The sequence below is a fragment of the Coffea arabica genome, chromosome 4c (genome assembly GCF_036785885.1).
Source record: "Coffea arabica cultivar ET-39 chromosome 4c, Coffea Arabica ET-39 HiFi, whole genome shotgun sequence".
Lineage (NCBI taxonomy): Eukaryota > Viridiplantae > Streptophyta > Magnoliopsida > Gentianales > Rubiaceae > Coffea > Coffea arabica.
Window position 1 is genome coordinate 2387643 of NC_092316.1, and position 118383 is coordinate 2506025.

At 38.0% G+C, this 118383-nt stretch overlaps 21 protein-coding genes across 31 annotated transcripts; 10 read left to right on the forward strand and 11 right to left on the reverse strand.

The window, feature by feature from the left end:
* Nucleotides 1–7390: 7390 nt before the first annotated feature.
* Nucleotides 7391–12567, forward strand: LOC113742215 (homeobox-leucine zipper protein GLABRA 2). Its single transcript, XM_072045398.1, has 11 exons — nt 7391–7762; nt 7914–8209; nt 8936–9053; nt 9249–9443; nt 9580–9960; nt 10092–10193; nt 10904–11113; nt 11231–11405; nt 11499–11770; nt 11868–11954; nt 12100–12567. Exons 1-11 carry the CDS (start codon nt 7679–7681, stop codon nt 12475–12477), a joined length of 2298 nt encoding a protein of 765 aa, XP_071901499.1. The 5' UTR covers nt 7391–7678; the 3' UTR covers nt 12478–12567.
* Nucleotides 12568–13746: 1179 nt separating this feature from the next.
* On the reverse strand, nt 13747–14515 carry LOC140005114 (small ribosomal subunit protein uS17c-like). Its single transcript, XM_072045399.1, has one exon. It carries the CDS (start codon nt 14397–14399, stop codon nt 13902–13904), a length of 498 nt encoding a protein of 165 aa, XP_071901500.1. The 5' UTR covers nt 14400–14515; the 3' UTR covers nt 13747–13901.
* Nucleotides 14516–14865: 350 nt separating this feature from the next.
* LOC113705281 (uncharacterized) lies at nt 14866–16015 on the reverse strand. The gene is made up of 2 exons (XM_027227081.2): nt 15781–16015; nt 14866–15699 (listed from the first exon to the last, which is right to left on the reverse strand). Exon 2 carries the CDS (start codon nt 15684–15686, stop codon nt 15063–15065), a length of 624 nt encoding a protein of 207 aa, XP_027082882.2. The 5' UTR covers nt 15687–15699; nt 15781–16015; the 3' UTR covers nt 14866–15062.
* Nucleotides 16016–18812: 2797 nt separating this feature from the next.
* On the forward strand, nt 18813–20478 carry LOC140005118 (photosystem I reaction center subunit VI, chloroplastic-like). Its single transcript, XM_072045404.1, has 3 exons — nt 18813–19045; nt 19231–19357; nt 20179–20478. Exons 1-3 carry the CDS (start codon nt 18918–18920, stop codon nt 20356–20358), a joined length of 435 nt encoding a protein of 144 aa, XP_071901505.1. The 5' UTR covers nt 18813–18917; the 3' UTR covers nt 20359–20478.
* Nucleotides 20479–21069: 591 nt separating this feature from the next.
* LOC140005025 (rop guanine nucleotide exchange factor 12-like) lies at nt 21070–23829 on the reverse strand. Its single transcript, XM_072045094.1, has 7 exons — nt 23628–23829; nt 22977–23093; nt 22659–22813; nt 22471–22545; nt 22090–22365; nt 21670–21990; nt 21070–21518 (listed from the first exon to the last, which is right to left on the reverse strand). The coding sequence occupies exons 1-7, from the start codon at nt 23827–23829 to the stop codon at nt 21093–21095; spliced, it is 1572 nt and encodes a 523-aa protein (XP_071901195.1). The 3' UTR covers nt 21070–21092.
* Nucleotides 23830–26785: 2956 nt separating this feature from the next.
* LOC140005116 (glyoxylate/hydroxypyruvate/pyruvate reductase 2KGR-like) lies at nt 26786–32110 on the forward strand. Of its 2 annotated transcripts, none has more exons than XM_072045401.1 (2): nt 26786–27331; nt 31337–32110. In XM_072045401.1, the coding sequence occupies exons 1-2, from the start codon at nt 26801–26803 to the stop codon at nt 31853–31855; spliced, it is 1050 nt and encodes a 349-aa protein (XP_071901502.1). In that variant the 5' UTR covers nt 26786–26800; the 3' UTR covers nt 31856–32110. The 2 variants fall into 2 exon arrangements, with proteins under 2 accessions (XP_071901502.1, XP_071901503.1); XM_072045402.1 differs by lacking the exon at nt 26786–27331 and adding an exon at nt 28583–29388.
* Nucleotides 32111–33518: 1408 nt separating this feature from the next.
* On the forward strand, nt 33519–36226 carry LOC140005115 (glyoxylate/hydroxypyruvate/pyruvate reductase 2KGR-like). Its single transcript, XM_072045400.1, has 2 exons — nt 33519–34210; nt 35138–36226. Exons 1-2 carry the CDS (start codon nt 33674–33676, stop codon nt 35654–35656), a joined length of 1056 nt encoding a protein of 351 aa, XP_071901501.1. The 5' UTR covers nt 33519–33673; the 3' UTR covers nt 35657–36226.
* A 269-nt stretch (nt 36227–36495) lies between these two features.
* Nucleotides 36496–37438, reverse strand: LOC140005119 (dynein light chain 1, cytoplasmic-like). The gene is made up of 2 exons (XM_072045405.1): nt 36946–37438; nt 36496–36841 (listed from the first exon to the last, which is right to left on the reverse strand). Exons 1-2 carry the CDS (start codon nt 37081–37083, stop codon nt 36683–36685), a joined length of 297 nt encoding a protein of 98 aa, XP_071901506.1. The 5' UTR covers nt 37084–37438; the 3' UTR covers nt 36496–36682.
* Nucleotides 37439–42321: 4883 nt separating this feature from the next.
* On the forward strand, nt 42322–45245 carry LOC140005117 (uncharacterized). The gene is made up of 3 exons (XM_072045403.1): nt 42322–43402; nt 44037–44222; nt 44663–45245. The coding sequence occupies exons 1-3, from the start codon at nt 42938–42940 to the stop codon at nt 44942–44944; spliced, it is 933 nt and encodes a 310-aa protein (XP_071901504.1). The 5' UTR covers nt 42322–42937; the 3' UTR covers nt 44945–45245.
* A 654-nt stretch (nt 45246–45899) lies between these two features.
* On the forward strand, nt 45900–51029 carry LOC140005120 (protein disulfide isomerase-like 1-6). The gene is made up of 12 exons (XM_072045406.1): nt 45900–46771; nt 46918–47047; nt 47831–47996; nt 48350–48468; nt 48725–48805; nt 48888–48977; nt 49082–49153; nt 49236–49304; nt 49688–49768; nt 49956–50090; nt 50478–50531; nt 50622–51029. Exons 1-12 carry the CDS (start codon nt 46233–46235, stop codon nt 50715–50717), a joined length of 1632 nt encoding a protein of 543 aa, XP_071901507.1. The 5' UTR covers nt 45900–46232; the 3' UTR covers nt 50718–51029.
* Nucleotides 50997–54716, reverse strand: LOC113742991 (sulfite exporter TauE/SafE family protein 3-like). Of its 5 annotated transcripts, none has more exons than XM_072045409.1 (15): nt 54505–54716; nt 54228–54380; nt 54059–54140; nt 53721–53948; nt 53376–53535; nt 52976–53176; nt 52833–52897; nt 52722–52749; nt 52539–52630; nt 52370–52459; nt 52217–52267; nt 52069–52107; nt 51642–51957; nt 51401–51541; nt 50997–51300 (listed from the first exon to the last, which is right to left on the reverse strand). In XM_072045409.1, the coding sequence occupies exons 4-15, from the start codon at nt 53919–53921 to the stop codon at nt 51215–51217; spliced, it is 1470 nt and encodes a 489-aa protein (XP_071901510.1). In that variant the 5' UTR covers nt 53922–53948; nt 54059–54140; nt 54228–54380; nt 54505–54716; the 3' UTR covers nt 50997–51214. The 5 variants fall into 5 exon arrangements, with proteins under 5 accessions (XP_071901510.1, XP_071901508.1, XP_071901509.1 ...); XM_072045407.1 differs by having other exon boundaries at nt 54478–54716; XM_072045408.1 differs by having other exon boundaries at nt 54466–54716.
* Nucleotides 54717–56065: 1349 nt separating this feature from the next.
* LOC113741667 (uncharacterized) lies at nt 56066–57119 on the reverse strand. The gene has a single exon (XM_027269253.2). The coding sequence runs from the start codon at nt 56786–56788 to the stop codon at nt 56252–56254; it is 537 nt and encodes a 178-aa protein (XP_027125054.2). The 5' UTR covers nt 56789–57119; the 3' UTR covers nt 56066–56251.
* Nucleotides 57120–58478: 1359 nt separating this feature from the next.
* Nucleotides 58479–62356, reverse strand: LOC140005122 (ras-related protein Rab7). 2 transcript variants are annotated; one of them, XM_072045413.1, is made up of 7 exons: nt 61890–62356; nt 61440–61466; nt 61242–61341; nt 59788–59934; nt 59624–59704; nt 59362–59507; nt 58479–58781 (listed from the first exon to the last, which is right to left on the reverse strand). In XM_072045413.1, exons 1-7 carry the CDS (start codon nt 61940–61942, stop codon nt 58715–58717), a joined length of 621 nt encoding a protein of 206 aa, XP_071901514.1. In that variant the 5' UTR covers nt 61943–62356; the 3' UTR covers nt 58479–58714. The 2 variants fall into 2 exon arrangements, with proteins under 2 accessions (XP_071901514.1, XP_071901515.1); XM_072045414.1 differs by lacking the exon at nt 61440–61466 and having other exon boundaries at nt 61890–62118.
* Nucleotides 61994–69259, reverse strand: LOC140005121 (proline-rich receptor-like protein kinase PERK15). The gene is made up of 8 exons (XM_072045412.1): nt 68616–69259; nt 66801–67325; nt 66164–66250; nt 66001–66071; nt 65178–65254; nt 64840–64987; nt 63768–63929; nt 61994–63246 (listed from the first exon to the last, which is right to left on the reverse strand). Exons 1-8 carry the CDS (start codon nt 68935–68937, stop codon nt 62974–62976), a joined length of 1665 nt encoding a protein of 554 aa, XP_071901513.1. The 5' UTR covers nt 68938–69259; the 3' UTR covers nt 61994–62973.
* A 2382-nt stretch (nt 69260–71641) lies between these two features.
* On the forward strand, nt 71642–81821 carry LOC113742434 (uncharacterized). Of its 2 annotated transcripts, XM_072045415.1 has the most exons (15): nt 71642–72122; nt 75684–76080; nt 76173–76350; nt 76482–76621; nt 76698–77874; nt 77952–78052; nt 78180–78324; nt 78759–78827; nt 78905–78950; nt 79027–79403; nt 79560–79639; nt 79771–79906; nt 80305–80509; nt 80618–80700; nt 81451–81821. In XM_072045415.1, exons 1-15 carry the CDS (start codon nt 71993–71995, stop codon nt 81583–81585), a joined length of 3399 nt encoding a protein of 1132 aa, XP_071901516.1. In that variant the 5' UTR covers nt 71642–71992; the 3' UTR covers nt 81586–81821. The 2 variants fall into 2 exon arrangements, with proteins under 2 accessions (XP_071901516.1, XP_071901517.1); XM_072045416.1 differs by lacking the exon at nt 71642–72122 and having other exon boundaries at nt 75888–76080; nt 76225–76350.
* A 1156-nt stretch (nt 81822–82977) lies between these two features.
* LOC113742435 (large ribosomal subunit protein eL37x) lies at nt 82978–83990 on the reverse strand. Its single transcript, XM_072045417.1, has 4 exons — nt 83850–83990; nt 83547–83682; nt 83345–83446; nt 82978–83236 (listed from the first exon to the last, which is right to left on the reverse strand). Exons 1-4 carry the CDS (start codon nt 83850–83852, stop codon nt 83190–83192), a joined length of 288 nt encoding a protein of 95 aa, XP_071901518.1. The 5' UTR covers nt 83853–83990; the 3' UTR covers nt 82978–83189.
* A 184-nt stretch (nt 83991–84174) lies between these two features.
* Nucleotides 84175–89071, forward strand: LOC113741539 (uncharacterized). Of its 4 annotated transcripts, none has more exons than XM_027269074.2 (9): nt 84175–84663; nt 84845–85495; nt 85615–85703; nt 86015–86368; nt 86607–86900; nt 86999–87235; nt 87324–87545; nt 87828–88359; nt 88682–89071. In XM_027269074.2, the coding sequence occupies exons 1-9, from the start codon at nt 84534–84536 to the stop codon at nt 88897–88899; spliced, it is 2727 nt and encodes a 908-aa protein (XP_027124875.2). In that variant the 5' UTR covers nt 84175–84533; the 3' UTR covers nt 88900–89071. The 4 variants fall into 4 exon arrangements, with proteins under 4 accessions (XP_027124875.2, XP_071901519.1, XP_027124876.2 ...); XM_072045418.1 differs by having other exon boundaries at nt 84541–84675; XM_072045419.1 differs by lacking the exon at nt 84175–84663 and having other exon boundaries at nt 85383–85495; nt 85617–85703.
* A 1140-nt stretch (nt 89072–90211) lies between these two features.
* Nucleotides 90212–91120, forward strand: LOC113741540 (uncharacterized). The gene has a single exon (XM_027269076.2). It carries the CDS (start codon nt 90346–90348, stop codon nt 90967–90969), a length of 624 nt encoding a protein of 207 aa, XP_027124877.2. The 5' UTR covers nt 90212–90345; the 3' UTR covers nt 90970–91120.
* Nucleotides 91121–91153: 33 nt separating this feature from the next.
* Nucleotides 91154–93960, reverse strand: LOC113741194 (putative Peroxidase 48). Its single transcript, XM_027268679.2, has 4 exons — nt 93516–93960; nt 93041–93229; nt 92732–92897; nt 91154–92160 (listed from the first exon to the last, which is right to left on the reverse strand). Exons 1-4 carry the CDS (start codon nt 93861–93863, stop codon nt 91673–91675), a joined length of 1191 nt encoding a protein of 396 aa, XP_027124480.2. The 5' UTR covers nt 93864–93960; the 3' UTR covers nt 91154–91672.
* Nucleotides 93961–96414: 2454 nt separating this feature from the next.
* Nucleotides 96415–98647, forward strand: LOC140005124 (pentatricopeptide repeat-containing protein At3g62470, mitochondrial-like). The gene has a single exon (XM_072045421.1). It carries the CDS (start codon nt 96560–96562, stop codon nt 98513–98515), a length of 1956 nt encoding a protein of 651 aa, XP_071901522.1. The 5' UTR covers nt 96415–96559; the 3' UTR covers nt 98516–98647.
* A 218-nt stretch (nt 98648–98865) lies between these two features.
* Nucleotides 98866–105153, reverse strand: LOC140005123 (kinesin-like protein KIN-13B). The gene is made up of 12 exons (XM_072045420.1): nt 104792–105153; nt 104491–104703; nt 103469–103663; nt 103088–103189; nt 102403–102480; nt 102217–102298; nt 101397–101556; nt 101007–101309; nt 100481–100699; nt 100029–100380; nt 99873–99938; nt 98866–99481 (listed from the first exon to the last, which is right to left on the reverse strand). Exons 1-12 carry the CDS (start codon nt 104948–104950, stop codon nt 99305–99307), a joined length of 2106 nt encoding a protein of 701 aa, XP_071901521.1. The 5' UTR covers nt 104951–105153; the 3' UTR covers nt 98866–99304.
* Between the last annotated feature and the right edge of the window lie 13230 nt (nt 105154–118383).

A 118383-nucleotide genomic window follows, 5' to 3' on the forward strand; every position in this document is an offset into this window, starting at 1 on the left:
TGCAGCACACACAGACCAAAATACATAGAGGGACAAAGACGTTTTACCGTATTCATGTACTGTGATGAAGAAGATGGCATTTAGATAGATATTCATGCCCTTAAGGGGTTCTTCATGTTTCCTTGATGGAATCCTTTGTATTTATGGTTAAGGTTAGAATTTTCTGCTGACAAGTGTGGAGGGGGGATGGAGATGGGTGGCTAGGGGGAAAAGAGTAAAACCCATTAAAATCGTTTCAATTACTTAGAAGAGACAAATGGATGAGATGAAATATATTCCATCTTTGATCTCTGTTGAATGACCTCATTTTAAAGCAACTGCATTCATGAATGAGGGATACCCTTATACTATATAAGAATGAGTTTAGGGCGCAAAAATGGGGCTATTTTGGGAATATGAGAGTATTTGAAGTGTAATTGGAGTATTGAATATGAATCATTACAGTTGATTTATTTTTTTTATAATTACTTAAATGTCCTCTCAGACATTTAAAGTTATGGGTAAGCTTAACATGTGAAAGTATTCGATATCCAATTAAATATTCGGTACAATTGAATTCAGCTTGTGTTTTAGTGGAATTACATAAAAATCCTTTTAATCATTTAATTATATTAATATCTAAGTCTCTTAATTTCTTAAAGCCATTCTCAACAGTTATTTGCAAACTTATGATATATAGATGTTAAGACACAATTAATGCTGATTAGTAGATAAGTTTGGTTTTTTGGCCGTTACCATAGTAACCCCCATCTATTCAAATTCATTTCATTTACCTATAACTTTGTTCCACTACAATCATGTAGTCTATTGAATTCAAATGTTGCTATATTAGCTACTACTCTTTCTCATTTTGCAACATCTTTCTCAATAGGTTTGTTTTCTTTAGCTAATCTACTTTTTTGGTTGTAAGAAATTTGTAATCTTGCAAGTTGTATGTGCAATACTTTTTTTAGTGTTTTAATTCAATTGCCCATGTTAGATAGGTTTGATAGGGAGGAGATCACATTTGTTAATTGTTATTTGTGGTTTAGAATAAGTTTGTCATCATAAATTTTTTTCATTAATAGATTGCATCTACTTCTTTTTTTGTTTTAACTATTAGTTACGGTAATTTTCAAATCATTTGCTATTTTTTTGATGATTTTATTTATGCAATTTTTCACTTCATTTGATTTGCCAATATGTTTAACTATCTACTTAAAATTATTTGGCTGCAAATCTAAAGTATGTACTTCATTACTTTTAATTGTTTTCTTGAATTGAGTGGATTAAGATGTTTTAGTACTTTTTTTGAGGTAATTATTCATCTAGATTAGTGTCTTAGCTATTGTATATCTTTGCAACAAGGTCAAAAACTGATGTTTTGTGATTGTAACCCTTATCGAGAAGGAGATGCTTTGCTATATGTTCTAAATCATACAATAAATCATAATTGATTGATTTGTCAATGTGGAGCTTTCATGATGATATGTCATTGGAATCAATATAAATCCAAAAAATTGGCTTGCAAGAACCGAAATTCCACTAGCAATGATTTATTCAAAGTATGCTAATTTTTCAAATATCACTTATATGACAAAATAATGAGGTAGATTGCCCTCATATCAAGATCAAATTCAAACTAAACGACAAAATTTAACATCCCTAAAATGTATGAGCAGATATAAGTAGATCTTTTATTCTATTAGATTAGACGCAAAGTGATTAATCGTATTTTATAATTATATTTTATTGCATATCAAATTTTTTGACTCAATATGTAATTTATGATTTTTCTGTTTAATATCACATAATAAAATTGTCATACTTCAATTCTTATACTACAAAATACTAAATAATAATTATTAACTATCTTTACTTATAGGTATTAAACTCTCGCGCGTGGCGCGGGCTTTTTCCCCTAGTATAAAAAAGGAAAAGGTGTCCAGACACTCATCAACAACATCCACCAGCCTTTGGACCGACGGGGCACCACTGAGCCATTTAAGGCTTGGTAATCTTATTTCTCATCAATTGTTATATTAAGTCAAAAATTCAAACACTCATCCGTCTGATTTGATAGTGATTCAATTCCTACCGGTGCCCCTAGATTCAGTTGTGTCTCTCCCTTAGATTAGAGTAGCGTAAAATATCATAGATAAAGTAACGATTAACCCAAACAAAAAAAAAAAGAAAAAGAAGTCACTCATCAACAAAGTCTCTTTTAACCAACCAACCGAGTGACCGACCAATTGCCTCCAATCCATTTAATCTACTACTACTAATATTATTATTATTATCATTAACACCTTTCAATATTCCATTTCTTCATTACCATCATCTTCTGGTACTTACTTAATAGTGCACCTCTGATGAGCACAAACGTAACGCATTCTTGCTTTGGCAGCAACCTTTTACCTGCTGACTTCCAGGTTCCCAAACTACCACTTCACCTGCTTGTCAACAGCTAATGGTCCGCACAAACAACCTACTAATATTTCAATATATTCTTTTTTTGGGCCACAATTCAAGAATTCATTCCTTGTACGTAGTTTCAAATTCTTGCAATTGTTACGGGTAAAATGGCGTCCTCCATTCATTATTGCCCCGTGTGTTTTGCATGGCGACAAGTGACAACCACAGCAACTCATGACGGAGAACAAAACGTTTTTTTTGGGACATCAGGCAGTGAAATTTCCAAAAAAAAAACGTCAACTATCAACTGTAATTAATGCTCGCTGCAGGTCTCTAAAAACAACTGATAAAAAAAAAAGAATTTTTTTTTTTGTCATTTGCGTCCTGCCATTTTAAACCCTACCCCTCATTAATTTCTTCTCTTGCATTATAGCATGATGCGCATGTCATTGCATCCAACATCAGTGGCGAGGCCAAAAATATAGTAAATATTGAATATAAATATTTTATAGCATAAGTTTTAAAAACGATTCAAGATTTTAGGGAAGACAAGAGAAGGGCTTCGTATCAAGAAAGAAAGAAAGAACAAAAAAAGGGGGGGGGGTCTGAGATTTCATATATAGGGCTTTTAAGTTTTAACATCAACAATTTTTGGTTGAAAACTTGGGGACGAAGTCTGGACCTTCGTTTCTTTTCCTCTTTCCTTGGTCAATCAATAGGAAAACTTTTTCTTTTCTTTTCTTTTTTTTCTTGCTAAAGCAACTCACCATTTGCCACTCAACTTTAGCTCATTATCACTACAAAAGACCTTAATTTCATGCGGACACTGTCCAGGTACAGAGCACCACTAATTTTATAGTAGTGTTTGAACCTTTTCCTAAACAGTAGATCGATCTCCTTAATTTCCACTTTTGAAGTACTCTTTCTGGTTCGTTCTTTCTTTCTTTTTAGCCTCTCTGGTCTTTTCCATTCTAATGTTGTCGGTATAAATCACCCCCCTATCCTTAAATCATTCCGACATTTTCATGCTTTTCTTTCCGACTCCGCAATGCATATTTTCAATGTTTTTAGCATTTACTATTTGCTTTCGGAGGAGCTTTTGTTGATGGGACCTCCAAAACTGTATATATGACTATATAATTCATTTTTGGTGACGTGATCGAACAGTGTGTGGTCTTCAATAATGTTTAGTGTTTCCAGAATGTTTAATGATCAAGCTTTGTCAACGTATAAATTAATTCTTGGAGTATATTGATTTCAAGCCTGCAACAGACCTTGACTTCTTCTTCTTCTTCTTCTTTTTCTGGGGGTCAAATTTGGTATGAAGATGGATATGAATAGGAACCAAGAAAAGTGACAAAACATCTGCAGCGCCATGTCACGTTTGGTTCGAGTAATTATATAGATGGCCATTGCAGCAATTAAAGAAATGCAAAACGAACAACCTATTCTGTATTATTAGATGGATTGTTCACCAAGTCAAGTCTGTCACACATTCCTAACTACCACCAATCCATGCAGGTGCCCAAACTTAATTAAGTGTATATATATATATATATATATATATGTATATATTTTGGTGAAAAAAGTTTAGACATATTTGGCTCTGATCACAATCACTAGTTAGAGCATGTTTTCGAAACCATAAATCGCTTATAGAAGTTCTCGTAGATCGCCCATTAACATAACCCCGCATCTTGCACCATGTCTATATGTCCCCTGTATGTCTTATAGATGAATTTACGTGCTTCTGTTTGCCAGACTTTAATTATCATTATGTGCCAACAAAAGAGCATTCAATACCTAATTTTTCCAAGAAGAAAAAAGTACTAATATCTCTTGTTCGTTGGGCTGTTCTTGTATATATGAATTCGTCACCTTCCAACAGTACATGTTTCACCCTCGAGTTCAACGAGCGCAGTTCTGAGTCTGAGATGGCTTAAAGGGGCTCTATTCTTGGCATATGGCCTGCGGTCTCTAGCTGCTAGTTTAAGATTCTACTGACAGATTCTGTTAGATTTAATGACATTTTTATTTGTCTTTACCTTTCTTAAAAATAACACATTCATTAACAAATGCCCTTAGAACACCCATAAACAAGCTCATACCTTAAAAGGAAAGAAGAAAAACCCATTGTTTTAATTTTGCCTCACGTTGCATGAACATTTGTTCAATAATGAGTCAAAAATAAAAACCATTTTCTTTCATCAATCCCAGCTGGCGAACTTCGTATTAAGCATTCAACCGAATGAGACTTAATTACATCTTGCATCTTTAACTATATCTGAATTTCTATTTTGGTTCCTAAACTTTAATATGAGACACACTAATGATTAAAGTATATCATGCGTCACGCTTTAGTTGCGCTAAAGTTTAAAATCTATCTTATTTTAGTTCCTAAACTATAAAATCTTTTCCACTGATCAATCTCTAAATTATAAAATTTATTCCACTTAATTATAAAATCTATCCCACTTCCTTAACGATTTTATTTACGTGTGATAAATTTTATATTTTGGGAATTAAAGTGTCCTATTTTAAAGTATAGGAACAAAAGTAAAAATTGGTGTGTAGTTGAAGGTTGCAAAGTGGAATTTATCCACTAGAGAATGAGTCCGACACTTTATATAGGACATGGCACTCTGCTTCAAGAAAAAGATAATTATTAATGGATTAATCTTTCCTACACTGACAGTGTATACACTATCAGCGTTGGATAATTGACAACTATGCAAAATTCGAATTTGAAATTCAACTTTTGCACACATGTCATGAATCCAACGATGGTAGTGTATGCACTGTCAGTGTAGGAAATATTTGCTCATTATTAATACGGTAAATATTTTGTTTAAAAATGAGACATCAAGAGTTTAGCCCAAACGAGTCCTTAAATGAATGAGATAGAGGCGATTGCAGATCCCAAACTCTCTGTTTAAGGAAGCGTGAGTTTTAAGTTTTAACCAGCGGAACCAATTTTTGATAATATACAAAACTTTTTATATTTTCTATGCCAGAATGATATTCTAATCATGGTTCTTATTCATTAGCATAATTCGCTGAAGACATAGAAATGGCAATCATTAGTGCGAAGGACAGTGTTCTCTCTAACCATTATTTGGTGTCCTCCCCAAAGTCTGTGATTTACTTGATTAAGAAATGACTTTAGCAACATCCACAAATATATACTTATCAATGTGGAGTTTGGGGGCAAATCCATAATGGCTTTGATTACTTAAAAGTCTTTAAATGATATAAAAGATACCACTAAGTTCACACGGTCACAACACTTGAAGTGTTCCTTTTTTTTTTTGGTTATAATAATTTGGTAGGAAACAGAAAGGGTACATAAATTAAATAACTAGCTTGGTTCTGATACAATAATCTCAGAAATTTGAACCCTTCTAACACTACTAACATCATCTACCCAAATTTCCCATCAGCACCACAGCAGCAGGAGGATCAGTAAACTGAAAAGAACTCTTCATCTTGAGAAGCTCCTAATTTGCTCATGAAATCTGCACAATAGTTTGCTCCCCTAATTCCGTCAGTTATCATTTATCACCTCCCACTTTGACTAGATTATCTACCCATGATTACCTTTCCAGTAATGTAAGAAATAATACAAGGCAAGGTGTAGTTTTAGATGAATTCATTAGATATGGTCAAGTAGTAAAGTGGATTCGCACATTATCAAAGATCGAGCAAATAAAATGCCAAAAAAGAGGTCCTACGCCCCAGCTGAGCTGAGTCGGTCGGTCCCTATTTTCCTAACCGAGAAGGAAAGCCCCAACATGTATATATATATATATAATGAAATGACTACATCAAGAATGTACAAACCCAAAATTTCTGTACCTGCCCTTAAGTGAGATGCTATCCTATGAATAAATATACGTTTGAGTACTCATGGACTAACTATCTACACAGATCGACATCTATCTTTAATTTTTTTTTTTTTTTAAATTGGGATTTACGGGTTGATATGAGAGGTTTTTCTTTATCAAAATTCATGTGCATGAGAGATTTTTCTGAGTTTTATTTACTCAAAAAGATGCTACTAACTAATGTTTCAAAATAGAAATTCAATATTTCAATTCACACTAGCTACTGGCATCTTGAACCAATAGTAACATGCCGCATCATATTTACAGTAATTATCTTAAGTTCATGCATGAAGCTCATTCTCATTTTGTGTGGAAACTTATTATTGATCCGGATTTGGCCTTTGCTCAATCTGCCAAAGCGGATAGTCTTCTTCAGGCCTGATAATGTTGAAAATTTCGTCCCAACGATAAATCAACAAATTTTCTTTGGCAAACTATAACTAACAAGCAAAAGCACTGCGTACATGCTATAATAATATCCGTGTGGTTTCGTTTGTCCATCAAACGGGAGGATGATTGAAGGCCAAACAAACATCAAGATCTTGAAATTCATTCATTTGCATGCAGAATATATCCAAGTTACAGTAGTGTGTAATGGCAAAAGCCTATCAATATGTGGCCCGATTTCTTTGTAATTAATTATTCTAGTCTCCGTCCATTGTCTAACCTTCTTGTCTTGGACGCCATTCCAAGAAATAGTAGACCCGGACAGTGAGTTGAATTGAATTACTCCTACGTACGTTGGATTAGACCTCCATGGAACATCTCACAAATTCAACAGGTAGACAAATGTCATCCACCAAAAAGCTACAACACTTGGCTATTCAACCATTCAAGTGGACAAGAACGGTTAAGAGGTTTTCGATCTACATTTGCCAGTGAAAAATTTTACTATGGGAGTAAAAGTTGGGTAGTTAACTAGGGAAAAGAAAAAGTTAGTTGAGTATGGAAAGCATTCTGGCTACCATATCTAACGGTCAACCTCTGCCAGCCCCACCGCCTGTCTCAACGATCTTTATTGTTTTCCCTCCCTCTCACAAATTAACTCTGTCTTTATAGTCTCGTTTGTTTTATATCCTTAAATCAAGCAGACCCCACCCCCCCCCCCCCTTCCCAGCCCTCTTTTCTTCCCATGTCCGGGTGTCACACACAGATAACACACACTAGCCCAGAAAACAAAATCTCACTGTGAATATTTGAAAGCTTCCACCATAGAGAAGCCCCTTCAATCAACCCCAGAAGAAGCCCGCGAGTGACATGGGCGTTTTGGACATGTCGAATCCTCCTCCAACTTCTCAAACCAAAGATTGCCCAGAAAACAAAATCTCACTGTGAATATTTGAAAGCTTCCACCATAGAGAAGCCCCTTCAATCAACCCCAGAAGAAGCCCGCGAGTGACATGGGCGTTTTGGACATGTCGAATCCTCCTCCAACTTCTCAAACCAAAGATTTTTTCCCGTCTCCTGCTCTCTCCCTTAGCCTTGTACTAATTTTCTCTACCATTTCTTTAATAATTAATTGTTATCCTTTGCACTTACTTTAAGCCTTTAAGGACAGCGGAAAGACAAACTTTTCTAACCAAGCTTTTATGGTTTTTGCTTTCCCCCCCCCCCTTTTTTTTGCGGTTCTTCTAGGCTGGGATTTTTCGTCGTGGTGCGGCGGCCGCCAACTTGGAAGTGGAGGAGGGAGATGAAGGAAGTGGCGGCGGCGGAGCAGCAGCAGCATCAGCAGGAGGAGGAGGCAGGAGAGAAGAGACAGTGGAAATCAGTAGTGAAAATTCTGGACCCTTAAGGTCGAGGTCGGATGATATGGATGATTATGAAGGCGAAGGAGAGCAAGATGACGGTGGTGAGGATGACCAAAACAACAAGAAAAAGAAGAGAAAGAAATATCACAGACACACTGCTGAACAAATCAGAGAAATGGAGGCGTATGTTCCTTCTTTCTTCTTTCTAGACTGTTTCTACTAGTGTACAATACACACAATAACACATTCTTATTATGATTACTATTATTATTATTATTCCACTACGTCAACTAAAACCTTAATATTTCTAATTAAGTAAGAAATTTGTAGACTACCTTTTAACTTAATTTGATGCAGCATATATTTATCTCGGTTAATTACTAGGATTCGGTGATCAGAAACTTTACAAAATTGATGCTTGTTGAAAATTTGGTTCACTTCTTGGGCTAATTAATAAATACGCATGTAAGGTAAGCTTCTTCTAAGACGTGAATAGCTGTCAAAAAAAACAAGAAGATTACTAGTGTAAAGATGAAAAGTCGGGGTCGGATGTCAGAATAAATTTTGTCCATCTTAGCATGCTGTTATTTATAAGCGGCTTAAGGTCTCCTTTCCAATCGCATACTATTTGTTAATTCAGTAGTAAAAGAATAAATTATAAAATGTGCATTTCTCATGCACGTAAAAATCCCTTTTTTATTTTATTGGCGTCCGCAACGTACGTGTGTCTCTGTGTATTCTGCTTCTCTGTCGCGTATCAGTACTATACATACATTTTTCCGCCATTAATGTTGAGCTTGCATGTCCCCATATGATATTGGACGTTTTCTAGCAGTCATTATTATTTTTATTGTCCATGAACAATTAATGCTGTAGCCCTTTACACGTATGCTTCAATTCAATGGGCAGCTTGTTCAAGGAGTCGCCCCACCCAGATGAGAAGCAAAGGCAACAGCTTAGCAAGCAATTAGGCCTTCATCCTAGGCAAGTCAAATTTTGGTTTCAAAATCGTCGAACCCAAATCAAGGTATGCACTTTTATAGTACGTTATAAATATTTGTTTCCTATAAAGGAACGAGAAAACTGATTATGATGTGTTCGTTCCTACTAGTTGGATGGTTTAGTTCTTGATCTTGAACGGGATTATTGATTTTAACTGTTGTGTTCTTATCTGAGGGATGGTCCTATATATAACAGATGTGGCAATGGATGGCTAATGCAGGCTATTCAGGAACGTCATGAAAATGGCTTGTTGAAAACGGAACTGGAAAAGCTTCGCGACGAGAATAAAGCATTAAGGGAGACCATTCAAAAAGCTTCTTGTCCTAGCTGCGGTTTTGCTACATCCGCCAAGGGTCCTTCTACAGCCTCCGACGAACAACAGCTACGAATTGAAAATGCTAGACTTAAAGCCGAGGTCCCCAGAAATCTTTAACGTATTTATTTTTCCTTAGTCACTAATAAATAAAGAATTACACAAGATGCAAAATTTCCTAATTATCCTTTTTTTTTTTTTTTAAAAAAAAAAAATTTTAACGGAAGACTTGCTGCAGGTGGAAAAACTTAGAGCAGCTCTTGGGAGATACACCCCTGGAACATCACCGAGCGATTCATCTTGCTCAGCAGGAAATGAATTTGAGAACAGGAGTTGTTTAGAGTTTTACAGCGGCATATTCGGGCTGGAGAAGTCGCGAATAATGGAAATTGTCAATCAAGCATTGGAAGAGCTTAAACAAATGGCTACTTTAGGACAACCTCTATGGATCCGAAGTTTAGAAAGTGGAAGGGAGATTCTTAACTATGACGAATACATGAAAAAATTTCCCTTTGAGAATGCAAAAAACGCGGGGCCTAAGAGACCTATTGAGGCCTCGAGGGAGACTGGAATTGTGTTTGTTGAGCTCCCTCCGCTTGTTCAATGCTTCATGGATGTGGTAAACTCTGAGGATGTTTTTGCCCCTCTCCAAATTCCAAATTGCATGATTGATCCCCATTTGCACTCGCAATTATGGCTGTCAAGACATGGTTTCTTACTAGCGGTAGTTTGTGTATTTTTGTCTTGCAGAATCAGTGGAAAGAAATGTTCCCCGGCCGGGTTTCAAAGGCAGCTACGGTTGATGTTGTATGCACGGGTGAAGGGGCTAACAGAGACGGACTAGTTCAGCTGGTAAGTACCTTTTTCATCTGTATTTTCCACGTAAATTTTGGTTGATAATAATAACAAGAAGGATGGATCTAGTTGAGGAGTTTCCTCTGATCAAATTGATTTACGTCGTATTTTCTTGTCATAAAAGAAGAACGAGCCTGTCTGGTCACGTCACGTCATGATATTTCACGAATCAATTGATGACTGGACGTAAATCATTCCCATTACCAATAATTTCATTCGATTTCTTGTTATTCTCATCAACTAGATAGTCACGCTCTAGAGAAATTACGTGCTCCCAAAATTTCATTACCCTTCGTCCACTGCTGAAGAAAAGGAAAACTGATAGCATAACTGAACCAGGAGCAATGTCAAATCCATATCTTTTGATAAGAAGTGCAGATCCCAAATTCTAAATCGTAATCAAAGAGTTGAAACAGTTGACCGTCGATGTCATCTTTAAAATCGTTGAACAGTTCACTTTGCTGCCGCATGGTTTGTGCATGGTCAATTGGTCATTCCTAAACTTTGCACCTCGACGGTGAACTTACTCTGAAACATGAATGGTATCAACTTAACTGAGAATAGGACCGAAGTAGTGGGATCGTGTGTCTGACTTGCATCCATCCATGTGAACATGGACGTAAGTTCCAAAATTTTGCATAAGAAAGCTCCCTTATTGAGCCCAAGAAAGATCCTTAACAGTACTTTTACCCTACTGGCCACTGCAGATGTTTGCAGAGCTGCAAATGCTCACTCCAATGGTGCCCACAAGAGAAGTCTATTTTGTCCGATATTCCAAACAAATAAGTGCAGATCAATGGGCAATTGTTGATGTCTCGATTGACAAAGTGGAAGACAGCGTTGATGCATCCCTAACAAAATGCAGAAAACGTCCATCTGGCTGCATCATTGAGGATAAATCAAATGGCCACTGCAAGGTAATCTTCCTTAATCAAGTTTCTGAATCTGATACTGGACTCATTTTGCTCAATCATCCAAAAATTAATTAGACTTCAATTATAGTTCCGGTGGATCTGTTTTACATGGTTTCTCAGGTGACTTGGGTAGAGCATCTGGAATGTCAGAAAAGTACAGTTCACTCCTTGTACCGCGCAGTAGTAAATAGTGGTCTAGCTTTTGGTGCAAGGCATTGGATGACAACATTGCAGCTACAATGTGAAAGGCTTGCGTTCTTTATGGCAACAAATGTTCCTACCAAAGATTCCAGTGGTACTTCAGAATCGCTAATGCCTCTATTCGAGTTCTTTACATGATTTAGGGCTATATGAATGTTAACCTGATATTTCTGAATTACTAAACTAGGAGTTGCCACACTCGCTGGGAGGAAAAGCATACTGAAATTGGCGCACAGAATGACAGTAAGCTTTTGTCGTGCACTAGGTGCATCAAGCTATAATACATGGAGCAAAATCACTAGCAAAAGTGGAGATGACATTAGGGTGGCTTCAAGGAAAAACTTGAACGACCCTGGAGAACCTCTTGGGGTAATTCTATGTGCAGTTTCCTCCGTGTGGCTACCAGTATCTCACCATGACTTATTTGACTTCCTAAGAGATGAATCCCGTCGCAATGAGGTTTGGCACTCCTTGTTCAAGACATCAAAATAAACTTCTATGGTTCTAAACTAAATCAAGTCAAGATGGTTGACTCATTTCGCTGCATATGTTGCAGTGGGACATGATGTTAAATGGAGCTCCAGCACAATCCATTGCAAACCTGGCCAAAGGGCAGGATCGAGGGAATGCCGTCACCATCCAAGTGAGTCATCTGTCCCAAGATGAGGAGATTTTGATTCACCACATCTTTCCTCCTCGCATCCCCAACCCCTCTACTTTCCTAATGTCCTTTTAAGAACAAGGGCACTAAAAACATCAAACTATGTTGTGTTTCAACCCTGTTTCAGACAATAAAAACCAAAGACAACAGCATGTGGGTGCTCCAAGATAGCTGCACAAATGCCTACGAGTCGATGGTTGTCTATGCCCCAGTGGATATTAGTAGCATGCAATCAGTTATGACGGGCTGTGACTCCAGCAATATTGCTGTACTACCTTCAGGTTTCTCAATTCTTTTGGATGGAGTGGAATCAAGGCCTCTGGTTATCACATCTAGGCTGGAAGAGAAGAGTTCGGAAGGAGGATCCCTACTTACTATTGCTTTTCAAATCCTAACTAGTAACTCTCCAACAGCAAAACCTTCGGTAGAATCTCTAGAATCAGTTAACACCTTAATATCATGTACATTACAGAAGATCAAGGCAAGCTTGAACTGTGAAGATTGATGATTATCCTGGTTAAATGAATAGGTTTTACTTAACTGTAAAACATATTACTCCCTTTGGTTATAGAAACTGTGGAAAGCATTTTGTTCATTTTAGTTGCTCAATTTTCTCTTTTCTATTTGGATGTGCTGACCTGTATGTATGTGCTGTCCTATTATATTTTCTCCTTTGGGGGCACAGCTGTCTAGGCCAGGCGTGATATTTATGAATGCACTGATATTCCTATTTGCACATCTTTCAGAGTATATTCCTTCCCTACTATTAGTGAAATTGTCTGAAGTCTTAATTACAAGATGGCTAGAACGGACAAAGATATTTGATTTTGTCTCACCCAATGTGCATAATCACTGGAGAGAAAAGGGCTTAATAGTTGTCTCACGACCGAGCAAGGCATCCATGTAGCAATCTAGCATGTTGTAACTCAATAGTTTATATAAAGGCAACCACGAAAATAGCTTTAAGATGCATAACAACAAAAGAAATAGAAGGCATTGCAGCTCCTTACAAAAAATACTGGAGAGTGATTATCACATGAGTTTTATAACAAGGAATATGCCAGTTTAGCTGCCTTTCCTACATTTTCATTCTCCATGATTTCCAAAGTTCCTAATGAGAAGAATTGATTCCAACATACAAGTGTCTACACATCAACAAGTGTGGAGTCACGCCCTCCAGTGGCATACTTAGGATCCCTTGCTATAGTTAATTCATACCTACAATCGCAATAATCTTCCAAAACCTTGCCCTCTTTAAACTCTTCAACTCATCACAATACAAATTTTTTTAATACCAATGAAGAAGAAGACAAGCATAAATCTCTCAAATCTCAGCTGACTCACTTGAGGCTCAGATATAGCAGATGGCGGAAAGATACACCAATTCTCTCTATATATTTCTTATTCAGGTTTCGATGAATTTGGCAAAATTGGGAATTGCACGACTACTAGCTCCATCATAAAGTAGTATTATCACCTTATGGGAAAAAATGTCATCTACAAGGACAAAAAAGACAACGATAACAGAAATCCTTAAGGATTTAGCTGAACCTGAAAAGGATAATTTTTTTTTTTTCAGAAAAGCATCAGTTATTAACCAATTTAAAGGTTAGGAGTCATAAAGGACCAGCCTTGTTCTCTAAACCAGCATTCTGAGCCCCTCTGAAGCCGCAAGTAGTCGATAATGTTCCTTTTTACGTCTTCTATTCTCTAAGGATACCATATATGTTTCAGGTAAATCAACCTATGATCATGACTGTACGGCAAAAATCTCTGAACAACCAAAGTCCATAACCGGGCAAAATATATAAGTCCAAAACCAAAATCCATCACATTACATAAAACTGAAAAAAATCAACTATCAGACAGAAAAATCCATCTCAAGAGCTCGATGAGTAAAGAAAATGGCACAATCCAAGTTAAGATTTTTCAAGTACCAACAGAGCCCTCAATCTGATTTTGCTGGTCAGACTCAAGCTTCAGTCCAAGCTCCTGCGGCACCAACTCTTTCGCCTTGGGCACATTCCTTCCAACAACTGGGACAGCAAGAAAAGTTTTGGTCTTGCTAATGGGCCTGCCCTTTTCAAGCTGCACAAAGTCCCCAACTTTGAATTGGTTTAAAGGGTCATGAGCCTGATACTTCTTCTTCTTCCTGACCCTCCTCTTGTACTTGGGATGCGGCGCGAGGCGTGTAACTTCCACGGCCACGGTTTTGTCACTGGTGGCACAAACAACTCGGCCTTGCATTGATTTCATGGCTCGAATTGGGGGGAGAACCGTAAGGGGTGAAGTGCGGGCATTGGAGAGAGAAGAAGAGGGTTTAGATAGAAGGGAAATTGGGGTGGATCCGTGGAGAAATGGGGTGGAGAGGGTGAGGGATTTGAATTGGGATAAGGGAAGCTGGAGGATAGCAGAGGTTGCAGACATCTTGCGAGCGCTGGGGGGAGTTTGGATAAGGCAGAAGGTTCAAGTCTTTCTTACTCGGTCTCGGCGTGCAGAGCAATCGAGCAGCTCCACATCGATTGATCGGGCTTGAATCCAATTCGAATTATTCAAGTAAGGTTTATATTCAAGTGAACTTGAGGTCACAAGTTCGAGTTTCCGCTCTGCTGGATTCCTCCAGCGCACTTAATGTGTTTGGGTCGGGTTGGGGGGTCGGACCCGAACCGCAAGGGATTAGTCGGGCCCCGTAAGAATTGACCCGAACACCCCTGTGTCAATAAAAAAAAAAAATAAGGTTTATATTCAAAGTTCGACTATGTACATCGCAGGCTCGTGAGTAGGGATGGGTAAAATTATCCGCTAATTCGAAAACTCGTCATATCCGATTCGATCAAATTCGAAAATTAAAATATTCGATTTTTATTATTTGATCGGGTAAAAAAGGGTCGAGTGTCCGCTAAAATGTGGGGCGAATTAGGATCACATTAATGAGGCAAATTATCCAATTGACCCTTGAACTCTTTGTCCAGGTAAAAATAAACCCTTCATCTATTTTTTACTGACTTTAAACCCTCGAACTTGCAAAATTGGCAAAATTGGATACTCGTGACCCTTTTAGCCAGTTTCTCCGATTTTACAACTGGAAGGTCAATTCACGCGAATGTCAGTGTGCTTTTTTAAAGGGCATTTTTGTCTGCATTTTCTAAGCAAAAAAGGGATAGCTCCTCCTTCTTCCCTCCATTTCTGCAAAATCCCCCCAACTTCTTCAGTCTTCCTCAGAATGTCGTCCTTCAATTCACCCTCAGCACCAACTGAATAACTTTCATCACCACTACTATCACAGTCCCCAACTGAAACTGGTTCAAACATTTTTCTGTGAATCCTATACACCTTACCATTCTCCACAAAGCTCACGCTCTTCTTCACTTTAGCTCCTAATCCGTCACTTGGGTGGCCTGAACGGGCAGTTCTATTCAGTGAAATGCCAGGGATTTCAAGATCCTCCTTATCTTCTACATTATGACCAATAGGAACTTTAGTAAACAATGCATCAATCCCGTCAACTAAATCTTCCAATCTCTTATTCTTCGCCAAATTACGACAAGCAAAGGTGCCACTTTTATGCTCATTATACAAACCCCCACATTTCCTAGGGGCATTCTTTGCAACCAGTTTAGCTGATATCTCAAACTTTTTCACGATAGCCCCATCAATTAAATCCAAGAAGCCAGTTAATTCTTGGCTAATTGATTTTTTACCATCTTTAATCATTGGATCGCCACCCCTGCAAAATAAATCCCAATATAAGAAGCATGCTTTTTTATGAATGATTTGTTGGTATGTCCAATAAAAATAGAGTCTTTACCTGAATGGAATCGAGTTTGAACCGCAATCCTAAGGATTTGCGAAACAGAAGTTGAGGCTCTAAGTGAGGATTCTTTGAGACGGAAGATTTGAGAGTGTTGAAAGTTGACTTGATGGAAGCAAGGTCCTTAAGCTGCCAGAGGGTTCTCGATCTGCGAACCAGAAAGGCTCTGAAGTGGGTTTGTATGATACGGGCGGCAGTTGAGAAAGCGGCGGCGAGGGTTTTGTAAAAATGGAGGGAAAAATGAGGGGTTGTTGCCTCTTTGCTTAGAAGATACAGACAAAAATACTCTTTGAAAAAGCACACTACATTCGTATGAATTGCCTTCTAGTTGCAAAATCGGAGAAACTGGCTAAAAGAGTCACGGGTGTCCAATTTTACAAGTTCGAGGGCTTAAAGTCAGCAAAAAATAGATGAGTGGCTTATTTTTACCTAGACAAATAGTTTAAGGGTCAATTGGATAATTTGCCCTAATTAAAAACCCGCGGGTACCCGATCCGCCCCGCATATATATATTATTTTATTTTTATTTTTATTTTTATACACACACCATAAAATAATAAGAAATAAATAAGTAATTTTATCGAACGAATTGCATTACAAATATGAGAGACAATAATTTATTTACAAGATTCATTTATAGAGGCCATGATCTTATATTTTATAGAAAAAAAGTTTAATTAATGTGGAACGTATATATTAAAAATTGTGCTACTTATTTCAAACTTTTATTGATTTCAAATTCTTTTAATTTTTTTCTTTTATCTTATATTTTCTTCACATGCTTGTTTCTTGGTGGGAAACCTTTTTTTTAGAAAAAAATTTATTAAATTTTAGATAAATGTGTAAAATATAAAATTAAATTGGTATAAATTATTTTTTTTAAATTAAATGATAAATGGGGCGGGACGGGTACCCGCTGACCCGACCCTATCTCAGTGAATACTCGATTATAGGGTACCCACTGATATGCGGGGGCGGGTAAGGGTCAAAAAATGGCTGAACCGTAAGGTGCGGGTCGGGTCAGCCAAATGGTGAATGGAACGGGGTACCCGATCCACACCCACCCCTACTCGTGAGCTTCTTGAGCGTTATCAAGTATTCGGTGTAATATTTAATTAATATATTATAAATAATTAAAATATTTTTTAAATTGATCATTTACAATATTTATCTCAATAATTAAATATACAATATTTACTTCAATAATTAAATATTTGCTTCAATATTTACTCGAAAAGTATTGAGTGCTTCAATATATAATTGAAGTTTATATGAGGAGAATAACAAAGAGTACAATTTTGTAAGGGCATGCCAATGCCTATGTAACAAATAAAAATCAGAATTGGTTTTATATATTACTTTTTTATTGGAATTATTTTACATTTGTAATAAGTTCACATACCTTCCATGAGCTGTATCACAGATTCAGCTAGACCCTCTGGTTTGATTAACTATTTACCCCTCTTCTAATTACACCGTTTGGATAACAATAGAGAACCCAAAAAAGCTGACATCATCAAAAATAAAATCCTTTTGAATTCTCTGAAATATCCTTTGTTTATTTTCAAAACAATTTTTCCTACCTACTCACTCTTTCTCAGTCATAACAGTTTTTAACCCTTTTTTTGTTGATAGGCACATTTACCACAATAATTTTCCTTTAAACCAAAAAAAGGGGGGAAAAAAACAGTGCACTATCACCACTATTTTAAAAAAAATAATGAAATAAAATAAAAACAAACACAAAAACCCACCACACGAATTCACATTAATTTTGATCACCCCTAACCATTATGCCTCAATCTATTAACAATTGCAAAATCTCATTCAACCATAGAGAATTCAAAGTGAAAATTACTGAGAAGACCTTAGTTTAGTGGTTAGAGTTGAGGTATCATGAATTAGAAATTCTAGACTCAAGTTAGCTAATTCTAGAGTTGAGGTAATATAAAGACACTATTTTTTTTTCTTTGGATAAAAAGCAAATTTAATTAACGAATTGTTAAAAATCGTCCAACTCGATTTGATTTATATCATTGCCGTAATGGCAGATTAAACATACACTAGAAATAACAGATTAGATCTGCAATTTAATAAATATAATATATCTGAAAATTTTTGAATAGACCTGAAAAATATAAGAAATTTTCAAATTATCTTCTAACAAGATAAATCATTGTAGTTCTCTATGCATATTGCAATCGCTAGATTTGCTAATTATTGGATTTAAGTTTTAATAATGATGATGAGAACAATCGAGAGAGACCCATGACCTGGAAAAATTTTAGACCTAACAATTAGATTTGAAATAAATTTGGGTCTAATAACAAAAGAAGGAAAAAAAAACAGAAAAAAATTAATTGATAACCATTGTTTGATAACTCTACGTGATGTTAAAAATTAATTGATTAAAATATTTTTTGAATTCAACATGTTTGATAATAGAATTGTTTTATCATTTAATATATTAAGCACTGCTTAACTTGTGTATAAAATTTTAAGTAAATTTTTAAATGAATTTCCTAAATTAACCACACATACTATAGCTCTCACATATATAATACACATTCACACACGCGCGCACACTTAAACCCAACCTCTCAACTGTTTCGTTATTTTTCTCTCTCACACAAAACAATTTTTTCTTTTTGTCCAAATACACAAACAAAAAGAATTTTGTTTAAAGATAAAAATACAATATTTTGTGTGATATTTTAATTCAGTTCTATAATTAAATTAGTTGTCAAATGCATGTAATTTGATCAATTTAACAACTTAAAATACTTTCGGCACTTACAGATTTGAAATTTCGATTTTATTAAACGGAAATTTCGATTAAATCAATTGTGACTTACGCTACCAGTTTGTAAGGCATTTACCCTGTGATTTGTAGGATGAAGTCCTTACTGTAGTACAGTCGTAATCCTCCGTTGAACGACAATGGATAGGCTTATCCAGCTATCATCCACGTCTCACCACTCAAATGGGATCCCATATCTCTCCAAGGGAGCCCAGCTTGCCATTTGTCATCCTGAAATCCATTGCAAAAAATTCAAAAGCTCAAAGCATCCGCATCTAACCAATTGCCAGTTTTGGAATCAAAAAATTAGTTTTGTTCGTTAGACTGATAGGCCATGGCATCTCTAGCTACCTTTGCTGCCGTGCAGCCAACTGCTGTTAAGGGTCTCGCTGGAAGCTCCATTGCTGGAACTAAGCTTCATGTCAAGCCTTCTTCTCTTGGTTTGAAACCCTCCCGAACCAGGTAAAGAACATTCAAGAATCTAGTCTTGGTGTGATCCCGTCAGCCTGACTTTTGAGAACTAGTATTGGCTCACTCTGTTTTAGTAGTTGTTTGAGAATAAAGACGTTTAATTGGGCTAATTTTTCTGGTATTGCCCAAATTATGGGCTAAGCTTTTGTAGCTACTCTGCATTTGGTTTGTTGTAGGGCTGGTCCGGTGGTAGCAAAGTACGGTGAGAAGAGTGTCTACTTTGACTTGGAGGATTTGGGCAACACGACTGGCCAATGGGACTTGTATGGGTCAGATGCTCCTTCACCGTACAACTCCCTCCAGGTATATTTTCATGAATCAGAATCATCAATTCATTAGAGTTGTGTGCCCTTGATGAGTGGTGGAGCAACGCATTAATTAATATGCTGGAAATTCTGATATGGCGATAGAACAGTGTAGTAATTAGCTAGTTATTCACGCCTGCGTCACTCTGTACTCACGTGGCTCATTCTGTCATGCGCACTTGCAATTTCTAGCGTTAAGAGTCTTTCACTATTTGGGAAAATTGTGGAAATTGAAACCAAGCATGAATGTTTCTTTCACTTTTTGGTTGTTAATGGCCCACGTGCAGTTTTCATTTGGGGCTTCAGAAAAGTTGCATGCTTTGTGCTGCAGTTTGCTGGATTGTAGATAGAGATAGGCCAACTGCTTGTAGTGGGTTTTTCTAGATGAATTTCTGCAAGGGCATAGATTGAGGGTGAAGTTGAAAGACATAACATGAATTTTTCCTTTTTTTTTGTTTTTTTGGGGGGGGGGGGGGTTAGAGGATCATGAGGAGACAGAGTAAGGTTTATGCTTTCTAGTTTAAAAAAATTGGAAAAAAAAAAAAGAGAGAGAGAGAGAGTTTTCCATCCTGCTTTCAGATTAAATTCAGTAGAAAAAATATGTGCCTTCCAGTATCCATAAGAACCCTATATTCATGGCTGCCTCATAGCAAGAAAAGAGAACCTCTGCTTGATATTCTGAAGGCAGTGAGGGCAGCATTCCTCATGATCGTGGAGTAATTTACGACATCCTTGCATTTGCCTGAGTTTTGGTCATTTACAGCAGCAGCTGTTAGATTCCGTGAAGGTTTTCTCACATGAATCCATATGTGGTTGCAGAGCAAGTTCTTTGAGACATTTGCAGCTCCTTTCACCAAGAGAGGTTTACTGCTCAAATTCTTGATACTAGGAGGTGGCTCCTTGCTTGCTTATGTGAGTGCTACCGCATCACCAGATTATCTGCCCATCAAAAAGGGTCCTCAACTTCCCCCTAAACCCGGGCCCCGTGGCAAAATCTAATTATTTCTCAGTTAAAGCTTTAAAAGCATTTTTATTTTCTTCATGTGTACCTTCTAAAGCTTGTAAGTATCTCTGGAGCGTAATCGTGTGCCTGCTTATTATCACAATGATTGTTTACTACTTGGGGGCACCATTGCTTTGTTGCTCATCTTCAATCTCCTGGATGAGATTTTACTCGTCTGTCTTGCTTCAACTGGAAATTTTTATGAGACTCATTTGAATCTCAACTCTATAATGGCTTCTCATGCAGAAAAGTTCCAATCTCTTTAACCTGAAAGTACGCTGACTTCCTCTAAGATGGAAATTGATGCTTGCTTATTTCTCCTCAAATGTGCAGCCCAGTACAGCATTGTATTGTAGTATGATTTGTAGATTTAAACTGGCAGGGTGAGGGTTGTTCCTTGGAAAATGCAAATTGCAGATACTCATTGCAGTCCTGTTATTCTGGATTGGAGTCATGAAGCCGGAAAGTATGACTGAAATGTTAGAAATTACAAGACCAAAATATTTTAACAAACTGATCTCATCTACAGAGTGAGCATAGCCAATGTGTTTTGAAGCCAGTAGCTCTAGTGGCTTTTCCATATTTACAAAGGAAAAATGTATCAAATCCTATATGGCTTTAATTCATCTGAATATAAACGTCCAATGCTGTTCACATTCGAGAAGGGTTCTGCTGGTCAGTCCTTGCCTCTAATAATGTAAGTTAATTTGGTATCTGGGACAAAATTTGGTTAGTGACGCGCTGTTGGACTTCTAGAACCACCCAAGTGCTCTAGTCTCTCTATGTAAGAAATTTTCTTGTTGGTGGCAATATTTGGTGGTTTGCTCAAAAGCTTCAAATCGTTGTCTTTGGACACCTCTTCCTTCACGTCTTTCTTTACTTCGGTCTCTCCTTGATCCAGTGACCAACCCATGAAATCTAGAAGTGTCTTTGATGTTGGTGTCTCTGCTGAATTTAGTTTATCTGCTTCTTCTTTAGCACTGGGGATGCTCTCCAAAGTTATTGTTTCCTTTTTTAGGGTTTTTTTGGGTTCTCCAGCAGATGGATTTTTTGCAAGAGAATCAGCATGAAGAACATCTTCTATTCGTGACATGACAGTAAATGCCAGGCTCTCTATTATTCTTGAATAGCTTTCCAGAATGGCTTGCCCCACATCCTGAGAGATCAAACTTGGTCAAGACCACTGAAAAGTAGAATATGTTTGCTACTCATTGCATTCAGAATACCCTCTGCTTTTGGTCAGTTATAGAATTAAAGAATGGATGAAAATGAAAACAAGATCAGAATAAAGTTAGTAGCATTCTTACTCTGTTATATTGGATTTTGCTAATGTCAAGCGAAGACTGGGGAATTCCTGGGAACCGATGCTTAAGAATGAGTAAGATTGTCTCAGCTCTATCTTCGAAGAGTTCTCTCTTTTCCATACTTACACCTGAACTCCAGGATGACTTTCCATCTTTTGCAGTCATCTTCCTTCTCCAGATCACAACAGATGCCTCAATTCTGTTCTTGAGGTCAAGAATTTTGTGTTCTGATGATAAGTCCACCATGGAGAGAAAATAATCAGGATCAAAGTGCTCATCAGTTATACTCTTGTAGATTGAATCTCCAAGGCTCGCTCTCCCATTCTAAAACGAATTATACAAGTGATAAATATCAGTAAAGCTTGTAAACCAGTATCATCTAACAAGATGGTAATCAGAATCGTGGATATCTATCCCTTCTACCTTAGGGAGATTCTCTATGTAATTCTCAGGGATCTCCATCTCTAAAAGGACTTGGGCATTTATGGCCATGGCTGCTTTAAGGACTTGGTTGACTGACTCCTTCTGAAACTGCAACCATTTCTTTGCAACATCAGACAGGCCATTAGGCGGAACTTTAGGAGTAGGTATCCACCATTTGTCATCCTTCCTAGCATTACTTTTCCCCTTCTGTGATTCGTCAGAGTCTTTAGACACATAGTAGAATTCGTTTTGATCTTTAAAGTTGTCTAGGCAATCCTGTAAAATTGTTTCACACAACAACAAGAATTGAACAAAGTTGGTCACAATATTTAAGGTTATGATGATAGGCAACATAAGAAAATTTCACAGCTATGATCTTACAATAAGCATTGCGTCGAGCTTTCGCAAGGCAGGAATATTCATATGAAGGTCATTTCGCTGCCTTGTAACCATAACCTGATAAAATAAGAGAGTAAGTTGATGTATTATCCTTCCAGGATATGTAAGTGCTACATTTCTTTAATTGAGCATGACTGCATGCCCCACACACACACACACAGAAGGCATACCTCCATGTTAGTTCCATCTTTAGACACTTGTTTGGAAGGAACAAACTCAACAATGTGATCTGTGACAGACAAGAGCCAATCAATTTCCTTTCTCCACCTTGCTCTCATCTCTGGTGACATGGGCTCTAATCGCTTTTGCTCTCCGAAGACAGAAGCTACATGTGGTTTAAAAAGGATCAATTTTGTTGAGGATCTCATGAGATTCATAGAAATCTTGATTTGCAATTAACTATGGTCCAAAAAGAATTTCATACAGAAATAGTCACAGGTGCAGGGTAGAGCATTGTCAATGTATTAGAAAATGAGGATGTACTCTACCTGCTAGGTTTGTGATTGCATTTGACAATGCTAGAGCTGATGAAACTCCCTTTCCTCCACCCGACATATCCTCACCCAAGAGCAACTTCGCGAACTTCTCCTTCATCAGTTCCATATCTGGAAGCCAACAAGTAATATTTCATGAACATACAGGACTATGATATAAGGCTCGACAGCTTTTTAAATGAAGAACTGAACCAAACATTGACTTCTTCTTCAAAAGAATGAAAGTTTGCTATTCCAATTCTAATTAATTTCACATCCTTTCTTTCCTCCATGACATTCTAGATTTTGTTGGAGAGTTTATTGCATATGTCATGTGATGCAACATGTTTAAACCGCTTAATTACAGCAAAAACAAAACACGCACAAAAAGCAGGAATAAAAAAAAAAAAGGAAAGGAAAAAAAAATATCGTATCTGCCAGCGGAATTCAACAAAAAACCAGAATTTAAAGCTCCCTCAGGTTTAGAAAAACAAATCCTTCTCTGTATTTTTGGGAGCGTTTTATATAGAAACGTTAAGATACGTCCGATACAAAAATCCCTTAAATGTGACTCTTCTAGAACCTCCATGGACCACATGCAGAATAACGGGCTCAGGAAAAGGAAGCACTTGCCAGAGGGTTTCTTTGACTTGGGGCTTGAAGCACCTCCATCATTGCGGCCGAGGGAATTCCCAGTTCTTTGCTTTTCGCGATCGTTCGAGGAAGAGAATGAATCCTCATTATCTTTGATATTACAGCTCTCGCGGGTCAAACCGCGCGTTGGTCGTCCTGCATCCTCTTGCATTCCATTAAAATGACTGAGGCGAGACCTCAAGGTTTCTTGTTCTTCCTCTAGCGCTCGAACCATCCTTGCAACATTCAACGAGCACTGCTCTTCGTGCAATGGAATAAATTGAAGGAAGGGGGCCGGGGGAAGAACAGGAGAAAGAAGTTATCTGGGATCACGGATTCATCATGGGGGGGTGGAGAAAAATGGCTGTCTTAGCTCTTGTTGCTAAAGAAATAACGTGCGGAAGAACAAGAAGAGAACCGCAACTACTTGTTAATAATCATGAATGGAACGAACTCTTATTTTATGCAGCTGTTTGGCGAGGAGAAATAATAAAAATACAAATACTTTTTTAACTATTTCAAAGGTGATTAATTAATGGACTTCGTGCTAGTTTACTTTCTGTTTTGATGAATTGTTGAGGCAACGTGGGGTGCATGTTCAAGAATGAAGCAGCAAAACAGGTCAGAGCATTGAGCGATGGAAGAATTTTGTATTTCTTTCCTAATTTTAGCTTAATTCTCTCTTAATTAATACTACTAATCTTGTTTTGCATCGTATATGCAAGAGTTATACTCCGTCTTCATGGTTGGCTGGCTGGCTGATTTGGAGTCCTAAAGGTTAGACGAGTGAATGGTTGTATTTTAATCGGGTTTATCTAAAGTTGTGGATGTGAAGTTGCAATATTGGGTTTGGGTGACTGCATGCTCTAACTTTCTCCATTCTCGCATTGATCCGCAAGATTGCAAACACTTTAGTGAAAAATGGCTTCTTTTATAAAACCAGAAACTGCAAAGAAATAACACGTCAGTCCCGTATAATCTGAAAATAGTAAAGGCCAAATTTCATCAGGAGGATCCCATAATAATTTGACTTCCGATGGAATTCCCTTCTCTCCAAAAGTGATTTAATCTATTTCACTACGCAACTCATGAATACTCCAAATGAGATTACAGTGTGCCTGGTTCTTTCCTTCTCGTACCAACTGGGGTTTAGCTTTAGCATGGAGTCGAACTCCGCTTTATTCCCCGTCGAAAGATTGTGGGATTTTCATTCTGAATTTAAGATTCATGAGAGCATCCTCCTATTACCATTTGACTGGATGGATGTTTCTCGTGAGTTCCACCTTAGATTGCTCGTTTGGACCAGTGTATTCGATGCATTCCTCTGCGTGTGTTCATTGTGTGTGTGTGTGTGTGTGTGTTCCGTTTCGGAAAAAATGGAGTCGAACTCCACCTCCACCTGTCTAAATCTCAGCTCCTGAGTAACAATACACTTTGCTTAGATGTACACTAGCCAAAACACGGTTCACTTTTTAACAAAAGTCAACATGATGTAAGGGTTGTGCCGGCGGACTGTTTATAAGAAGTTAAGAACACTTGTAAAACGATCAACGGTTAGGTATGTCAATGACTAGAATTTGAATTGGATCTCTTTTATCCAAATTTAGATTTATTAAATTTAGTTGGATCCAAACCTAAACCCCCCTTATGAATCTGAAAAAAATAAGTCCAAATCCAAACCCTTCTGAATCTGGACACCCAATGAGTACCCGCTGTATTTTTCTAAATACACTAAAGTGAAAATATATTAAAAATATTTAGATTTCAAAAAATATAAACACACCATCCAATTTTTATTTTCAAATAATAAAATTAATATTCGAAAAGTTGAATGCAACATTATGAACTCAAAAAATACCTATTATTGACTGCTTTGATTTATTTTTAAAACTTCAACTATATCTAGGTCCAATCTTTCATTTATTTTTCTTTATTTTTTTCCTTTTTCTGAAAAAGTTTGTGCTAATTATAATTACAATGAGGATTAGATTGAAAAAAAAAATCTTGAAATCTCACTATATTTGATCCAACAACCATAAAATATTAGAATATTTTATAAATTTGCTAACATATATATATATATATATATATATATATATATAATTTAATTATATATACATGGATTTGGGTAGGGTTTGGTATGGATTTTGGATTTAAATATGGATCATGGAAAACCAAACCTATCCACATCCACAATTCTTTTATAAGGTTTGGGTTTGGGTAGGATATGGATTTGAAAAGTTAAATCCAAACTTTATTCAAGTACATTGAGTTAGGGATCTAGATAAAATCCGATCCATTGACATGTCTACTTATGGTCCTTAGAAGTATATCTGACCCCGTAATCACTAAAATTGAATCTATCCAAACCTTTTCTAGAAAGAAAAGGGGGCGACAAGTGACATAGGTTCATAATTATGATAGTATGTGTTTAGATTAAGCTTTTTGAAATACAGTTTAATTGATTTAGCATTTTGAAATTCAATATAATTGATTTATGATTCACTTGATAAAAATGAAGTTTGAAAACTGAAATCGAAAATCTGAAGTCCGAATCCATTAAATTGTTGAATTATTAAGTATTAAACTAATATATTTGAGGATATATCATATTCAATGATAAATGAATAACTTATTAATTAATTTTGAAAGCAAGTTTTGATTTAAAAATTCAGTGTCACTTAATAAATTCAGATGTTCAATTTTGGATTATCAAACGATTTGAATATGTTAAGATTTGAATCCATTAAATTTAAGTTTTGAATCGAATTATCAAACATGACCTTAGCTCTTGAAGAATGATAATACGTCAAATACTTTTGCTAGTTTTGCCCTCGGAATTTTTATCTTCCGTGAATTAAGCTCTCAAAATATTACTTTAGTTGGCTTTGCAAGTCGTGTTATCCATGTGCGTAACCGTCTGTCATAGTATCATTCGGGCATCTAAATTAGATTGGTTCTAAACCTTTGTCAAACTTATAATTTTTGTGCCTTTTGACGTCCAGTCCACTTTGTCTTCAAGTTTGATCATGCTGCATTAAGTACTCTTTTATCTTCAAGTTGAAGTCAGCTTTCGTAGAAGCAGAGTTTTAGTTTTTTTTTTTTTTTTGGTGAAAATAAAAAATTTTCTGACATCCTATGGGCTGCGCTGGGCCAACACGAATCCACACAAAACCCAGACAACAAGGGGAACTGAACCCATCTCAATGCCCACCAAACGAGAGGACGCATCCACCCACCCATTAGCCTCAACGATTAAGCTCGTGTTTCACTGTTTACCGCAGACAGCATCAAGCAAGAAGATGGATTCTAATTCTATAGGAGTTTTAATGACATGTCCGATGTCACCACCGTACTTAGAACAAGAACTCGACAGACGTTACCGTCTCCTAAGATTCTGGAAGTTCCCACAAAAAACAGAGCTGTTGAAACCGCATTCTCAGGAAATCCGAGCAGTTGTGGGGAATGCAACCATCGGAGCCAATGCTGAGCTGATCGATGCATTGCCCAAGTTGGAGATTGTGTCCTCTTACAGCGTGGGACTGGACAAGATTGACTTGGCCAAGTGCAAGGACAGAGGGATTAAGGTCACCTACACCCCGGATTTGATAACTGATGATGCTGCTGATTTAGGGATTGCTTTGATTTTGGCTGTGCTGAGGAAAATACGCGGGTGTGATCTGTTTGTGAGGCGTGGACCAGTCTGGAAGAATGGTGATTTCCAGCTCACCTCAAAGGTTTATTTTCTTCCCTCCCTTTATTTCCTCTTCGGCATCAAATGCAGTTGAACTTTCTAGTTACATTTTGTTTGCTTTTACTATAAGCCATAAGCCTATGACCTTTGTGTTGTTCAGGCCTTTTGTGTTTAGTGGCCGTCCAATTCGATTTATTCTTGACCACAAATCGGCTGATAGGAAAGTGAAACGGTACTGTTGCTACAGCGAAGTCACATATTACCAGTTATTTGAATTCTTGACATTTGTTAATCATTTAACAATTTCAACTATCATCTAGAACCTGAAAGAAGAAATGACCTTCAATCTTCAATAGGGGATGAAATTGTTGGCATGAGAGTATTTGTCCTAATAAAATTTTTAACTTGTTAGCACTGTTCTAATTACAACCTCTTGTGTTTTGAGGATAGGATGAAATTGTGTACTGCACTGCTAGGCACGCAGGTGGACCTCACTTGGTATATAAATTAATAAGTTGGGTGTTTGTATATTTACGTGAAACTTTTTCATTCGTCCTGCACTTACTAGTAGCATATGATATCTAATAAGGGCATAATCGAGTCGAGTCACTTGAGCTCTGCTTGAGTTAAAAAACTTGACCTCGAATTTGAGTTTAAATTTGTTGAACTCTTAAAAGTTAAGTTCGATTTTATTTTGCCTTATTCGAACTCGAGTTCAAACTTATACAAATCGAATCCAATTCGAGATTAATAGAGTATAAGAAATAAAATTTTATATTTTATATAATTTTAAGCTTGGAATAAAATAGATATTTTATGCTAATAAATAACAAAATTAAGAAATATATATATATGTGTGTGTGTGTGTGTGAAACTTGATTGATCTCGATTAAACTCATATATTAGACTCGAGTTCAAGCTTGTCAAGTAATTCAAAACTCGAATTTTGATCAAATAAACTCACAAGTTGCTCGATTGAATTCGACTCTTTTGCACGCCTAAAATTATCCAATAGTCAAATTTGGACAGATATAAAGCTTCTCAAAGGAAAATGTTAAACCGGGTGTTGGGGGAGGGGGGGGGGTTTGGATTGCTTGCGTGAAAAATAGGACAATAGAGTGATGAAAAAATTTTACGAATTAATATAATATGGATTGCCTGCGTGGAATTTCCCTCTTTTTTTTGTGAAAAAACTATTTTTTTATTTCTTCACACATTTTCTTATTTTGTTCCTGTCCTCGTCCTTTTGTCTTTCATCTCTTCTTCCAGAAATCCTCCACGGTGGTACCAAGACCTAACAACCAATCACAAGACACCAAACACATATTGGGAAAAAAGAATTCCTTCCCCAGCTCAAGCCACCCACGATAGAATTAACGATAAGGATAAAAATAAGAAAGCAAAGACTGACAGAAAATCCCGGCGGCATCCCATCTGTTTCTGTTGGTTCATAACGGGCGTCACCACCTCCCCAGCCTATGGTGGCCTCGCAAAAGCTGACCACAACTCAGTGTACTTACCCCCAACTCCCCAATCCTATTGGAATTTCGAGCAATTAAGCTCCCATATATATATAAAACAGATACTAGTACTGTAACAACCCCACACAATTGACTCTTTCCCTCCCGTTCCAAACAAAAAAAAAAAGAGAAAAAAAAAAAAACGAAGAGAGTAGCAATGGAGTCAATCGGAGTTCTGATGATGTGTCCAATGAATTCCTACCTAGAACAAGAATTAGACAAACGTTTCAAGCTCTTCCGCTACTGGAATATTCCACAGACGCAGCAATTCTTGAAAGAAAACTCAAACTCAATCCGGGCTGTTGTGGGTAACTCCATGGCCGGCGCTGATGCCCAGCTGATTGAATCGCTCCCGAAGCTCGAGATAGTTTCGAGTTTTAGTGTGGGCTTAGATAAGATTGATTTGAACAAGTGTAAGGAGAAGGGGATAAGGGTCACTAACACTCCTGATGTGCTGACTGAGGATGTTGCTGACCTGGCAATCGGGCTGATGTTGGCGGTTTTGAGGAGGCTTTGTGAATGTGATCGCTATGTCAGAAAAGGATTGTGGAAAACTGGTGATTTTAAGTTGACTACGAAGGTTTGATTCATAATTTTTTCTGACTCGGCTTTTTCGCTTTTCGGGTAATTGGTTTTGGGTTCTGTTGATAATAGTTTGTAAAAGCTAAAACCAAGAAAAGAAGCAATTTTTATGTATTATATTGACATTTCAGCTGACAACAAAGACGTGGGTTCTTGGTATTATATTTTATTAGTTTTAGGGACTTTTGGATAATTGGATTGCTCTGGTTACTGACATGTTACTCTTGTTGCCATGCTCGTCTCTTAACAATTGTTTGGCGAATTGATTCAACATGCTTAATGCTGCCGAATATTTGTATTACAGTATTAGTATGTTGGAGATTGGAGAACTAAATTAACTGCTAGGGATTTTACTTCCTTTTATCTGTTTTGTTCTATTTTTGTGTTCTACTACCATATTTCTTGTTCATGGGACTGATGAGCTTGTCATCATAAGTTACTAGTTTCTTCATAGTGTCTAATAACATGCTTAACACCAGAGTTTTCCTGACTTTGTTTGCCTTGCAGTTGTTTAGCAACCTCTTTACCTTCTTGAGTTCATAATATTTTGATGTTTGCCATCAAACTTGAATCTCTCTATAATGACTGACCAATCACAGAGAGTAAAGATTTATATGTTCTCTTATTGTCCCAAAAGGCATACAAGTAAGGTGCTCGTCCATGCACAGTGGAATTTACTTATAATCAGATCCTGTTTTAGATAGAAATCCTACTCAACGGGGACCATGGTCACATGGCATAGAAGCCGACTTACCCTTTTACATCTGAGTCTAGTTAAATTTGTCCTTTCCTTTCACAGTGTGGTTTAAAGGGCCAGTGGCATGTCTAAATATTAGTATTTCTGATCACAATATCTTCTTATGGTCCTAACAGAAGTGAACTGTGATGTTTCACATGTATTGCTGCTCTTGTTTGTGTAGAGTGTACTGTACTGTTCACTTGTTGTCTAGTATCTTCCTGACTTTCAGGGATTCGAAGGTTGATGTTATGATGTATAGCTTAGACAAAATCCTTGGTTTGCAATTTATGAAGCCAAAACTTCTGATGTTTGATTATGATGCATTCCAAGGTAGCAACTCAAAGAAAGTAGACTATTTGAGTTATGGGATCAAGTCTTACACTAGAGGTCAGAATTTTCTTGGAGCTGATTTCTGACAGGAGGAGTTTTATGCACAATCTGATAGCACTTGTCCTTTACATACCAATATGGAACTTATTGAACTTTCCTTCTTTTCTTATGAGGATAGATGCTGTTTGTGTCTTGAGTTGCTCTTTACTAACTTGATCCATAACAGTGAGGACAAAAACAGTCTATGCACGAATCCATCAATCACTATTGCAGCTTTTTGCTTGTAGGATAGAGCAGAACAATATTAGAAAGTCTTGTGGGCACCATAACTAAACTTCCCAAGTTTACCAAAGGCTAAAAGTTTCATGAATAGAATTTTTAAATTTGATATATCATATTTTTCTTTCCTATCATGTTCATCGAGGGGGATTTTTGAGGGAGGTAGTTGAGCTTAAACCTTCTCGATCCTTGCAATTTTCAGCTCACAAACCAACTCTGTCTGGCTTCATAGTTTTCAGGCTGTTGAGGCCGTTAGATATAATGACAAGTTTTATGAGTTGTGCTATTTTATTCCTCAGGAAGGTGGATTACTTTTCGGATTCTCAGTCTTACTTGTACACGTTGGTCCTTTCCAGGGACATGTTCCTTTATGAAGTTGGATTCTGTGATCTCATTGCCATATCGTTCTTTCTATGATATTTGAACACTGTGACAAAACATGTTTTATTTAATTTATAGTGAACTGACAAGCTCAAGTGTTTAGTGAACTGAAAACTCTTTGTTTGTATGCCGTTCGCAGAATATATTCAATTTGGGTATTATGCGCTTTCATGTTTCACTGTTCACTTCTTTTTCTCCATTGTTGCCATCTTTGCAGTTCACCGGAAAGTCAGTGGGCATTATAGGTTTAGGCAGAATTGGCACTGCAATTGCTAAGCGAGCCGAAGCATTTGACTGCCCAATCAGTTACTACTCAAGATCAGAGAAGGCGGATACAAATTATAAGTACTATCCATCTGTCATTGACTTGGCTTCCAACTGCCAAATTCTGGTTGTTACATGTTCGCTAACTCCTGAAACTCGTCACATAATCAACCGTGAGGTCATCGATGCATTGGGGCCAAAGGGAGTTCTCATTAACATTGGAAGAGGTCCTCATGTTGATGAAGCTGAGCTGGTATCAGCTCTTGTTGAAGGCCGTTTGGGAGGGGCTGGGCTTGACGTGTTTGAAAATGAACCTGAAGCGCCTGAGGAGCTCTTTGGTCTGGACAATGTAGTCCTATTGCCCCATGTAGGGAGTGGGACAATAGAAACGCGTACGGCAATGGCTGACCTTGTCCTTGGAAACCTGGAAGCTCACTTTCTGAACAAACCACTTTTGACTCCTGTAGTTTGATTAAATTATGAATGTAGTAAATTCATGATTGTGAGGGAGCTTCATTCTTGATGTCATCCATCTTCATCTATTTGATACTGGACACGATTGGCTCCGGAAATTTGGTGTACTATTGATGCATCTTACTTGTAAGTGTGTTTTTTTATGTATCCTTTGATCCTGTCCTGTTTGACTTCGCTTAGCATTCTCGGGAAACTTTGAGCTACAACAATTTGTTGTTTTCTACCTTTAAATTTGATAAAAAATCTTGTAGTAGCTGTTTGAAAGTTCCAACCTTTATTTGTAGAAATGTCCAAGTGAAACTGGGCATTAAACCACCACACACAACCCCCCCCCCCCTGCGGTGTATTTCCGTAATCGGTGAAGTCCAATTTGCTTGGGAATTGTCTATATATTCGCAGGCAGGATGAGGTGATAAGCTAAAACCCTAAACCTATAAGGTCAAACTTGAGTGCACAAGGTACCTTCCTGTGCATCGATGTCAGGATTAGAATTTAGAAGGTTAATTTCATGCACGTGGGCTATTGAGCAACTCAGATGGCTCGCTCTGATCAGTTTGTGAGAGAAATGTGACTTTCAGTTGACTAGAAGTGTCCTGTTCAATTTCCATACCCCGTTTCAACAATAGGAGAAGTTCTTAGTCTAAATCATATCAAGTCAACTTGTTCATTTGCGTTGCAGTTCAGTGGCAAATCAGTAGGAATTGTAGGTCTTGGCAGAATTGGATCGGCTATTGCTAAGAAAGCTGAGGCTTTTGGCTCTGCAATCAGTTATTATTCCCGTCCGAAGAAACTGGATTCTAAATACAAACACTATTGCTAAGTTCTTATTGTTGCATGTGCATGCGCATTAATACCTGAAGCTCATCACATAATCAATCAGGATTTGATCACTGCATTGGGTCCAACAGGAATTCTCATCGACATTGCAAGAGGGCCTCTCATTGATGAACCTAAGCTGGTATCTGCTCTTCTTAAAGACGGCCAGTTAGGTGGAGCTGGGCTTGATGTGCTTGAAAATGAACCTGAAGGTCCTGATCAATTCATTGGACTTGATAACATAGTCCTCTCACCTCATGTAGGAGCGTGCACGGTGGAACCTCGGAAGGCATTGGCTGATCTTAATGTCATCACAAACTTGGAGGCACAGTTTTGTCTACTACTAGGGCCGCAAACGCGGAGCTCGATGATCAAGTCGAATTCAAACTCAAAGATATATATTGGTACTAAAAACTACATTGGCGCACAAATTTTAGTGTCTTGTGAAGCCATTGGAGACTTGAGTGCTGTCTGGTTTCTTTATTTTACGCCATTTATGAACATAACTGGATTTGGGATCATGTTCGAATTCACAAAGCAAATGGATCATAATATAATATAATATGTGGATTAGAAAAAGCACGGGCGTTCTGCGTACGACGCTTTGTTGGAGCCTCTTTTTTTTTTCTTTTTTTTTTTTTCTCTCTTTTGCTTTTCTCTTTCTTATTTTGCAGAATACTAACTAAAATTTTATGATAGACCTGCATCAAGAAATTCAAGACAATAATGTAGAAAAGTGGCTGGGACCAAAAAAAAAAAAAAAGAAAAGAGCAAATTACTGGATGTAGAGATATTGCCGATGTTACGATCCTCAAAAGGTGTACGCCTTCGAGGTTTGAGCAGGAGATGGAAGGCTTGAACTTTGCCAGTATAGCCAAACAACAGCTTGATTTTGGAAAGTTTAATTCTCGTCACGTTTTCTTTTGCCTTACAGCAAAAGTCGTGGAAAGTAACTCACGCCTTACAAGTGACGTGAAAATCAAAAGCACTAGATATCCGAATGCGTTCGTCGTCGTTTTTCCACAGAAGAAGGAGGAAATTTTCTTCCCCACAAGGCCGCAACCAAAATCTGCATAGAGCCCTTCGAATCCTCAGCGTTGTTTCACCAAAACTTATGGAGAACAAGGGCGTGCTAATGACGTGTCCAATGTCATCCTACCTCGAAGAACAACTCCAGAAACGATTCCGACTCTTGAAGTTATGGGATTCCCAAATGAAAGCTGATTTCTTGAAACAAAATTCACAATTAATCAGTGCAGTTGTTGGAAACACAGTTTTGGGTGCTGACTCGGAGCTCATAGACTCTCTTCCTAACTTGGAAATCGTGTCCAGTTACAGTGTGGGTTTGGACAAAATCGATTTAGTGAAGTGCAAAGAAAGAGGGATTAGAGTCACAAACACCCCTGATGTGCTTACTGATGATGTTGCTGATTTAGCCATTGGGTTGGCTTTGGCTACTTTGAGGAAAATTTCGGTTGCTGATGGCTTTCTGAGAAATGGGTTGTGGAAAAATTCTGATTTTGGTTTGACTACAAAGGTAATATATGTGTAATTCTGTGACCTGTCTTCCCCTTCTCTGAATGGGGAAAAAAAAAATAAAATAAAAGAAACACGTATGAACACACACTTGTAGGTGTATGTCACTCATCTGTTCGGACTTCGGAGTATTTTGCATTTTGAGTTGTTGCGTGTTTCTTGAGCTCAATTTTGGCAGTGTCAGAATATGAACGTGTAAAAAAGTCTGAATTTTGTTTCAAATGGAAAAAGGAATAAAAGAAAATAGTTTGAGATTTCATGAAGGGATGGACACTTTTTGCATTTGCCAGCCTTCAGGTGATCGAATTTGATAAGTTCATTTGTCATTGACTTACGCCGTCATATTCAATGGGGGTATGAGATGGCAAACGTTGTGTTTTGGTGGGTGTAGGAGGCTGGTTACATGCATTCGTTGGTTCATCTAAGGGGCAATAAGATTTGGCAAACGAGACCTTGGGTTCCAACAGGAAAGTATGGGACTCCAAAAAGAGGCACAAAAATGAAATAAAAGCATCAATATGGAAAACGAGATCACCATGGTTCTTGAAAGGATCCTGGTAACTATAAACCTAGGACAGATTTGACCTGGATTTCTAAAAAGTTCAGATTGAGGGATTTGATTGTGGATCTTGGAGTCAAACTGTGCCTCAGGATTCGCTCAGGCTGAAATCCTTTACTTTGAGGTTGATTTCTTGTTGTATGTCAATTACGCAGGGCAGTTAAAAGATGCATTTGATGCAAAGAAACAGCATAAATGAAAACGTTAAAAATGGCATCTTTGACAAAGGAAAAGAGCATCATGATCAATGTATGGGATTTAAATTTTGGTTGCACTTTCTTTCTGTTTGCAAGGCTATTTTCTGCAGTAACTTTGCCTTTTACTTGGTCTCTCATATTTGTGTTCTGGTCTGCCATATGTTCTTTTCAGTTCAGTGGTAAATCTGTTGGCATAATTGGATTAGGGAGGATTGGTTCGGCGATAGCTAAGAGAGCTAAAGCATTTGGCTGTCCCATTGGTTATCACTCCAGATCCAGAAAACCAAATGCAAACTACAAATACTATTCTAGTGTCATTGATCTGGCTGCTAATTGCCAAATCCTGGTAGTTGCCTGTGCTTTGACAGATGAAACCCGGCACATTGTCAATCGGGAGGTAATTGATGCACTGGGGCCAAAAGGGATCCTCATAAACATTGGACGAGGTCCGCATGTTGATGAACCTGAACTCGTCTCTGCTTTGGTTGAAGGCCGGCTAGGTGGGGCTGGGCTTGATGTATATGAAAATGAGCCTGAGATACCTGAAAAGCTGTTTCAACTCCAAAATGTTGTTCTTCTCTCTCATGTCGGAAGTGATACTGTTGAAACATGCAAGGCCATGGCTGACCTTGTTCTTGCAAACTTGGAAGCACACTTTCTTGGCAAACCACTCTTGACTCCTGTAGTGTGAAAGCTTATGATGGTATAAGTTTTGTCCTGATCCTTCAATTTTTTTTATCATTGTTTCAGCACTCGGAATTCTCATAGATTCTGGAACTAATGATTGGCCTGCATGCTGAATCTAGACCAAGAACCTTATTGGTACTTTGAATAGCATATTTTTATCACTTCTTCTTAGATCTTGGCAAATAATCTACTTTTCCTTTAACTAGTGGTGTAAGGAGGTACTGCATTTCACTTTCTTACACTTTGTAGGTTCAGCAAAATGTGCCTCTATCCATTTTTAAGCCTTGTCATTGAACTTTCAAAAAGCATTTTGAGGAGACCTTTTAGAGTCATAAAATGATAATCCAATGAGACCTTGTAACGTGAATACTTTATTGCACAGCATGCCCCATGTGTCCCTACACATTGCGCTTAAACTTGAATGAGAGATCAGCAATTCAGCCATTGTAATTGTATTCCTGCAGTCAAGTGCACTCACAATGAGTTACAGGTTTTCAAGCATGATTTATCATACATGATGGATCATTGGCTTCATTTCAATTTGTGCATGAACAAAGTTGGTGATTATTATCAAGTTTTAAGCTTGGCTCGATGCATCCTACACAAGGGACAGATTAGCTGATTATCTAATGTTACTTGATATCCTCTATGTTTTGTATTTGACACATCATAATTCTTGACAATCTAAACCGGAGAATGATCCCCTGTTCTTATTGCAGCATTGGCAACTAACGGAGTTAAGGGGCGGGTTCTGAAACAATTCTGTAGTCATTTGTTTATTTATTTTGTATAAATTGTACGCAGATGAGATAGAAACACCAATCAAATGAAGAAACTCAAGTCTTCAAGAAAAAGAAAAGCACTAGTATACTTGTACATTATACATTAACGAGGAATTAAAAAATATTCTCCGCAGTATTATAGGGCTATTCTAACGTCTGAAACTAACAAGGAAACTAGAAAAAAGAAGGATGCTACTTGATATGGACATCCTAAGAAAGCAAGAAGATGAGGGGGAAAAAAAGGCATATCAAGGAGAAGATGAAGGAGAGTTAGCCCCTTTGAAGATGAGGAAGTTTAGTGTCTCCAATGTGAAGTAGATGAAAGTTCCTTTAGTATGGGTAAAGAAACAGCCGAAGTTTGAACCCACCACACACTGCCATCCACTCCCATATCTCCTATCAAAATCCTGCCAAAAAAAAAAGCACCCGCAGAGACACTTCAGATAAACAAATAAGCAGGGGATAAAAAAAAAAAGATGGATACTCGACCATCGGAAGGATTAAATCTGACCTTTTTTATGTGTGTAGCGATGGATTTGCAGTCAACAACATCAAAAAGATCTAAAGCTTGAGAAGCAGAAGCCATGGCTTGAATCTGCATCTTCACTGGCATATCTGTGTCCTGTATCAAAGCTTTCCCTTCCAACATATTTTTTCTCACACAAAAAAGGAGAAGATTTCAGTTGGGATTTGAGGTGATCTGGCCTCCAAGACTCCACCTTTATTGTTGTTTCACCGAGCGAGAGGCAAAATGTTACCAGTATACTGTAACTATAGACTACAATTTGTATGTGCTGAGGAGCAACAGATTTGATTGGAAAGTCCACCGGCCTTTCTCTCTCATGCAAAACCCTTTTGGAATGCATATCCGTTTTGGCATCCATCTCTTGGCTTTTGGACGTCTCTTCCAAATGTAAAGAAGCCATTTGATGAGCATTTTTGTGCTGGCACATAGGCCGAGTTTGCTTACTTCACTTTGTGTCGTTTCCTTCCTCACTTCAAGGACTACTGCTTTAGCCCTTTTTGCTGTTGTTCTGGATCATCCTCTCTCTTCGTCATGTTCATGAGGATAAACACGTTAGGATAAAGTTAGTGCGGTCTGAAATCATCCCAAGAGACTCTGCAGGATTTAGATATGTTTGCACGTAATTCCTAACCAGTTTTTGCTGGCCCTTCGACCATTTGCTTGCTTTCAAACTGTCACTCAACTTATTTTAGTGCCCTTGCAGTCAAATTTGGCAGGAATTTCTAGGTGTAAATTATGGGCACAAGTAACATCCACCGTGTACTAAATGATAAAATATTAGATTTTTTTTTGTGAATAATATTTTCTTGGCGGGAAACAAGAATTAATGCTGCAATACTAAAGTTATTGAGGGACGCTCATAACCACTAAAGTTCTCAAAGCTTTTATTATTATTAGTATTATTACTATTTATTTATTTTTTACCTTCCCTGCTAAAGTTCACAAAGCTATCTTTTTTTTTTTCTCCCTTCTCATCCATGACTACGAAATGCAAGATTCGAACCCTAAACCTAATTACGTGAATAACTCTAAGAGCTCTCCTCTGATCACTAGATCAACCTCAGTGATTTCACAAAACTATTATAATCCTATGTCCTCATCCCTATGTATTTTCATTCTTGAAATTTTAGATTTTTTCATGATTAGTTAACATTCCAAACGATGCATAGATCAATAAAGGAAGTTTTCTATATGTCTATAACTTTCAAAATTACAGCGTCTATTTGATAGTATAACCTTTTTTTTTTTTTTTTTTGAAATGTGTGTTGAAAATAAAGGTGTCATGGTATAAATCAATCCATCTAGTATTGTATTATGATGATGATTGGGCATGATTTGAAAATACTAATTTGAAAATTTTTCTTTGAGGCATTCAGATTTTATTATTATTTTTTGGCTAATTTCAACTGAAAGTCATTTTGTTTTCAATTAAGTGGAGGCCTAAAGTATAATTTTGAATTGGTATAGAAGAAAAAGCTTGACATTTAAGAAACCTCCCGGTCGTGAACCAACGAGGAGGCTGACAAAAATTGACGGAAGTAACGAGCGGAGATTTTTATTTTATGACCTGGAGCCAGAGGAGCGGGAACTTTTGGCCCGATGTTGAAGAATGGTTCGGCATTAGAGCGCGATGGTTGGGCCCATGAAGGGCCGCGGGTGCTGGCCCGCACCTTAGCTGGTAGGGACTGATCGATTCAAGGGAGAAATCCGCATCCAGCAAGCCCACCAATGGATTGATTTGGAGGTGACTCATGTATCAAACTAGCTAACAATATACAATTGATAGATTTAGATATGAAGCCCCAAAAGAAATTTGGTTTCTGAAGTTTAGATTTTATTTCTCATTCAATAATATATTTTTGTTCAAAAGTTTAGGTGAGTTATTTGGTAGAAGAAGAAGAAGAAGCTTACCACAAGGGCTTGCTGCATGAGACATCTGAAGGCTACGCACATAATTCTTCCAGTAGTTGGCACTAATTAAGGGGCGAAAAAAGGTTTGATTTTGTTAAGTGTTTCATTAAACGCTAATCACTCTATCTTTTATAAATAGATAAAGGTAAGTAAATCTACTAAATTGGGCAGACATGCCGGGTAGAGCGCTACATTACACGGGTGACTTATTTTTTTATATACATCAATTTGTTCCGTCATTCTTTTTATATAAGCAAAATTTATTAACAGATTGTTGAAAATCGCTCAGTACGATTTGATTTGATCTGATTAGGGAGGAGGGTTGGACGAGGAGGGTTCACTCGTCCAATGCGGCCTTCAATATTTTACAAGCAATATTGAATTTAATGATATATAAAGTGTGTTTTTTTTTTAATGAAAGAATTTATAATGTGTGTATTAATGGTACTAACTTTTTTAGCAGCTACTGCCCGGGCAGGTGCACGGTGCATATCAGGATTTTTCTCAAGAAACATCATCAAAAGCAATGAAGAAATGAAAAGTAGCATGGGTTGTTGGAGTGTTGTTAATGCGCCTTTTGGCTTTATGAGCAACCCTAGTGGCACTATTATTATTATTATCTTCTTTTAATTTTCTCAGCTATAAATCATAATCTTCTTCATTATTAGAATGGCGACCCCTCCCTATCTGCTACTGGACATGGTTTTTTTTTTTTTTTTCAACAAACATATACTGTAATGATTATGGAACCGGGGTTTTTTTCTCCCTATCTAGTGGGTTTTTGTTTTAGGGCAAATTATCCAATTGGCCCTTGAACTCTTTGTCTAAGTAAAAATAAGCCCCTCATCTATTTTTTGCTGACTTTAAGCCCTCGAACTTGTAAAATTGGACACTCGTGACCCTTTTAGCCAGTTTCTTCGGTTTTGCAACCGGAAAGTGAATTCACACGAATGCCAGTATGCTTTTAAAAAGGGCATTTTTGTCAAGCAAAAAAGGAACAACTCATCTTTCCTCTTTCCTCATTGACTTCTCCACCGATGCCGTCCCCTCTCATCTCCTCTCTCCCGCAACCTCTCCCTCTCCTTCCCATTCGTCTCCTCCCCCATGGACACCATCAATGCCGACGTTTCCCAGAAGCCCTCCAATCCTTCCAAAATACCTATTCGACCTCAAAAAATCCGAAAGCTGTCATCTAACCCTACTTCCACCATTGCCACCACCCCCGTTGTTCTCACCGCCGTTAACTCCTCCTCCATGCCCACCTTGCAGACTTCCGAGGCCAAAGCCCAACAAATTACTGATTCTTCCTCCTCCCCTTCTGCCATACCTATTCCGACCACTGCTTCCTCCTCCTCTACCACCACCACTACCATCACCTCCACCTCCGCGTCGACCAGCACTGCTGTTACTTCCACCACAGTTTCCACACCCACGGCATCTACGCCCAAGAATCGGAGGCGTAGTGCTGTCCAATCAGCTAGGGTTCTGCCCCAGATCATCAAACCCCTGTCGGCCGAGGGTGAAATCAACGCCGCTCTCCACCACCTCCGCGTTGTTGACCCTTTACTTGCTACCCTGATCGATACCCACCAGCCTCCGGCATTTGAGTCTCACCACTCCCCATTCCTTGCCCTCACCAAGAGCATTCTCTATCAGCAACTCGCCTACAAAGCAAGCACCTCAATCTACAATCGCTTTGTAGCATTCTGCGGTGGCGAGACTGCAGTTCTTCCCGACAATGTGCTGGGTCTATCTGCTCAGCAGCTCAAGCAAGTCGGTGTCTCTGGTAGAAAAGCCAGCTATTTATATGACCATGGCCTCCATTGGCGAAGTCACAGTGAAGCCCTCCATCTCTGAGATCAAAATCTCCTCGCTCAGCTTCCCCCTCAGCAGCCCGTACAACAGGCATGCGAAGTCACAGTGAAACCCGTCGTCCCGCGAGATCAGCTTGTTGGAGAAGGCCAAGCCCGGCATCAGCCCCCAATTCTTCACCCAGAATATTAGCTACCGTGTTCTACTGTGTGTGGAAGAGATCGCAAGAGGGGGTACTGAAACCCTAGCGTCGCGCGAGTTTTGAATCTTTTGACAAAAATGCCCTTCTTAAAAGCATACTGGCATTCGTGTGAATTCACTTTCCGGTTGCAAAACCGGAGAAACTGGCTAAAAGGGTCACGGGTGTCCAATTTTACAAGTTCAAGGGCTTAAAGTCAGCAAAAAATAGATGAGGGGCTTATTTTTACTTAGACAAAGAGTTCAAGGGCCAATTGGATAATTTGCCCTTTGTTTTATGTTCTGGTGAGATTATGGAATTGGGGTTAATTTAATTAATCGCTCAATTTGGCAAGTTTGTTATTCTCTTCACGAATTCATGACATTGTATAACAGAGTAAACTTGAACCTAAAATAGAAGTTTTAGCCATAATTATGGAACATAACTTTGCATCTAACAGCAACCATCTACAGCATGCAGGTCGCAAGAGAAACTGCAGCCATGATGATCGAGCGTGCTTAGCAACTGAGTTGCCCTCTCAGGCAAAGCACCACAATTAAGAGGATAAAACTGCAGCAGTTTCCAATTTCAACGAATAGAAGGCGTCTCATGTAGGGGTGTGCAAAATCGAAAAATTCCGATTTACCGACCGAATTCGAATTGAATTCGGAATTTTCGAAATCGGTAAATCGGAAATCGGAATCGAATTCGGATTTTCCGAATTCATATATTTCGAATTTGGTTCGAATTCGGTAATGGAGTTTTTCAAATCGGAATTTTCGATTTCGAATTCACAATTCGAAATCGGAATTCGAATTCCGATTTCGATTTCAAATTCGTTTTTAATATATAAATATATTTTTTATACATGTAATATAAAATTTATACTATATAATATTATATAAAATTTATAAAATTTATAAAATATAATATAAAATTTATAAAATTTATATAATATTATATATTATTATAAATTTTATATTATATAATAATATATAAATTTTTCCGAATTCGGTGAAATCGGTGAAATCGGAATTTACCGAATTCCGAATTGAATTCGGTACGAATTCGAATTCGGAATTGGTGAATTCGAAATCGAATTCGGTCGAATTACCAGGTACCAAAATTTCGAAAAATTCCGAATTCAAACTTTCGAATTACCGAATTCGAATTCGATGCACACCCCTAGTCTCATGTGTCGGTGAAGAGTCGATGGAATTTAACACATTTTCGTTTTGATTCCTGAATAATTGTTCTTTCTGTTACTCAGATAATTATTGAATAATTGAACTCAAGAATCTTTGGTTGGACCGGTTTCCGCCAATGGTCCCAAAACGAAAACAAAATGAAAAGAAATCCCACAAGAGTAGTTACGAATATGTATTCCGAGTTCGGCCCCTCCTCTGACAAAGACAATTGGCTGCCGACACTTATTTCCGAACCAACTCTCTTTGATTGGCCCTTTAGTACTTCCCTTCACTCCCAGCTCTGGTGCCAGCCTCGTTAGCTACTTGGCTTTTATTTTCTAGTTTGTCCTTGCGGTTGTGGCCGCTCTTTTTTTGTTTTAACTCCTCTAGGCTGGCGCTGGTTACGGCTGGTAGCATTCATCTTTCTTGGCAGTACATGGTATCAAAATCAATGCCGCCACTAAAAACTGCTCATGCACATAACTGAGTTGAACTCAACTCCACCGCTGAGGATGATGATGATGATGAATTCATGACTTGCAACACATAGTACACACACTGGAAGACAAGACAGTGAAAAGCTTTGCGGGTCTTGGTTTCAATTCATCAAGGCTTTCAAGCTAAGTTCTTTATCTTCCTCTTTGTAACATTTCTGAAAAAAGCAAACATTTTGCTCTTGTTTCAGCAATGCGTTTGAGCTTGTTTTTGGTGGTTTTTTTTTTGTTATGCCATTAGGTAGTATTTTCTTTCCCATCAACCAATTCAGCCTGAAGTTCAGAGAATTTGCTTTACTCTTTGATTTTTTTTTTTTTTTTTTTAAAAAAATCGTTTTTAACGAATTAAGGCAGCCCAATTTTTGAATTCTTGATTTATAGTCCTTGTGAAAAAGATGCTGCACGCAAAATCAGAATCTGATATAACAAGTTTAGCCCCGTCATCCCCTTCAAGATCTCCAAAAAGGCCTGTATATTTTGTACAGAGTCCTTCAAGAGACTCTAATGATGGAGACAAGTCTGCATCCATGCAGCCAACTCCCAGTTTTAATAGTCCAATGGAGTCCCCTTCACACCCTTCCTTTGGCCGCCACTCCAGAAACTCTTCTGCTAGTCGATTTTCTGGGATTTTTAGGTCCTCCTCAGGGAGGAAAGGAGGCAGAAAGAGAAATGACAAGGGGTGGCCTGAGTGTAATGTGATCGTAGAAGAAGGGAAGTATGATGAATTTGATGATGATAAGGGGTTTACCAGACGGTTTCAGGCTCTGATGGCTCTTTGCGGGTTTATTGTACTTTTTACCGTGTTTTGCCTCATCATATGGGGTGCTGGACGGAATTACAGAGCTGAGGTTAGTGTGAAGGTAAGCACGTGTTCGCTGATTTGTGTTGCTCCTAGCATTCAGGTCCTTGTTGAGTTGTTAAATGATGAGCAATAACAGAAAATCAGCTGAAAAAGCACATACGCTAATGACACACACACTCTGTCTCTCTGAGCTCCCAAATTCTGAATGTACATCTTTCTGAAAAAATATAGCACAAATGGCTACACTTTAGTCGGACAAACATATTTAAAGCTGTGTTTGAGTTGTTATCCTTCATTAACTGTTTAACGATTAATGTCAAGTCGGGATCTATATTGCCAATGCACAGTTCAGACGCTGAATCATCCAGATATTTGCAATGTAAGAAATTAGAGGAACATAGGCGTCTGTGGATTGTACTTTCATGCCCTGGGCGAGTAAAACGTGCTGTCCTGCAATCATATTAGAGTCCTGTAAAATTTCATGTTCCCAAATGCATTAGATGGCAAATTTTCAGTTCTCAGACAGAAAATTAAAAGTACCATAAGACCATTTCTGTCACCACCATTAGTACTTCCATATTTCATTTCCTGGTGGCCATCACATTCCAAAGAAGTTGAAATGCTGCATACAGCTAGACTTTCTAAAACTCTCTGGCTGAAGATCAATTTTGCATGTTTCATGTTCTTTGCAGAGCTTGGTAGTACATAACGTGTACATGGGATCGGGTTCAGATTTCACAGGAGTACCTACAAAAATGTTTACGGTCAATGGCACATTGAGGATGGCCATATACAATCCTGCTACATTCTATGGTATTCATGTCAGCTCGTCGCCTGTCAATCTTATCTATTCAGATATTGTTGTGGCAACTGCTGAGGTAATTATTCTTTCCTTCCTATTTCTCTTCTAATCTCTCCGAACTTTCCAAAACATTAGGTCATCAACTCTACCAAGATTTGACATATCATGTCGTGTCTGAGGAGACAAATTAAGTAATGATTGCAGAATTATTTCCCCAACCAGTTATTTGTCAATTCTTTACAATCTTCCATGCTCTGCATTGTGGATAGAGATGCTCATCTCAGTGCATATCAATCTGTCACTCAACTATGTATAAGAGCTTGAAAAGGCATATCTGAATTCAATACCTCTACCACTTTGAGTATATTAGAGTATGAGAAAAAACTTGTCATCTTTTCAAACGTTTGGCTTTCAGAAGAATTTGAGATGCCTATTGACTGCTCACGATGTAAAAATGGATTGGTTTGTTTCTCTTCGAATATAATGCATCAAATCGTTTGACCTCTTTGAATGCAGATGAAGAAATATTATCAGCCAAGAAAGAGCCATCGTACTGTGTTGGTCGATATTGAAGGGACTAAAGTTCCTCTATATGGGGCTGGATCAAATTTAGTAGAATCAGTTAATGGGGTGGTTCGGGTTCCATTGACATTAGATTTTTGGATTCGTTCACGAGGAGACGTTGTGGGGAAATTGGTGAGGACTAAGCATCGAAGGCACGTTTCTTGCTCCCTGGTCATTGACTCCACAATCTCCAAACCAATCAAGTTTCTCAAGGATTCATGTGTTTACCGCTGACCGGGAACTCCACTTCTCCTCCACTGCAATGGCTCTGCTGCTTCGGATTGTCCAGCTTCTGTCATCTCTGTCCCAAGAAAGTCGGGATTTCAGCCTTGAGATATAATAAAGAGAGAAGATACTAGTATAGTATATCTTTAGCTGTGTAACTGGTTAGTTTTGTAATGCTCCGGTGTTTTTGAGTATTGTGCGAGCTAAGAATAAGTAATGCATGTACATCTCTATCTTCAAATTGGACAAATATTACCCGAGACTGATTTGGATTTTTCAAGAGGAAGTTTGAAAGCTAGGCTTGCTCATAGTTCTTTCTTGTACATCTTGCAATTGTGACGAGTTTTGTTCAATGCAGCTGGATAATTAGTGGAATATTTTGGATATATCTTTATTTTCGTCAGAGTAGATAACTACATGCCTAGTAAATTAAGACTGTCAAAAGTTCCAGAATTGATAGCTTTCACTTGCCAATTTCTTTGGAGTTTCGAAAGTTTGAGGAAAATGAATATGAGACATAAGTTTGGACTCATAATCGAGCCATCCTCCTGAACAACTGGCTGTACTCAAGTGTAAAATCAAGGGGCTAAACGTGCGAATTTCCCTGCTCGCTTCAAGCCATCTTCTTCTCCGCTTCAAATGCATTTTGCTAAAGCTCAGCGCAGCAGTCACTAAATCACTGCACCAGTAAGAAAAATAATGAAATAAAAATGAAGACTTTTTAGGAGTGATTCTTCCATTTTCATACCTCGTGATAAAATAACTAGTCTAGTGAATTTTGGGTTTTATACCTCTTCAATTTGCTTTCAAATCACCGTGTAAGCTCTCGAACACATCAATTGGTTTGAAAACAATTTCGATTTCCACCCCTCTTCAACCAATAAGAAAATGAGAATAAAAAGTCATCACCAATTACATTGACTAATCCAAATATAGGGAAAATAACTCTAATTTAGAACTGCAAAAGAAGATCGAAAGAGTTAACAGCGGCGTGACTGACGTTCCATATAAAAGGCTTAAAAGCAATGGTATCGTATGTTCTGCAATCGGCCACTACCAATCAGCTATTTCAGCTCAGCCCCCATAACAGGACCCCTTTCCGAGTTCCCCCTTCCCTGGGTTTCCTTCCAGTAAGCTGTGCTAACACTGAATTACCAACCCATCTTTGCAGTATTTCACTAAACCAGAGTTGCCCCATCACCACAAACACAGATCTCACTCTCTAGTTACAAACTTTCTTGCTTTGAATCCGCAAAGCTACAATCTTTAGTGTATAAAAGATTGGGAGTATTTACCGATGCCTACACCAAAACACACTTCAAGATTCATCCTTTTCTCCCTTATTTTACTATTTTCACTGAGCTTTTTCTCCACCAGAGTAGTATTCTCCCAGTCCACCCCAGCTGATGAAGAAGATGGCGAAGACATGGAAACCCTTGAAGAACTGATTGCTTTGGATGAAGAAGCAGATGTAGAACAGAACCCAGATGGGGTTCATGGTGAAACTAAAGATAAACCATCCGGGGCTCAAGTTTTGAGCAAAGCTCAGAGAATTGTGCTTGAGCTGAATAGTGATTATGCCAAGAGGGTGGTAGATGAAAATGAGTATGTGCTGGTTCTTGGGTATGCTCCTTGGTGTATGAGGAGTGCGGAGCTAATGCCAAGGTTTGCTGAGGCTGCAACTGCTCTGAAGGAATTAGGGAGTTCCCTTTTAATGGCTAAGCTTGACGCTGAAAGGTATCCTAAAGCTGCTTCAACTCTTGGCATCAAAGGGTTCCCCACTCTCCTTTTGTTTGTAAATGGCACTTCTCAACCTTATTCTGGCGGATTCACCTCGTAAGCATTCTCTCACTGCCATTTGACTTTGCCAATTTGCGCGTGTTTTGCGTATGTTTGCTAGTTTAAATTTGGGAGAAATGTTTGCATACTTTACAATATTCACATGTGCATTTTGTTATCTGATCTTAATGATTTTCAATCAGGGAAGAAATTGTGATCTGGGCTAGAAAGAGGACTGGTTCACCTATTATTAGAATTAGCTCACTTACTGAGGCAAATGAGTTTCTGAAGAAGCATTCAACATTTGTAGTTGGGCTGTTTGAAAATTTTGAGGTATGTGAAATGCTTGCTATTACATTACTGTTGTTTTCGAAGGACATTATCCTACTTCCTGGTTATCTGTCAAATTTTGTACGCTGACATCATGGTAGAGAGAATACTTGGATAGCACATATAAGAGTCCAAGCAAGTTAACTTCCGGCGTATGTATGCATGCAGACTCTAATTTTAAAGTCTTAAAGGCTAGTTGTTTATGTCTACCTTGAATAAATGTGGAAATGCCAAATGATGGACCAAATTTTTTATTGTGAGTGAGTAATTTGTTAGGAATGTGATACTTGAAAGCTGGCTGCACAAAAGTAAACAAAGAATGGGTGTCCATGCTTAAATATAATCATCCAATGTGTTTCTAGATTCTCTTGGCCCTAATTTGGTGAAGCCACTGGTCCTTATTTGGAGATTGAGTGGACAAGTGATACTTCGTCAGCTAATGTCTTTTTGGCAGCATGGTACCTTCTCATATACGGAATTGCTTGAATTGTTTTTGCCATTTGACATGCAAGAGGTATATGTTGGTACATGTTACTGAATATAAAGACTTTTATTGTCCTCATTGGAGAAACAGAAGCACATTCCTCTATGCAATTTCTAATGTATTCATGTTAAAACTTTCCCATTTCTATGTCTTCTTTACATTTGTTTCTTGGTTTTTATTCTATTATTTGTATATGAAATATAGAAAAGACAAGATTTCAAAGTTGTTATCTAAAGTCCAATTACTTGGGTCAGATGCATATATCCTCTATCTTTGTGTAACTAACTACCCTTCATGATCAGGGGCCTGATTATGAAGAGTTCGTCAAGGCGGCAACATCTGACAATGAAATTCAGTTTATTGAAACAAGCAGCCCAGAAATTGCCAAAGTTCTGTTTCCTGATGCTAGGCATACTTATCCTTTCCTTGGCCTAACTAAAAATGAACCGGAGAGATACAGTGCATATGGTAAGCTCATGATTCAAATGCACTAAACCTTGTATTTGCATAAGGTTCTTATTAACTAGTACCTTTTTGTGTCACTAAACATTGTCTAGGCCTCCCATCCACCATTCTTGGTTTTTAGGGATAGATATCTCTTTTTTAAATTAAGGTTTGATTATGTATTTATTGCAGTTTGACTCTTTCTTTATAAGCTTAAAGCAATGTTAAGTGGCGTTAAGATGTTTCTATTTTTTTATTAGTCTACATTGACGTGCAGATGATGCTATGGTTCTCTTCTGTGGTTTAGGAATTTGTATACATTATGCCAGAATATCCTATCAGATTTATACTTGACAAGAATGTCTTGTTGCTTGCAGAGGACACCTTTAATGTAGATGGGATCTTGCAATTTTTGGACAATAACAAGTTCCCCCTAATTACTGTACTGACTGAATTTAATTCTGCCCAAGTATACTCCAGCACAAAGAAGCTCCAGGTTGCTGTTGCTTATAAATGATTCCCTTATTAGTTCTTTTATTTCCTTTCTCTTACACTCAGCATATTTGATCTTGTTTTAATTTCATCTTGGGCTCAAATTCTTGGTCTAAAAAAATAGGAAGATAAAGAAAGAAAAATAGATGTCTGCGTCTTTGTATGTTCATATTGTTCTCTTCTCTGCCTGAATTGCTTCTTTTGGATATTTTGATATTGCTGCCAATCACTATTTGTTAACCTGCCTCTATTTCTCCCAGGTGTATATTTTTGCTGAAGCTGATGATTTGAAGAAACTCACTGAACCTTTGCAAGAAGTTGCTAGGAAGTTCAAATTAAAGGTTGATAACTGATCAAAGGAACCACTGGGGATCCCTTTCCATTATTATCATCTAATCTACTTGAGCATCATGTCGTGTGCAGATAATGTTGATATTTGTAGATATCAAAGAAGACAACCTTGCAAAGCCCTTCCTCACTTTATTTGGTCTAGAGGATTCAGAAGATATAGTTGTTAGTTTCCTATTATCAGTCTTTTGGTGTTCACTCAAGTTGGCAATTCTGTACTCTCAGCTGCTTTTGTTGAGGCAAACATAATCTTTTGCTCAAATTTGCAGGTGACAGCTTTTGATTACAACAACAGCTTCAAGTATCTGTTGGAGTCAGATCCTACACCAACAAAAATAGAAGTAAAAGTTTTGCTCTATTTCATTGCCTTCTGAAATATATTAATTTCATGAGAGAAGTTATTCAAATCTATTGGCATTTTAGGAATTTTGCTTGGGGCTTTTTCATGGAACATTGTCACCATTCTTCAAGTCACAGCCAATCCCTGATAATGTGAGTTTCGTGGTAATATATCACATTGAATAGTTAGATTTTGCTTACTGCCTTGTTCTAAAATCCTAGAAGATTATGGTTTTGTAACTTTGATTTCTGTATTCTGCATTTACCCTGATTCAAATTATGCATCCTAACCAGCTCTGTGAATTTTCTAATGTCTGGTTAAGCGAATTGAGGAGCATGGCCTCAGTTTGAGGGCTGTAAGAATCAAGTTCATTGAGTTTCATCAATCTTGAATTCTTTTAAGTGTATGCTTTATGTTTATTGAGTCTCACAATTTTATTTTGTTTCTTTAACTGCTTCTCATGTTCATTTCCTCCATTTCCTATAAAATCCTTTATCTAACTGGAAAAACATATCTCAAATTGTGAAAATTTCAGAAGGATGCCAGTATATTGACTGTTGTTGGCAAGACATTTGATGATTTGGTTCTTCGAAGTCCCAAGAATATTCTTTTAGAGGTTAGAAGTTCTTATTTTACTCGGTTAGCCCCACTCTAGCTTTGTGTATTTAATGCTATAATTTTATCCGGAGAAATCTTGTTAGTTTTGCAGTCATTTTCGATTTCTAGAATGTTGGATAGAATCTTTGAAGTTTAAATCTCCATAGCAGAGAAGTTTCACTTTCTGTAGCCATGGCCATTTTTAGGTACATACGCCATGGTGCATAACCTGTGAAGCAACCACCAAGCAAATGGAGAAGTTGGCCAAACATTTCAGGGGATTGGAAGACCTAGTTTTTGCAAGGATTGATGCTTCAGAGAACGAACATCCAAAGCTGCAGGTACAAATATGTTTTTGCAAGTTTAAAAGAGAATGATTAGTAACTTATGCAGGAGTCTTTAATGATTCCATTTTAATTCTCCAGAAATACTAGAACAAACTTGCACATACTAAATCAAACGCCACTTAGGTGATCAAAGTATGTTTGCAGAATAGAAAAGCCTTTCCTACGCGCATCTCTTACAAGCAGCAGTGTTGCATAAGTCAATCTGCATTTTCATTGATAGGAACGCCATGTGATGTTCTCCTAGAACTGTTTATAACTGTGTGTGACAGAGATACAGTAGTTAGAACTGTAAAGAGAGGTATTGATATGAATCCTGGTGATTACAAGTCGTGTCTAAAACAAGCCTTGCCGATACAGTCCTCAAAAGTGCGATTCTTGCAGGTAGAAGAATATCCAATGTTGTTGTTCTACACCTCCAAGGACAAGCAAAACCCGGTATTTACATCATGGACATGTTTCGTTACTACCCATTCATATAGCTGCTCTTTTAGCCTTCTTTCACTGGAATTGGCTTTCTCAATGCAGATTAGATTTTCTTCAAAATCTGGCTCCAAGGAGTTAGCGTCCCTGATCAACAAACACCTAAAGAACCAGGATGACATTTCAAAGGATGAACTGTAGAGCATGGTCATACTCGATTTTGAGAAAGAATATGGCCGGCAAATCATGCATAGCAATTATACCGGACTGGAGAGTTCTTTTTCCAAATGCTCTTTGGTTGCTCGAGCTGATGAGTTTCATTGATATAATATACCATACAGGACAACGTATTTCTCAGTCTTGTTTTGTCAATTTCCTCCAATTCGTAAAGAGCGGTTACTTGTGAAAATGTAGACATTAATGTTGTACAATTTAGTTCTGAACAAGGGCTAATGTCAGTCCTTGAACGAGAGAACAATATTTTGCCAATATGAAAACTAAAAAATTCTTGAAGTATGAAAGTGAAACAGCAATCTTAGAAAATGAGTTACAAAACTACAAGTTCCAGTAGGGGGAGAAAGCTACATTGTACTATGGACATAATAAGTTAAAAGCTATCAAAGAGGACAAGGCACATCCCAACACTATTGGGGAGAATGACAACACCCGAGCTGCGGCGGCTCTCATGTGGTTCAGCACTAGAAATCATATGCACAAATATCGTCAAAGCCCATGTACTCTTTTCCTGCAATCCTGTCGATCATGTTTGGTATGCCAACCCCACCTGCAGAAAGAAAATGCTCATTCATTAGGTTCCGCTACTTGACGTAAGAAACCCGGCTATAACTATGAAGCCATGAAAATAACAAAGGTATGATACTTGCCCAATGATATTGCGCTCACGAAAATTGTGAAAGCCAAAATGAAAATGATCAGAGAAGCTCTCCCCAGTATGCTAATCATCTTTCGTACCAGATGTTGCCCTACGAGGGCAGCTACTGTAGCCACACTCACAAAATATACCGCTGCAACACAGAAATATGGATCACTTGCTAAAACATTATATACCACTGCAGGACATAAAACATCCATTTAGAGCTTAGAAGGATACGTCGGACCACTAACCATATGGCACTGGGAAACGTCTTAGAAGGTAATATTGAATAACCGACATGGATGAGGAGAATGTCATGGCAAAAGTGGCAGTAGCACTTGACACTTGAGGAGGAACTCCAAGCTCCAGAAATAAGGGACCCAAAATAAACCCTCCACCAAGTCCCAGCAGGCCACCAACTATACCAGCCAAAATTCCACATAAACAACAAAAAACCAGTTGGTATATGCTCCAATCCGCTCCAGCTTGACCCCTGGATGCAATCACCTTTTTTCCTTTATACAAGCCAATGGCCTCACATGCGGATGCTCCAATGGCGATTGGAATCTAAAATCAAAAGATATTTGTTGTCCATTAATTTAAAAACTGCTCATTATTCCTTTTCTTTTTTTTCTTTTTTTTTTTTTTTTTTTGTGAAACTAGTAAAGGCAACCATACCCCGACAGGGGTCAGGAAGAGGGATTCTGATCTTAGGACCTGCAATTTTGCAATAGATCCTTGATCAATCAACCCACCCCTCGAATACTGCATTGGGCAGTTGCCACAATGAAGATTATCTCAATTGAATTGTGGTCACCAACAGTACCTGCAACAAGTTTAGTATCCAATATGTCGTGGAACAGGTTTTGGTGTACTCCTGTAAAAAATTGAAAACACAAATTTAGTTCATGAACGCACAAATTCAGAAAAAGATATGCTGCACTGACAAGCTTGTCGATAAAGTATGAACTTAACTGACCTCCTTGGTAATCTGAAGAAAAAGTATACTTCCCCAGACACCGATGAGTATACAGAACTCCTTCCAACGGATATTGTCAATAATTGAGACCTGGGACAATACAGTTCAAAGATGAACAAAGAGAGCCAAGATTTTCCCACAGCTTATATCTGGCTTAAACATTCATCACCTCTGATTTTTCAATCACGTTCTGCTTTATTGAAATGCTGCCACTTGGTCCACCAGGTAAAAGTTTGTAGGATACTGGTTCACCACTAGTACCTGATTTCAGGTTGTGGCATCGTCCAAAGCAGCTAGTCAGGATCACTTGAAGAACTTTATTAGATTTAATTAAAAGAAGAAATCAACTCACCACCGGATGCCAAGAATTTAGCAGCCTCCTGGAAACCAAAAGCAAGGAACAATCAGTCAGTCATTAAGCCATTCATGTTATACTTGTAGCAATTAGCTGAGAAGACACAACCTGCTTCATTATTGTTTCTTTCTTCCATGTTTCCACACCCTTCAAGAATGCCTTAGTTGATGTGCCTACAGAACAGAAAGACCGATGACCATCTTTAACTCTAGGAAAACAAAGACATGGTGCCACATGAAAAGGTTATTTACCTATGAAGAGAATGATCAAAAGAATTGTAACCATCCAATCAGCAAAAATCACATTGAAAGCAACTCCAATACTGATCCCAAGCACTAGCATTGGTTGGAAAAGAAGAGCTAGATCGTAATCAATGATAGGCAGGTCAAGTGTAGGATGCCTGAGCCTGATATTATAGTAAACGGTTGCACCTGCTGCACCTGTGATCATACCTAAAGAACGCAACAAAAGGCTTGACCAAAGGACAGTGAGGCAGCAAATACATAAATTAAATATGCAGATGCCAAAGAGGTGGCATTGTCTGAATGCAGGCAAGATAAATTACTTAGCAGAGCATCATTTCAGAAATAAGACTCTGTTGAGGCAAGTATGGTTGGACATCTGCAGTTCGTGGAGGTTATCCAGACTTACACTTTGATATGGCTGTAGATGATTTTGGATCGAATCCAATAATCAAAGCAAGCATGGGCACAAAAATGCCGCCTCCACCAACGCCTCCAACACTTCCTAAAGCAGCCGCAAAAAAACCAATTACTGTGCCAACCACAATTTGCCAGCTAAACTTCATCTCCTAAATTAACATTTAACAAAATAAATTCAATACCTCATGCATCCACAGATTGCTAATCGTATAAACAAGTACTCAAATATAATAAGCTGATTTGCTTTAAATGGTATCTACGACTATCAACAGTTAGAAGACAAACAATAATTTCCAAATCACCGGAGAACAAATTTTATTGAAAATGGACTTACAGGCCAAACATGACGATAATTCATTACACCATTTTGCCACAAATAATTTGATGCATACACTTTGGCTGTCCCATTATTTTCTGAAATAACCTGCTCCGGTATGTGTTCTGCTGAAACTACCACCGCAGCTACAAGATAAACTATCGCAACCCCAGCAATTGGTCTCAAGTTCTTCCATTTCATCTGACTCTTCTTAGACATCCTAGTTTTCTGCTGCGACGTTTGTCTCTGCACAAAATATTACTCTCAGAAATGGAAAAATAGAAAATTAAGCTACCAAGATATTGCACTCCATCTCAAACCAAAGTCAATTAAATTGAGATATCAACCAAACAAACCTGATTGCAGGCAACGAGTCACACGCAAGGATCCCAGACTACCTGAGAGAGCCTACACGCAAGGTGTTGCCTTTTTCCTGGCCTATTAGGAGAGAATACCAAAGAGGACACCCAGTCAGTGGGCAAGCATAAATATGCCAAAAGCTCTACATGGATAGAGGTGCCGGACCTGTGATCTGCGTTGCCCTTTCCGTTCAACTCTTTATTGGTGCTTTTTTTTGGTCGTCCACAGAAATCTTCTTGTTCAGGATATCCTTCCTCAATCCTCACCAAATCTGTGTTTTTCACTTTTGTCCTTGTCAACTCCGTGGTTGTCCTGTTGCTGGAGAGGTTGGTCTTGGAATTAATGTACAATTCAATTGAGGAAACCAGCAAATAAGAGCTTGAATAGAGTAATAATAAAGTACCAAAGTCCGTACCGAAGTTACTCTCCCGTTTCAACTTACTACTAGTGTTGAAGATCGAATATCATAACCGTAACCGATGACCTTTCTCCTCATAGTAGCGTTCAAGAGCCACCCTAAGCCAATCTTATAGGGAACCACCTACGGCTACGACGTAGGCCCCCGGAGCCTGATCATCACGGTCAATCCTCGGACAAGGGGCGGTTGTATTCATTTTGTACTGCACGTAATTTTCATTGCACACGAAATTTATTTTGCACACGGTGTAATTTTATAACACTTTTTTGTGAGTCCCATGTATAACGTGAAAATCGAGTTACATATTATAATCTAAACCGTACAAATTTTTTTTTTTTGAGACCGCATCGTGACCGTGAACCTTCAGGAAAGATTGTCAGTGACAATCGTTCCTGCCCCATTTCCGTCAATCCTCCTCGAGTATATTCACGGTTCACTGGTCTGAACTGTAACTTTGAGATGCCCGGATATGATTGTTAACTACCCCTGCCAAGGAAAGATGACTCAGCATGGCCCGCAGGATATTAATGCAATCAAGTCGCTTCTGAAGCAGCTGCTGAGGCCAACCGTGTAAATCATGCCCATTAATTCTAATCATTAACTAGTTTGATCTGCTTTAGCACATGCTTGTTCTGGAATAAACTTGTTGAACTTCAATTTAAAGAAATGGTCCTCACTATTTTGGGAGCCGTGATTTGACGAAGGAAAGAAAGAAAGGAAGGTGAGAGAAAAGACACGTTTTTGTTGTTTGTGAGTCTTCAAGGGACATATGGATTTGGATCGATGCTGCTTCTTAAAGTGTTCCGCCCAGTGGCAGTGGAGAGCAAAGCTGAGAATGACTAACAAATTAATTTTCTTGAGAGATATAATTTTAGAAAGGATTAATCACATTTAATCCCCTTAAGGTATACCCCATTTCTCAGTTTACCCCTTAACCTTTAATTTTACCCACTTAACCCTTTATAGGACAAAATTACCCTCGCATAATTTTGACTTTTCATTTACCTTGTTTTCCTTTCTTTTATTTCTTTTTCTAATTCTTTTTTATTTAATTCTTCCTCTTTCCCACAAAAATCTTCATCTTAATGATTGAAATTAAAAAAGAGTAATTGCAGAGATCTATCTTCTCCTTAAATGATTAAAAAAATATTCAAATTACTTTCCTAAAATACAATTTTTTTAGCCTTTCAATTCTTTTAATTTTGAATTTTCATCTTTCCTTTCTAGTTTTTCATTTTATTCCCAAGAAAATATCTTAAAGATGAAATTATTTTCCTTTTTTTATTTCTTTTTCTTACACCTTCCAAATAATATTAAAATCTTTTCTTTTCTTTTTTTGGAGCTTAGGTTGTGTTTGAATTGCATTTTCTAGAATTTTTTTTTGCAGAAAAAATTATTATAGCAATTTAATGTATTTGAAAAAAAAATAATAGAGAAATGTGATCACGAAAAACGACGCAATTTTCCGACGAAAAATTACTGTCCAAACAAGGCCATTAGTCATAATATTTCCCATCTTTTCTTTGCTGTCCTAAACTCTCAAGTTAGCCATAAGTCTTACAAGATAAAATATTCACAACCAAAGTCAAAACAATGGACCCATGGAAGCAATCTATTAATTTATACTGAACTTAATCCACATTCCTGCAATTGCAAACTCGAAAATGATAGGAGTACATAACTCGGCCTAATACAAGTAAATAAGAAAAAAAGAGAAAAAAACATGACATCTAACACGAGGTTTCGGCCCAATTGCCCAAACCAAGGCTAGTTACACATAACCTTCAGCTAAAATAAGTTTTTCCTCCTCGCTATCGTCATCTACGTTATCAGCCTCACCATCCCTCAATTTCTTTCCAGTTTTACCCCTACTCTTCCCTCCAATTTCCAACCCCCGCAAACCATCTATACAAGCTCCTCCACCCTCGGGCAACGCGGGCCCGCCAACTACCACCTCATCGACTTTCTCCTCCGCATCTTGCACAGAAACCTCATCACCGGCCACATCCGGCAAACCGCCGCCCTTCTCGGTCTGGCAACCTCCGGGAGCATCATCAACACCGCTTGAAATCCCGACGAGTTCGTCGGAAGAACCTTCAACTTTTGGCCACGGATCGTTCACGCAACGTCCCTCCGCTCCTTCGTCGTCGGATGAGGCAGAGACGATTGACCGGACGGCGGTGGCGGCTTTTAGAAAGGCTTCCTTGATGGATTCGGGTGGCAATGCACAGTCTTCGAGACCAGCGTCTTCCAGCCTGGGTGGCATTATTTTACCTAAAAGCCCTCCTACTTCCTTTGTCGCTTCCATTTGTCGGCTGATTTTTTAGGAGCCCCGCCGCTCTCAACGGGAAAGATAAAGTACTCGTACTCCTTATGTCGGTAAACCTTTTTAGCTACGAAGATTGGGGCCCGCCTCACTGCAGTGTCCTATTTCCTACTTTGACCCCGGATATGGTGGGCCGTTAAGTGGATAACCGTAGGGGTGAGTCGGTCAATTTACTGCAGAGGCTGCTAACATGGGGTCGGTTTGTTCGCCGCTGCATTGCGTTTTCTTGATTTTTCGGAAAATTTCCTTTCTTTGTCCGGCTCTGGCAGGCACAAGACGACTAACATTCAGCCCAAATTTGTTGAGACGAATAACTTGGAACCACACAAAAAAGGCCCAAACCAAGGAAGATCAATCTCCAACATACAAATTGGAGGCAGCATAATGAGTGATCTAATAATCTGAAATCAGCAACGACCCCCCAACCCCCCCCCCCCCCCCCCCCCGCACACCAAAAAAATCCCACTCAGGATGTCGGGATGATTAACAATTTGTTAACCTTATAAGAGTAATTCTCTTTCAAAAAAAAAAAAAAATCGATTTGGAGCAGACCAATTGAAAGCAAATTAATTCTCAAATATCCTCTTAATTCTCTCAACAAACACATAAAAGAATGTTATGATTATGTTTTAAGTTGGTTGAGCAACTCCTTCTAAAATACCCTCCAATATTCGGTTTATGGTTCGAATTTTCTATCTCCAAAGTAGTCTTTGTCCCTCTATTCCTTATTTGTACAGTTGCTACGTGTCTCTAGTCTTTTGTTAATCCAAACTCAAATAAAATCGATAATAATCAGTTTATAAATTTACTCAAAATCAATTAAAACAAATAATTCAAAACTTTTTTTATTTTTTTTTTAACAAAAAAGAGTCTTGTTGATCATAAACATAGAAATTAACTAAAACTCTTCTTTATTTTTTACCCAAATCAACAAGACTCTTTTTTTTAAAAAAAAAATTTAAAAAAAGTTTTGAGTTATCTATTTTAATTGATTTTGAATAAACTTGTAAACCGATTATTATCGATTTATTTGAATTTAAATTAACAAAATGCTAGAGACACGTGACAGCTGTACAAATAAGGGACGGAGGGGAATAGAGATTACTTTGGAGACAAAGGATTCGAAGCTTGAAGTTTGTTGATCAATCACTCCTTTTAATGCCTCTTTTTGTAGAATTTTCCATGCTTCATACAAATTTCGCTATTTAAAGTACCAATCATCAATAATAATTATACTAATTACAATCGCATTAATACTGTATAAGCCTTAGTTTCGTTTGCTTTAGATTTTCTGAAAATCTGTCTATGATGAGAATCAGCCCTTAGTTAATTATGACTATTAATTTTTTTATTAAAAATTAATAATCTTAACACAAAAGCAATAAAAAACATCACAATAAACTCATTATCCAAAATTAGAATCGATAATCAACCGAGAACAAGCCACATTTAACCCCTCCCTAACATAGATAACATCCAAAGGTGGTACCTTATCTTGGATGGTAAATACCAAATAGCAGCAAATATTAGAGATCAGAGGCGTCCCTAAGAAACGCTGTTCTCCTCCATTGGAGCATGGAGCGGCGGTTACCTGAAACACTTAAATGGAGGCTATATATTCCCCAAGCACATTCACACAACTAAGCAGAAATTTGTAGTCCACAATCGGAAATGTTTCCAAAACAAATGCAGCATATTGTTCACTGACTCGAAGCTGAATGCAGTACTGTAGTGTACGGAAAGTGTGGGCAAACATTAAACCCCATAAATTACACTTTTTTTGAATTTGATCCAGTACAAAGGGAGAAAAGTCCAATATCATCTAATATCAATAGCTTCCATTTGATTGCAGAATATACGAGTTAGAAATATCAAATGAAAGAAAAAAGAGCCAACTCAGGACCCCATTCAACATTCACATCCTGTCGATCTTTGCTGCTGTCCCCCTGCTACATCAATGGTGTCTGGAAGATATCTGCAAGCATCCAAGAAAAAGACAATTTAGAGTATGCTAGTACTTTAGGAAACTTCGAACAACGCTTATTTCCTTGATTTCCTGCCAATCCATATGATTAGATATTTATATAACCTTTCTTTTCTTTGCCAAACAAAATCTGAAGGCAGCTCATCTATACATGGTAGACGTAAGTTATTACATTCTTATATTCTGACGTTACCCATATACAGTTTGCGGACAAGATTGTTTTCAACAAAGTCTTTCATATCAACAAGCATGCCAAACATGCAAGTGCAGAAAAAGGAGAAAAAACAATCAGCAGGAGAGTATGATTTGGATGATTTAGATAGTTAGGAATAAATAACACCTACGGTTATCAGGGAAAAAGTTGAACTAGTGTTGACAAAGGCTAGTTGAGGAAGAAGAAGTACAATTATATATGGTTTTTGTACCAACTATTAGGGAACCACAGAACTCATATATCACCTGGGGACTAGCATCATTTCATCAAGGACCAACAAGAATAGGCTGGCAAACCAATTTCCATACAAACCACACACATGACAGGAGATACTTAAAGTCCATGAATTATACTCACAATTCTTCTTCAGGTTCATTTTTAAGAGCATTCTTGGCTATACACTGAAAAGCTGCTTCCACATTATATCCTTCTTTTGCAGATGTCTCAAAGTAGGGTATGTTTCCCTTAGAAGCACACCATGCCTTTGCTTTCTTTTCGGAAACCTGTCATGAAGAAATTAATATCAGCTCATAATAGTAAATGAACACGAGACAAGCATCCATAACAGTGTGGCAGAGAAAAAGTAAAATAACATTAAAGGAAGAAGAAACTGACATACCACTCGACTATTGCCCCCATCAATATCTACCTTGTTTCCCAACACAATAAATGGAAAGTTTTCAGGGTCAGATGGACTGGCCTGAAAATGAATCAAACAGAAAGTTTATTATTAGATCCTAATCTGTTCGTAGGCAACTTCAGCAATTGAAGACTGGTACAGACCTGCAGTAAAAATTCCTCCCGCCAGTTGTTAAGATTTTCAAATGATTTCATGACATTAACATCGTACACAAGAACACAACAGTCTGCTCCACGGTAGAAAGCCACCCCAAGGCTCTGGAACCTCTCTTGTCCAGCTGTATCCCATATCTGTAAAGGCAGACATCCACTAGACTGAAACTTCTATTTGACATCATCCAACATCCTCACTATTTACCTTGAAATAATAAAACTAAGCAGGCTGTTTTGGCACCAATCTATTAAGAGATCTACTGAATTATTCCAACATCAGTAGAATTACATTACACAGTACTTGATAGAATAGCACATACATGTTATTTTCAAACCACAAACTTCTTTTTGCAAGATTGTTAATAATTTCAGCTTCCAATTCTTTACAGAACTACAAATATGCATCACGAACAAACTAAAACGCCGTGCTGCCAACTAATATTGCACAATCTTGATACAAAAGGTTTCTGCTTTATTAGGTCTAAAGAACAATTTCACCACCTTTTATACCACGTCCAAGTAGATTATTTCTCTCATCTTTCTGGTGGATTCCAGCAATTTCACCACTTCAACAGGTCCATGGCCTAAAATAATTTCAGTCTAGGATGCACTGCTAGTCTGTTTTACACGTCAAAAGGTAATCATTCCCAAGTGAAAAGTGTCAAATTTGGTAGAAGAAGGACATATGCATCTCTTAAATTAATCCGCAGAGCACTTTCCACCTACACTAGAATAAGGGTAAAAAAGATGCATCGTTGTCCAGATCTTGGGGTCGTCAGTGAAACTAATTAACATCAGGAATTAGTCCTTTCCCTAGAAAGCTATGCCCTCCCACATTAACATAATTATTAACTATTTATTGTGTTTAAGTCATGGCACTGTGATATGTATTCAATTATAACCTTTCTGCTTCTGCATAAGCATAGTGGTCTTTCTTTTGTAAACCACACAGCATCTGGGGCAATCAAAAGTTATTCTTCACTCCTTAAACGTTTTTCCCAGTAAAAACTGCCAATTAGATTAAGAGAAAAAAGGACCTTGTGGAACTATATAATCTGACTTCCTCTTTTGCTGCTCCTCAAGGTCCAGCACCATACACATTTTGCAAACTCCAGGATTCATGCTTACATTCAGATGTTAAAGTCTCGGGGTATCCTAGCTGGAACTCTGTTCTGCTAATGGATCTAATGAGTCACAAAAATGCTAAGAAATCAAAAGAACTATTATCCCGTTGTAGATGCTGATTCAATTTTCAGAAGGAAAAGGACCCGCAAATAAAAACAATACAATTTGATGCATTAGCTCTTATAGTGCTGAAACAGGTGGACCTTAGAATGTCTGTCCAAATATAACATCATATGGCGAACTTTTATTGTTAATTGCAAAAAAATAAAAAATAAAAATAACAGGAGAACAGAAGTACTGAAGTCTATATAGTCTCAGACCTGCAATGTGTACAATCTATCTTCAAACTGGACTTCTTTTGTCAAGAAGTCAGCTCCAATTGTAGCTTTGTATTGGTTGCTAAACTTACGATTCACATACCTAACAAAAAATTAACATGCAGTTATTTCTAGCGAAGCAAAACAAACAAACAGACAAACAAATAAAACTAAAAGTATAAAGGTTGTCAAAGGGGATACTGGTTCATCAGAGACGTCTTGCCAACCCTGCCAAGTACACGCAAATCCAAGTCAGTCATGCTTCCATAACCTTTAAAAAGATTACTCCACATCAACGAATTCCTGCTTTCCTTTTACCAAAAAGTTGGAAAATTCTATTTTGTTTTGCATGCAAAAAATCCCACAAAAGAAAAAAAAAATCAAACTTGTGTCTCAGCAACGCTCAGATTCTCGATTTCTCCCAACTTTCGACCTTAAAAATCGGCAGGTTTCCTTAACTCTCTGAATGCCAATTAAAATTTTTTTTTCTTGGTAGATTTGGATCCCATAAAACCGTAAATGAAATCAAGTTCGGAAACCCAAATCACAATTAGGCAGCAATATTCTCCCCTAAACATAAGCCATCAAAGAATCACCCCAGGATTATGCAAATTTTCAAAAAAAAGAAAGAAAAAAGAAAAGATGGCATACCCGCTATCGCCCAGGATGATGACCTTGAGAAGCATCCGCCTTCTAGAAGCCATAATTTCCAAATAATCTCCTATCTAACAGAAAAATTAGATTGAAGAATTGGATTTTGCGGATTAAGAGTCTTACGGTCGGACAAGATATTGGGGCAGGAAGACAGAGAGAGTGGAGGACAGTGGACAGAATTTCTGGGATCCAACGATGTAAAGTGAAAATTTTTTGAGCAGTTCAAAATCCAAAAGAAAGGTAGCCCACAAATGATGTTAAAAAAAAAAAAAAGAAAAAAAATGAGCAGTTAAATTCTGATTGATTGGTTGATTAATTGGTAGCGGACAACAGCCGGTCAGCGGTCCACAATTTCTCCAGCTTGTACCATGTGAATTGTGACTGTGCTATGTGTATCGGACCGACGTCGTTCCAACAACACAGCGAGGAAACTGCAGTTGTGCAATCAAGGAGAATCCTTTTCGTATATTCCAATTTCCAAGAGTCACCTCAGCATTGCATTGCTTTATTTATTCATTTATTATTATTAGTATTATATTTTTGGACCCCGGGCTCCTAGCCCTCCCGTCGCTGGGCCGTTTCAATAAAAAGTACACGCGCACGCGCACGCGCACTGACACACATTTGAAAGATGGTTTTTGCTTTGCAGCTATATATAGGAAACAGCCAGAGTCTGTTTACTTTCCTTCCCGAGGAGATATTGGCAGCCTCCACCTTTTCGGGACGCCGCCCATTTTGCTGACATATATTTTCACGCCTCTGTGGCCCTTAATCATTGCAGTGACCTATTCACAATCCACGCCTCCTCCTTTCTTACTACATAATGACAATGGGCTCCCTTCCGTCGATGTTCATTTTGTATCAGCGAGAAGGAAACAACTTGGTACACACTAGAAAACTCTTCCGTGTTAGGCAGCAGGACTCACGAGGGAGGGGATGGGAGTTAAATGGGTCTTGGATCTTTTGCTAGCCACTAAGATAAATATCAAATGTACCTTCATCAGGAAATCTAATGAAACATCTGCAAATCTCCAAGCTCTTTCAACTAAAACTATATATATCTGCAGTTTACCTTCATGTTTCAGCTTATTTTCGCATCTCCTGGGATACTTTGTATGCCTTCACTGCTCGAAGCAGACGGTTGAAGACCAAAGTCGCTGGTTGGCCCACTGCACTCGCTCAAATTTTGTTCTTCAAATTCTAATGCCATCTTCCTAAATTTCTTCAGTTCCTCTTTGTATTGAGCAGTGTCGAAATCTGAGCTTCCATAAGAATCATATCTTGTGCTGTGTCCAGGTTTAATACCTTCATTCAGTTCCTCCAGGGATATATTTCCTTCTAAAGCTCTAACTATCTGCATGATGAGAGATTGTCACTTTCATCTCCCCCAAAGTGAACATAAATTTTAACCCAAAAATATACATATTGTATAAATCCCAGAACAAAATGACGCCTGCTAAAGTTGTTTTCGAACACTCAATAAAGACAACCCACCGTATAAAGAAGTAGCAAAAAGTCAGTTAAAGAAGTACAAGAATAGAATAGAGGTCATTCAGACAAGTAAAGACGGAAAATGAGTTTGCCCGGTCCTCGGTCTGAGACAGGATTTCTAATGCAACAAGGAATACATTCCCAAGATGAGAGTCAGAATAGAAAATGCAGAGCGACATTCTACAGAACCTAAAACTTTCCAGTCTAACTTGTATCATATAATTGCATCATAAGCTAACATCATGAAGGCAGACAGAAACTGGGACTTTTCCCCGCATATACTGACAATTAGCACCAAGTTATTTAGCATGCGCAGAAGTGCACACCCAATTAAGTGTAACATGCATTTAAAGTTATGGCGTGCTTATAGACTAAGCAGGATACCTGACTCATTCGTGGCCTGCGCCGAGCCAAATGACGCACACAAGCAGCAGCGCATGCAACCATTCGAGCCATCTCAGTGGAGTCATAATCCTTCCGTAACCTTGGGTCAGCTAGTGTGTCAAAGTTGCCATCATCCAAAGCTTGCGTGAGCAAAGGCCTTGCCTGAAATTGATTTTGAAGCTATGTAATTGCAGAAAGATTTGACAAGGAAGATATTAACCATGTCCAAAGTCTGCTTTTGACAGGCAAGTGCTCTTAGTAATTGCAAGAAAATTAATCATGCGAAAGAAATTTGTCACTATGTCCAACATTCAGAGACAAATTCTCCATGTTCTATTCTAGGTATGTTGGTTGGCTGGGCGGTCAAACAGGCGGATGCTGATTGATGTACAAATTAACCACCGTATTGGGCAACCTCATTCACTTCACTGATTTCTACTTGTGAGTTATGGCGCTGTGGGAGAAAGGACAAGGATATCCCCCATAAGTCAACTTTGTGAATTTACCCAGATTATATTCTTGAATTTGACCCTATTTAAAAGTAGTTGCTTCGCATAATTAACATGATAGATTGGATTGTTTTCTGCAAGAGCAAAAGGATGAGCATGATAAAGTTGACTCTGGCAGTCCATTGTTACTGTCATTATTTTCTCACGAATCTCTTTTCATTGACAAATTGACACCATAGAATAACTAAATTGTACAAAGAATTCAGAACGATCTTTAATTTTATTTTTTAGAACACAGTCAATTTTGCGTCCTTTCAACCACACAATTTGACTATAAATGACGTCTCAACCTTAAGTTTTTGCACAATAAAATCTAGAAAGAAATTCCCCCAAAAGAAGATGAATTAAGAAAACCTCATCCATACTGATTTCTTTCCATTTGGGACAAGAAGATGCACAAGTACACAGGCGAAGAGAGAACAAGGTTGAAAAAATATGCTAATAAAAAAATAAATCACAGAGAGACATGCTGTCTTACTTCCCTCAACATAGGTAAGAGGATACAGTTACTTTCTCAATGTTCAAATGTTTGAGATTTGTTTAAATTTAAGGTACCATCTTACCCAATCAACAATATTGTCATCAAGGTAGTGTTGAGCTTTATCAATTGGCCGGCGTCCAGTGATCAACTCTAGAATCATGACTCCAAATGAGAAGATATCTGATTTCTCCGTTAGTTTCCCCGTAAGTGCATACTCTGGCGCCAAGTAACTGCAAGTGGTGATACATAGATGCCCCCATGCAAGAATAAGGATTAATTGAGTGCCAGAAAGACAATACCAGAAAACACCAGAGCAAAAAAGACATCGAGAATACAGAGCTCTGAACATTATGCTCAATAGAACTGCAAGTTATACCCGCGATGAAAAAGCAACTTTGGTGAACAAAACATAAAACATACCCAAAAGTTCCCATCACGCGGGTGGACACATGAGTATCTGTATCCAAATAGAACCTAGCAAGGCCAAAGTCTGCAACCTAAATAAAGATTTAAGATAAACATCTTATTGATCACAGTGGAACAGTAGATAAACATAAGAAGCACTTGATAAGCATAGTGGATCAACCAGTCAAACAAGCAGATGCTGATTGATGTACAAATTAACCACTGCATTGAGCAACCTCATTCGCTTCACTGATTTCTACTTGTGAGTTATGGCAAGGGGAATAGATGGATAGAAGTCTATAACCAAGAACGAATCTGGAATTAAGAGTTTCCTAAGCTACTATATGACAAGCAAAGTTATTGTATTGTACTGAAGTAAAACAGTAGCATCAAGTCTACTTTTACAGAATCTGGATGTTGAAATTCAAAGAGGAAAACCAATTATAATTCAAACAAGAAATTTATCAAGATCAACCCCAATTCCCTTCTTCATTGAAACACACCTAGACTAGGGTATTACAAGATAATGTACAACTGGCAACTGCTATTTCTTCAAGAGACCAAATTTGAATGTTCTCAACCTTAAGAGGAAAACAGATACATGCAATCTACATATCTGCAGAATATGTAAACTAAAAAGTACACAATGCATGAGATATCTTCATGCAGAACTGAGGACCACAAAAACGAGGAGTGAAAAAATCTGTTTGATACTGCAGCTATGTTTTACTTTGTAATTCAAAATGCTTCACAAGCTTATTTATCTTGCATTGATATTTACCAAAAAGAATTACATTAACATACTCAGAATAGAAAATGCAAACATCTAGAATTCCACCTTTGCCTCAAAATCATCATCAAGAAGAATATTAGCAGCCTTGATATCCCGATGTATGATTTTAGGGTGACCTGCAAGTTCAAATGAAAACTAGCATCACTGAATACCATTTCTGAGGGGAAAAAATTGTTGAAAGAGGTTAAGATATGCCAAAGAAACTCACAATCCTCATGCAAGTATGCCAATCCTTTCGCAGAGCCCAAAGCAATTTTCATCCGATTTGCCCAATTTATAGGAAGATGATCTTTCCCTGAATTGTTAATCTTCTCTATGAGAAATAGAAGGGGGGGAAGAAGGGGGGAAGAAAGAGGGGGGGGGGCGGGGAGGAAAATGAAGACTTTCTTGAAACATCAAGCAATGTTACTGTGGTAATATCTGCCTAAATCTTTCAACAACAAATAGTGAAATTCTGGTCTCTCATCCTATTTAATCAGATATCTATATTATATTACAGAATTCATTCTAATGGTATCCAAGAAGTCTTTCAGAAGAAGCATGGTATAAAAAAGGAGCCGGGAGACCAAAGAAGAGTTTCAAGACAATTTAAAAAAGGTACTGCCCTAATGTCAACCAGCATTTTTTGTTGTGCTCTTGTCCTAATACACATTAATTTATTAGTGGATTAGTTTACAGAACAAGTGAACCAAACTTTGCGCACATGCTATGAAGAAAAATATTTTTGTGCTCTGAGCATGAAAGGTAAAGATCCTTGCGTGCATTGTTGTCTGCAGCCCGCAGTTCTAGCTTTTAGCAGCTACTTACGCACATAGACAAGCAGTGTTAGCTACTTCAAAACTAACCATGTAAATGGAACTCCAAGGTTTTGTTTGGAACAAATTCATATACTAGCAATCTCTGATCGCCTGAAATACAGTACCCAACCAGTGAAACAAGATGTTTGTGATGAACATGACTTATAGTCTCAACTTCTGCCTGAAATTCACGTTCCCCTTGTCCACTTCCAACTTTCAGTTTCTTGATAGCAACATGTTTCCCATTATGAAGAACTCCCTTATATACATATCCAAAACCACCTTGACCAAGAAGATTGGTGATGGAGAAACTGTCTGTAGCAAGAGCTAATTCTCCGTAGCTAAATGTCATTTTGATAATACCTATACGACTATCAGGGGATAATCGTTGGGGTTGCTTCTCAGAATTCAAGCTGCTGGCCACAGAGGGAGGAGGTGGTGGAGTAGAACCATCTGAAAAATTTGATAGAATGCCATGCGGTGGAGTAGGAGATAGCATCCCAACTATATTGCTTGCTGGCGGAGGAGGAGTATTTTGTTGCCACTGAGGCAGTGGACGAATAAAAGAATCACCTAAGAAAGCAATCGTCATATTAAAATGCAATCTTCTCGTACCCAAAACTAAAAGGAACATAAAATTGCACTGTCATCTTTCCTGAATTTTGTAAAAGAATGCTTGTGCTTATCTCAAAAGGAGAAAGGGTACTCCAATCATATGTAGAGCAATGTAACATTATAAATTAGCACCATGCCAGAAGAAAACATCTCTTAAGTGGCTGTGATAAAGCTCCGGATCATACAGAATAGCACATTTTCAGTTCAAGTTAGCTCAGATACCAAGAAAACTGAAATCTATATATTGAGTGTCACATCTTCTAACTATGGAGAATTGCAGAATGCGCGCCAACAACTAGACCTGAGACCTGAACAAGAACAAGAAAGTTGAGGTCCAAAAACAGTGTTGAAGTAGCAGACTGAGTTCTGTTTACCACTGTGCATAATTTCAAGTATTGAAAATATCATGTAGAAGCTTTGTACATGCACGGTTTCTAGAAATGATTGAGGTGCAACTTCAAGAATATTAACCTCTTGATTGATAAATGAATCCATTGTTTGAGTTTAAAATACTTACATGTTCGTGAATGCTAATATTCATGGACCGAGGGTAATATGGACACCAGGAAAGCTAATTCACTTGACTCAAATGATGGTAATTAACCAAACCTGATGGTTACTAAAAATCTTTTACCTCTCAAACAAAGCGACCTCCATTGCAACTTTTTCCACAAAATAAGAAGTTATCGAGAATTTAAAATTGTCCAAACCAGACCTTCGGATAACATAAAAATCAACAAAATTGGGAAGGGTGGGAGGCAAGTAATAGCAAAAGTTAACAAATTTACAGCAGTATTTTAGCACCACTACATGATTACAATGCGCTCTACTCACGAATCGTAATGCAATTTAGAATTAAGAACACCCTAAAAGCCAAATGACTAAAATTACTATTCGCCTGAATCTAAAAATAGCCACTTGAGGATTTTCTATTTAGCGCCAGCATAGAATTCTACACGCAGTTTTTATGTGGATATGCATTTAAAAGTCCAAATCACAAAAAAATAAATAATTTATATTAAACCAAGCACCAGAATTTAAAAAAATAAAATCAAAATGTATTCTACTGAAGCATTAAATGAAAAAAGTGTACGTAGGACCAACAGACAAATAATAGCTATCATAAATTCAACAAAGAAAAGCCAAACCCACCCCCACCCCCACCCCCCAATAAACCCAATGAAGTACTAATATGGACGTTTTTTAACCAAAAAGTAGTATACTGAGAAAACGATTCAAAGATCACACCTTTGGGGTCTGGTGGATGACGCCTCTTCCTCCGCTTATACCAGATGAGGAAAATGCCCACGCAAACAAGCACAATCGCTCCTCCTATCCCAATCCCCACTCCCAGCGCTACTAGTGTAGTACGATTACTACCCTGTCCCGGTGGCGCAGGAGGGTTCAGCGCTGCATTCCCATTCCCCGGAGATGAAGGAGAGTTCAGAGCTGACGACGGCCCGGTAGCATTGGTTGTGCCGCCAACCGGAGGCGAGGGAGTAGTCGTGTCATTTCCTGGCGGAAACGATGACGCCGGCGGCGCAGCACCACCCGCAGGCAGAGAAGACATCTTCGCTGACTTTACAGACTACTGTAATTGTTACTACTATTACTGTAAAGGAGAGGTGTTCAACACGGCGGCAATGTGAAGAAGGTGTGAGGAAACCACTGAAATGGGAAGTGATTAAACGACACCGTTTGAGTGCCAGAAAGAAGGCAAGAGAATCCGAAAATGACGATGTCTAAATTCTCTCTTTGGAAACATCGTTGTCTACAAATCCCCCGTTCTTCTGTTTGCTGTAATAAATTTACTGCTTCCGTTTTTCGCGTCGGACGCTTGTAAAATGTAAGGATCCTCGTCCTCGCCGTCCGACAGGGAAGTACATAATTCGCACGTGCAATTTCGTAGTAGCACGTGATGGCCTGATGGGTCGTTCCTGTAAATGTGTGTTAAACCATCTGCTTCCTTTTTGGTTTTTGCCTCTCAGAAAAAACTAAATCGATAAATCCCATACATGTGTTGCGAAAGAGTGTGTTTGGCTTATTTTAGATAGTTTTTTTAAAAAATATTGTAATACTTTTTTGATGTAATATATGTAAAATAAAAATATTTAAAAAATATATTAATAATGCAAACAAATAAATTTATGAAAATAATCTACTAGGCAAACAAAAGTTTGGATAGGAAGTATTTGCTCAAAATTTATTTTCTTGCATCACAAATGTATTTTAACATATCTTTGTATCTTTTCAATCACTTTTTTTTATTTCATATATATCATATTGTAAAAAGTATAACAGTAAATATTCGAAATAATCTACTATCCAAATATGTGTACTTATTTTGGAATATATACTATGCAGTTCTAAGCAACTGTAGCTAACTTGTGTTGCGCTTGATAAAATAAAAGTTTAAAAATTGAAATCTGAAATTTGAAATATGAATCCGTTAAGTTACTTTATTTAATCGTTAAGTGCTAAATCTGATGTATTTGAGTATATATCGCATTAAATGATAAGTATCACTTATTTTTGGAACAAATTTTGTTTGAAAAATTAAGTATCGCTTAATTGATTCAAATGTTCTTTTTTTATTATCAAACACATCTAAATATGTTAAGATCTAAATCCATTTGATTCATGTACTGAACTATGTTATCAAATAGGGCCTTACTTAAAAAAAAACAATAATGAGAATAATGAAAGGCTTTTTACTCTTCCTTCAAGTTTTGTTGATGAATTTCCCGAGGGCCAAAAATATGGCACTACACATATTTGGTTTTAATGAGTTAAGCTCGTGAGGTCAGTAATTCAAAAGAATGTGTTCGCAGAATTGTTAACTCCCTGAAATATTTGTATGCATAAAAATCAATAATGCTTTTGTTTGGATGGTAGGGGTGAGCAAAATTATCCGCTAAATCAAAAATCCGTCATATCTGATCCGATCCGAAAATTAGGATATTTGATTTTTATTATTTGATCGGGTCAAAAGAGGGTCGAGTATCCGCTAATATGCGGGGCGGGTTAGGGTCACATAATTAAAAATATACGGGTACCCGATCCGCTCCCGCATATATATATATATATATATATATTTTTTATTTTTATACACACACTATAAAATAATAAATTAGAACTAAATAAGTAGTTTTATTGAATAAATTGCATTACAAATATGAGAGACTATAGTTTATTTACAAGATTCATTTGTAAAGGCCATGATCATTTATTTTATAGAAAAAAGTTTTATTAATGTGGAACATATATATTAAAAATTGTGCTATTTATTTCAAATTTTTATTGATTTTGAATTCTTTTAATTTTTTATCTTATATTCTCTTCATATGCTTGTTTTTTGGTGGGAAACCTTTTTTTAGAAAAAGAATTATTAAATCTTAGATGAATGTGTAAAATATAAAATTAAATTGGTATAAATTATTTTTTTTAAAAAAATTAAATGATAAACGGGACGGAGCGGGTACCGGCTGATCCGACCCTATCTCAGCGAGTACTCGTTATAGGGTATCCGCTGATATGCAAGACGGATAAGGGTCAAAAAATAACTGACCCAAGGTGCGGGCCAGGTCAGTCAAATGGTGAATAGGACGCGTATCCTATCCGCGTCCACCCCTATTGGACGGTGACACATTTCATAAACTTACTTTGAAAATTTTCAAACATGTTATTTAATCACTTTGCACTCATATGTTTTTGTGAATTTAAAATAATGCATTTAAAAAAAAACTGGAAAAATGCACCATCCATCCGTGGGTGATGTAGCTTTGCATCCAGTGCGTCATGTGAATAAGAATAACATGTGATACCATTTTATTACTGGATAAAAAAAGATTCGTTTCACATTTTTCAATTCTAACAAAAGAAAAAATATGCACACAATTTTTGAGACATAATAAACAAAGATTAAATGCAACTATCAAGCATAATGATTCAAGCGAGTAAAGCCCATTTTTGTCCTTTGTGAGATCTGGTTCGCCGCCAACCTTCTACATTGTATTGGAAATAAATAAAAGAAAACAAAAAAAAGAGAGGTGAAAATTGAAAAATAGACACAACTTTGATATTTATCCCTTTTTTTTGGGCAAAAAAAAAAAAGGAAAAAAAAGGAAGAAACGGCGTATGTTTATTTATTAATTGAACTTTCTAATTTCCTGCTCAAAAAAAAAAAATCTAATTTCCTTAACCAAAATTTACAGACTCCTCTCGGTCTGTCTCTTTCACTTTCTTACTCGTCAGCAAAGGCTAATCAAACAATTAATTCTCCAACGACGAGAAAATACCACCTCCGTCCACCTACCAGCTACTTCTCTTCACTTCAGCATTTCACCCAAACGCACTAGTTTGGGGAGAAGAAAACCTAATGGTCTGCGAATATTATTGAATAAGTCAAAATTTTTTTTTTTTTTAAACTCGGTGATCTGTTTTCGGGAGAATTCTTGAGTGATCTCGCGGAAAGAGAATGTACGGATTTTTTGAAGACTTGATTGACTTTCAAATGGAGGAGGATTGGTATGGATTTGGTTGAATTAATTGATTTTGATTTCAAAAAATAAAATTTGGAGGTGCGAAGTGGGTGATTGATCAGGAGGGGGAGATAGGTGTCTGAAATGAGCAGCGACAGGCAGGCGGCCCCAGCGGCGGCAGCGACGGTGACGGTTCGAGACCTGGTGGAGGAAGGAAAGAAGAGGATTGTTTTTTTAGTCGTTTGCGTTGTTGGACTGTCCTATCTCATGTCTCGTGAGTTTATTTCTATTTATTCTTCTTAAATTTAATAAATTGCTCGACCCATTTTTTCTTTTCGCGAATTCCGTTTTCATTGCTTCTCATTGGGTCTTGGATGAGGATTCAGAGTTTGTACGTGAATGATTTTACTGAACTATATGCAGTTCTACGTTTACTTGACGTATGCTTCAAATGTCATTCGAATTTAGGATAAACAATTTGGTTTCAGGTTTTTAGGGCTTTATGTTGCTGTTTCTAAGTACATACTTCCAACTGCTAGCTGTGTTTCCTCCTTTTCACCTGTTGGTTCTCATAGGTACCAATTGACGGAATTTGGATGCAGCTTCACATGCTTAAATTCATAAGTCTGGTTTTAGCCGTTTTATCAGAAATTGAAAATTTTGAGTGCCGGCAACCAAAAATTGGAATTGCGTGAAATACTTTATAGTGCTTTATTAGCGTTACATACTAAAGAAGCTAAAATAGCACAAATGAGAGGAAGATTAAACGTTTCAAGAGAGCACCATGCTAAGGGAAGTGAAAACTCTTTCCCCCAAATTCCATCCAAAACAGAAGAAAATGAAATGTTTGATGTAATGAATAAAGAAGTACGCACTATTTCTTTTTAGTTTCTCAATGTTTGAGTCGTCAAAAGTCCTTTGCTGATACGCGTGTGGAAGAATCTTTTTGACAGATGCATATGCTGCTCTTGGGTTCCCAAAAGGTCCTTAATTACAAGTCCAATAGAAAAATATCTATAAGAATTTGTATCTGAGGTGGAATCAGGAGATTGCATAATGGCAAAATAAAGTAATTTTTTTATGATGACAGTGACAACTAGTGTACCGCAGTCTTGCTGACGTGTTCTTTTATTTCTAGATGGCCTCGTAGTAACTGGTCTTAGAAAATCTAGATACGCACTAAAGAAAATTGTGATCTTTTGTTCTTGTGTGGAGACACAAATAGCCTCCCTTAACATTGAAAATGTTCAGGCCGAGACTCAACCTTGTTGATTTCTGCCCTCCTATGTTGATGAAAGCACTGAGACTCTTACTACGTGTGGCAAGTTTTGCATGCAGGAATTACAATTTAGAGGTGTTTTGGTGGGTTTGGATTGAAAATTCAGACTGGCTTCCCCTATCCTATAAGATTTATAGAATTGCCAATATCTCTGATTTTAACTGTTTTATTAGGCAAATTTAAGATTGCTGTACGGATTTGTCTCTGTTTACCCTTTTCAATTATATACAAAGAAGATAGGATTTATCTTTTAACTGCAGCCATTCTATATTATCTATGACACCGGGAACAGTGGCTTCCAATTTTAGCTGCTTTTAATTGGAGATGTCGCAAACCAAAGATGACAAGCACAATTATTGAGAAATGAAGATAAAATCTTTTATGTGCTCCAGTTCTTCATAAAAATTGACGAAGAAATAAGCTTTCCACATTTTCTGTCGTGCTTTAAACTGCTTAATGGGGACAGAATCTTTATACATTGATTTATTGGGCAAATAACTTGTAGCATTGAGTTTTAGTTTTCTGCTTGTCATTTTACTGATTTTATTGTATCATTGCTTTATTTATCATGGTTTTCTAGACAGCAGGCAGTAAGACCTCCTGAATATTTGTTCCTCTAGAATTGTCTATCTTTGTTTCTCGACATTGTGCTGAGAATTTGCTATGCAATATAAGGAGTTCAAATTGTACATATTTATTATGGTTGGTATCCGTTTATACTTTAAAGTAATGCTTGTTTAGACTATAGAAACTTTTACTGGCATGGATAGTTATTGATTATTATTCGGATTACAGCAGTTGATGGATTCAAGTAGGTGTTAGTTGTTCAAGTTCAGCCGATTTAATATCAAGCTATGAAAACTTCCTTGAGATATGTTTGACATGAGAACTTGTTCTGCTCTAATGGAGATCTTTTATCATTTGTTTGCATTTTATTATTGAATAATACTTTGTGCATGTCACTTATGTCTACTTAGGTTGCAAATGTTCTTGCTGCTTTTATTTCCATTGGATAGGTCCCACTTACATTGTATGCCATCAACCAAATTTTGAGGATTTAAGTAAAGTTTTTTGCATGCCTTGTTTGATCTTACATTGAAAAGGTTTAGAATACTGGCTTACCCTTTTTTGGCTTCTTCTGGAAACCATATTGATGCAAAATAAAAAGGTATTTTGCATAGGAATGCCATGCTTATTATCCCTCGAGTGTCAGCTTAAGTAAAGTTGTTAAGTAGAGTAGTCTAAGCCATATACTAAAAGAATATGGCTCAGCTAACAGCCTAAAGGATCTTTTTTTTTTAAAATAATGTTTACACTTTTTGCGAATCACTAGATGAAGAAAGAAGCATTTCTGAAACAAAATGGAGCTAAGAGTTAGCAAAGATGTAAATTTGGACTTCTATTGACTATGATATATAGTGTATCATTCTATGTCAATGTTTTGCTATAGGCAATCAAGGTTCACCATCTTCGCTTGTTCGAAAAGAGTAGAATTTCCATGTAGCAAAACCCCAATATCTGTGTAATACTGAAAAATTCCCACTGACACCATTAAAGCTTTCCCTTGTCTATTTTGGCATAAACATAAATTTGTTACTGACATTCAGATTAAGCCGTCACATTAAAGTCTTTTTCCTTTCTGGATTCCATCTCGTGCATGTAAACAAGTCCTACCTCAAAATTTTTTTATGTGAGCTATTGGGTTCTAAATTTGGTAAGACTTGTTTAATCATGCGGTAGATCTATATGGTAATGCTGCACATGATTTGGATTGGAGTATGCTGCGATGCTTATGAAGAAGTGAATACTAGTAAATCTATCTTTACTAAGATATTATAAATATAAATGTGCCCTGGGTCTCATATTTTTGAGATATCAACAGATTATTTTCTGCAATTATGAATAGAACCAGTAGGTGAGTTCTAGTGCATGAGATGCCAAGAACTCGAGTCTTTGGAAGAGGCTTGATGTCGACAAACTACCCTTCCAAGAAGAATGTAATGTTCTTGTATCAAACCTAACCCTAGTGGATGGAAGATCCTTTATGATGTTACTGTTACCACATAAGAATGTTTATGTGCCAAAACCAGAACAGAGATGTTAGCTACTTGAAGGTGTTTGCGTGGAGACATCGTCAGATTTGATCACAAATTTAAAGCCATGAATGGGCCTCATTGATATAAATTTTAGTTTTGTTTGAAGTTGTTAATCAACACTTACTGAACTTTGACAATCAAGCCCTTTGCTGCTGATTAATTTGGATGATGATGATTTAATGGAATATCATCTTAGAGCTTGAGAATAATCTGTTGGAAATAAATTCTGGCCAGCACTGAAATGATTTGAATTTGAATTTTTTTTTATGGTTATTGTGTTGAATATTTCTATGAATAGTTAAGGAACGTGACTTCTCTAGATTTGTTTAAAAGGTAGCTTAAATGTGTATAGCATGCATGTCTTAAACATTGTGTTTTTATTGTTTACTTGCTGTGACAAGCATCTCACTGTCTTCTCTGTCTTTTTTCTCCCTTCCGTATTTCCTGTTTATTAATGCAGTGACAAGCTCTTCAGTTTTAGTCAACTTGCCTGCTGCTGCTGTTATGATAATCATCTTCCGTTATTGGTCTTTGGATTTTGAGATGCGGAGAAAAGCTGCAATTTACAAAAGCAAGCCATCCTCTGTTTATGTATCTTCCGAGAAAAAACGTTCCGAAGGCCCTATCATTGTTGTTGAGAAGCCCGACTGGAGACGAAAAGTGAATTCTCCTATAGTTGAGGATGCAATAGATCAGTTCACCAGACACATAGTCTCTGAGTGGGTTACAGATCTGTGGTACTCTCGCATAACTCCAGATAAACAAGGTCCAGAAGAGCTTGTCCAGATCATGAATGGGGTGCTGGGTGAAATTTCATGTCGCATGAGAAACATCAACCTTATAGATCTTTTGACAAGGTTTTAGTTCCAGAGATAATTTTGATTTCCTTCTGTTGAACTTGAAAAGTCAAAGTGCACTTTATACAAATTATCTGATTGGGACACTGCAGGGATGTTATCAATCTCTTGTGCTCCCATTTGGAGCTCTTTCGTGCAACTAAGGCAAAGATCGAGAAGCAACACTCCAGATCCTTAACTATAGAAGAACGAGACAGAGAACTTAAATTTGTGCTGAATGCAGAGAACAAATTGCACCCGTCTTTATTTTCTGCTGAAGCTGAGCACAAGGTTTCTTTTTGTTTCCGGAAGTTCCCCATTTTCCAACCTTTCAGTAAAGCATTCATGGTGATGACATGTTTTACTGCTGGACAGACATTTCCTGGTATCTTTACATAGTTTTTCATTTTGGGTTCTTGCAGGTTCTGCAGCATCTCGTGAATGGCCTCATGTCCATCACATTCAAGCCTGAAGATCTGCAGTGTTCTTTGTTTATCTATGTAGTTAGGGAGCTTCTTGCTTGTGCAGTAATGAGGCCAGTGCTAAATTTAGTTAGCCCAAGGTTTTCATCCTTCTAGTGTCTTCTTGTGATTTTCCATTTCTACATCTCTTCTTTACTTCTTCGTGCTTGGTGATAGGTTCATCAATGAGAGGATTGAATCCCTAGTCATTTCCTCAAGTAAGACTCAGAAAGTCATGGGTGCAGCAGAAGTAGGCTCACAGCCCAAACCAAATGGATCCACAAAAATATCATCTGATCACTTTTCTCGCTTTCTAGATCACTCAGACAAAGGTGTGGAACTCGTACAGTTAAAGAAGGATTGCCCCACGGCTAGTGGGGAGAAGCATGAAACAGATATCACGAATGGAAATGTTATCTCAAAGGATCCATTGCTTTCCATGGATGCACGTTCTACTCGTTCTTGGAGTGCTTTGCCTTCGGAAGATCACACTGGTGAGGGAAAAGGTATCCAGCGACATCGATCTGGTGGAGAATGGGGAGAAATGCTTGACGCACTTTCCCGCAGAAAAACTGAAGCCCTAGCTCCGGAACATTTTGACAACATGTGGGCAAAAGGAAGAAACTATAGACGGAAGGAAGTCTCAGATCAGTCGGCTGATAAGATTTCACAAGGTTCACTGGACCAGTCAAAGGAATTTTCTAGAAAGAAAAAGGACTTAGACTGCAAGGTTTCTGGATCCAATAAGCTGACTATTGCCAATGAAAACTGTTTTCAAAGTGGGTGCCATAACCAAAACTCCTCATATAGAGACGAAGATGAGCATGAGATCATACAATCAGATGAGGTAGAATCATCAGTTAGCACTAGTTCTTATACTACTGGAGATGAAGAAATCAGTGCTGTCACAGGTCTTGATTCTCCTAGTGTCAGAGTGTGGGATGCTAAAAATAAAAAAAATGTCACTAATATTCATCATCCGCTTGAAGTTTTTGATGGCCGTAAGCCAAGAAGGGCACGGAAAAAGAACCACCATTCTCAAAAGTTAACTAAAGCAATGTCGGTCAGAAAAAGGTCTAGATCAATCAGTCAGAAAGCTCATGTTTGGCAAGAGGTTGAAAGGACAAGCTTCTTATCGGGAGATGGGCAGGATATACTGAATTCTTCTATTGGTAATATTAAACATGATGACTCAAGTGATGATTCAGGGGCAGAAATGGTTAATAGAATTTCTAGCGGATCAACTGCTTCATCATTTCTGTCCTCAACTTCTTTACCTGAAAGTTATAATCTGACAGCCAATCCCTCAAAGAATTCTATAATAGCTGATTCTTTTTTAACCCTAAGATGTGAGGTAACTTGTTGCTTTCCTCTTTTCTACTAGCTTCAGTGTTCTTGACCTCTGTCTTATATTGAGATTTCTGGTGTCAGGTATTGGGTGCCAACATTGTGAAGAGTGGTTCCAAAACTTTTGCCGTATACTCCATATCTGTTACTGATGTGAATGGTTATAGTTGGTCTATCAAAAGAAGGTGCTCAGAATCACCCCCAGCCGAGATTTATCTATTGATCAATATCATGTTTGTGGTGGTGAAGCACGCACTGTGCTGTGTTTAAAGATTCCTGTGTTATGCAATTGAAATTTTCTTCCACTAACAGGTTTCGACATTTTGAGGAGCTACATCGGCGTCTTAAGGAGTTTCCTGAGTATAATCTTCATTTGCCACCCAAGCATTTTTTATCTGCTGGTCTTGATGTTTCAGTCATTCAAGAGCGGTGCAAATTGCTTGATAAGTACTTGAAGGTCATGTATATGCCAGAGCTGCCTATCCCTCTGTCTAGTTTACACCTGTGTTTCTTTTCTGTCCTTTAAGGGCCTGGATTCTTCAACGAAAGAACTTTCCATTATGGTTTTAAGTTTGTTCTGTGGATCTGGGTGGGGCTTGGAGTTTGAGGTGCTGTATTGATGTGAGCCTCATATGATCTGTCACTGACAGCAATGTTGCTGGAAGTTAGAGGAAACTAATTGTTCTTGCGTGTGATGCCATCCCTGTTTGTCGTTTGTGCATTTTTCATTCTTGTTTCTTTGGGGAAACCTAATTGTTTTGCCATGTGATGCCTTCCCTGTTTGTCTGTTGTGCTTTCTTGTTTCTTTGTTAAAGGGGTTAATGGTGTTGAATACATTGATGTTTACTTGTATCTTATCTTTATTGACGTTTTTGTATTCTTTCTGCTCAGAACCTCATGCAGCTTCCAACAGTTTCCAGCTCTATAGAAGTTTGGGACTTCCTTAGTGTTGACTCTCAGGTATGACTTATATAATTTTCAAGTTGCTGTCTTGAAATTGTTGTGACAGTTTTGTCTTTGGTTGATGCATATTGCAGACATATATTTTCTCAAACCCGTTGTCGATTATCGAGACATTATCAGGTTTATTATTCTCCATAGCAGCACGCTTAAATTTACTTTACATACTGGATTAAATATGTATTGGCTTTGGATTCAGTTAACTTCGTTGTTACGGCACATGAAAGGAATAAAAACTACCAGAGCAATGTTGGAATTGTCAGAGATCCTGTATCTTCCAAGAAAGAACATCTTGATGCTGTGAAAAAGGAAACTGCATTTGGAATTAAGCATGAAGGGATGCCAGAAAGATCACAAATGAATGCAAAAAGTCTAGCCCTTTCTCCACCTAAAAAACCTCTTAATGTGGTCAGGAAAACCTTAGAGGATTCAAGTAGCGACTCTGATAGTACCACGCACAGGAGTCTAATTTCACACAAGAACTTGGGCAAGATGTCAAACTCAGGACAAGCGGGTTTTAATGCTTCATCTGAGTTGCATACAGATGCTGCCAGTGATCCAACCCTCCCTAGTGAGGTATTTGTAGAGTTTATGGTGTGCCTGATATGCAATCTTTTATGTAGTCAAACCTGGGGAATGGATAGAGTCCAGATATTTCTGTAGATGGTCTTAAAGTGCCTTCAAATACAATATTTATTTATACTGGTTATCCTATGTCTTTTATATATGCAGTGGGTGCCACCAAATTTGAGTTTGCCCATATTGAACTTGGTTGATGTCATTTTTCAGCTACAAGATGGCGGATGGATCAGGTACTTTGATGGATAGTAACAATTTGATGCTGTTAATATGCATGTAATCTTTGATTTCTTTTATTTAAGATCAAAGCTAGTTTTCTTTAGTTGTATGTTGCTTAATTGTGCTAAAATTGAATGGATCACAGGAGAAAGGCTTTCTGGGTGGCCAAACGGGTATTACAGTTGGGAATGGGTGATGCCTTTGATGATTGGCTGATAGAGAAAATCCAACTTCTGCGTAGGGGATCAGTAGTTGCATCAGGAATTAGACGCCTTGAGCAGGCAAATCCAACTCCCTTTGATTTCTAGGATCTCTTAAATGATGTTAAAGTATTGGTGCATTACTTGTTAGAATTAGCAGTTTCAGTGCCATCACTATTTCCCTATCCTTTATTCATTATTCCATTGATTATCATTTGCAATACGGGAGCTATTTCATTAGTTACCTAGACTATCCTCCATTAAATGGATGAATGATGTGAATGGAAAGTTGTCATTTAAGAATCTTTACCTTCTCTTATGATTTGGTCTTTTTGGAATCTTTTGATCAAATTCTTTTGACTGCTGAAAACTAAAACATACCAGATGGAGAAATCTATGGATCGTTCTGAAAGCCGTTAAATTTTTACTCTTGCAAGCTTTAAGGAGATGTGAACTGGGTTGATGTTACATATTTGCAGATTCTTTGGCCTGATGGTATATTCCTAACCAAGCATCCAAGGCGTCAAAAACCTCCTCTTTCTGCAAGTCCGTCCCAGAGCCCTTCTCATGGGAGGCCTCCAACTCCTCTATCTTCACCTAAGATGGAGAATGTTGAGATGATGGATGATACACAGCAAAAGGAAGCCGAACGACGAGCCAAATTTGTTTATGATCTAATGATTGGTATGGTTTAAGTTTTCAGCCTATCTGATCCAGGTCAAAATTCTCATTTTGTGGAACTGCTATGGTTGATCTTTGAAATACAATGTATTATTAAACTTTCTCTTGCAGATAAAGCACCAGCTGCTGTTGTGGGTCTTGTTGGTCACAAGGAATATGAACAATGTGCAAAGGATCTATATTACTTCATTCAGGTGTTCTTCATTTTGCCAAAACTAGTCTTTTTTTCTGTCTGTCTAAATTGTTATTACTCATTTTCTTGTAGTTTTGTGATGATTATTTTATTGTCTGTTCCTTCTGAAATTTGTGTTCTCCCTGGTTTCACTAAATAAGTAGTTTAATCAACAACTTATCTCCATGTTTGCACGTTCATTGAAGAATTTCTATGTAATTGCTTGTTAGACTATTTTATTTCCATAGATTAGACAAATGCTTGCACCTTAAATTATGAACTACTTAACTTACTCCATTGTTTTTTTTTTCTTTAAAGAGGTTGAGAACTTGACGTATTAACTTGCTTGTCTGTTACTCTGTCTTTGTCTGTCTGTCTGTCTCTTTCTCTCTCTCTTTATATGACACCCGTGTATATAAAAAAGTAGTTACAGAGATGGTTCATTGGTTGCTGGAGTTTGTTCTAATTTTCACTTTTCTCAAGTAAATAACGCCTATTTGATTTTCTTATTTTGCATTTATCTGCAACTGTATAGTTATAGTTCCTGGTCATGGTAGATGGATTTGACCATAAATTCATCGTAGTAAAATGTGTGTGAAAGTATTTATTTTATCTTCTTTTTGAACGAGTGCAAAAGTAATCCCCGGAAGGAAATTTTTTTTCTTCACCTCATCTTCTAATATGACTTAAATGCAAGGCCTTCTGGTCTACATTTTTTTTATGGTCTTTAACAGTATGTAACTTATTTCACTTTGTATTTTTGGTTAAACAGTCATCTGTTGCTATGAAGCAGCTAGCTTTTGATCTTCTACAGCTGCTTCTCCTGTCAGCATTCCCGGAGTTAGATTATGTATTCAGACAATTGCATGAAGAGAAGGAAAAGTTTGGGGAGCTTAAATTAGATTAGGCTATAGGTATTTTCACAGATAGTTGTAGCTTTTTGGATGATCATTTGTCAACAACTCTCTGTTTTTCTCCCATTCTTTTCGTGTCTCCTGCAAAGAGCTTGTTAGGAGTATGGTCGCAGAAATTCTGCAATTTGGCATCACGCTCATTAGGTGAGATGCGAGTGCAGATTGTAACTTTTGCCATATTTTTGATAGGGATGCTGAGGAAATTGTATAAATGTTGAGACTTGTTTCAGATTTAGCTTCAATAGATTAATTACAGACAAAAGCAGTATATTGGATGGTCTACGTAGTAAATATTTGAGTTGCAACTAGAAGACGTGACATATGGACTACATTGAAGAAGAAGGTAGAATATTTCTTCCAACTTGTAGCCTGTTTTTGGATCTACCATTAGCTTTTGATTTTGAAAAATTTGTACACTAGTATTTGCATATCAAATGAAAGTGCAATGACTGGCATCTCTCCATAGCTTGGCTGCCTTGAGTCATTTTTCATTGTCAACCGTGCAAGACTGCCGAACCTTTCTTTCACATCCAATGGAATCATGAGATAGAGAAAACGCAAGACAAGTATTTTTAACACTCCAACCCCTCACACCCAGTGAATAACTTGACAGTATTCTTGACTTTGAACACTGTCAAGGGATTAAGAAGTTAAAACTCAAGGTACGCCTTCAAAATTACCTAAAGAACTATAACCTTGCTTGACCCATAACCTTGCTTGAACTGCTATTTTTTCCCAAAAATTTTTCACATCTTAAATACAAATTTCCCTATCACTTCAAACACGACCGCACGCGTACTACTCAAACTAAAGGATAGAAACCCCAAAGATTTGACTTGCTTCGTAATCTAAGTGTACATCCTACATTAGGCATCAAGCAAGGGACGGATAAAATCAGCCTAATCAGGCAACCACTAAATTTACTGCAATGGCGGAATGATCCTTCACTTGTAATGGTTTACTGCCATTATTCAAAGGTCTAGAGGTACTCGCTCGGGGCAACTCTAATCCCAACAACCGACGGCCGTGATAAATCCACAATAGCTTAATAGTGAGAGTGAGCGGGAACGACAATCAGACGAAAGCACAAATAGAGCCTTTCTTCAGCCCTTCGTTAACCTCAACCATTTTTCATGTATGTTGCTCAACTGGCCCAGGCATCCGATAGCTTCATTCGCGTTAAGCACAACATAGAGCACCAAGACAGCAATCGTCCTCACTCAAAACATTGACAGCTACCGGGTTTTAGTTTTGAGTTACCACCCTCTTGACAGTCGAAAATGTCATTACAGGTGAATCCAGGCATTAATAACATATAAATAATCGAGCAAGTTATGCATGCACATTCCCATAGAAAAATGGCACACAAGAATTGGAACTCCAGCTAGCCATAGTCACTCATGACGCATTCATTCGTATCAAAGATCCAACCAAAATAGTACATTTAACGGAAAGTAACAATGCTCAACAATCAGAAGGGCACAAGTCCCCTGAAATGCTGCTCTCAAAAATTTTAATATGTTCCGATACTACTTTAATGAAGAACAAAACAGCAACTACAATTAAAAAGAGTATCCCTCTTCAAAACCAAAGCCTCTCAAGCAGATGCAGCTGCTACCTTCTTCCTTGGAGCTGCTTGAGTACCTATACGCACCATCCCCCCAGACATATAAAACTTTTGAACGAAGAAAAACCCAAGTATAATTTCAGAAAAAATAAGCAGAAAAAAATCTATCTTTGCAATAAAATTACCTTCTCTGAAGTTGGTCTTGAATCGGCGGGGGACGTGGCGGAGATACCTCATGCGTCCGGTTCCGGTAGTCTTTCTCCTGATTGCCTTCACACTCCAGTTATCTAAGATGCATAAACAAAATCCCCATCAATAAATGAGATCAGCATAAGAAAATGTTAAAAAAAAAAAAGAGAGATGTGGAACAATAATTGGGAAAATTACAAGTTCTCTTGCGAGCAGCAGGGTAGGCACAAGCAGCACAGCGGCTCTTCTGGAGATGGAAGCTGCGGCGGCCACACCTCACGCAGAGCGTGTGGGTCTTGTTTCTTCTTTTACCAAAACTCCCTGTTCCCTTACCCTATTATCACAGATTTAAAAGCCATAAGAAGGATAGATGAGATTAAAACATCAGATGAAAAATAGCAGAGGTAAGCGGAAATAGTCAACAATGGCAAAAAGCTTTTTGCTTTTCTCATTTTCCAGGATAATACGAGTGAAATAAGTGAAGGGGTGACGAGGGATTACCATGGCTGGTGATGAGATGCCAAAAACCCTAGGAGGATGCTCTGGTTCTGACGATCAAGAAGAAGCAAAATGAGCTGCGGCGTTGGAGGCTGTGTTTTATAAACGGGGAGTTGTAGCGAAGAAAATGAGTGACTGGGGGGGTTTTTAGGGTTTGGGTTTGGTTGATGCTGGGACTTTTAACTCAAGCCTTCGTGTAAAGCTGTTGGGCTACGTCCATTGGAGGCTAATGCTCTCAAGTGGGCTAATAAAGCCCACCAGGAAAAACTGATTAATTAAATATCGTAAATCTCGCAGTAAAATATACGTATCCATTTGAATTAGTAAATAGTACTAATAAAGTGAGCCTGAAATTTTTAGAAGAATAATAAGAGAGGAAGCCTGAATTGAAAACGAGATAAATAGAGAATAAATAACTCTGGAAAAACCGCGGGGCGAAAAAAAAAAATGAAAAGAAAAAATTGGTTGCGACTGAGCGCGGGAAATACAGCAAGCTACTCCGAGCTATATTACTTTATACTGCGCGCGAGATTCTTCTGGGTTCTTGCTATCAATTCAGCAGATTCATATCATCGATTCAGCCAAAAATAGTAAAATAATAATTGCAGATTCATATCTTCGTCCTTCCCCTGTATTTCCCCAGAAAGCCAACAAGGATATATAGTTGGGAAGAAAAGAAACAGAAGAATGGAAGAAGACGGGGAAATGCAGTTTCCAGCATTCCCGCATAAGCCCTACTCCATTCAGATCGATTTCATGAAGGCCCTTTACCAGTCCCTCCAGAAAGGAGGCATTGCCATGCTCGAAAGTCCCACTGGTAATCCAAATTGTCCGTTCACCAATAACCCTCTATTATTTGTATGTTTTTCTTTTAATCTACTTAGCAGAATAGTATTGGGCAATTGCATTGCTTTCCTTTTCTCTGATTCACTGTTAGAGTCTTTTTTATATTGGGGAACGATTCCGTTGTTGAATTGCTTTAAATTGATCTAATGCAGGAACTGGCAAAACATTAAGTATAATTTGCAGTGCTTTGCAGTGGCTTGTTGATAAGAGGCAACAAAATCTTGACCCTGCCAAAGATGGGTCTGATTCAAATCAAAATTTAAAAGATGAGGATCCTCCAGGTTCGGATGGTGAGCCCGATTGGATGAGAAAATTTACTGTGAATAAAGAAAGCGAGTCCCCTCAAGATAGGAAGACAAAAATAAAAAATTTTAGATCGAAGAAATGGAATAAGAAGGGAAAAGAGGAATGCAGTACCATTAGAGATATATTTAACCGTACTGGGGTTGGGGGAGATGAAGATGTTGATGAGAGAGAGGTAAAAGCTTCGAAATTGAAGAGTGGGATCGAGGAGGTCGAGGATCATGAGTTTTTGGTGGAGGACTATGAGAGCGAAGGCGAAGATGGTGTAAAGTTGAAAAAGAGGGATGGTGGTGGTTATTCAGTTGATTCATCGAGCGAGGAGGATGGACAGGAAGATGGGTTTGACGAGAAGGAACAAGACTCAAGACCGAAGATTTACTTTTGCAGCCGAACTCATTCACAGCTTTCTCAGTTCATAAAGGAGTTGAGGAAGACTAAGTTTGCTAGTGAGTTGAAGGTCGTTAGTTTGGGGTCAAGGAAGAATTTCTGCATCAATGAAGGTATAACAGCTAACCTTGAATGTCCTACCAGTGTTCTTTGAGTTTGAAAATTTTCTGTTCTTTGAGTATTTCAGAAAACATTTTTAACAATTCATTGAATTTCGTATGTGTTTCCCAAGAGGTATTAAGACTAGGTAATACAACAAGCATAAATGAGAGATGTTTGGAGCTTCAAAAGGCCAAGAGCAAAAGAGCATCCAAAATGATGGTGTGTGCATTATCCTGACCTATTCTCTTTATTCTTTTTATGTCTGGACCCAAAAGTAGTGAGTATGGTTTGAGATTGGCTCTCTTTCTCATTTTACAATTGAGAAAACAAAGGCCTCAGTTCATTTATTTCTTCATCATTGTTAGATTATGTGCCATAGTGTGAGCTGAATTACGTGCAGTTATGAGGCAGGAACATAGATTTCTGACCAAAAACTTCTGTTTACACAAAAAGCTAGAATAGCTTGTTGCCACATTTGACTTAATGCTACTATGATGTTTAGAAACTGAAGCATTAATCCTGATTTCTAGAACTTAAGTGCTGGGAGAAGAGTCCGGAGGATGAAGGCCTCCTCTGGATGCCCAATGCTTCGAAGTCGCAAAGCAGAACGAGAATTTTGGAGCGAGACATCTCATCAGGGTCCCCTGGATATTGAAGATCTTGTTAAGGTTGGGCACAAAGTAGGCACTTGCCCTTATTATGGTTCAAGAAGTATGGTACCGACCGCAGATCTTGTGATTCTTCCATACCAATCTCTTCTGTCAAAAACGTCTCGGGAATCACTTAATTTAAGTTTGAAGAACAATATTATCATCATAGATGAGGCTCATAACCTGGCTGATTCTCTCATTAGCATGTATGATGTGAAAATTACTTCTTCACAGGTAAATATTAACCTTGGACTCAAGTTCATACATTCTATAACTGTGATTTGCATGTTTTCTGGGTAATGTTTCAGGTTTATGGTTGATTATCTCTCCTCTTAGCTGACTCTCTCACCTCCTTTATAAGACATTGATTTTCATGTGATGTTTGTTTGTTTGTGCATATGTGCAAGTTTGTATCTCTGTTATTTTTTGTATTGTTCAAACTCAACCAATTAAGGTGATATTTGGGTATCAGTTAGAGCGTATACATTCCCACTTGGAGAAGTATCTTGAGCGATTCCAAAATCTCTTAGGACCAGGCAATCGAAGATATATTCAGACACTGATGGTACTCACTCATGCTTTTCTACAATCCGTAGCTTATCCGAACGGTGCAAACTATGTTGATCCTTTAAGCAGTGGCGGTGAAGTTCAAAGTGACCTTGACTTTTCTATTGGTATAAATGAGTTTCTATTTTCCCTGAACATCGACAACATAAACCTGGTTAAACTTCTACACTACATAGAAGAAAGCAACATTATCCACAAGGTATCTGCCCTTTTTAACTCTTTAGACTAGTTAGGTAACCTGAAGCTCTGGATTTCATGTATCATACTATATTTGAGATGATAACTTTCAACCTTCAGGTCAGTGGATTTGGAGATAAACTGGCTATGTTGCAGAATGATGTTGAACTTGAAGGAACTACGGCAGAAGCAAGCACTTTATCTGGCTTTCGGGCATTGGTTAGTCTGTTGTCATCGTTAACAAATAATGATGGTGATGGGAGGATAATTATTTCAAGGGCAAGAGTAATATCTTCAGTACATGAGAGGGGATATTTGAAGTACGTGATGCTTACTGGGGAAAAGATTTTTTCTGAGGTCTGCCTGAGATTTCCGTTTTATTATTCCTTGTGGTTTGGGCATAAGATTTTAGATACTTCATCTAGTTCCTCTGCTTTTCTGTTAGGTTGCAAGTGAGGCACATGCTATCATCCTGGCTGGAGGCACTTTACAACCTATAGAGGAAATTAAAGAGCGACTTTTCCCATGGTTACAACCTGATCAGTTGCACTTCTTTTCCTGTGGTCATATAATTCCTCCTACAAATATTTTACCTGTTGCTGTTTCACAAGGGCCATCTGGTCAGTCCTTTGATTTTAGCTACAGTGGAAGAAGCTCCTCAAGCATGGCAAGTAAAATCATCCCTGTTAAATGTTTTCGAAAGAAGTTTTGCAACTGTTTCTCTCATATTACTGATATTAATCTGACTGGCGAACTTTTTCTCAATTTCAAGTTATTTCCTAGTGTACCATTTGCTTTATACTAATATCTTTGTTTAAGTTGAGGCCATCAAACTTTTGAGCAGATGATGCATATGGCAGTTTTCTAGTTCGAATTTGCTCTTCTTGATTCAAATGTTCTTGGAAGATAATTACTCTGAAATAGATGGAAAATGGTCTCAAATTCACAGATTGAAGAGCTAGGGATGTTGCTCTGTAATTTGGTAGCTGTGGTTCCTGAAGGAATTGTTGTCTTCTTCTCATCATTTGACTACGAGGGCAAGGTCTATGAGGCATGGAAAGAATCTGGCATCCTTGCAAGGATCATGAAGAAGAAGCACTTATTCAGAGAGCCCAGGAAGAATACAGATGTGGAACTTGTCCTGAAGGAGTACAAGGAAACAATTGATGAATTGTCGAGTACAAATGCCAAATACGATCCTGCACCATGCAGTGGTGCTGTTCTCCTCGCCGTTGTGGGTGGTAAGATATCGGAAGGTATCAACTTAAGTGATGGGATGGGCCGATGCATAGTCATGGTTGGACTGCCCTATCCTAGCCCGTCAGATATGGAGCTGATGGAGAGGGTGAAGTATATTGAAGGACTTGAGAGTTCACTTATCAGCAAAACCCAGGCACGGTTAGACATCCTAAAATGTTGCAAGCACAGGGGAAGACAGTATTACGAAAATATTTGCATGAAAGCGGTTAATCAATCTATTGGTGCGTCTCTCTTATAAGCTAATTAACTCGCATGAATATGCTATTGTTAATTAACTTCTTTATTGATGTGCAATTTTTCCTCCATTAATCAGATGTAAGTGCAACATCTGGTTCTGAAATGAACTAACAGTTTTATGTCTCGTGAATTTCAAGCAAACCAACTTTGAGTTTATGCTTTAATTTATCCTCTGTTTCTGTTTGTGATGCTGTTTAAGTTTTGGTTCTTTATCTTTTCTATTACTTGGCCTGTTGGTATTTGATTTTCTTTTCATTTGTCTGCGGTTCTGCTTCATATGTTTTGACCATTTGAGTCGTGCTGCAGGTAGAGCAATTCGTCACATAAATGATTATGCAGCAATATTGTTGGTTGACGCACGATATGCATCTGATCCGTCAAGAAGGAGCTTTTCCCACGTTTGTGACAAGCTCCCTCAGTGGATTAGGAGCCATCTTATTCCCTCACCTAAGAACTATGGAGCAGTCCATAGACTGTTGCACCAGTTCTTCAAGTTTCATAGAAAGGAAACGAGTAATCGGTAGTGTACATTTCTAGAAAAGATAGTGAAGTTTCATCGTTGTGTACATGTCTTGTAACCATGTATCGGTTGTGGTCTTCTTTCTATTCCTTGAGCGGTTGATAACCACCATAAAGATAATACTTGTCGACAGAAACAATCAGCAGAATGAAAAATTGGATTGCATATGGCATCAATACCTTCTCCTCTTTTCTTAGGGCTTGATTTTATATATAGTATTTAAAGGATGATTGAAGATCCAAAATGTTCCACAGCCAGGACAGACTAAAATCATCTTTGATTACTATGAGCTTGTGAAGACCTGTCTGATATACATGCTCAAGCAAATCCGAGAAGTGCAGATCCAACCAACATGTAAGCAGGGAGGCAAATTGAGCAGTGGATTTTTTGGATAAGGAAGAACTAAGCCAGAAAGGGACCTCGTATTGTTACTTTAAACTCTTAAGTCTGCTGGAACAGCCTTATTAGATTATGTAAGATGGGTTTTGGACCATTTTTTTTTTTGGACATTTCATGTGTTGATAGCGATTGAGAGATGATCTTAATCTCTCTTCTGACCTACTTTTACTAATGCCTGCAAATAGAAGTGACATCAAAGGCATCAACTTCCAAGTAATTCTACCGAATCCCTATTTGTGAAAAGTGAAAACAGCTTCTCTGGCTGGTCTTTTCTCCACCGAGCATAGTCAGGTTCCGAGGTTTCTTAAACTTGAGCCAGTTTTCAGTACCCTTGTGTACAAGGTAGGTCTAAGTAAGCAGTGGGACTTGGGGAGGGGACCTATTTGCCTTGATGGCCAAGGAGGGCAAAACAAAATGTTTGAACCCTGGATATAATAAGAGTGGAGACTCCAGCATTGTTGCTGTAAGGACAGTGACTTTACTGTTGTTGTAACGAGGCTGATCTCTGTTCTCAACCAAAACTTCTTAGAAGATAGGGGTCCCAAACAAGCCTTCCATATTAATGCACTTTCTGCGGAAAGGATGTCCATACTTGAATTTTTAATCATATGCTTTAATAAGCTCTACTGCACTATGGTTGGTAAACAGAGATTAACAGTAGAGATTGGATTATATATACCAAAACAGGAGAAAAAGGCTGAAATTTAGGCCTTGCTCGTTGATCAAGACGTCAGTGAGTTGGTCCCATTACTCAAAATTTATGTACTCAACTATTGAGTACCACTCAATAATACGTATTAACTTGATGGAGCTTTATCAAGCCGCTACAACTTTAGCTTTGTCCTTAATCAATGCAATAGCACTTTCAACAGCAGAAAGTCCAACAATGATCATTGGGTTCCTATTCTTTTATTCTGTCATCGAGATTAACCGATATTGCGAGAAATCGAGAACACAAGAAGACAGAAAATAGGAGCTGTATGTATCTCCCACTGCCGAAAGAAAGAAAGATATATAAACAAGCTATCCGAAACAAGAAAAGAACCAGAAAATGCTGCTGAGAAGATCCCTCCGCAAAACTAGATATATCTTCCAGAAAACCTTGAGGAAACTCAAGTCTTTTCTCTTTGGAAGGTATCAAAAGCTGCCTAAAGCCCCTTTTATCAATCCCTTTTTCTCTGGCAGCAATAGCTGTCGAAAGATGCAGGAATTAGATGATTTCTACAGAGAGTTCTCTGATCAATGGGGTAATCTGGACACATGTACACTACCACCAAGAGTACCAATGGTGGAAGATGTGGAATGCGGTGAAAATCATACTAGAGCGACAGTGCAGATTATTGTGGATAACACAGAAATAAAGGCAAGAAAGGAAGAGAAGATGGTCTTTAAGCGCCATGAGAGGAAAAGGGAAGAAGCCTGTGGTCATACTGATAATGCAGGTAGCCAAAGTTTAGCACAGAAGATGAAGGATCTAGACATGTTTGAATTGAATGATGTGGATCATCAGTTGGACGTAGAGGAGGTGCTTCACTATTATTCTCGTCTTACTTGCCCGGCTTACCTTGATATAGTTGATAAATTTTTCATGGACATGTATTCTGAATTCGTCCTTCCACAGCCCTCTCTCAGCGTTAACAGTTCAATGCGGAGACTTCAACCTGTGAAGCTCTAGAACTCGAGCCCATTTATTCACACGCTCTTATATAAGTTCTGATTTTTTGTCTGCTTATTCCTCTGCCTGTTTGTCTATGTGTGGTTATCTGTAGATGTATACTCATACTGGAGCTACAGCTACTTGCTCAACAATAATTTTTCACCCTTTGTGCTGCTGATTGCCATTGTCTTCCTCAAGATAATTTTTCATCTGAAAGGAGGAGTTGCTGGAATGCTTCATTTTTCATGTCCCTGTTATCTGGAATATCTATACTTTTTTCCAACTGAAGATGCAGAACTTACTGATGTTTACATCTGTCATCATTCTTAGGAGCAAGGAATTAACAACTAAATTTGCATATTACTACTATGCTTTTTATCAAATGAATATTATTTCCAAACAGCAAATACAACTTCAAAGCCATCACAACCAAGTAGTTGCATTTACCTCAAAAAAATGCTTCACTATAAACTTGTCTATTAGCTTATCGACGCAAGGAAAGGCATCGAGTCATGCTAATGAACTCAGAAGCAAGTCAAAGTATGTTGGAGACGAATTGGAAGTGATTGAAGGATCACACTACCATCAACAAATGTCAAAACATTTCAGAGTTCTGGGACAACATTGGCTATATCAATTACAGCAGATCCAATGGTTCAACCTGAATGCATCAACTTGAAACGGGCACCATTTTAAAGGAGCAGCACTATGCTCAAATTTCTCAATCAATTTTTCGACAATCAGATCGAACTTGACCAAGGGGGGCTGTCAAAACTCGGTGATTGGAGAGCTTCATCATTGCCATAGCAAAGTCCCTCTGAAACAAAGATGCATCAGAGGCATAAGCTTGAACCCAAGTCTCGGTATCTCCACCTGCCGTCAGCTGTTGATCAGCATAAAGTATTCCTCTACCCCGTAAGAGACTGCGGTAGTACAACGTGCCAAAACCTGATCCAGATCCTTCATAGTCCATTTTCAACCCTGGCTCCTGAATTAAGGCAGATGACAAGCCACCAATTGATGAGGATGGTGATGGTGTCGGAGCTGGTGATGCTGATGGAGTAGATGAGACATGATTGCTTTTGCATTGTGATCTCAGAAGATTGAGAAATTCAGGATCAATAGATGGGTCAGGCCTGTTAGTCCCACCAAAATTGTACAGCCGGTTGAGAATAAACTTGCAATGAATCATTCCTGTGCTGTGGGCACCTGTATAGCAAAGACAGGAAAGGTTACCACTTGTAGTCCATGTCCAGAGGGAAGTTACTCGAATGAGAAAGCCAACAAATCACAAGAAGAACAAAGTTAATTCTGAACAGTTTTATTGAAATCAGATTGATATGCAGCAACGTGGGACAGAAAAGGGAGATAGATGAGGTATTCAAACTAACCACAGGCAATAGTTTCCTTAATGGCCCAAAGGATAGTATAACTGTATAAGGCTAATTATCAAAAATTGTTTCAGTTTTGAAACGATTAGCCTTTCCTTCATCTGTTACTCATTTTATCTTTCTTGCCTTGCATTTGATTCCTCTAACTGGAGTCTAATCTCAAAATTGACTCTAACTCACTCATGAAACACAAATGCAGATTTTCAGAGTTATTCTCAACATCATAGCAGACCCATCCAAAGCAAAATTGAGAGAGCATGGAAAAGATATTGATATGGTATATGCAAAATTAAGTGAGATAAAATTAACAATATAGAATCATAAAGCTTCAGGTTCACCTTAGGACCTGCCTCTCCAAGAAGGCAAAGCAAAAAGACAAAAGAAGTTACCTAAGAGACTAACTGTCTCTCTCTCATCGAATCCTCTTGACTCAAATTTCTCAGTAATTTTCACAACATCATCCTGTGGACTAGGAAGGTCATATGTTGCTTCTTCAGAGTACGAAAGAGTACTATCTCTCCTGCCAGTATACAGAGGATAGAATGGGCCACCAGCCTGAAAATGAAGACATTTTCCGAGTAAGAACTAGAAATCCAATAAAGTGCTTTTTCCCTGTTTCTCCACTAACTTGTGCGCGTGTCCATATGTGTTTGTGTTAGTAAGTGTACGCATGTCAGGGAAAGAGAGGGAGTTAGGACCAGAAGAACGCTTTCTCTCGCAGCTAAAACAAGAATATCAGCACAAGAAACTACTCCAGGGCAGGTTTCTTCCAGCTCTGACTTGATAATGTCAATATGATCAAATCCCTTCAGGGACTCATTCGGGGGAGACTCTTTCTCACTATCAATTCCATCATGAGGATCCAGTAGAACTGAGGCATCACAACCCTGTAACAAGTTCCAAAAACAATAACTCAGAAGCAAACTTGATCTCAAATGAGATATTCAGCCAAAAAAGTCTCAAGATTCAGGACTTCACTACTGAGTCTACTGAAAAACACGTGAAAGTTCATGATCACAAGCCCAAAAGAAGATCATCCAAAGAATTAATTGCAATCATCTAAATTCAGAAACCAAATAGAAAGTCACAATGAACTAAACAAAGAAACCGTCACATATACAGAAACGAGACAGAATCTAGATCCTATTCCACAAGAGCGGATCAAGAAATCACCTCGATAAAGCAATCATGGAAGACCAGCCTGAGAAGTTGAGGGGCTATGCTAGGCTTCAATTTGTAGAATTCGCGGACAGTAGATTTAATGATCTGCTCAGCCTGGGGACAACTTTCATTGTAGTAATCATATCTGAGCGACCCAGAAATATGGAATTCTTGGATTTTCATCCCCATCTTACTTGTGGTAAACATTGGGCGAGATGATAACGGAGCTTTGGAAAATGGAGATGAGTAGGAGGACGAAAACCAAGAACCCTTCTTGGTTTCAGCATTTTGGTTCTTCAGGGAGATCAGAACGCTGAGTAGAAACACCAAAAAGCTCAGTTTTCTCGTGAAATCCATCATCAGCAATGCAAAAGGGAAAATTTTCTTTCTGTTTTTTCTTTCTGGCTCTGGGTTCTTGTCATCTTAAACAGCTGAAAGATTTTGGGCTGCTTGGAGAGAAAATGGGGAGGGAGCTGGAGGAATAGGGATCAAGAAAGAGCGGGAAAGGAGAGTTGGGGGAATAACGGAAGTGCCATTGAAGTTGGCAGTTAGTTACTGCTGGAGTTGATTTTTGGATAACTAACTTATGACCTTGTGACAAGAATGCCCTCACTCTTCTAAGAGTTTACTTGTTTATGCTGCTACCTTACCCATTTTTTTCTGCTAAACACAGGAAAATTGAATAAGACAAAATTTTACCAATTAAGGTTCCATTTGACAAAATTGAATCTGAATTTTGAAGTCTGAATTCTGAAATCTGAATATTGAAACAATTAATTTGCTAAATTTTAAGTACTGAAAAGAAATATATAAATGTCTGAATTTTAATGCTAAATCTATTTATACTATTTGACAAACATTTATAATTGAATGCTTAACAAGTTGGATTTGACAATTTTGCCTTTATATCTTTTCATCCAAAAACGAAAATAGAACCTATGATTTAATTAGTTTAAAATTGTTAGGTATAAAAATGACAATATTTATTTTTAAATCAAATTAATATAAAAGATGAAATATATTATATGAGGAGTGTGGAGAAGATGTGAAAGTCATTAAAAAGGGAGAAAAGAGAAATAGAAAACCCTTGATAGAAAATATCATGTTGTTTAATTAGATAAAAATTTTGAACATAATTAATAAGTAATGGTAGATTTGGTAGATAAAATAAGGTAATTGAAATAATTCTATTGATTTTTATCAGAATTAAATATTCAGTTAGGATTCTTGTGTCGAAAAAAAATACATACAAGTTTAGCAGATGAATTTTCATTTATCAAATACTCAAAATATGCGAATGTTTAAAAAGATTCAATTTCAACACTTTTTTATGTTATTAAACAGACCCAAGTTTGTAGTTGCAGCTCGCAGTTTCCAAACCAAACGTCAAATTGTAGGCTAACATGTTGCCCGTCAGCTGGAAGATTTTCTTAATGCTACTGGGCTGATCATGGGGCTACTTTCGTTTCTAGTTCAGGCCCAATTTAATAGAAGGACCGTTCATAGGGGGAGAAAGTAAATGACAATTAGGGACAAGGTTTAACTTATAAATCGAAAAATCCTATGACTTGATGCATGTGAGCACGAATTAATCTTATATATTATCACGGTTATATATATGACACGAGAATAAGATTTAGATTTCAAATGAATTATCATGCATCTAGTGTATTAGACACTGCCAGTCAGTATATAAAAGGCTAATTCTATAACCAATTGAGAAGAAGCAAATTAACAAGTATCGAGAAAACAATACCAGGTTTGAATGATCACTGCTCCATTAGGCCCTACCTATTTAGTGTTTACCCGTCCACAAGAACGTGTGTCACATCAACTCCAGAAAGACAGTGTTGTGTCCACAAGTTGGACAGCTACTGAAAGGGCATGACCCAAACCCAAAAATCAGAGCCCAGTCCTTTCTGGGCTCCGTTACACTCATGACGGATGAATACTTTAAGCCCAAGGTGGTGATGATTTGTCGAAAAGATGTTTGGTCTGTGATGAATTTGTTGCATCTTACTTGTCTCATTTTCCTTTGTGACTTCTTATAAGAAGAAATAATTAACGTCCATTTCCAATACACGAACAAGATCAACAACATTTTGCTTCTCAATCACCAAAAAGGAAGCTGAGATAACAGGCATAGCTCGAACATAAAAAGCAAAGAAACCAACCAAGGTCACTTTGATTCAACAACCAAGTCTGGTAGCATATAGACTTGGAGTTCTTGTAAATAATGTAGGATGCCTGGGGGACTTTTAGCAATTGAAGGAAGCATCGACATGTTATGGTTTTCTGGATTTGCGATCAAAGTAGACTAACGAATTTTGATTTAACCAATGGAGGGACCGTTATCATGTCAGGTTTCGAGTTCAAATCCTGTGCAGTTGGGAACGAAAAGATCAAAACAAAAAAAAAAAAAATCCAATGGAATGAAGCATAGGTCCCAAACAAACAATTTGATTTTGTAATCAATCATCATGATAAGAACAAGTTGACATGTTGAATTAGGTAATCAATCATCATGCTTAAGCTTTAAACCTGTCTGGTGGAAACAAACTAGTCATGAAAACCACAAATACAAGGACTATCTGAGAACAAAACACATCTTTATTTTTTCCCGTTCCTCCTCTTTTTCTTTTTTCTCTCTTTTTGGGCCCTGAAAGGAGCGGCCTCTGGGTTGTGGGGGTGGGGTGGGGTGGGGTGGTTTCTACAATAAAATTATACTAAGACAAACCACTCCCTCGTCCATATACTTCACAGAGTATTCATTTGCCTTTAATAGGAAGAAGAGTTTCCTACCATTACTAGTACTTTATTGGTAATTTCTTGTATTTTAAGCATGCAAATGAACATCACAAATTCACAATTCACACATACATGGCTTAGTAGTTACTTCCAGTAAAGACAGAACAGAAGTTGAAGGCCTAAAGTCGTTGAAAGTTCAGGGTCAGGTTGGCTCCAAAGTCGCCTATTCGATCGGAAACTGAAAAGGCCACTTCTACAAACCCCACAGCCTCCTTTGCTTCTCCGCTTAAATTGATGGAGGACGAAAAATGGCAGTGCGTCTGAGAAAATCCTGGCCTTACTCAAAGACTTCGGTCTTTGCTACTGTATCAAATCTCCACCGCCGCCGAAGGGACGATGCCCAACAACTCCTCCGCATTGTCTCCTCCATTGCCCTCCTTCATGCGGAAACCAATTGGGGAAGACGAGGCGGAAGACGAGAGCAAAACCAGCTGCTTAACGGTAGCCCTCTGCCCTTGTCTCGTTTGCTTCATTCTCCTGGCGATTGTAGTCTCCGTCGTACTTATTGTCAAGTTCCATTTATTTTGCCGCACCCCACTTCATTCTTTCCTCTTCAAGAAAACTTGTCACTCCCACTAGGCCTCCCGAGAAAAGCTGGATCCTTTAATTCTACTGCTTCGATTGTTGCAAACCTTAGTAACAATCGGCACCAATTTAGGAGATTTTGTAGTATTACTGATTGTGAGTTTGAGGATTTTTCGAATTCTGATGTTGAATCTGAGTTAGAGAATAGTGATATTGCTGAGAGTGTGAAATCGGAGGCCGATCCCAATGAGGTGGATAGAGTATGCAAGGTTATCGACGAATTGTTTACGTTGGATAGGAACATGGAGGCGGTTTTAGATGAATCTGGGATTAATTTGAGCCATGATTTGGTGGTGGATGTATTAGAGAGGTTTAAGCATGCTAGAAAACCAGCATTTCGGTTCTTCTGCTGGGCTTCTCGGAGGAGTGATTATGCTCACGATTCGAGAACTTATAATGCGATGATGAATATACTTGGGAAAACTAGGCAATTTGAGACTATGGTGTCACTTCTTGAAGAAATGGGCGAAAAGGGGTTGCTCACGATGGAGACTTTTATCATCTCTATGAAAGCTTTTGTGGCAGCCAAAGAGAGGAAGAAGGCGATAGGGATGTTTGAGTTGATGAAGAAGTATAAGTTTAAAGTTGGAGTCGAGACCATTAATTGTTTGCTTGATGCCATGGGGAGGGCTAAGCTAGGAAAAGAGGCCCAGATTCTGTTTGAGAAACTGGAGCATAGGTTTACACCAAATTTGCGGACTTATACTGTTTTGCTCAATGGTTGGTGCAGGGTGAAGAACTTGATGGAGGCTGGGAAGGTGTGGAATGAGATGATTGACGAGGGTTTTAAGCCTGATATTGTTGCTCATAATACCATGCTTGAGGGGTTGTTGAAAGGTCACAGGAAGTCTGATGCAATCAAGCTGTTTGAGGTCATGAAGGCCAAGGGTCCAGCTCCTAATGTTAGAAGCTATACGATATTAATGAGGGATTTATGCAAACAAAGAAAGATGAGAGAAGCTGCTGATTACTTTGATGAAATGATTAGGTCTGGATGCGAGCCAGATGCCGGGGCTTACACATGCTTGATTACGGGCTACGGGAATGAAAAGAAAATGGATAAGGTGTATAGCTTGTTGAAGGAGATGAAGGAAAAGGGATATCCTCCTGATGCACGAATGTACAATGCTCTAATCAAGTTGATGGCAAACAGGCAAATGCCAGATGATGCAGTCAGGATTTATAAGAAGATGATCCAGAATGGGATTCAACCAACCATTCACACTTTCAACATGATGATGAAATCATTCTTCTTGACGAGGAATTATAATATGGGCCATGCCGTTTGGGAGGAGATGAATAGGAAAGGTTGTTGTCCTGATGAAAATTCTTATGTTGTTATGATCAGAGGGCTTATAAGGCACGGAAGATCAGTTGAGGCTTGTAAATTCTTGGAGGAAATGATCGCAAAAGGCATGAAAGCACCTCAACTTGATTATAATAAATTTGCAGCAGATTTTTCTCGAGCTGGTAAACCTGATGTACTGGAGGAGTTGGCTCAAAAGATGAAATTCTCAGGGAAGTTTGCGGATTCTAATCTCTTTGCAAGGTGGGCAGAGATGATGAAGAAACGGGTTAAAAGAAGGGATCCCATTAGAACTGATGGGCGGCGTGCCTGAGTAACTAGCTCAAGACAGTTTGTTATTTCTTGTTGTAAACTACTGAAAAACTTGGATTTAGTTGTCTAAAATTTCCATGTCGTTGGACTGATAGTAACGCTTTATTTTACGACCGCATCATTTCCGTTAAAAGGTAGATAATTTGTGATTAGAGTTCCAATTGCTATTAACATAACAGACGTAATATTCAATTAACAAACCCGTCCTCCGGAGGTTTTTTCTCATGCAAATTTTCCTCGTAACTGCGTCTGCAAGTTCGGCTTTCAACTAACAAAAAAGGCCCATGTAAAAGATCACGTCATCTGATCCTCCCTGTCCAAGGTTTTTGGAGTTTCCAGCCACGAGCGGTATTTGTTAAGGTTGAAAGAGCCAAAAAAAAAAAAAGTGTATAAAACAAATAAGCATTCAGAACGTATACAATCATCGCCTTTCGTGCAAGGCATGAGATTTTCACTTTGTGATATTACAAAGCTGCGAAGCTTTACAATAGCTGCTACATGATTTTTGTATATTTGATAAATAAATCATAATAATCAATAATGACAAATAATGACGAGACCAGCCGAAACCGTAGAGAGAAGTAGAGGATCCAAAATATAGACCCTCCCCTCCACTAGAAGAAAAAGCACTTCAGATAAAATGAGCTAGCAATCATCGCGATATAGCTGACGCTCGCAATTTCCACTTCAAAATTTTAATTTGCTCCAAGTCGATCGTAGGAAAGTTGCAGAAATCAAAGAGACCATCGGATGCTCACCACAGACTCCCATATGCACCTCCAAACAAGATTTAGCGACCAGCAGACACCAAAACATTATGCTCCTTAAGGCGTCTCTGAAAATGAGCCAAACGATTTTGTAACTGTAGGATACCAGCCGCCTTTTGAGATAGGATTGCATTCAATCTAGAGATGTAATTGTCCAGCTGATTCCCAGGTTGATCCGCCTCAACTAGTAGGTTCATCTCCTGCAGAAAATTTAACAAAGCAACTTGTGAAACAGAAAGCTGGTAATATAACATATGCAGTTTACTTCTTGTTAGTTGTTTGTTATGGAAATGGAGCGTTATCTGTTATGCCAAAATACGACTATTAAATTAATCAAATGTATCAATATTTGGTTCAACTTTTATAAGAATAAGTTCTCCAGCAAGTGTAAAACCAGCAACATCTCATCTCCATTTTGCAATAGGGTTAATTTCATATATCATCTACTAAAATGAACAGCTAATGAGTTCATCAACAGAGAGCAACTGAAATGGTATTTTCTTCTAATCTGAAATTACTCGTACGGGCAGTTTATGATTAAAACCATCGTTTGACTAAGAATGTAGAGCAGATGTTGTAATTATCACAGACCTCTCTAACTATGTCCATTGTCTCCTCTACTTGTCTTCTATGAGCATTAACAAGATCTTCCTCTTCCTGGGAAATGAGACGGCAAAAGAAAATGGAAGCAGAAAGTTAATACACAATTCCCAATGAAAAAGTGTGCAGTAGGACTTGTCTATTTACCTTCAAAAGTGCATTCAAATCATCGTCAGGGTTCAAGGTTTTTGTGTCTGATTTAGGGTGTTCCTTCCACTTCATCTGGCCATTGGCTCTTCTTGATTTATCTTCTAAGCTTGAGAAACTTGATACTTCAACTTTCGCATTCTTCTTCCAGGTAGGTTTCTCTTGCTCATAGAAATCCTCCTCATAGTCATCTTTATCATTTTGTTCAGGCCATGAGTCACCTGTCTCATCTTCATATGTTGATGAAGGGGGTAATCCTGAAGATAGAGATACAGTGGTTGACTCTTTCAGATTTACAGTTGAAGATGCAGGCTCCTTTTTTGATGCACCAGTTTTTGAAAGACTCTTAACCCTGAATCAGAAGAGAAGATTACTTAAAAGAGAAGTTAAAGGAAGAAAACAGAGTGGCAGTTTCTCACAGATAGTTAACACTAGCAGAAAATTACAGGTACCTATCTGCATATCTCAATGTATTCAAAGTATGTTCACAGGATCCTGAGCTTGGTGAAATGCACGATATCATAACTGTCCTAGAATTTCCAACAAATGAGTCCCTCAATACTTCAGTCAATTTACTGCCTCTAAAGGGAATATGGACTTGATCATTGTCTAGAGCTCGAATACACTCCTTTAGTGCAAGCAAACTTTTGTTGATTTCTGCTCCTTCCATTCTGCAATCATGGAAAGAAGATGTCCAGTTAAAAACAATCACAGTTTGCCCCTGTGAAATGCCAAAGGATGGGAAAGGGTTTAGGATGATGCTAAGGAAACCAAGCAACAAAATAACTAAGGAAATCACTTATGTGCAGTTGTGCATAACTAAGGGTATAGGCTGCGGTCCATTCTTGCGACTATGCATTAATGCCATGAGAGTTCATCAGATTCAAATATTTTTTTAATTCAAGAATCCTAGTTTCCAAACCATATAAACATGACACCACCTTAGAATTTTGAGAACTAGACGGGAGAAGTTTATACCTTGTCTGCTTGTCATTATCAGTGGTGTCTGCACCACGTTCACTTCCAGCAAGATCTATGAAGGATAGCTTTCCAATTACTCGAGCAGGTTTGGAATCACTACCATCAGCCGACCTTTTGATAGCAAGCTGAAGTATGGCATGGGATCGGGACGACTCCTCATTTGCACCTGTAGTCCCTGTACTTCTTGTGGCACTTCCTTTTTCAATGAGTTCTTTTATTGTCTCCACATCTGATACTCTGTATTCTTGCAAGCCAACAATGCAAACTTGCTGCTTGCCATCCTCTCTCATGCAAAGTTTTCTGAAGAAAAGGAAGGTTTGGCTTTTCTTAATATAAGAATTCTAATAGCCATATATTTCCAGTATAGAACACTTTCAAACTGCTTACTTTCGCTCATTAAGGAGATCAAAGAGTTTCCCTCCATATATCTCAAAGAAGCTGACAAACAACTGAAAGCCTTGATTCCTGTAAGTGTGATGCATGAGCCTCAAAATATCACGAGATGCTCGGAGGGGTAGTGGTTTCATGGTATAAGTTTTCCCACTTCCTGGAACCGAAAAAGTGGGCCATCAGACGGAATGCTATTGAAGAGCAAAAGGAGCAAATTTGTCATTGTCTTTGTCTTTGTGAAAGACCGAAAGAGAAATTTGTCATTGTTTTTGTGTGAAAACATTAAAGTCCAACATCTTGTGCATATCACCCAGCAGGTACAAGTCAAACAAAACAGGGGAGTTTGCTAACTATAGGCCCTGAAGTCAAGCATCTAAACTCCATAAAACTGAAACAAGATCAAAGTTATCAAGATACAACACCAGAGAGTACAACTAACTAGTGCTAATCACCATAGATTGCAACATCCTTTCACTTGTATAAGTGGTACTTTATGTGCTATATTATACAGTAGTAAACAGCTGGCAAAGCTACGGACTACGAATTTAAATAGTTTAATGCGTTGGTTAGAGGAACACGTATAAAAAGGTAATCAAAGCTTGCAAATAAAAACAACTGGAACCCAAGAGTTACTGATCTTAAATTTCTTTGGCAACTGTGGTAAGAAAAGAAATGACAATTATGAAACAACTTCAAGAAAAGCAGAAACTAAATAAGAGATTTAGTGACTAAATTTGATATGGAGAAAAATAACTTGAAAAACCAAGGGATCTCAGGAATCAATACAGATGTAACAGACCAAATGCAAGCTTAATACCTGTTTGCCCATAAGCAAAGCAAGTTGCTTTTGTGCGCTGGAATATAATTGGAACAATTGGTTCCACAGTTTCCCGGTAGACCTAAGGAAATGACATGAGGTGGAATTAAAAAGGTGCCACGAGCACCATAAGTACATTGTGATATATTAATTATTCCCAAGGATCTGTTCAGTTTCTCCCATTACCTCATCATTTGAAACCTCCTCATTCAGCACTGCATCAAAGATAAATTCATGCTTCTCCACATATTCTGTTAGGTCAACCTGCAATATGTTGAGATCTAAACATTTCAACTTGAACATAAATAGTAGGGAGGGAAATGAAGCAAGTTGTATTATATCATTTGCATACAAACATCAGCACAATTAGTGAGTTTGTAAACCAATGCAGCTTAGAGATGTATTGCTGCAGGAGATTAGTGTAAAGAACTGAAGTAGACACATTAAGAAAAATTACTAACAGTACTTGAATTTGGGCTTGTTCTCTCTCTCTTATCATTTTTGGGGGGGAGGGGGGGGATGAGACAGACAGACAGAGTTATAGAAAAGATTGCCAAATGCACATTGCTATGACGAGGCAATTGTGGCTGCTTATGAACTTTTCATGATACTGTCAACATATCGAACAAGTTTAACAAGTTAAATAGAGACTGACAAAAAACCAGAAGAAGGCAGCCCTCAAAACCAAGTAAAGAAATCATGAAAGCAAAAAGAATAAGTTCAAAGCATGAACCTGAGATTTAAATTTCTTTTAAATGATAACATACCCTCAGAAGTAACTATGATGCCAGCAAAATGAAAATATACACTATTTCATGCATTTAAACTTGGTTCATGCAAAGCCATCTTAGATAACCATATTGCCACATACCTTGAGTTTGGTCTCATGAACCACAAGAGAGTTGGACTCTGTTTCTATGATATCTTCCTCATTTTTGGCCAACTCCTTCTTGTTTAGAGGTCTCTTGCGCACCTGCAAATAACTAATATGAGCAAATCCGTCGGCAAAGGTCACAGTTAGAATTATGTTCCTCTGCAAATAGGACACCACAGAGAGGGTAAAATGATTCAATGTGGGACTGGGGACAAACATTATTACTTAAAATGTAATTAATGTTTTCCAAGTAAATGATGTGACACCATAGAATCTATCAAAATGAAGTTAATTCTACATACTGTAACTTGATATTTTTTCAGTTAAGTGGCAAGAAGATCAATAAGTGACTGACAAGAACATGTTGGAAAAACTTACCACAACTTTGATCTTTGCGACATTGCTAGCCTTCTCCTTATCTACAGTGAAGCTTTTCATAACATTCTCCTCTGGCAAATTCCGGAATTTGCTGGTCTGTTTATTATTTCCAAAATATGACTCGGAGTCATCAAAGCTTCTGCCCCGAGCATAATGATGCATAGAAGAGGCATCATACAGGCCAGGTACTGACAACTACAAAGATTGCAAAAGAAACTGGGATCAACATCAAATCAATCTATACATAACTTTTAACATGCATGGTCTTGCTTGTCAGGTTTCAAACATAACCAAATTCTTGTACGGATATTTTGGCAAGCCAAGTTAGCGGTCTAGCTATAAGGATTGTAAAATCACGTCCATATACCAAACACAGGAGATAGATGTTTCATTTGATGCTTCAAAATTAGATCATGGAATCTTCCCCTGCACAACATTTCCGACCACTAGGTGCTCTAAACCAAAACAGTTTTTTTGTGCAATACATTTGAGCAAAAATAAATAAACAAACTTTCCAGCAAGTTGTTGATCTACCTATCGCTCTCAAGTGAATAGTAAGACTGAGTGATCAAATAAGTATGTATATATGATAACTTGACGCCCAGAGCTACATTTGAGGGACATATATGATAACACGATGCCCAGAGATACAGAGAAAGATAACAGAAAATGCAGCTTGATCAATCTTCCCATTCTTCCACTAAAATAAGCAACATGAATCAAAAACCAGCACATTGTACATAATAAGTGAACTTTCAGAGGAAAGTTGACATGCTAATTTAAGTGCCATAATTTCCTCTAGAATTTTCTCAAACAACTCTGCCAAGGACAAACCAATTATTAGCGCGGAAAATTGAAAATGTTGCAATGGTTAAAATCAATTTCTATTTAACTCTTTGTTACTCTTTTTTTTTTTTAGTTGCATAAATCTGCTGAAATTAAAACTTTCAAGTATTGCATTCATTAAAAAAGAATAAAATTTGGGCAGATAGGATACTATATTGCTGCAAAAAGAAATGTACCTCAGGAAGAAGCTCAGTATCAAAAGAATGCAGATCCAAGAGTCCTGGACTGTACTCATTCGGCGAAACTCCATCCTCTTCACCATTCCTCCTCCGCAAATTAGCCGCCGGCGGTGTCAACGGTTCCGTAAAGATATCACTTCCCCCACTGAATGTCCTCTGTGGACCCCTATACATTCTCGAGCCCTGATTTCCACCATAATATCCGAAATCCTATTTCCAAAAATAAAAAAGAAGCTTCTTTAACTACAATCTCCAAGCACCAGATCTAAAAGTAAAGAGATATCCAACAGATTAGAACCTGTGCCGGAGGCATTGAGTTGTTGGAAGAGTGAAGATGTTGCAAACCAGCTGATTGCAGCCATCTGCCGTTAGATGAAGCTTCCAGGAAGTTATCGGAGTATTGCCGCTGATGATGCACCGTCGATGCGCCAGATCTTTGCCTTCCTACCGCATTCATTGTCCTTACTGTCTAAAAACAATGTCGTTTTGCAGCTCCGATCAGGACTTCTTCCAAAGCGCCGGCGATTAAGTGAACAAATATTTAGAATGTTAAATTTTAATTAGTTCAAGCGTATAAAAAGAATTAATGATTTAATGAGATGAATGATGTCAAGTTGCAGAGGAATGTGTGTTGTGTCATGTGTGTGTGTGTGCGCTACTGAGTTTTTTATGCGTGCGTGAGAAAAAAGAACTGGAGAAAGACGAAATGAAGACCCCGTCGCACTCAGAAGCTTCGCCGTTCAACGGTCGTGATTTCAACCTTTTTTCACTGCAGCAGTAAAAGCTTTTGAAGTTTTTGACTGCCGGTTGCTGACAGTTGGACTCGAAGTGTCACGACAGCCGAAGAAAAAAAGGTTCAAAAGAACAGTAATTAGTTTAAATTAAATTAAACGGACCTCTTTGAAGTTTATCTTTTTTTTTTTTTGAAAACGAGGTTAAACAAAATTTTAAGGATTTATTTTTTTGAAAGAGTTGTTGGAAAACTATCTGTGGCACTTTACTAGAAATAATGCATATGCGATAAATGTGTTTAGAGAAAATGATGTTTAAACATTGTAATTCGAGTTTTCAAAGTTATCTTATAAGTAATTAGTTTAAATTAAATTACACAGACCTCTTTGAAGTTTACCTTTTTTTTAAAAAAAAAAAAAAAAGAGGTTAAACATAATTTTAAGGATTTATTTTTTTGAAAGAGTTGTTGGAAAACTATCTGTGGCACTTTACTAGAAATAATGCATATGAGATAAATGTGTTAAGAGAAAATGATATTTAAACATTGTAATTTGAGTTTTCAAAGTTATCTTATAAGCATAATAAAATGAGGGATTGTTTTTAGAAACACATTTCCTTTCGATCTCAAGTACCATTCATTGAAGTTTAAAAAAAAAAAAACAGAACATAGCCCGACTTTGACAAATTCAAATACTTTTAAAAGTTGAATGTGTTAACATTTTTAACAATAATATATACTAAGTAGTGATTAGAATGTGTGGAATTACTAAAGTACTTATTAGAGAGTCTTACTAAGAGCATCCACAATAGTTTATATTCTTTAGATTATAATCCACATGTCATGTTAACATTTTACTTTCTCTTCTTTTTGTCACGCCCCATTTTTTGAATAAATAAATAAATGGTTTAAAATGAATGTATTTTTGTGATTAAAAAATGGATTTTGATTTAAAAGAAAAGTGGGTCTAAATGGGGGTTTGAGAATGCGACGATTTGACCCAAAATTATAGTTTAAAAAGGGTTTTTTGAAAAATACGGAGTCGCCACTTGGTAATGAGTTAAGGTGTACCAAGTCACCTAAAAATGAATTTTTTAAAGAAAAATGGGAAAGAGTAGTAAGAAACTCCTTTTAAACGACTCCTAGTCCACGTAAACCAACGAAAAAGGTTCGGGAGTCACATTTGACGAAGGGGAAGGCAAGGATAAAAATCCAAGGCACCCCTTCGACCTAGCCAAGGCTAGTTGCGTGATTTAATCAAAGTTTTTCTTATTTTAACCAAAGAATTTATTACATTTGGATGCACTACATGAATGCAAACCCTAGACCTAGGGGTATTGGGGGAAATTTCTCTTCGAAGGTTGAGTGGTGCCAATCACATTAATTGTGAAACCCAATAACGATCTTTTGAAGAGGTCACGAATAATGCGAGTGGGATGCGAATGAATGGAATGCATGTATGCAATGTGAGGACATGAGTTTGAAAAAGTAATAAAAAACAATAAATATGTAAATGAAAATGTGCAAGTGAGTGGGCAAGGTACGGTATGTGAAATGATAATATGAAGTGCATGTGTGCAAGTGATGATAAAAGTGTTCGTGTGCAAGTGAAGAAACATAAAGGTACACGTGTGCAAAATGGGACAAAAGTGTTCGTGTGCAAGTGAAGGGATAAAAGGTATACGTGTGCAAATGGGAGGAAAAGTGAAAGTGTAATGATAGAGTGGATTTAGAATGCATGAGCCTAGGGAATGCATGCATATTGGGTACGGGGAGACCTAAATCGTGACTCAATTTGCCCTTTTATAGAGGGAATACAAGCGTGCTAAGGCTTAAAAAAAGCCACACTCGTCTATATCCCATATTTAAGGGGACTCTCAAGCAAATGAACCCTATAACTAGCATGAAATGCAAAAATTCTAAAATGGAGGGAAATGGGGTTCGAGGGGCATGCAAAATGATAAAACTAAAAAGAATGCATGACATGTAATGAACACGCAAATATGTACTACGAGGGGAAATCCCTAAGGGTCTAGCGTTGGACTAGCCCATTTTATGAATTCCGACTAGCGTTGGACTAGTGGAAACGTGCATTCATCCATCACATTCATTCAGGCTATGAAAAGCGAGTAGACATGTCAATCATATAGCACATAACACTTAGCATGCATATCTAAATGCCAAAACCTAAGAAAACGATTAAACATATAGCACATAGACACGCAAGACACATAAGATGATTAAGGCCCTAACTATTACATTTGCTAGCTAGGCACAAGTCTTCAACAGCTCTTCATTGAAAGCTCCTCCAAACCCTATCTATTACAAGCCAAGAGGTGTACACATACCCCATTAAAGAAAAAACTTAACAAAGCAAAAGTAAATGAAATGAATGAAAGGAATTAAGGAAATGTAAAGAAAGCGAAGTAGACATGCAATTCACTTAGCACATTGGATCACATAGGAGAGATAAAAAAGGGTAAAAGAAATTATACCTCCCTTGGAATGGTGCCTTAAATGGAGTGAAATCACTTATTTATCTTCCAAAATAAAAGAAATGGTCAATGTACCAATTTATTTGAAGAAATTAAAGAAAATAGGCAAACACGAGCTCATTCGGTCATAAAGCCCCTAAAGTCATGACTTAAGTGCAATTGACAAAGCATGGTAGTTAATTGAAACAAAACAATCAATGAAATCGCAAAACTAAAGCTGTCAGGGACCAAATTGAAGACATTATTCAATCGGTTGGGTCATAGTGGAATAAAGGAAGACTTGTAGGGTTAAAATGCAAACTACAAAACCTTTTGCATGCATGCAACGAAAGAAACATTCATCTGCAATTTTTCAACCATTTTCTGCAATTATTGTGTTCATCCTAATGCCATCTTCCCATCCAAACTAAGCTAATATTTTTAACCCAACATCGCAGCCTTGATTCCAAAAACAACAAATTCACAAATATCAACATCCAAAACAAACCAAAAGAGACAAAGAGAAATGTAAGAATGGGAGCATGCGATTTTCTGAAAAAATTTCCTGCTATTGCTACCATGAACAAATGAATCAACATTTTTGATCAACGACACAAGCACAATCCATCTAAAATGATACAACGTGAACTGAACATTTAAAAAAAAATCAGCAGCAAATGGCCAAGCATAGAATCTGAATATTCATTTGTTTCTAGGTCCCCAACAAGAAAAATCTAGACCCATCTTTGTTAGAAAATGTTTGCAACATCTTAAACAATCAGTAAATAAAAACAAGATCATCAAATGAGCAACCCAAGAGAGAAAAACCGATTTTTCCTGTACTGCTGTATCGAGTCGAGCCTTAAGTTTGTTGCAGCGAATTTTGTGCTCGATGCTTAGTTTAAGGCAAACTGAAGCCCAGGTGATAGGATCGGCAAGTGTTTTCATACTGTTTTGGTAGAAAGTTCTGGAGTTTAAACACCAAATCAATGGATCAAAAGGCATATGAAAATCTGGAATATTTCTGTCATTGTTGCTGGTTTCTATTGCCATGTTCACAAGTTCCACATAATAGCTTGCTACCTATACTCGTCATTTTCGAAACCCAACAATAACAACCCAGAAATGGATAACCAGCAGCAGATAGCTACAACACTCATCAAACCCACTCAACTTTCATGCTTATGAATCCGACCTCAGCTATTAGCACACGGGCTCTGACCAAACTCGGTATAGTCAGAGTTTCTTTTGAAAGCATTAAGCCTGACTCTTTCAGCTCAAGATTGTCACTTTAAGGCAATTTATCAGACAAACAACAAGCATGAGAGGATTCAATAATGCATAAATGAAAGAACAACAAAGAAAAGTTACCTCCGCTCCTTTTGGTAGCAAACAGCGCTTGAGTAGCAGAAACGATGAGCTTCAGCGCGGGTTAGAGGAACCTGGAAGATGTTCCACCTTCGGCTTCGGCTGTTTTCGATGGAGGTTGAATGCGGTGGTGGTGATGGCGAACAGCAGCAGCCGTGGATGAGGACTAGTGGTGGCTCGGGCAGATGTGTGAGGAAGAAGTTGTTGTTGGAGTGGGTAATGCTCAGAATGACCAAGGAAGAGGAGTTACTTGATCTGACTCGATGGATCCACCTTGTCAACGGTCGATTATTAGCGAGAGCCGCCGTTCGTTATCTAGACGAAATGCCAAAGCTGTTCCTGCCCTCCTTGGTCAACGGGAAGGAGCTGATAATATTTGCAAGAAGGTTCATGCTTGGAAATCACCCTCCCCTCCTGTTGAATCAGACAGCTACTTGGATATTGATGGCATTCGTTCAGAGGACCAGAAAAGACGATTTCGTCGTTATTGGCAGGGAAGACAAGCGGAGGGAGGTGATTTCTAGATTGCTGGCTGCTGATGACGCCCTCAATATTACTGGGATATACGGAATGGATGGAATCGGCAAGACAACTCTCGCCTAAAAGGTATATGGGGATTCTTCCGTCCACTGCCATTTTGATTGCTTTGCCTGGGCTACGGTGGGGAAGGACTTCCGCACCAGAAGAATTCTTCTGCAACATGTCTGCCGAGCCAGGGATGACATGGCCTCATTTCCAGACTTGGACTTGGCTCAGAAGCTTTACGAGTTCCTGCAGTCCAAGAGATTCTTGATTGCTTTGGATGATGTATGGTCTGCCGATGCTTGGGAGTGCCCCCCGCGTTGCATTTTCGTCTCGAGAACCAACCGCCAGCAGAGTGCTGCTCACCGCTCACCACTCGGAACGACGGAGTTGCGGAGAAGATTTCTTCTTCATCAGCCGAGAACTTTCTCGGTTCCCTTTTTCCTGCTTAGTTTTCTCCAACCCTCTCTCAGCCGTTCTTCCTTCTCTTTCTGGTTTTTTTTTCAATTTCAGCCCTCAGCTTTCTTCTTCACGGTGGTTCCTCCCCCCTCACTCTCTAACTCTCAGTCGCCGTTTTTCTTTTTTTAGCCAAAAACCTCCTCTATACTCTCTACTCCGTTGCTGTTTTCTTTTCCTTTCTTTTCCAGATTTGCGGCCCTCTCCTCTCTATCCGTAGCTTTCTATTTATACTGCAGCCCCACCTTAAACCCTCAAGCATCTCTTCCATATTTGCAGTTAAGGGGCTGCTAAGAGCCCTTCCTTGCAAGCTGCAAAAACGCAGCTTGCAAGTCGCGTATCCACCTTTTTTTTTTTTTTTTCAAAAAACTTAAACAAAATTAAAATAATAAGAATAAAAAACAGAAACACCTTAATTAACATTGGATGAAAAAGTAAATGAACTAGAAACCACAAAAAATGCAAATTCCACTTTTCCCTTTTTTTATTTTCCATTTTCATCATTTTTCCTTTTTTCTCTTCTTTTTTTTTCTTTTTTCAATAAAATATTGAATTTGAGTCAAAAACAATTAAAGCATGTTCTTTCTTCTTTTTTTTTTGAATTATTTTTATTTTCTTTTCAAGAAATTCTATGTTAAAAACTTAAAAATAATGATAATAACACAAAAAACTAAAAAACTAAAAACTAAAAAGTGAAAAAAAACAAGCACATACTAAAAAAATAAATAGTAAATGAAATTACACCAAAATTTGGTGTCTACAGTTTGCCCCTCTTTGTCTGAGTTTTGGAAAAACTTGAGACAAAAAAGTAGACACCAAATGCTCACCTGTGTTATTCGGCTACGAGCGTCTCGAACGATGGACGCTTTAGAAATGGGGACTGACCCCTTTTGACAAAAATTTAAAATGGGATTGACCCAAACAGGAATTTTGAAATCGGGACTGACCCGAACAGAAATTTAAAATTGGGATAGACCCACGGGATAGTCCCGAACAGAAATGTAAAAAATGTAAAATTGGGATAGACCCACGGGATAGACCCGAACAGAAACTGCAAACGGGATAGACCCGGACAGAATTTAAAACGGGACTGGCCCGAACAGGAATTTAAAACCATGGGACTGACCCGAACAAAACAAAAATCATGGGACTGACCCGAACAGAAACTGTAAAATGGGATAGACCCAAACGAAAATTTAAAACAGGACTGACCCAAACAGGAAAATTAAAATTGGGACTGACTAGAGAAGGAAATTTAAATCATGGGACTGACCCGAATAAAAACGAAAGTTATGGGACTGACCCGAATAAAATAAAAATCTTAGGACTGGCCCGAATAAACTGAAAATCATGGGACTGGCCCGTATAAAATCTGAATCATGGGACTGACCCGAATAAGTTTTGAATCATGGGACTGACCCGAACAAGTTTTGAATCATGGGACTGACCCGAACAGGAAAATTAAAATTGGGACTGACTAGAGAAGGAAATTTAAATCATGAGACTGACCCGAATAAAAACGAAAGTTATGGGACTGACCCGAATAAAATAAAAATCTTAGGACTGGCCCGAATAAACTGAAAATCATGGGACTGGCCCGTATAAAATCTGAATCATGGGACTGACCCTAATAAGTTTTGAATCGTGGGACTGACCCGAATAAGCTTTTGAGCGCCGGACTGACCCGAACAGGCTTTGAATCGCGGGACTGACCCGAATAAACTTTGAATCGTGGGACTGACCCGAATAAGCTTTTGATCATGGGACTGACCCGAAAATACTTTGATCATGGGACTGACTCGAAAATACTTTTGATCATGGGACTGACCCGAAAATGCTTTTGATCGTGGGACTGACCCGAATAATCTTTTAATCGCGGGACTGACCCGAACAGGCTTTGAATCGCGGGACTGACCCGAATAAACTTTGAATCGTGGGACTGACCCGAACAAGCTTTTGATCATGGGACTGACCCGAATAAACTTTTGATCGTGGGACTGACCCGGATAAGAGTTTGATCATGGGACTGACCCGAATAATCTCTTGATCGTGGGACTGACCCGAATAAGATTTTGATCATGGGACTGACCCGAATAAACTCTTGATCGTGGGACTGACCCGAATAAGATTTTGATCATGGGACTGACCCGAAAATGCTTTTGATCGTGGGACTGACCCGAATAAGTTTTTGATCATGGGACTGACCCGAATAAACTCTTGATCATGGGATTGACCCGAAAATGCTTTGACAATCGGTCAGTGGGATTAAACCCGAGCCTGCCGTGATAAAATTTGTGTTGATTTTTGGTTGATGATTTTTTTCTTTTGCTCTTCTTTTTGACTTTTGAAAATCTTTCCAAAAAAAAAAAATTAATTTGCCCCAGTTTGATGAATTTTTACAATGTGAATCCAGAATTGATTCTGTATCGCCATGTTGTAGCATTTTTTTGATGAAATTTGCTTGCGACATTTTCAATCTGCCTTTGTTCACCGGAGGACTCTTTCCGACACCGATTCCAGTGCGAGGTGTGCTTACTTTCATCTGTGTATGCAATTTTCTGCAAAAGAGAGAAAAAACAAAGAAATTGCCACCATCATTTGATCCGTTTTCCTTTGAGAATCGTGTAAACATGAGTCTTTTAAGGCCTTTATCAACTTTTGCTGCGGCAGTCGATTGAGTTGGATTTTTCACCCTAAGGCTTTTCCGATTTACAAACTGATCAGGTATGTGCTTTGCCATATTGCGAAGTCTGTGTAGCTGGCTTGGCTGAATTTCAACTATTCTCAAAAGATGACTGAATCCAAGCATACTTTTGAAATAAACCACTGGGATTGTTATTCACCAAAATTCAATGATAAAGAATGAGGTATGCAAGAAAATTCACATGTCATGTAAAAATGAATATGCACAAGAATGCACACCTAACAGTTGTGCTTAAATTCTACAAAAATGCCATGAATGCAAGTAATTTGGAAAAATGAGCTTCCTAAGAATGTATTTGCAAAAGAATGTTTTACAAAATGACACCGTTTTGGCCAACAAATGTCATATTCAAATCTCTAGATATCTTAGCTCCGGAATTCAATGTTGCCAGAGGTATGACAAAAATGAGAAGAAATCTAAATGGACCAAACCACCAGTTGTTCCTCTTTGTGCTTGCTCATTGCAGAAACCTACCTTGGCGCCCATTCGGGTTTTCACCAAGGTTGCCCCCCACCCTTTTTATTGGTTTTTTTTCTTTTTCTTTTTTCTTTTTCTCTTTTTTTTCTCTCTTGAGGTGCCCTTGTGGGTTTTCACCTAATCAAATAATGGAAGAGCTCAACCATAGTCAACTCAGGAATGTAAGTTGAAGATTGCTGGCATCAGTAAAAATGCGCTTCCCTTATAGACTTAACGAAGGCATTATGGACATCACGTGCCAGTTGATTAGCAAATTTTCTTGATAAAGATACAGCAAAGAATGAAAGCCAGGACTTTTGGGCTTTTGTAATGAGGTCAGGTGGGGTGTTTCAAGAAAAGTTAAGGCTTGAACGCAATTTGTTCTTATGAGAGGTGAAATAACCTGAGATCATTTGAAATCATCTTCAATTTCGAATGAAATTGAGGGAAATTTGCCCCAGTGTAGGGTTTTCTGCTTTTTCGTTCTCTTTCAAAATAAATTTGCCCCAGTGTAGGGTTTTCTTTTCTTTTGATCATCTCTTTTTCAAAATAACTTGGCCCCAGTGTGGGGTTTTCTTTTCTTTGGATCATCTCTTTTCCAAAATAACTTGGCCCCAGTGTGGGGTTTGCAACTCTCAGGGGCTGCCAAACGAAAATTACTGTTCTGATGGCTCAAAGGGGATAACTAAGGATGAAATGTTTTGATTGGAAAGGAAGATGACCTGACTTTTACCTCGTCCCTTGCATGATTTCCAAAAGAAATTTGCATAATCAAAAATAAAACTTCTTACACATATCTGAGTTGATAGGTTGAGAGAACGTTTGCCCATCCATCTCTTCAAGGATAAGTGCTCCACTCGGTGGCACCTTTTTGAATGACAAATGTCCTTACCCGTTTAGATCAAATTCGTCTTTGACTTCATCTTGCATTGGCAAAACTCGCTTTAACTCTTTGTCCTCCTTCTCTAAAGGCTCGGAGGCGGACCTTTTTGTTATGAACACAGGCCACGCACTTTGATAACATTGGCCATGGCACATGGCACATGGCGTTCAGCTGCTTTTCATCCATCAAAATCAATTGTCGGTGACGCTGCTTTAATCAATCAGCTTCGAACTTGGCAAAGAAGGGATTTTCTCAATGAAGAGATTTTTCAATGAAGGCTTCCTCAATGAACGAATTCTTAATAAAGGGATTTCTCAATGAAGGCTTTCTCAATGAAGGGATTTTTCAACGAAGGGATTTTTGGCATTTTCAAACGAAGGGATTTGTGGCCTTTTCAAACGAAGGGATTTTTGGCCTTTTCAACAAAGGAATTTTTCACGAAGAAATTTTTGAATGAATGGTATTATCGGAATCCAGAACAATGATATTCAAATGGTCAAATAATTCCATTTTTGGCCATCTAAAAGAATTAAAAATTCGGGACAATAATCAAATAAACAGAAAAAACAAATTATGCATTTGATGGAAAAACTAATCAAAACGGAAACAAGACAAAAACTTAGTTGCAAAAGACGTTTTCATTAAGCTATTCACATATGCAAGAAATGGTTTTCGTGAACCTTAGTAAATAACAACCCCTAGATTTACCGAAATTCCCTTCGAGAGGGAAGATACTCGGCCATTCAAATTATGCAAAGCTCCTTCAGGATTTTCAAATTTCGTCATTGGAGATGGATGCTTCGAAGGTGTCGTTGTGTTCAGGGAAAGGATTTGTACTTATGCTCGGCCCTTGTTCACCTCTTTTCCTTAGCATTATTTCTCCTGCCTCGATCATGTCTTGGACTTTGTGCTTGAGTGCCCTGCAATCGACGGTTGAGTGACCAGGTACTCCCGAATGATAGGCATAAATAGCATGTGGATTGTACCCAACAGGCATGCCATGAAGGTAAGTTGGAGGGGGAATCGCGCCTATTTTGTTGGCAGCCTTCAATTGCTCATACAATTGGTCCAAAGGCCTGCTTAGGTTGGCGAAGGTTCGGGTACGGCTTTGATTGTAGGTCTGAGTGGGTCGGGGATAGTTGTAGGTGGGTCTATTTGGTGGGGAAAATCTTTGGTGGTAAGGGGGTCGAGAACGAGTTTGTTGAAAGTTAGGTTGAAATATTTGAAAAGGGGTTGTAGGCGGATTGGCATAATTTGGGCGAGGTCGAGGATGAGTGATATTGGTGTGGTAAACAGGATGAGGGCTTAAATAGTAAGAGTAAGGGTTTGAGTAGGTAGGGTATTGTTGAGGTCTGGGTCTTGGGACAGGGTTTGGACTCCAGGTGAAGGTAGTTTCCCCCTCTTGCTTTTTGAATTGTTGCTTCTTCCCATTACCTCCTTGGCTTTGCAAAGCTTCCACTTGAGTTTTTAGGGCAGACACATTAACAATTTTTCCAGCCTTCACGAAATCATCAAATTCCTCAAGTTTATTAACAATTACGGCAAATGAGCATCCAGTCATGCGAAAAATTTCTTCAAAGTACGGCGGATCATGTGCCTTAATGAAAGTACGTATGATTTCGTCTTCCGTCATTGGTGGCTCGACTTTTGCAGCTATTTTCCTCCACCTCTTGGCATAAGTCTTGTGATCTTCAGATGGCTTCCTCTTTGTCCCTTCCAACGTGGTTCGTGTTGGAGCCAACTCGCAATTATACTCGTACTGCTTTACAAACGCATTGGACAGGTCCAGCCAGGTCTTTGCTTCTTCAGGTTTCAGCTTGGAATACCAGTCGAGTGCATCCCCCTCCAGACTTTCTGGGAATAGCCTTAAAGGCAGATTTTCATCATCTGTTGGCCTACCCAACTTGTTGGCGAACAGTCGGAGGTGTGTCTTGGGATTGCCCGTCCCATCATACTTGTTAAACTTCGGAGTTTTGAACCCCTCAGGCAATTGCACATTCGGGAAAAGGCAAAGCTCATCGTAATCCAGGACTCCTTGCTTGTTCACCCCCTGACTCTTCCTTATAAATTCATCAAAACGATCAAGGCGCTTAAGCAGCTTCATATCAACGGGAGCGGAAGATTCCCCCATTTCTGGCTTGGTTTGAAAAGTATGGTCCGACAGGAATGGCTCAGCAGCAGGGTAATAAAAGGTATGTGGCTCAGGTGGTATATTTGAAGTGATTTGGGGTTGTGGACCTCGCATGTGAGTAAGAAAAAATGAAGGATGAGGAGGGTAAGTGTATGGCAAATTTGTGGTGGGATAGGTGAAAGTTTCTTCAGGTGCAATAGGGAATGATGGAGTAACAGTGGCGTGGGCCGAAGGTAGGACAAATGTCTCTTGCTCAGGCTGTCTGGCGGGTACAGGTTCAGGTTGAACTCCACTGCTAATTAGCTCATCATCCAACTTCCTTTGAGCGGCCATCTCAGACGCCATCTCTCCAAACTTGCAGTCTCAGGTTGAGCGGTAGTAGCAGACCTATCTGACTGTTCTGGTTGTGAACTCATGTTTACACGATTCCTTTGGACTTGACTACGGGATCGTGTTATGATGGGGCTTCGACGAAAAGATAAGTTTAAATATTACCTGAAAATTTTTGAAAAATTGCCTTTAGATTTAACCTTCGCTTAGTTATTCCAAGAAAATAAAGAAAAGGAAAAGAAAAAGACAAGAGTTAGTAAATATCTAAAAAAAATCGGATGCATGTCCTACGGGGGAGCCCTTTTTGTGCCAAGGGTAGACCTAGCATGAAAATGCAATCCTCTGAGGTAGGCACTATACCATACCTGATGGATCTGATCAACTCATTGAGTGAATAATAATAATTTTTTTTTTGAAAAATTTGGTCAATTGGAGTGACGAGAGACACTTGTCAAAATGAGGACCTCGTCCGAAGGGATTGATCACTTTTGATTGATACAAGAATTTGCAAAAACGCACAGGTTTGACTTTGACGAACTTCTTATCGAAGAGATTGGAATTTGTTGACAAATTTCTCAGTGAAGCACGGGTCAAAACTCCAACTGATCAAATGGCTGGATGCAATGGATGGTTTTCTCAAAAATCGACTAAGTTTTGAAATCCGACATTGAAACCCTAATTGGTCAAATGAAATTGACAATTTATTAAAAATCGACCGGATTACCCTAAAAAGGGAAACGAGTCAAATGAATTGAGTGAAATTTAAAACTTACTCACAATTGACCGAATCATCCTAAAAAAGGAACTTGGTCAAACGAATTGAATGAAATCGAGAACTTATTCAAAGTTGACCAGATCGCCCTAAAAGGGTAAATTTGGCAAATGAATCGGACGAAATTGATGATTTATCGAAAATCGACAAAAATGCCCTAACTAATCAAATGAATTGAATGAAATTGGTGATTTATTCAAAGATCGATCAGATTGCCCTAAAAATAGGTGAATTAGCCAAATGAAAAGAAGATTTATTCAAAAATCGACCGGATGACCCTAAAAGGGGTAAATTGGTCAAATGACCCTAAAAAGGGTAAATTGGTCAAATGGATTGACGATTTATTCAAAATTGACCGGATGACCCTAAAAAGGGTAAATTGGTCAAATGAATTGATGATTCAAAATTGATTATGAATTGACAAAATGGATCGATTGAATCGGCCGGCCATTGGTGGTTTTTAAAAAAAAATAGTCTATGAGCCTTCTAAAATCACGATTGGGCCTCAATTTATTCATCGTCTCAACAAGGGGAATCATTTGTGAATTTCTTCAAATTAGTGTCCTTCACGCGAGGGATTTTTACCAATTTTTGATAAAATGGTCAAAAAGTGATTATTAGATGCTCATATTCCAAAGATCACTCTATGAAAATGATTGGATCCTACCTTACCTTGTGCACTACCCCTTTGGATGGTACAAAATGTAAACGTGCAAGTCTCTTTGAATTAAGTATCCGAGACACAAGGTGGTTTATTCCTAGCACGATATCGCCTAAATGGCATTCCCTTTCTAGAGCTTATGCATGATGCCATTTATTAAGGCAGTAAAATATGCAATATGACCTAAAGGATCCTTGATTTGCCAGGGTAGGCCCAAAATGACATGACATTACTATTTATGCACAAAAATATACAAAACTTCTTAAACGTGCCATGTCCTATCTACACGGGTAGGCTTCTTAAAAGAAGGTCATGCCAGACCTCTTATTTGCTAGGGTTGTGAATGCAAAAACAAGAAACAAGGAAAGTTAGTTCCACATTTAATCACATAACACGTTGGACA

What these genes read in the sequence shown, in the direction of transcription:
- LOC113742215 (XM_072045398.1), top strand. Translation starts at nt 7,679, where the DNA reads ATGGGCGTTTTGGACATGTCGAATCCTCCTCCAACTTCTCAAACCAAA. An exon ending in ATCGTCGAACCCAAATCAAG is followed by an intron (nt 9,054 to 9,248) that starts GTATGCACTTTT and finishes TGGCTAATGCAG; the next exon opens with GCTATTCAGGAACGTCATGA. An exon ending in ATGAATCCCGTCGCAATGAG is followed by an intron (nt 11,771 to 11,867) that starts GTTTGGCACTCC and finishes CATATGTTGCAG; the next exon opens with TGGGACATGATGTTAAATGG.
- LOC140005114 (XM_072045399.1), bottom strand. Translation starts at nt 14,399, where the DNA reads ATGTCTGCAACCTCTGCTATCCTCCAGCTTCCCTTATCCCAATTCAAA.
- LOC113705281 (XM_027227081.2), bottom strand. Translation starts at nt 15,686, where the DNA reads ATGATTAAAGATGGTAAAAAATCAATTAGCCAAGAATTAACTGGCTTC.
- LOC140005118 (XM_072045404.1), top strand. Translation starts at nt 18,918, where the DNA reads ATGGCATCTCTAGCTACCTTTGCTGCCGTGCAGCCAACTGCTGTTAAG. An exon ending in TTGAAACCCTCCCGAACCAG is followed by an intron (nt 19,046 to 19,230) that starts GTAAAGAACATT and finishes GGTTTGTTGTAG; the next exon opens with GGCTGGTCCGGTGGTAGCAA. An exon ending in CACCGTACAACTCCCTCCAG is followed by an intron (nt 19,358 to 20,178) that starts GTATATTTTCAT and finishes ATGTGGTTGCAG; the next exon opens with AGCAAGTTCTTTGAGACATT.
- LOC140005025 (XM_072045094.1), bottom strand. Translation starts at nt 23,829, where the DNA reads ATGGTTCGAGCGCTAGAGGAAGAACAAGAAACCTTGAGGTCTCGCCTC. An exon ending in AAGATGGAACTAACATGGAG is followed by an intron (nt 22,546 to 22,658) that starts GTATGCCTTCTG and finishes TTATTTTATCAG; the next exon opens with GTTATGGTTACAAGGCAGCG. An exon ending in ACATAGAGAATCTCCCTAAG is followed by an intron (nt 21,991 to 22,089) that starts GTAGAAGGGATA and finishes AATTCGTTTTAG; the next exon opens with AATGGGAGAGCGAGCCTTGG.
- LOC140005116 (XM_072045401.1), top strand. Translation starts at nt 26,801, where the DNA reads ATGCCCACCAAACGAGAGGACGCATCCACCCACCCATTAGCCTCAACG. An exon ending in ATTTCCAGCTCACCTCAAAG is followed by an intron (nt 27,332 to 31,336) that starts GTTTATTTTCTT and finishes CCATCTTTGCAG; the next exon opens with TTCACCGGAAAGTCAGTGGG.
- LOC140005115 (XM_072045400.1), top strand. Translation starts at nt 33,674, where the DNA reads ATGCGTTCGTCGTCGTTTTTCCACAGAAGAAGGAGGAAATTTTCTTCC. An exon ending in ATTTTGGTTTGACTACAAAG is followed by an intron (nt 34,211 to 35,137) that starts GTAATATATGTG and finishes TGTTCTTTTCAG; the next exon opens with TTCAGTGGTAAATCTGTTGG.
- LOC140005119 (XM_072045405.1), bottom strand. Translation starts at nt 37,083, where the DNA reads ATGTTGGAAGGGAAAGCTTTGATACAGGACACAGATATGCCAGTGAAG. An exon ending in TCGCTACACACATAAAAAAG is followed by an intron (nt 36,842 to 36,945) that starts GTCAGATTTAAT and finishes TTTTTTTGGCAG; the next exon opens with GATTTTGATAGGAGATATGG.
- LOC140005117 (XM_072045403.1), top strand. Translation starts at nt 42,938, where the DNA reads ATGCTGCACGCAAAATCAGAATCTGATATAACAAGTTTAGCCCCGTCA. An exon ending in GAGCTGAGGTTAGTGTGAAG is followed by an intron (nt 43,403 to 44,036) that starts GTAAGCACGTGT and finishes TGTTCTTTGCAG; the next exon opens with AGCTTGGTAGTACATAACGT. An exon ending in TTGTTGTGGCAACTGCTGAG is followed by an intron (nt 44,223 to 44,662) that starts GTAATTATTCTT and finishes CTTTGAATGCAG; the next exon opens with ATGAAGAAATATTATCAGCC.
- LOC140005120 (XM_072045406.1), top strand. Translation starts at nt 46,233, where the DNA reads ATGCCTACACCAAAACACACTTCAAGATTCATCCTTTTCTCCCTTATT. An exon ending in CCAAGAATATTCTTTTAGAG is followed by an intron (nt 49,769 to 49,955) that starts GTTAGAAGTTCT and finishes GGCCATTTTTAG; the next exon opens with GTACATACGCCATGGTGCAT. An exon ending in CCAAGGACAAGCAAAACCCG is followed by an intron (nt 50,532 to 50,621) that starts GTATTTACATCA and finishes TTCTCAATGCAG; the next exon opens with ATTAGATTTTCTTCAAAATC.
- LOC113742991 (XM_072045409.1), bottom strand. Translation starts at nt 53,921, where the DNA reads ATGTCTAAGAAGAGTCAGATGAAATGGAAGAACTTGAGACCAATTGCT. An exon ending in TAAATTCTTGGCATCCGGTG is followed by an intron (nt 52,631 to 52,721) that starts GTGAGTTGATTT and finishes ACCTGAAATCAG; the next exon opens with GTACTAGTGGTGAACCAGTA. An exon ending in CGTGAGCGCAATATCATTGG is followed by an intron (nt 51,301 to 51,400) that starts GCAAGTATCATA and finishes TTCTTTCTGCAG; the next exon opens with GTGGGGTTGGCATACCAAAC.
- LOC113741667 (XM_027269253.2), bottom strand. Translation starts at nt 56,788, where the DNA reads ATGGAAGCGACAAAGGAAGTAGGAGGGCTTTTAGGTAAAATAATGCCA.
- LOC140005122 (XM_072045413.1), bottom strand. Translation starts at nt 61,942, where the DNA reads ATGGCTTCTAGAAGGCGGATGCTTCTCAAGGTCATCATCCTGGGCGAT. An exon ending in ATCATCCTGGGCGATAGCGG is followed by an intron (nt 61,467 to 61,889) that starts GTATGCCATCTT and finishes TGTACTTGGCAG; the next exon opens with GGTTGGCAAGACGTCTCTGA. An exon ending in ATAGATTGTACACATTGCAG is followed by an intron (nt 59,935 to 61,241) that starts GTCTGAGACTAT and finishes CTGCCTTTACAG; the next exon opens with ATATGGGATACAGCTGGACA.
- LOC140005121 (XM_072045412.1), bottom strand. Translation starts at nt 68,937, where the DNA reads ATGTCTTCTCTGCCTGCGGGTGGTGCTGCGCCGCCGGCGTCATCGTTT. An exon ending in CGCGTGATGGGAACTTTTGG is followed by an intron (nt 64,988 to 65,177) that starts GTATGTTTTATG and finishes CACCACTTGCAG; the next exon opens with TTACTTGGCGCCAGAGTATG. An exon ending in ATGACAATATTGTTGATTGG is followed by an intron (nt 63,930 to 64,839) that starts GTAAGATGGTAC and finishes AATCAATTTCAG; the next exon opens with GCAAGGCCTTTGCTCACGCA.
- LOC113742434 (XM_072045415.1), top strand. Translation starts at nt 71,993, where the DNA reads ATGAGCAGCGACAGGCAGGCGGCCCCAGCGGCGGCAGCGACGGTGACG. An exon ending in AGTTGGTCTATCAAAAGAAG is followed by an intron (nt 78,053 to 78,179) that starts GTGCTCAGAATC and finishes TTCCACTAACAG; the next exon opens with GTTTCGACATTTTGAGGAGC. An exon ending in TGCTTGATAAGTACTTGAAG is followed by an intron (nt 78,325 to 78,758) that starts GTCATGTATATG and finishes CTTTCTGCTCAG; the next exon opens with AACCTCATGCAGCTTCCAAC.
- LOC113742435 (XM_072045417.1), bottom strand. An exon ending in TGCTGCTCGCAAGAGAACTT is followed by an intron (nt 83,447 to 83,546) that starts GTAATTTTCCCA and finishes TATGCATCTTAG; the next exon opens with ATAACTGGAGTGTGAAGGCA. An exon ending in CAAGACCAACTTCAGAGAAG is followed by an intron (nt 83,237 to 83,344) that starts GTAATTTTATTG and finishes TGGTGCGTATAG; the next exon opens with GTACTCAAGCAGCTCCAAGG.
- LOC113741539 (XM_027269074.2), top strand. Translation starts at nt 84,534, where the DNA reads ATGGAAGAAGACGGGGAAATGCAGTTTCCAGCATTCCCGCATAAGCCC. An exon ending in GAATTTCTGCATCAATGAAG is followed by an intron (nt 85,496 to 85,614) that starts GTATAACAGCTA and finishes GTGTTTCCCAAG; the next exon opens with AGGTATTAAGACTAGGTAAT. An exon ending in GAAGAAGCTCCTCAAGCATG is followed by an intron (nt 87,546 to 87,827) that starts GCAAGTAAAATC and finishes TCAAATTCACAG; the next exon opens with ATTGAAGAGCTAGGGATGTT.
- LOC113741540 (XM_027269076.2), top strand. Translation starts at nt 90,346, where the DNA reads ATGCTGCTGAGAAGATCCCTCCGCAAAACTAGATATATCTTCCAGAAA.
- LOC113741194 (XM_027268679.2), bottom strand. Translation starts at nt 93,863, where the DNA reads ATGATGGATTTCACGAGAAAACTGAGCTTTTTGGTGTTTCTACTCAGC. An exon ending in CGAGAGAAAGCGTTCTTCTG is followed by an intron (nt 92,898 to 93,040) that starts GTCCTAACTCCC and finishes CTTCATTTTCAG; the next exon opens with GCTGGTGGCCCATTCTATCC. An exon ending in AGAGACAGTTAGTCTCTTAG is followed by an intron (nt 92,161 to 92,731) that starts GTAACTTCTTTT and finishes TTTGCTATACAG; the next exon opens with GTGCCCACAGCACAGGAATG.
- LOC140005124 (XM_072045421.1), top strand. Translation starts at nt 96,560, where the DNA reads ATGGCAGTGCGTCTGAGAAAATCCTGGCCTTACTCAAAGACTTCGGTC.
- LOC140005123 (XM_072045420.1), bottom strand. Translation starts at nt 104,950, where the DNA reads ATGAATGCGGTAGGAAGGCAAAGATCTGGCGCATCGACGGTGCATCAT. An exon ending in GATCTCCTTAATGAGCGAAA is followed by an intron (nt 101,310 to 101,396) that starts GTAAGCAGTTTG and finishes CCTTTTCTTCAG; the next exon opens with AAAACTTTGCATGAGAGAGG. An exon ending in CAATGGACATAGTTAGAGAG is followed by an intron (nt 99,482 to 99,872) that starts GTCTGTGATAAT and finishes AATTTTCTGCAG; the next exon opens with GAGATGAACCTACTAGTTGA.